This window comes from Antechinus flavipes, chromosome 1, assembly GCF_016432865.1.
Source record: "Antechinus flavipes isolate AdamAnt ecotype Samford, QLD, Australia chromosome 1, AdamAnt_v2, whole genome shotgun sequence".
Classification (NCBI taxonomy): Eukaryota; Metazoa; Chordata; class Mammalia; order Dasyuromorphia; family Dasyuridae; genus Antechinus; species Antechinus flavipes.
This window is the reverse complement of record NC_067398.1, coordinates 629132043-629276221: the sequence shown is the minus strand read 5'-3', so window position 1 is coordinate 629276221 and position 144179 is coordinate 629132043. Positions and strand designations below refer to the sequence as shown.

General features: G+C 38.2%; 3 protein-coding genes and 1 long non-coding RNA gene across 4 annotated transcripts in view; 1 reads left to right on the top strand and 3 right to left on the bottom strand.

Annotated features, from left to right (window-relative positions):
• Window positions 1–15513: 15513 nt before the first annotated feature.
• LOC127547808 (tripartite motif-containing protein 43-like) lies at window positions 15514–17146 on the bottom strand. Its single transcript, XM_051974814.1, has one exon. It carries the CDS (start codon window positions 17144–17146, stop codon window positions 15755–15757), a length of 1392 nt encoding a protein of 463 aa, XP_051830774.1. The 3' UTR covers window positions 15514–15754.
• A 29498-nt stretch (window positions 17147–46644) lies between these two features.
• LOC127539379 (uncharacterized) lies at window positions 46645–49307 on the bottom strand. Its single transcript, XR_007947917.1, has 3 exons — window positions 49236–49307; window positions 48408–48515; window positions 46645–48007 (listed from the first exon to the last, which is right to left on the bottom strand). It is a non-coding gene; the product is annotated as an uncharacterized LOC127539379 (long non-coding RNA).
• A 5475-nt stretch (window positions 49308–54782) lies between these two features.
• NDRG1 (N-myc downstream regulated 1) lies at window positions 54783–132054 on the top strand. The gene is made up of 16 exons (XM_051971122.1): window positions 54783–54947; window positions 75437–75515; window positions 77870–77905; window positions 95408–95513; window positions 100960–101080; window positions 103930–103992; window positions 105122–105182; window positions 106390–106476; window positions 108826–108882; window positions 111016–111119; window positions 113214–113270; window positions 114485–114536; window positions 117941–117988; window positions 120112–120147; window positions 122152–122203; window positions 129724–132054. The coding sequence occupies exons 2-16, from the start codon at window positions 75453–75455 to the stop codon at window positions 129954–129956; spliced, it is 1176 nt and encodes a 391-aa protein (XP_051827082.1). The 5' UTR covers window positions 54783–54947; window positions 75437–75452; the 3' UTR covers window positions 129957–132054.
• Window positions 132055–138021: 5967 nt separating this feature from the next.
• CCN4 (cellular communication network factor 4) overlaps window positions 138022–144179 on the bottom strand; it is a 42346-nt gene continuing 36188 nt past the window's right edge. Inside the window, exons 4-5 of the mRNA XM_051971125.1 lie at window positions 143110–143303; window positions 138022–140408 (exon numbers count right to left, since the gene is read on the bottom strand). Of these exons, the coding sequence (XP_051827085.1) occupies window positions 140109–140408; window positions 143110–143303 (494 nt within the window). The 3' untranslated portion in view covers window positions 138022–140108. The remainder of the gene's footprint in view (window positions 140409–143109; window positions 143304–144179) is intronic.

Genomic DNA, 144179 nt, shown 5'->3' with positions numbered 1-144179 from the left:
TCCACATTTATCATGCTATGCAAGAAAAATCAAACCTAAAGGGGAAAAAATGAGGAAAAAAAAAAGCAAATAAACAAAAGTTGTTCTTTTCAAACAACCAGATCCCTATAGCATCGTACTTTTTTTGTCTTTTTTCTCAAAATAAATTCAACTTGTTTATATTTACTAAGTGTTGATTTTGAATAATATAGACTGTCTTAGGAACTGTTGTTGTTCAGTTGTTTCAATAATATATGACTCTTTGTGACTCCTTTTAGGTTTTCTTGGCAAAGATATTAAAATGACATTTTTTTCTCTAGTGGCCTAAGGCAATCAGAGATTAAATGATTTGCCCAGCATTTCCTAGGCAGTTAAGTATCTCAGATTGGATTTAAATTCAGGTCTTCCTGATTCCAAACCCAGCACTCTATCTACTGAGCCATCTATCTGCCCTCTAGTACCCTCATCTTTAAGATTATCTCATCTTCCCTCTTTATATCTTGTAGATATTCAGTTATTTACTTGTTGTCTCACCAATTAGAATGTAAATTTCCTAAGAAGAGGGAAGGTTTTCCCCTTTCTTTATAATTCAAGGATTTTGTATAGTGTTTGACACAAAATAAGTGCTTATAAATATTTATTGACTCACTGTCATACAAGTATCAGACTAAGTGCAGATAGGCTCACTACAAGAAGGTTGTATACTAGATGATGGTTTTTCTTCCTACTGTAATTATTTTTTTTTTTAATTTTGTGAACAATCAATAAAAACAAGTCAGGGGAGCCCATAATCTGGGTTAGTAAGGAAAAATCCATACTATTGAAATTATAGATCACAGATTTAAAACTGAAAGAAAACTTAAAATCTTGGGCAAAATAGAATATATTTAAAATAAATGACATGAGACCAAGGAAAGGGGTATAGAAAAAGGCACAAGACTTTCTTCATTGGGAAGTCTGAGATCACATGATAACAACCATAGTAAGCATTTATTCAGCACATACAATATGCAGAGCAGTGTGCTAGGTGCTGAAGATGATGGTAGTTCATCATCTCTGGGACCTTGAAGGTTAGGAGAAGCTGAGATTGAGTTAAGGAAGGAAGAAGACAATGGAAAATTGGACCAGCCCCAATATGGTTTTAAAAGGGGAGGGAGCAAGATTTAAGTACCAATCAGTCTAGACTATAGACTATAAATTGACTCTTTCTAACTGATTCCATTGTTTGTTATTTTTATCAAAAAAGTTAACTTTCTCAAGAAAGTGTGGAAGCTAGACTAGGCTTTGATATGTAATTCCATATCACAATAAACTGTTGGATTTTCTATTGTCCATCTTCATGGTCCAAGTTTGTGTTTTCTCTGCCCTGCTCAGCAGATATAACTTGTATTGTTTTAAAGGGACATTGTCCCTGATCTCATTCCCATAAAGGTAGAAATGAATAAAGACCACCTCCTCTTCAGAGATTAAAAACTTGCTCCCTCCCCCCGCCCCCCCAGGGAGAAGTTTGGAGACGCAAACAGCCTGCTGAGGTCAGAGATAAAGACATGGATCAGGTCACCATGTCATAAGAAGTTATCTGAGTCCAAAAATCAGGGACTGATTTGATTAAAAACAGATGATCAGAGAACCTAGAAGGGTGAGTTGTTTATGGCATCTAGATTGCTTTCAAGGTTCATTACAACTTGATCATATTCTATTCATACTAGCTTGACTCTTACTTTTTATGGCACAATGGAAAGGTTCGTTGGTTGGAAGTTAGACCACGTGAGTGCTGGTCCCAACTCTCCTACTGTGATAATCTGGACAAGATAATTTATCATGCGGACAACCATTAAATCTTTACATCCAGACCTTGTTTCTCTTCTAGGTTCTGGTGCATTTATCAATGCTCTGCTGAATAATTGTCTTCATGTTTCACAGAAACCTCAAACCCAACATATCCAGAATACAACTTGTTATCTTCCTGAAATTGACCCTTCCCCCTAACTTCTTTTTAATCAAGAGAGTCAACATCCTCCCAATCACCCAGGTTCACAAAATCAGGATCAATCTTGATCTTTCTTTTTCTCTTCACCATCCCTGGAATCAACCAGTTGCCAAGATGTGCTTTATCTCAGCAGCCTTTCCCTTCTCCCTTTTTATTCAACCATTATCCTTATTCAGACTCTTATCATCTCTCACCTGAATTATTACAATAGCTTCTAAGTGGTCTCCTTCCTTCTCCTCCTTCTTTCCTTCTTTCTCCAACATTATTCAACATTGATATAGTAGTATTCTACAAATCTCCTTTGATCTTCCCAACAACCCTAGAAGATAGGTTTTATTCTCATTTTATAGATGATGATACTAATTTAGATGGAGGTTAAGCGACTTGCTCAGAGTCACAAAGCTTTTAAGTGAAGGACAATGCTCTATCCAAATTGTCACCTAGATAGATACCTCAAATCCATCCTCTAAATCAAAAGTTCTTAAACTGTGAGTCACAATCCCATATGAGGTCACATAAAACTAAAAGTGGAGTTTCAAAAAAAAAATGACAATAAAAAGTATCAAACATTCCACCAATATTTAATTCTTTAAGTAAAAATGAACAGGTACATCCATGCCATTAGAATTCAAATTTACTTTTGTCTTTATAAAAGGTAAAATTATATGTATAAGAAAGAATTGTTTTACTAGGCCCAAAGGGCTATCAAATTGTGCAGACCCTTTGATCTAGCTGGATTTTTACTGGATCTGTATCCTAAAGAGATGGTAAAAAAGGACAAAGAACCCACACATGCAAAAATGTTTGTAGCAGCTCTTTTTGTGGTGACAAGGAATTGGAAAAATTATGGATGCCCGTCAATTGGGGAATGACTGAATAAGTTATCGCATATGAATGTAATGAAATATTAATGTTCTATAAGAAATGTTGAGCAGGCTGATTTCAGAGTGGAAAGAATTGTTTTAAAATAAATTTTTTTTATGATTTATCAGTAAATTATCTGTATATCTATTTTATATACCTATATACCCAGAGGTGCACAAAAATTTATCAGACAATATTTCAGATTACTTGCTATCTTGGGAAGGGAAGAGGTAAGGGAGAGAGAGAAAAATCTGAAACACAATTTCTTACAAAGATAGATGCTAAAAACTATCTTTACATGTATTTAGAAAAATAAAATACTATTGAGAGAAAAAAATTTCTCAGACAAAAAGGAGTTGCAAATGGGAAAAGTTTAAAAAGCTCTGCACTAAACAATTGGCAAATTAATATTCCTAAAGGTCCATAGGTCAGATCACATCACTTCCTTGTTCAAGAAACTGGAGCATTCAAAAAGTTATCAAACTTGTACATACCCTTGGATCCAGCAGTGTTTCTACTGGGCTTTTATCCTAAAGAGATAATAAAGAAGGGAAAGGCACCTACATGTGCCAAAATGTTTGTAGAAACCCTGTTTGTAGTGGCCAGAAACGGGAAATTGAGTGGATGCCCCTCACTTGAAGAATGGCTGAATAAGTTAGGGTATATGAATGTTATGGAATATTATTGTTCTGTAAGAAATGACCAGCAGGGTGATTTCAGAGAAGCCTGGAGAGACTCACATGAACTGATGCTGAGTGAAATGAGCAGAATCAGAAGATGACTATACATGGCAACAACAAGACTATACAATAATCAATTCTGATGGACGTGGCTCTCTTCAACAATGAGATGATTCAAACCAGTGCCACTTGTTCAATGATGAAGAGAGCCATCTACACCCAGAGAGAGAACCATAGGAACTGAATGTGGACCACAATATAGCACTGTCACTCTCTCTGTTGTTGTTTGCTTTGCATTTTGTTTTCTTTCTCCTTCTTGATCTGATTTCTCTTGTGCAACAAGATAACTATATAAATATATATACATATAGTATATTTAACATATTTAACATGTATTGGACTACCTGTCAGCTAGGGAAGGGGTGAGGAAAAGGAGGGGAAAATTTAGAACAAAAGGTTTTGCAAGGGTCAGTGTTAAAAAATTACCCATGCATGTGTTTTGCAAATAAAAAGCTTTAATAATAATTTTTTTAAGTAGCTGGAACATTTTTCTAACACTTCTGTGATAAATTACAAATCTTTCTATTTGCTATTTAAAGTCTTCCACAATCAGGTTCCAACTTAGCTTTCTTGCCTTGTTTTCCATTACTTCCTTTCACTTCTTTGACATTCCAACCAATTATTCTTGCCCACCACTCTCCATACACAACAATCTACCTTCTCTCTCCATGTCTTTGCATAGGTAATGGTTAAAATGGCTTCCGTCTTCTCTTCCTCTTCCTGGAACTTTTAGCTCTTTCAAGGCTCCATCTCTCTCCGTTCAGAGATTTGGGGATGAGGTAAAATAGATTATAAGAGAAGACATTAAGGCTTGGTAAGGCAGTGCTGTATCAGAGGGCAAGATAGAGAGTATGTTAAATATAGAGATAATTCCATCCATCTCCCCAAAAAACTCAGGCTTCCTTCCCAACATGAAAGAGCCCAGGCCAGGACCTTTGTAAATTAGCTTTACCTAGAAGATCAATGGTAAGCAATTATCAATGAAGAAGGATCAAAAAGGTTTAACAGACCTAGAGGACCAATGACGAATCATATCAATGAGGAAAGATCAAAAGGACTTGACAACAGTCGTAGGAGACAGACGGCAAGCAAAATCAATGAGAAAGTGTCAAAGGGGCTTAGCAACAGAGGAGGAATATCCACTATGCTGACCCATGGTTAAAATGGGTGTAACCTTTTCATTTATATAATCAAAAAAGTTAAATTCTGAAAGGCAGCTAGGGAGGTAGCAGGTAGGCTGGTGCTTTGAGCATTGAACTTAAAAATGAGAAGACCTGAGTTCAAAATTGATTTTAGGCACTTACTAGCTATATGACCTTGAAGAAGTCATTTATCATCTGTCTCATTCCCTCATACATAAAATGAAGATAATAATAGCACTGACCTCCCAGGTTTGCTATGAGAACAAAATGAGATGACATATTTAAATCATTTTGTAAACTTTGATGTAGTAAATAAAAATATTATTATTATTATTATTATTATTAACGCAATAACAACAAAATGTTAAGTAATGCAAGATGCAGTCAGAAATTTAAAACTGGCTGCAACACTTAATAGATATGTATCCTTGATCATTTCCCTAATCCTGTTTACTTCAGTATCCACATATGCAAAGTGAGTTGAAAACAAAGGAAGTAGCGGACCAGTATAGTATCTTTGCCAAGAATATCCTAAATAGAGTCATGAAGAGATGGATAGTATAAAGATAATAAGACATATTATAGGCTGTGTAATCCAACCCTTCTCTAAAGCATAATTCCCATTTTCCACTTTCCTAGAAATGGTAAGTTCTACTTCTGCTTCAAGAATTCCTCTATTGCTTCCAGGATCAGAAATGAACTCCTTTGTCATTTAAAGCCCTTTATAAACTTCTTTCAACCTCCTGTTCCAATGTGTAATTGTTGCACATGACTCTCACCATAGTGTCATGATATCAGACACTTACTAGCTGTGTGACCCTGGGCAAGCTACTTAGTCTCAGTTTCCTCATCTGTAAAATAGGCTGGAGAAGGAAATGACAAACTAGTTTTAATATCTCAGCAAAGAAAATCCCAAAAGGGGTCATGAAGAATTGGATATAACTTATGTCCAGCCAATCTAGCTTTCTTGCTTTTCCTCCACACAGCAAATCTATCCAGTCTTTGCATAGGCTGTATCCTCTATACCTGGATAATTCTTCACATGTATCATTGGAGTTCTCATTTCCTTCAAAGCTCATTTCAAGCAGCATCTCTTATGTGAGGGTTTTCCTGATGGCACCTATCTACTAGGGACTCTTTTCTACTTCAAATTATCCCATATTTATGTATACATAGTTCATGAACACTTAGAAGAGTAGATATTTTCTGTCCCTCTCAAAACTCCACCTCCCATTGAATTAAAACTCATTGAATAACTAAAGTGGAGTGACTAAAGTGATCTCTTCTTCCTCTGATGTTTTATGTTCTAGCATTCTATATTCGATTACTTCTTCTAGTCCCAAAGTCCTACATTCTGAATCATAGGTTTAGAATTAGGAAGGGCCTAGAAGTAATCTAGTCTTTTCCCTTTATTTTACAGATAAAAAAAATTGAACATCCTCTGAGGTCACTTCCACTTTGGACATTCAGTGTTTCAAGACCCCCTCCACCTTCAGCATTCTGTGTTCTCAGATTTCTTTCAATTTTAACTTTCTATGTCCTAAGGAGCCTTTCTTTCACATATAACATTCCATGTTTTGAAATCCTTCCCCGATCATTGATTCTATCTCATACTCCAAGTCTGCCTTATCTTCACCCCTATCTTCACTACTTTTAGAACCTTCTGACCTTCAATTTCTGTAGCCTCTTGTATGAGAAATCACTCAAATTAGAATCAAATATAATATTATTTTTGCCTCCAGGATCAATTATAAATCTCCTCCTTGGTTACTTTTCCTCACTTAATAATAATTTTTTCCCCAATTACATGTAAAGATAGTTTTAAACATTCATTTTTTTGCAAGATTTTGTACTTTTTTCCTTTTTTCCTCTCTTAATACAAATACTATCATTTTAAACACTTCTATATTATTCATCTTGTGAAAGAAAAAATCAAAACAAAAGGTAAAAATCATGAGAAAGAAAAAACAAAACAAAAAAAGGTGAAAGTAGTATGGCTTGATCTGCATTCAGCCTAACTGCAGTTCTTTCTTTGGATAAGGATGGCTATTCCATCCTAAGGCTATTGAAATTGTCCTGGATCTCTGCACTGATGAGAAGAACTAAGTTTATCATAGCTGATCATCACACAATCTTGTCTGTTTGGTTTTTAAAGTCCATTAAAACTTAGACTTTTTCTATCTTTTTGTATTTTACTCCCCTTGATGTATCCTGAGATTCAGTTTAAGAGTTCTCACTGGCAAACCACTCAAACTACTCCAGTCTCTTTGCCCAAAAAACAAACAAACAAACAAAAAAAAACCCAAAATGGGATCATGAGAAGTCAAACATTATGAAATGATGAAGAACATCAACAACTTCTTTACTCTAGAAATGGCACTCTGTGCACTATGGTACCTAAAATCCTAGTAACCATCTGAGATGGGATTTGAACCCAGATCTCCAGAATCCATGCCTCTTGATAGCTTAAGGTTAAGTCTGGCCATAGATAAGAGAATTTGGAATGTGCCCTTCTACTTAGTGTACATCTTATTGTTCCTAAAAATTTTCATTGTAGCTTTTAAGTTACAAAGGACCCAAATCAACAGATTTCTAGCACATATAAAGTAAGGATTAAGAGGGAGAGAATGTGGAAAAATAGGATCTCTGATGCATTGTTGTTGGAGTTGTAAACTCATCCAACCATTTTGGAGAGCAATTTGGAACTATACTGGAAGTGCTATCAAACTGTGAATAGCCCTTGACCCAGCACTGTCACTACTAGGTCTGTATCCCAAATAAATCATTTAAAAAAAAAAAAGGAAAAAGGATCCACATGTGCAAAAATGTTTATAGCAGCTCTTCATGGTGGCAAAGAATTAGAAATTAAGGGGATGCTCATCAATGATGGAATGGCTGAACAAATTGTGGTATATAAAGTTAATGGAATGCTCTTCTATATATAATGGAATGTTGTTCTGTAAGAATATAATGGAGTGTTGTTCTATCAGAAATGATGATCAAGCTGATGTCAGAAAATCCTGGAAAGACTTATCTGAACTGATGCTGTTTGAAGTGAACAGAACTAGAACACTGTACAGAATAACAGCAACGTTGTGTGATGATCAGCTTTGATAGACTTAGCTCTTCTTAGCAATACAATGATCTAAGACAATTTCAAAAGATTCATGATCAAAAGTGCTATCCACATCCAGAGAAAGAATTATGGTGTCTGCAGTATAAAGCATATAACTTTCACTTTTTTGTTGTTATTTTTTCCTTTCCTTTCCTTTCCCCTTTTGTTCTGATTCTTCTTTCACAACATGACTAATGTGAAAAAAGAAAAAAAAAAATTTAAGAGGGTTTTGGGTGTGTTCTGAGCAAGGATGGAAAGAGGAAGGAATTGAGACTTTCGGTCAAGCAACAAGCATTTATTGGGCCATTATGCCCCAGAAGCTAGAGCTCCAAAGCCAAAATTCAAACAGTACCTGCTTCTGCAGAATTTAGATTCTATCAAGGAGACAGAACAGCATAGGGTTCCTCTGATCACTCCTGTCCATAAGCATATGCAAAGTAAAGGTAATGGGGGAATGAGTGACATTATAATAATAGTTAACATTTACATATAATATATATTGTATATATACTATACCATAATATATTCTATAAAATAGTTAGAATTCATATAGCTTTTTAAGCTTTTTTTCAGTCTTTCATATATATATATATATATATATATGTATATATATATATATATATATATATATATATATATATTATCTCACTTGATTATAACAACAATCCTGGCAGATTGATGCTACTATTATCACCATTTCACAGATGAGGAAATAAGTACAGATAAGTTCAATAACTTCTCCACAGTCACTTAGCCAACCCCTATCTGAGACAGGTTTTGAACTCAAGTCTTTCTAACTACAAGTCTTATTGTTAATCTACCCCATACCACGTAGCCACTTAAGAGCTCTAAAGGCTTTATAAAGAGAGATTGTCCTCTGCAGGGAGCCAGAGGAGACAAGACAGAAGGAACCAGTGGGGACCACCAGCAAGCTCTCCCATCCCAAATCTATGAGAAGAGATTGCCAGTTGACTCTTAGACTACTGCTAATCCAGAAATGAGAAGGAAAAGGCATATGATGCAAAACCCACTTATGCTTTTAAAATGTCTGTGTGTGTATGTGTGTGTGTGTGTTTTTTGATCATTTCAAATCCTTTTATCAACCTCCTCATCACAATTCATTGTTTCCCACCATATTCCAGTCCTCAATCTGTGAATCTAAGTATGATTCATCAGAAGTTAGCTCCTAGTGGGCCAAGTAGGAGTACAGAACATATTGACTTAAGCCTATGGATCAAAAATATTTATCAAATACCAAGAATACAGTGAAAGTGTAATGTAATCATACACCCACTCAGCAATCCTTTACTAAGCTCCTAGGTGAAGGGCACTGATTTAGCATGGAGAATACAAAGAAAAAGTGAGAAGGCTCTCCACCCTCAAGGAGCTAACTTTCTAATAGGGAAGAATATAGCAGACATCAGGTCTTGGTTCTCATCCTAAATCTCTTGATAACTAGCTCTGCTTGTCCTGCAAGTTCATTAACCCAAGCTGACTCCAGTTCCAGTAAGAGGAAGCTCCCTCTCTCATACTTTAGGCAAGTCATGGCGTCTCAGTTTCCTCATCTGTCAAATGAAGCTGATTTCCAAGGTCACTTTCCAAATCCCTCCAATTGATAGTTCTAGGGCTCTTCTGAACAGAACTTTCCCATGGAGGTGGAGGTCACTTTCCTGAATATGGCTCTAACACAACAGTACAGAAGTATTCGTGCAGAAGCAATAAACACAAAATCTTTTTGTCACTCCAAAGATTCCCAAATCATATGGAAAATGTGTACTCTCAATTACAGTTCTCTGTCATCTAATGCTCTGGAGCCTTTCAATATTGTTCCCTCCCAGGTATTTAGTGCCTGTATTTGAAACAACTCCCCAGGGATTTTCTTCCAGCATTTACACTAAGGTCACTAATTCTTTAAGGATCTATCTCATTCTTGTAGAACAATAGTCACAGATTATCAATGCTAGAAGAGACCATAGGTTTGGGGTTTTTTAAATTCCTCTTTAAGGTAAATATGGGGAGAAACTTTCTAACCAGCTAAAGTGTCCCAGAGTAGAATGGGGTGTTTTGAAAAGCAGTGAGTTCCTTGTTGATGGAGGTCCTCAAGAAAAGGCTAGATAATCACTCTCGCCAGGTGGACCAAAGAGGGAAATTTAGTTCTGGTCTGGGTGGAAATCATTGATCATCTGATTCTGAAATTCTTCAAATCCAGTCTAATCAACTTTTGTAAGGAAGGAAAAGGTCCAGATAGATTAAGAAAATTTCCCAGTCTCATAGGTAAATGAAATAGTGGACAGAGTGCTAGGTGTAGGGTTAAAAAGACCCAAGTTCAAATCTGACCTCAGATGCTTGCTACCTGTCTGCTTTAGATTTCTCAACTATAAAATGGGAACAATATAATACTTATCTCCACAAGTGGTTTTGAAGTTGAAATGAGATAATAATTGTAAAGCATTTAGCACAGAACTTGTGGCACATAATAAGCACTAAATAAATGCTATTGTTATTATGATGAGGAGGAAGTAGAAAATATAGTGACAGGTCTAGGAATATAACTTTATTCTTTGATTTCCAATACACCAATTAAGAAAGGGATAGATTTTTTTTTTTTTTTTATGCTTGAAAAGCCAAAGCCTCTATATCCCAAAGAAATACTAAAGAAGGGAAAGGGACCTGTATGTGCCAAAATGTTTGTGGCAGCCCTGTTTGTAGTGGCTAGAAACTGGAAATTGAATGGATGCCCATCAATTGGAGAATGGCTGGGTAAATTGTGGTATATGAATGTTATGGAATATTATTGTTCTGTAAGAAATGACCAGCAGGATGAATACAGAGAGGACTGGCGAGACTTACATGAACTGATGCTGAGTGAAATGAGCAGAACCAGGAGATTATTATACACTTCAACAACGATATTGTATGAGGATGTATTCTGATGGAAGTAGATTTCTTTGACAAAGAGACCTAAATGAGTTTCAATTGATAAATGATGGACAGAAGCAGCTACACCCAAAGAACGAACACTGGGAAACGAATGTGAACTATCTGCATCTTTGTTTTTCTTCCCGGGTTATTTTTACCTTCTGAATCCAATTCTCCCTGTGCAACAAGAGAACTGTTCAGTTCTGCAAACATATATTGCATCTAGGATATACTGCAACATATCTAACATATATAGGACTGCTTGCCATCTAGGGAGGGGGTGGAGGGAGGAGGGAGAGGAAAAATCGGAACAGAAGTGAGTGCAAGGGATAATGTTGTAAAAAAAATTACTCTGGCATGGATTCTGTCAATATAAAGTTATTATAAAATAAAAGAAAAGAAAATATTAAAAAAAAGAAAGAAAAGAAAAGCCAAAGCCTCATATTACCTTCTAAGTTATTGGTGGAGTTCAAAACAGACCCTGATTTTTACTGTCTCGCATGGAGGATCAACCTTGTTCAGAGGTGGAGTATTCAGCATTTATTCAGTATTTAGGGCTTGCTGGAAAATTTCTCTCCTCCAGATACCTCCTCCTAGTCCCCTGTCCCACTGTCTAATTTTCTATCCTCAGATGGGATGAAATTTCAAGCTTCAAGGAGAATGCAGGAAGGGTGAGCTAGGAAAAGTAAAGAATCCTTTCCTGGGTCTCTCAAATGGAACCATCTTTTCCACTTCATTTTTCTGCCTCTCAAATCAATCTGAATCTTAAGAAAAAAAGAAAACAATATTAATGAACCAGCTGGTAAAGAGGAAAGCACTATTTCAGAATCAAGTCTGAATCATAGATAATAGCTTACAATCAATTATAAGGTATTTGCATGTTGAAAGGAATGTTTATTAAAACAAAGGCACAATGAAAAAAAACCAGTGTAATGGAAGTAGATATGTATTTGGAATCAAAAGGCTTGAATTCAAATCCTGAGTCTAAAAATTATTATAATTGTTGTTATATTATATATTATAATTATATAATAATTGTAATAGCTAACAGTCAAGTACTTCATGTGCTAAGCACTTTACAATTATTATCTCATGTGATCTTCACAATAAGCTCTAGGAGATAAGTGCTATTTTTATCCTATTTTATAGATGAGGAAACCAAGGCAAACATAAATTAAGTGATTTGCTCAGGGTCTCACAAATTGTAAGTATCTGATGTTGAATTTGAACCAGATCTTACTGAATCTAGGCCAAGTACTCTATCCACGATATATCACCTATTTAATATCTCCATCTGCCTATTCCCCCTCAGATAAACTAGCCTACAGTAGTATATAGAGCAACTTCTCAACAATGCTGTTGTATTATAATTAAAATGGGATAATTGAGAGAAAATGGATCTGTTTTTAAATGTGAATTTAATAAGTGGGGAAAATCTGGATGCATGATTTTATTGCTGGAGCTACTGGCAAAGGAACTCTTTCTAAAAGCAGATTTCCAATTGTTCTACCACTCAGTCTCCAATGTTGTTTGATGGTCCTACAAAGTTAAACAAATCACCTGATGTCACACAGCCAACATTTCTAAGAAAAGAGATTTGAACTCAGTTTTTCTTGACTTCCAGGCCTTCTCTTATAATCTACTATCTCATTTATACTGCTCCTATTAATATGACAAACATTTATCAAGTATTTACTGCATACAAACACTGAGCTGCCTCATTACAAACTTATTTGTTAATTTGTTAAAATTTCAGCATGGACATTTATAGCAAACACTCTAAATCAGACTTTGACTTATTGTCAAGAAAGTGATGAAGAAAATTTAAATAATTCAGATGAAATGCAAAAGTGTGCCCTATGCATATTTTCTTTAGAGATACAATTGTTAAACATTTACTAGCAAATATTGTTGAAGACCATGTGGAAGTGACTGATTTACTAATTACTGCTTTGAAAAATCTAATAAAATGCTTTGAGGAAAATATGGAACAAAAGAAAACCGATCAAATTAGTTGTTCAGCTAATATTCTTTATCAAGCAAATTAGACAATTCAGACAAATTATCTCTCAGGCAATAAAGAAAGTCAAAGATAGAAGAGTATGTAAGCTTAATACAGATTTCTTTTTAGAAGGAAATAGTAAAAGAATTTCATGCTTCACTCAAAAAATCAATTTAGACATCATTTATTTCATCATAAAGGAGATAATATTGTGCAGAAGTTTATTCCAAAGGAATATTAAATGGATTTGCATTATGGAAAAAAAAAGTACTAGTTATTTGGGAAGTGGATAAATGGCAATAAAAAGTTTAGATAAAAAGCAGCATAATAAAAAATTGAAATCCAGAGAACTTGCCTATTATGATTCAATAGCCAGCTAATAAGGGTTAGAGCTGGGTTTCACAGAAGCATAGAAATTCAAGAGTTGGAAGAAAATTTAGATGTTACTTAATCCAACCTGTCCCTAAACAAAAAACACTTCTTCCCATCCATGATGGGTGATGACTTAGCCTTGGATTTAAAACTTTCAATGAAAGAGAACCTGCTATTTCCCAAGGCATCTCAACCCATCCTACTTTTGGATAGTTTAAGTTGAAATCCACTTCTTCCCAACTTCCCTTTTCTAGTTCTCCTCATAGGGCCAAGCAGAATAAGCCAAATACCTTTCCCACTGGGTATACTTAAAACTTAGAATCTCCTTAATTTAAAACTGAGGTTCCATTCCTCTTAGCTGTGGTGCTACTGGGAAAATGGCCTAAACTTGGATCTGAATAACATCAACAAAATGGAGGAAATATTTGCTTACCTCAAGTAGAAATATGGTGGATAAACTGGAAAATAATAATTATTATATAAGCTCATGACAATAATGATAGGTAATAAAACAAATATGATCTGTTATTATCAGGCTGGGCATCTAGACCTTCTGGCCAAAATCTCGATCCTAGAAGGTTAGACATGGATACAACTTGAGTTTGGGTTACTCAACTCAAAACCGAGCTGACCCAAACCTTAGTGATAGGGCAAAGTCAAAACTAAAGATTTCCACATAACTGTTCCTGTAGCCTTTGCATTTGAATAAGTTGAATAAGTTCAAAATTTCTGCAAATATTAATTTCTTTGATCTTCTGGTGAGCCCAGGGAAATGCATTCATTTCCAGTTTATAGCTAAGGCCAGCAAAGATGCTGCTGATTCCCTCCTACAGGTCTCTACTCTAATCAACCCCCCTGCTACAGTACTTACTGTTCCTGGTTCTATGTCATGTATTTTAGAAGGAAATCTAACAAGCCACAGGAGACCCAGAGACCTTGAGGTTGCCTAAGGCAGAAAAGATGTGGAGTTCTCCCAAACTCTAGGGGAGCTGATTCAATTATATTACTGTCATGAGAACAGAAGTTTGTTCTTAATTGTCTCAATCAATGGTCTCTTTCTGGGCTTTTGTTAATAATTCAGAGTGAAACTAATATTGTATCCATCCCAGGGATAAATAGTTGAGTCTCTTTTATCTATCCTAGAAAAGAAGTAAATGATGAGCTGCAAACCTATTAGTGAGGTAGGAGGTTTCTACTTCCCTAGGGGTAGGGGTGGGGTATGAAATCATCAAGGTGGTCAAAGCAGGCGCTGTTAAATGCATAGAAAAAATTAAGACCCAAGGTCATCCACTGTATCCCAGGCCATCACCAGTAAAAACTTTTGTCTTATTATTAGACTTCAAAGACTTTAAAAGTGAGTGAGGAAGATGACTTTGTACAATTCCAATTCACCCAATTATCAAGACATCATCCTTTGATGCCATTGATTCTCTTCAAAAACAAAGAACAACAACAACAATCCTTGAAAATAAGAGCTCACAATTGCCTAGCCAGAAAAAGAAAAGAAAAAAAAAAAAACTCACTATTTTGCCCCCAAAATTGTAGGCCATGTAGTATGTCCATCATGACAAATCTTCATCCTCTAGAGAAAGGTTATCAGCACTGTTACCCTATTCTTCCCCTATCCATTTTAAAATAATTCCAGTTTCTGCAGGATAGAAGAAGTTTCTATAGCCATATTTGGGTCCAGGATTAAAAACTTTCACACTTAGCAGCAGTAGTTTCCAAGAGATTCCATTTCAACAGGTTTCCAAAGTTGTCCTATGGTGGACCCAACTACCAGAGAATAGGGAAGGATCCAATCCATCAGGCATTTTGGACAGCGCCTCCGGGTTCTGTGAATGGAAGACCATACATTTCATCAACGTCCAGCAATAATCCAATATATTATCCACAGTCAAATGAAGAGTTATACGTGAGAGAAAAAGGGGTTTGGAATTCTCATAGGATTTCCTAGAAACATTTCAACGAAGCTAAAGCAGATTTTCCTATTGCCTTGGATAGATATTTTACTCAGATATATCTATCCATTTCAGACTAATTTTAGTACATATTCTGGTCCGTTTTTGTTTTCAATATATTCTGTTATGTCTTTACTGCGCTTGATGACTGAGGGTAATCATGGCAGTGGGAGGTATTTTTGCATTTGGAGAGTTACAGACATTTCATTACCTGGTCCAGATAATGAATCTCTATAGTCATTATAGAGGAGAGATTGTGGTCTTTCAAAGTATAGTAGAAAATCCAACAATGGGAGGCTCCCACACTTCTGCGAATGTGTGATGAGGCCGACTTTTAACTTCGCCCCTTTCTGAATCCCAGAGTTATTCCTCACGTAAGGGTATGGAAACCACAGCACTCAGATGAGGGTTTTAAAAATTTTTATTTGTTTTTAACTACTGAAACCAAACTGGGAAAATTCATAAGCAGATAGGACCCACTAAGAGAGTACAGACATTGGTGAGTGATACGCTTCAGTTTGCTGGGGGGAAGGCAAATCTCCACTGGGTGAGCAGGGAGACACTACATCATGAAATAGGCGCTCCTTCTTCTCTCGGAGGCAGGCTGGAAATGGAATGACCACAGTCCGGGACCTGGTGGGGGTTTGAGAAGTGTTCTCTGGAGAAACACTCACTCAGATGAAACGCAGCAAGCACAAAGATGGGAGTCCACTGGACAGAGAGTCATGGGCCCAGGCTTAGTTCCTGGAAGTGGGGGGCCAGGACAAAAGAAGGGTCTGACGAGCGCTGTGAAAGAAATGAGGTGGACCTTATAAATAAGGGAGCACTGGAGAACGTTGTAAAAAGCAAGACTTCTAATGCTATATTCCAGGTAGACCCCAACCCTGGGTATAGGGTCTTTCAACCGATGGTTCAGTGATCCACAATAGGTTCTGATATAATAACCATCTTCCTTCTTGGTACATATCAGCAGGAAAAGATTGTTATAGCAGTCCGTGTCTCTACCCCCTTTTCTCCTGTAGTAGGAGGGGAAGACCCCCAATGCCCACTGAGGTACCTGACTCACATCCACCTCCCAGTAGTATCTGCCGGAGCTGAAGGTCTGCTTAGCAAAAACACCATGGTAATAGTTTTTTTCAGGATTCTGGAGCGCCTCCCAGGCTTCTGTAGCTGTCACACTCCTCAGATCCTCAGAAACACTCACATAGGTAGCTGATGTGGGATCCAGGATCATGTCCACTCTGAATTGATTGAGCATCTCTATCAGGCCGGGGATAGGATACTCTCTCAGCTCTGGGATGATAGTCGTGGCCCTTTGGGACAGCTCTGACTCACTCCTTTCCAGCAACTGCTTGGCATCCTGTAGCAAATCCAGATCCAGTCGGTTGCCCGCTTCCTGCAGTTTTAGTTCGAACTCCCGAAGGGTTTGTCTATGCTGGGTTAGTCTGTCCCGCCTTGCCCCTTGCTCTTGTCTTATCCTTTCAATACAGATGGATTCTTCCTCTATCAATAAGTCTTCAAGTGTGAAATATTCTTCTGTGATCATCCTTCTCCAATACTCAAGGCTCTGCTGAGCTAGAAGGCTCTTAGCTTCTTCAAAACGCTTCTCCAAATTTCTCTGCATGTTCTGGAGCTGTTGTCTGTACCTGGGAGCAGCCTCTCCTACAGGAGAGATCCTATGACCCCCGTGTTCTGCAGTTTCACAGCATCCCACACACAGTGGAGTCTGGTCCTGTTCACAAAAGAGCTTGAAGACTTTCCCATGAAGAGTGCACTGGCTCTGTCCCTTAGTGCTCTGCAGAACCTGGGAGCTGAACCTTTTGACCAGGTCAGTCAGCTGTGCTAGGCGCTCATTGACTGGGGATAATGCTTCGCTCTGGGGCACTTGCCTGCATTCAGGACAAGAGAGAGCCTGGGTTGCTGCCCTCCAGCAGGAGGAGAGACATTCTCTGCAAAAGCTGTGTCCACAATGGAGGGTGACCGGCTCAGAGAAGTAGTTTCTACAGATGTTGCAGGTGACAGCAGTCTGCATTTTCTGTAGCATTTCTACAGCAGCTTCCATTCTTCTCTCTCCTGTTGCTTCTCTTCTGCAGCAGCTGAGATGAAGAGACTCCACTGCCAGTCAAGGCAATGCTTCTGAGCAGAAGGATGCTCTCCTTTTATAGGAGGTAGCCCTGCCCTCCTGGAGCCTCCCAGAGGTGTCAATCCCCTGGCCTAGCATCCTGCAGCAAACCTGTCAACTCTTTCTGGTTGCAGCACCCTTCCCCCCACCCCTTGAGTTCACACCTCTGGTTAGCACCTTCAGGTTTTCACCAATCTGAGAGAGTTCCTGTGTCTGCAAGGAGCAATGCTAGGAAAACATGGAGGTTTAGCTCAAGGATTTTCAAATCTGTTTATACATAGCCATAGCAGAACTGTCTGTAGCCAGATTCTTTCCTTTTCTCTTCCACACCCAATCAGTTCCCAAGACTGATCAACAATCCTCTGCCCCTTTCCCTTTCAGTCTACTTATGGAAAGTCACAGAATTTGTGATCTGGAGGGTATCTACCTCTCTAGTCATTTAATTCCACCCACACCCATGAGAACATATTCAAGAGCACATCCAACATGATCATTCTCTGCTTTAGGAGGAAAGTCACCACTACAATGGGGTCCTTGTGACTTTTTTGATTTGCAAATTTGATTTGATTTGATTTGATTTTGATTTGATTTGATTTGATTTGACTTCTGTCTCTCTGCAAAGTATCTTCTTCCCTCCTAATCCATCCTCTCCACAAGCAACTTGAGCATTGAAAATGTCTAAAATGCTATTTCTCGGAATAATTGAGAAACAGGTTTGTTTCTTATGGTACACAATGTAATTTTTTGTTCCCACTCTTATTTCAAAGCTAAGTTTTTTCCAAATACATACAGACAGTTTTTAATAGTCATCTTTGTAAAACCATGTGTTCCAAATTTTTCTCCCTTCCTTTTTTTCCCTCCCCATCCCCTAGAGACCCTAGGGGAATAAACATTCCAAAATACACACACACACACACAAAAAAAGAAAAAAAAAAAAAAAAAGAAAATCCAACAATGGTTTAATAACAGTCAGGGACTCTACTTTGGCAGCAGAGTATGTTTCAACCCATCTTGAAAACATACCTATGATAAGAACATATTCATAATTACATATAATCACTTGAGTAAATTTAACTTGCATGTGTTAATGAAAGGTCTCCAGGGAATGAAGTGGGCAACTCTCTTTCTTTTGATTTGATTTATGTACTGGGGAAATAGCACTGGTGACCTTTTCTCAATTCACTTGACTATACTAGCCTTTGATCCTGTCAACTGCCCTTTTTTTCTTGATATCCTCTTCTTTCTAGGTTTTGAAGATATCACTCTCTCCAATTTCTCTTCTTATCTGAGCCATGTCCTCCATATTATTAGGTCATATTCCCTAACCGTAATTGTCCCACAGGACTCTGCTTTGGGCTCTTTTTTCTCCTTCCTCCATACTCTTTCACTTGGTGATCTCATGAGTTCCCATAAATGTAATTATTTCCATGCCAATGATTCTCAAATCTACTTATCCAGCCCTAATCTCTCAGATGACCTCTAATCTTTCATCTTCTAACTGCCTGATAAGTATCTGACCTGAAAGTCTTGTAGACATTGGAAACTATGTCCAAAAGTGAACATATCTTTTCCAGCAAATCTCCTCCTCTTCCTAACTTCCTTCTTCCTACTGAGAACATCATCATCTTAGTTACACACACAGGCTGGTAACTCTTTACTTTTCTTCCATTCTCCACCTCCCATATCCAATCTCTTGCCAAAGTCTATAGAGTTTCTTCTTAACATATTTTACATGTGATCCATCCTGGCAGAGATTCTCATCAACTCACAATATAGTAAAATTATATAACATAATAAATATATATATATAAATATATATAAACATAGTATTAGTAAAATACATACACATAGTATATAGTAAATATATAGTAAATTATAGTAAAATTATATATACATATATGTGTGTGTGTGTGTGTGTGTATACACACACATATACACACACAGTAAAAGCCTACCTCCCTCTCTATTCCAATACACCCTCCATTCAGTTGTTCAAGTAATCATCCTAATGTCCAGGTCGTTCTATGGCACTTCTTTACTCAAACTTGATGGTTCTCCATCACCTCAAGAAATAAATATAAAATCCTCTAGTGTTAAAATCCTTAATAGTCTGATGATCCCTCTCCCCTTTCCATTCTTACATCTTGAAATAAACCTACTCTGTGAACCAGTGACACCGGATTCCTTGCAGCTCCTTGAACAATTCAATCCAATTCAATAAACATTTATTAAGTACTTACTATGGGGAGGATAGATGGTGAAGTGAGAAAGTACAGGGCCTATATTCCTGAGTTTAAATCTGGTATCAGTTATTTAATAGGGCAAGTCACTTCACCATTTTTGCCTCAGTTTCCTCATCTGTAAAATGAGCTGAAAAAATAAATGACCACTACAATGTCTTTGCTAAGAAAGCCTTTAATATGGTCATGAAGAATCAGACACAACTGAAAAATAATTGCTAGGCACTGTGGTGAGCATGGGGAAAACAAAAGCAACCCCTGCCCTCAAGAAATTTACAATCTAATGGGGATGAACAAGATATTCAATCTCCCAACTCTGAATACTTTTTGTAGCTGTTCCCCATACTTTGGAAAGCTCTTCCTCCTCATCTCCACTTCCTGGCTTTCCTGGTTCCTTCACATGGCACTGTAATGCTGGAGAAACTGAGGCAGGATAGAGATTAAAGAGTTTTTAATATTTTATTAATCGGAGAGCATAATTGACTGGACAGAACTCTCATCTCAAAGTATCCAGCAATGAATGGGAGAATCCCACATCCTTATATACCTTTTACAAACAAAGAAGAGGAACTAAGTGGGAAACTTCTTCACAGACCCATTTGGTTCTGTCAAGATGGGGAGAGGCCATAAATTCTCACTAAAAGCCAGAGTCAGCATGTCTGAATAAACAGAAGTAAAGATGTCAATGAGGTATCCAGGATAGTCTTATCTTTTGGAATATTTTAGAGGGATAGTGTCATAAATTCTTGAGGACAGAAGGAGTTAGGAGTCAGGAAGTCTGATCTCCCCCTTATCTTGAGTCTTACATTGACAATTTATAACCTTACAGCAAATGGTCCTCAGTCTTAATGGACCAGAGGGGACGGTTTTACAACTAAGGGGACGGTTTTACAACTAAGGGGATTGAGGCAGAACAGTTAAGGAAACTTAGATAGAACAATTCAGGGAAACTCAGTCAGGACAATAAGGGAAACTAATGCAGGGAAATTGAGGTAGAACAGTTCAAAGAAACTGTGGCATAACATCATCTTTTATAGGAAGCCTTTATTTATTCCTCTTCATTTTAATGCTTTCCTTCTTATTTCCTATTTGTCCTAACTCTAGGTCCTGCCCTCTCCTACTAAAAATATATATATATATATATACTCATCAAAATATTTTTAAAAAAATAAGTTCACTGGTTAAGAATCCTTGTTAAAAAAGGTACAAGGTGGATTAGAGGGTCTCTGAGAACCTTCCCAAATCTCAAGCAAGGCCACTTTGGTTCTGTAAATGTTAAAGCTTTCAAATTACCTCATCATTCCCCTAATTTGTGGAGACGTGTAAATAGAGACTCATGTATGACCTGCAAAGGTAATGAAATATTCTTCCAACAGAGATCACAATAAAAAATAATCTATCTGGTGGGGATAGGAACTACCAAAACAGATATTCCAACATGCTTCCCATGTCCTAATAAACCCACAGACCTTTTTTCATCCTCCCTCCCAACTACTCACATATATTTGCATTTTGGGTTCCTAGGAAGGCGTAAGCAAATTCTCTAAGCAAGAAATGTTTGTTCTCTTTATTCCATTCAAATACGCCCAGGTCTCTGGTCTTCCCCACTAAAGAAACATTGAACAAGGGCTGGCTAGAAGTGGACTTTGTCCAGATTGTTAGGGATCTGCATAGGAGAAACAAAACCTCCCTCTCAGAGGCATCTTTCATGGCCATGTCTTGAGCTAATCAGTCACAGATCAAAAACTATGTAAACACAGACAGAGCCAAACCCTAGTACAGGAGGTGGACAAATCCCATGTACCAGGTCACTAAGCACAATAGAGACAAATAGCAGCCAAAGTAGGCAGTATCTGCCCAGGGTGCCACACAAGCAGATCAATTAAGACTTCCTCACTGGGGTCCATGAACTTTATTTATTTATTTATCTATTTATTTATATTTATTTGTTTGTTTTGCTTGAGGCAATTGGGGGTTAAGTAACTTGCCCAGGGTTACACAGCTAGGAAGTGAAGTCAGATTTGAACTCAGGTGCTCCTGACTTCAGGGCTGGTGCTCTTAGCTGCCCCTGAACTTTATTTTTTTATTTAATATTCTGATGACTGTATTTCAGTAGAATTGGTTTCCTTATGTTTTGTGTGTGTGAGAGAGACTCGGGTTTAAGTGACTTGCCTACAGTCACACAGCTAGTAAGTGTTAAGTGACTGAGACTGGATTTGAACTCAGCTTCTCCCAATTTCAGGCCCACTGCTCTATTCACTTCTCCATCTAGCTGCCCCAAATTCTTTATAATACCGGTGTGTTTTATTTTATGCATTTTAAAATTAAAGGGTCAGTAGTTTTTACCAGACTGCCAAGGGGGATCATGATGCAAACAAAACCCCTGATTTAGATGCTTAGATGGATGGGTATTTCTTTCATGGTTGCATAGAACTCATCCACATTCTTCTGGGTATGATACTTGGTCATGTAAATTCTCCAAAGGAATTCTACCCAATAAACTAGAAGCGTTCCTCTGATTCTTTATCTAGTTCAACACAGAGTATGCTAATCACCATCATTCTGTGACCAATCTGTTCATCTCTTTTTAGTATCAATATGTCTTTGATGATGATTTTTTCATCATTTTTCACACAAAAAAACATTGTTAGTAACAGTTTAAAACCATCTAATGACCACCATGTTTCTTTCTATTGTTACATTACAATACTGGGTGTCCCAAGAGTCTCAATGCATTTTTAAACTGTAATAGCTTAACCTTTACTGATCTTTCTACATGTCCAGTCCATTTTGTTTTATTAACAGGTATTTCCCTGATAATATCCTTTTTTCCAAGAGTCCTTCAAAGTTCCTTTTTTTTTTTTTTTTTTTTGGCCATAGGCTGCAGCCTGCTCACACAGGCTGCTCCCACAGAGCCTTTCTCCAATGTTTTATAAGATACTCATTTTAAAAGAAATTATGAGCAGAAAAGCCTGGACTTATATGAACTGATGCTGAGAGAAGGAAGCAGAATCAAGAGAATATTGTACATAGTAACAGCAAGGTTAATGAAGATCAATTATGATCAGCAATGAGGTAATTAAAGGCAATTCCAATAGACTTGGGATGAAAAATGCCATCCACATCCAGAGGGAGAACTATCAAGATTGAATATGGATTAAAGCATAGTATTTTCACCTTTGTTTGCTTTTTTTCCTCATGATTGTTTTTCCCTTTTGGTCTGATTTTTCTTATACAACATGAACAATATGGAAATATGTTTGAAAGGATTCTACATTTTTGACCATATCAAATTACTTGCTATCTTGAGGAGGGAAAAGGTGAGAAATGGAGGGGAAAAAATTTGGAATATAAAGTTTCCAAAAAAATGAATGTTGGAAACTATGTTTATGTGTATTTGGAAAAACAGGAGGATCTGAGTCCAAATTCAGCCCAGATGTTTATTTAGCTGTGTGACCTTGGGCATGTCATTTAACCCTGATTACCTAAAAATATCTATACATATGGACCATCTTTTGGTACTATCTAACAGCAGCCATCTCCAGGATAGGATGGAAGAAAAAAAAAAGGAAAGAAAGAAATTCGCATTATAATTTTATCATATATTTAAAAGGAATTACAAGTTATAATAACAGATTTACAGTTTCACGGGCAATCCTCTTTTTATTATACTATATCATGGAAATGTTTATTTTATCCCACAAATTAAAAATAAAATAAATATAAATGTTAAAAGATAAACTCTTGTTTCTGAGAAAAATTTGGAGTAAATAAAGGGGCTTTTGCAATTTCTTTTTTTTTTTTTTTTTTTGAGAAACCTGGATCACACAGATAAGTATCTTAAGTCAGATTTGAATTTATGTCCTCCTCATCCTAACTCTATCATTGAATCACCTAGTTGTCCTGAGCTTTGTAATTTCTTAAAGATAATCTAACCTCCATTCCTCTTTTGGTTTAATTTTGGACCCAATTCATTTTCTATCAATCTTAGACGTGTGTGCATGTATATTTTAAATCAAGACAGTTTTATTGATAGAAAATATACTGAGTGAAAGTGAAAAATAAGAAGAACAGATTGCTTTTATGGTGGGGGCATGAGGTACTGGGTGAGTACAAACTAATAAAGTCTGGTGACTTTTTATAAGGTTCTTGTCTAGGACAAGCAGGATCAATCATTAGGAGCAAGTAGTAAAGAGCTCAGAGCTGAGGACTTTTACTGACTTACTGAAGTTAGGAAGGATGTCTGGAGAATTAGGGTGAGTTGATACTAAAACACTCCCCTCTTCCAAGAAGTGGGAAGGAGAACATTCATCTGGTAATAAAACGATATCAGCTAGCATTTGGCAATTTATAAAAAATAAAATGGTTCTCACAAATACCATCATTGAAAGATACTAAGATTATCCCTATTTCAGAGATCTGAAAATGATGGCAGAAAGAGTTTGAGTGACTCACCCAGGTCAAACAGCTGGTAAACTAAAATCTTTGAGGAAGGATGTGAATACAGGACTTCCTGATTCTAGTCCCAGTTCTCTATTCACTGAACCACATAGATTGCTCTTAAAGTCGGCATGTTGTTAAGCTTTTGATAGAATGACTCAGGGGATTTGAACTTTCCCAGAGCTTTTTTCATATAGCAGACTGGGATAGCTACTGAGGTCCTTATGGATGACAAATCATCTAAATTTCTGTCCCAAATATCCCTAATTTCTTCAACTGAACATGAGAGCATGTTTTCCAGTCTATCCATCATCTTGGCTGCTTCTTAATGAGCAGTTCTGTTATTTGGTGAATTTTTTTTCACAGCTAAGCTCTGAAACATTAAGGCAGCTAAAAGGATGCAGTAGATGAAGTGTTAGATTTAGAGTCAAGAAGATTCACTTTCCTAAATACAAATCTGGTCTCAGACACTTAATAGCTTTGTTTCTCTGTGCAAGTCATATAATAATCTTCAACTGTTCCTCAACTGTAAAATAAGTTGGAGAAGAAAGTGGCAAAACACTTTAGCATCTTTGCTAATGGGGTAGCATTTACCCCAAGTGAAGTCACAGTCAAAAATGACAAAAAATAAATGACTGGATAACAACAAAAAAGTAAAATAAAACAAATTTTTAAAAAATCAAATGATTTACTGGTCAATTTTTATTAATATTGTCATTCCTTTTTCAAAAATCTCCTTGACCTAGAAGCACTATGTAGTCAAAAAAGGTCTGGCTTTGGAGCCATGAATCTGAGTCCTAATTCTGCCTTGGTCATTGACCTAGGAGATATCACTTAGTCTCTCTAACTCTCAGTTTACCTATCTATAAAAAAGGGGGGTGGGGAGGGTATTGTATTAGAAAATCTTTAAAAATTGCATTTGGTTTTATGAACATCTGAAATACATAATTATTTAAATGGACAAATATAGTTTGTTCATACAACTACATGCCACTAATCTGTTCATATAATTTATTTTTCAGATGGGGCTAGTTAAGTGAAAGTCTTCTGCATGGCCACAGATAATTGCCAAGGGGCTTTGCAGTATTCTGGGGCACTGATGTAACCATTTGATGCATGCAAGCCATTGATGCAATGTCTTCTGCAAATAGAAGCACCTGGAGGACTTCCTCTTTTGTAGGAATTCCTTCTGTGACTTGATCCTTGTGGCTTCAACTTCTTCATTATTGTTAAAGACATTTGGTGTCTCCCTGTTGTATACTTTGATTCATATCTGTCAGAGAGTAGTTGGATGGGGTCATTTCTGCTATTATATCTAAAAGGAATATTGCATGATTTTGATGTATGTATTTTCAGGATATTTGATGATGATTTTGATGTTTTGTTGGAAAGGAACCATTAAGCCAGTGTTTGGTTTTACTGAATCAGAAACTTAAAATATGTTCAATATACAGCAGAAACTAGGCATTGACCCACATGTACCTCTACCAAGATAAGGTCAAAATGTATTAATGAGTTAGAACTACAGAGTGATACTATAAGTAAATTAGAAGAACAAAAGATAGTCTGCCTCTCAGATATGTGAAGAAGGAAAGAATTTGTGGCCAAAGAAGAAGTATGTCATGGAATGCAAAATGAATAATTTTGATTATATTAAAAGTTTTTGTAAAAACAAAACCATTGCAGACACGATTAGAAAGAAAGCAATAAATTGGGAAAAAAAAATTTACATCCAAGGGTTCTGATAAAGGCTTCATTTCTAAAACATAGAGAGAATTTACTCAAATTTATAAAAATACAAACCATTCTTCAATTGATAAATGGTCAAAGGATATGAACAGATAATTTTCAGATGAAGAAATTAAAATTGTATATAGTCATATGAAAAAATGCTCTAAATCATTATTGATTAGAGAAATGCAAGCCTGAGGTACCACTACACACCTCTCAGATTGACTAAGATGACAGGAATATAATGATTAATGTTGAAGGGGATGTGAGAAAACTGGAACACTAATATTTTGTTGGTAGAATTGTGAACGGATTCAACCATTGTGGAGAACAATTTGGAACTATGCCCAAATAGCTGTCAAACTGTGCATATCCTCTGACCCAGCAGTGTTTCTAGTGAGTCTGTGTCCCAAACAGATCATAAAAAAAGGAAAAGGATCCACAAGTGCAAAAATGTTTCTAGTGGCCCTTTTTGTAGTGGTAAGGAATTAGAAGCTGAGTGGTTGCCCATCAGTTGGAGAATGGCTGAATAAGTTATGGTATATGAATATTATGGAATATTACTGCTCTATAAGAAACAACCAGCGGGATAATTTCAGAGAGACCTGGAGAAACTGACATGAACTGATGCTAAATGAGGTGAATTGGACAGTATACACCTCAAGATTATACAATGATCATTTCTGATGGACCGGACTCTTTTCAACATTGAGGTGATTCAGGCCAGTTCTAATGGTTTTTGATGAGAGAGAACTATCTGCACCTAGAGAGCACTGTGGGGACTGTGTGGATCACAACACAGTATTTTTACTTTTTGTTGTTTTTGCTTGCATTTTTTTCTCATTTTTTATGATTTGATTTTTCTTGTGTAGCATGATAATTGTGGAAATATGTATAGAAGCACTGCACATGTTTAACATATTTTGGGTTACTTGCTGCCTAGGGGAGGGGATGGGAGAAAGGAGAGAAAAATTTTTGGAACACAAAGTTTTGCAAGGGTGAATGTTGAAAATTATGCTTTGAAAATAAAAAGCTTTAATAAAAATTTTAAAAATATATACTCAACAAAAAGAAGTACTCTGTAATATTATATCCTCTAGATTCTAGCTTATCTTTCTTTTTTTAAAAAATTATTTTATAATAACTTTTTATTGACAGAACCCATGCCAGGGTAAATTTTTTACATTATCCCTTACACTCACTTCTGTTCCGATTTTTCCCCTCCCTCCCTCCACACCCTCCCCCAGATGGCAAATAGTCCTATAAATGTTAAATAGGTTACAGTATATCCTAGATACAATTTATGTGTGCAGAACTGAACAGTTCTCTTGTTGCACAGGGAGAATTGGATTCAGAAGGTAAAAATAACCCAGGAAGAAAAACAAAAATGCAAATAGTTTACATTCATTTCCCAGTGTTCTTTCTTTGGGTGTAGCTGCATGTGTCCATCATAGATCAATTGAAACTCAGTTAGGTCTCTTTGTCAAAGAAATCCACTTCCATCAGAATACATCCTCATACAGTATCGTTGTTGAGGTATATAATGATCTCCTGGCTCTGCTCATTTCACTCAGCATCAGTTCATGTAAGTCTCTCCAAGCCTCTCTGTATTCATCCTGCTGGTCAATTCTTACAGAACAATAATATTCCATAACATTCATATACCATAATTTACCCAGCCATTCTCCAATTGATGGGCATCCATTCAATTTCCAGTTTCTAGCCACTACAAACAGGGCACAAACATTTTGGCACAAGTGGGTCCCTTTCCCTTCTTTAGTATTTCTTTGGGATATAAGCCCAGTAGTTCTAGCTTATCTTTCTGAGTTCAAATGTTGCTTCAGACACTGGATCTGAGTCCACAATGTCACCAACTGCCCCCTGACAAAAGAGAGAGAGAGAAAGAGAGAGAGAGAGAGAGAGAGAGAGAGAGAGAGAGAGAGACATACATCTGTGTAATTATCAACATCTTAGTTGCTTTTTTTTTTTTTTAGTATTAATAAGTTCAGGATTGTTTTCTCACACTTTAAATCCTTTCCTCTTGAGATATCTAATCAATCTTTTAATGACAGCATCATTGTCTCCCCTCAAGCACATATTTGTTTGATCTGATACAGTCAGAATCATGAGTTGAAATGAATGAGGTACAATTAAATTAAAGAAAAAGCTCCTCTTGCACTTGGATTCAAAACATCCCCTGCATAAATACAGGTTGGGAGAGATTAGATTAAACAACATTTTGCATGAGGGGAAAAAAAAAGCTCAGGAACTACAGCAAGCTCCATTTAAGTCAACAAAGTGACATTTTTAATTCATAGAGAGACCATAGAGTTTAGAATTGGACTTATTATTATTACTTTTTTTTACTCTTCCTTGATCTCCTCTGGAGTTTTGTTTTCATTTCTAGGCATCATATTTAAGGGAGATCCTTCACATACTAGATCACATCTACTGATGGACAGTCTAGATGGAGTCTAGAGAATGGGCCAATGAAGTAAGGAGATAGGTTAAGTCTAGAGGAGAGGAAAGTTAGGGATGATATTGATGATATAACTGAAATAAGTGGAGATTTTTATCCTGGAAAGAGAAAGATTGAAGGGAAATATAATAGCCTTCTTCAAATTCTTAAAGTTCTCCACAAGAGGAACTAGATTAGTTCTAATTGGACCCAGAAGATTGAGGTAGGACCAATGAGTGTAAGCAACAGTGAAGCTGGTTTGGGCTCAATAGAGGAAGAACTTTCTAACAAATCAGAGCCATTCAAAGGGAAATGGATTGTTTCAGGTGACCCAAAGTTCCTCTAAAGAGATCAACAAGAGAGATCATCAATCAGGGATTAGCTAGTCACTTAATGGAGATATTAAAGCAGGGATTTATGTCTTAGATGAGGTAGCTAGGTAGTTCAGTGGATAGAGTGATTGTTTTAGAGGCAAAAAGTTTGAGGTTCAAATCCTTTCTCAGATAGCTTCCCAGCTCTGTGACCCTGGTCAGGTTACCTCAGCTCTCTGTTTCAGTTCCTTTTTCAGTAAAGGGATCAGTTTAGGGATCAGTTGTTTGGGAATCAGATAATTTAATGCAGGGTGTCCCAAAGGTCTTAGGTCGGGTTTAAAAGGGCTTAAAACTTCATTAAGACTTTTTAAACAACCTTTATTTGTAAAGTGCTATACAATGATTCAGAGTGCCTGACACACAGTAGGCACTTAATAAATGCTCATTAATTGGTGATTAATTGTGATAATAGTTAATATTTATATAGTATTTTGAGGTTTCAAAATACTTCAAATACATTATTTCATTTGATCTCACAATAACTCTAGAAAATATGTGCAATTATTATTGTCCTTTTGTAGATGAATTGTTATTATTTGTCCTTCATTCTCAAAGAGAACCAAGACTTCAGGGAGGTGATTCCATGACTTGAAAGTGAATTGGATTTAAGGGAGGGAGGGCTGTGCAAGGTCACCTGCTTCACTTTCCCCTCCATAGTTGTCTGAGTCCTGTGGCCAGATGAGATGGATTCATGAGGGATTTTTTTAAACTAAAGTCTTTAACAGATTTCTGTTTGCTTGAAACTACATCCATTTAGTGCTTTAAGGCTAAGCAGCAACACACACACATATACTGTGTCTCCCTGTCCACACACTCCATAGTACCTAAGCTCCTATTCCTGGCTCTTTAACTTTTCTCAGGAGCTGAAAACACTTTGAAGATCTGTTTTTCAGTCTGGATGAACATCTGAAAAAGGGGAATATATCTATTCTATAGTTTTATATAGAATATATATATATATATATATATATATATATATATATATATATATATATATATATATATTTATAGTTTGGCCTCTCCCCTCCCCAACTTTAAAGGTTTCTGTAGAGCCACACCCATTATTCCCTATTCCTTCTCATCTCTAGTGATTTAGCCTCCACCTATATGCACATTACACCTGGACTTCGGCCAGAGTGACCTCACCCTTTGCCTAATAATCCTAGGAGCTCAACTGATCTAGGAAAAATAAGTCTGCATTTGGAGTTTTAGAACTTAAGTTTTAATTCTTTTTCTGCCTCTTTATGACTTTGGAGACCTGCTTTATCTTATCTGGATCTCCAAAAGGCAGGTGTTCCTAAAATAAGCTTGTTCTTTAAAATGGTTTAAGTAGCAATATTCAAATACAATTGAATTCCTTTGTAATCCTGTGTATTTCTCTTTATATATTTAAAAATACTAGCCTGAAGAGGATCCAGAGGCTTCCTTAGCCTTGGGGAAGGGTTCTAGACACACACAAAAAGTTAAAAAATAGAGGATCTCTAAGTTTCCTTCTCTGCTCAAAATTTTAGGATCCTAGAACCAAGAAAGGGGTGGAGTTGGCAATTTCAGAGAGATTGGAGGAGGGGGATAAAGAAGGGGAAATCTCAGTACTTTCCAAGGCTCTAGAACTGGCTACTGAAAAGATCTGAAAGGATTGTCAACTAATGTGACCAGGGGCAGAAGAGGAGGATCCACAGGAGTAACCTCAAAAAGAACAAAGCATTCAGAGAAATCCATTCAGATAAAGGAGAAAAGGAGAAAGCCATCCCTAAGCAAACCAACCAAATTTAATCTTCCACTCCCAGATTTTCCAGCAATCTCTTGTTTCAATGCTACACAAATATAGGAGGCTGAGGTGGCTCCTGGGTCAGAGCCCTGACAGAGAGGGATCAGGGATTGTCTGGCTCTAGGAACAGATTGTAAATCTCCTAACGCCCAGCCTCCCAGACAAGCACCCTCTGAAATCCCCTGGCCTGCTTCTGAGTCAGCACAGTCTGCCTCTACATGTAGAGAGCTGCCTTTTTGAAGGTAGAACGTGGCCAGCGTCATGTAGAACTGAAGAGCGCCGTCTGGATGAAACCCAGGGAGTTGCCCACTGAGAGATGATCCTCTGCCTGGGATCGTTGAGAAGACGACGTGGGAAACGTGATTCTCAATTGAATACTTCTATATCACCATTCAGCTCTAACATTTCAGGTCCCTGCCAGCTCTGCAGTTCCATATTCTAAGATTCTTTCCAGCCCTGACATTCTATTTATTTATGAACAGGTTCTCAATGTTTGTTAACTGAAAGTATCAAAAGCACTCAGGAAGAGTTCCTATCATTCTTAGTGACTCTAATTTCATTTCTCCTTATCATTCTTGTTAAAATAGCCTCTTACTTGATTCCCTCCCTGCCTCCACTAAGGAGATTTAGTCATTTATTTAAGAACCTAATTAACATGTGCCAGCCAATTTTGATACAAAGAATAGCAAAAGACAATTCCCACCTTTGAAATCTCTCAATCCAACAGGAGAACATTCTGCAGTGGCCAGAAAAACTTGGTTCAAACTCTATCCCTGCACTTTATTACTTCTGTGACCCTGAGCAAGTCACTTAATCTCTATGTTCCTCAGTTTCCTCATCTGAAAATAGGGATAACAGTATCTACCTCTCAGGGTAGTTGTCAGGATCAAATGAGGTAGCAGTTGTAAAATGTTTAGCACATAGAAAGCACTTTATAAATGTTTGCTATTATTATCTCTTCATCTAAGAACTGAGGTATTGGACTAAATGACCCTGAGATGTCATCCAGTTCTGGGTCTAAGCTATTTCCTCTCTGTTACAGCATTTGAGCTCTTACATCATTTTTGCTCTATGTAACTTGTTAAGGAGATAAAACAATGAACAAGAAACAGCTCCTGCCAGAAGGAATTTATAAACTAGTAATACATGTGTTTAACACTGAAAAATTCACAATTCATTTTCATATCCATCATCCTCTCTGATCCTCACAACCTTGAGAAGTAATTGGGGCCAGGTAACATTCTACTGTATCTATTTCACATATTAGAAAAATGAGACTGAGAGAAATTAAATTCCTTACCCATAGTTACACAACTAGGAAGCACTGATGAGGATTCAGGAGGATGAGCACCTCTGGTGTGAGGGCTTGTTGAGCTATACACTGAGTAACTGGAAAGACAAAAGGAGTTCCCCTAAGAGTCTACTTCTTAAAAAAAAAACAAAAAAACAAACAAAAAAAACTTCCTGACTGCTTTTTCTTCTGACTGTATTGCATGGTCAGGAGGGCTCTTGCTCATTCATTTTCTCATAATCTTCACTGATTCATGGTAACTTGCATCAGAAAAAAATTATCATCATCATCACTATTCTTGTCCAATCCTCATTCAATTTGTTTGCTATGCTTGTTACAGCTCCACCTGGTAAAAACCACTCTTTTCCTTAAAGACCCAGATATAAGTGATATTCGATACTTCTAAGTGATATTATTAATCTAATTCACACAAATCATTTATTACCACTCTTAGAAGTCCTAGGATGATAGATTCAGAACCTCAAAGGCCATTTATCACAACAATTCATTTGATAACTGAATGCCAAAGCAAATTGGATTGAATCTTTGGAAATCATTTCACTGGCAGGCAGGAGAATGCAAAGACAGAGCAGATGTTAACCTGTCACATTCAATCATGATAAAAATTAAGAGTAGAAAGGAAAAATATAACCCTGGATCAAGGCAGATCTCTGGAGCTTTGGGGGAAAGGTGAAAAAGGGCTCAAGAAAGATACTCATTACTTCAAGCTGGATTTCAGATACTTCCAGAAGCTTATAATTTAGTAAAGGGAAAAAATCCTGGAACCCAGAACACCGCCTGGGAACCCATTCAAACAGGTATTTGTCTCTGGCAAGCTAATATATATCAACATGGCCTAAGTTTCACGGGCCATAACAAAGTAGGAATTTTTTTTTTAATTGTTAAATGTTGAAATAAATGACAGAAAAGAAGAGGGAGGAGGGGGAAGACCAGATCCTTGTGGTGAAAGAGTTTTCAATCCAGTTGAGAAAACAGAAGAACTAACCCTACCTCTACCACACATCCCAAGGAAAATGATCTTCCAACTTTAACTATTGCCTTTTTGTCATTCTCTTTTGTAACAATTTTTTAATAAAAATAATATATTGGGATTTAGATCATAGAAATGATATTTTAGATCACTTGGTAAATCTTCCTCATTTTACAGGTGAGGGAACTGAGGCTTAAAAAAATAAAAGTCATGTCAGCATTAAGCAATTGAACTGGGATTCAAATTTATATCTTCAGGCTTCATATCCAACCAATCAATTTAAATCAATCAACATTTATTAAATGACAAGCACTGTGATATTCAAAAAAGAGGCAAAAAATAGCCACTGCTCTCAAGGAGTTTACAATCTAATCAATAAAAAGGCATTTATTAAGTGTTTACTCTAGGGAACAGGTGTTATGCTAAAGCACCTATGGAGGGAAAAGGGAAAAATAGTATCTGTGTTCAAGGATCTCACATTCTAATAGAAAGAAAGAATATTAATAATAAGGAAAATGCTACATATGTAAGTATATATGTGCACTTATGTATATATTTATGTGTGTACTTAAATATATATGCATATATATGTTTGTGTGTATGAATATATATGATTCCTTACATTCCATATATATAAAAATATAAATATAATTCCTGGAGGATGCAAGGAAGTCAGGGAAGTCAGAAGTCATTGATAAAGGGAGTGAAAAGAGAGCATCCCAGACTTGGGAAATAGTCAGTGCAAAAACACAGATTTGGAAAATGCAACATTATGTGTGAGGAAATGAGTCAGTCTATCTGGATAATAGAATGAGTGGAGATGTATAATGCAGAAGAAGATAGGAAAGGTAGAAAAGAGCCAGATCTTGAAGAGCTTCAAAAGTCAAAAAGAGGGGCTTGTATTTAATCCTGGGGATAATAGAGAGTCAATGAATCTTAGTTAGCAAGAGGGTAACATGATAAGTTGTATTTTAGAAAAGTCACTTGGGCAGGGAGAAAGGAAAGTCTCAGAAGGCTATTGCATTGGTCTAATGAGAGGTGAAGAAAGTTAGAATAAGGGTTAATAAAAGTGGAGAGATGCTCTGAACTTAGAAATGACAAGATTGGCAATGGATTGAATATCTGGGTCTGAGGAGTTGAGAATGGTACTAAGGTAGTGAGTGGCGACTGGGAGGATGGTAGTGCCTGAATCAGTAACAGAGGAAATTCAGAAGAGGGAAAGATTGTAGGTGGAAAAAATGAGAAGGTAAGTTCTTGGTGTTTGCCTTATTTGCTGCTGAACCCCCAACACCTACCACAGTGCTTTATATATATAGTAGATAGATTGATAAAAATTTAATGAACTAAATTGAGTGGTCTAGAAATCCACCCAGTTCTGATTGTGTCTTTACTTTGCATCCTGGCAACATGTATTTCTTTTCCTTTTTTTTTTCCTCTTTTTTATTTTTAATTTTCACCAATTACATGTAAAAACAATTTTTAACATTCATTTTTAAAACTTTGAGTTCCAAGTTTTTTGCCTTTCTTCCTCCCCACTCCCTCCTCATTGAGAAAGTAACTAGGTTGATATAAAATATATATTAACAATTATTTCTATATGATTATTCCAACTAAAACTCATTTACTAATTTGTAGCTTATATCCCAGAAAATATAATCATAAGGAATATGTGCCCTGTTATCATCAGAGATGACACAGAGCAGGGGAAAGGACAGAAGACTAGAAGTCAGGAATCTTGGGTACAATCCCTGGTCTTTCACTAAATCACTTTTCTGCACTCATATTCCTTAGCTATTAACTACCCAGCTTGGGCTAGGTAACCCGTTTTAACTCTATTTCAAAGATTATGTATTATATTTCAAAGATTACATTTTAAGGTTCTTCCAACCCTTATACTTTATATTCTAAGGTCCCATCCAAATCTACCATTTTAATAATCTACATCCTAATGATGCTTTGTTCTACCATTCTGTTCTAAGGTCTTTCCTATCTCTATGTCTCTATTTATCCTAGTCTAATATTTTGTATTTTAAGGTCCCATTTGACCCTAATGTCCCTTTGTCTGAGGTCTTTCCTAGTTCTAACATTCTATATTATTAGTTTATCCCTTATTAAATCATACTTATTATATTCTTACCATCAGAAAAAAAAATTTGATGTAGAAAAGATCAGGAGAACATTCCTGTTGGGTTGTTGAAGATATCATCTGTGTGGAAGACATTTCATTTATCAACCAATATTGAACTGGATGAAGCAAAACAGGAACAAAGCTGAGTGGTGAGAAAGCCTGTTTAAAGCTTTGAGCCCCAGGTAACCTGGGAAATACTCAGTCCTTCCAGACATTGAAAGATGGGGCAACCCAGAAATGATATCATTCTGATGTCTCAGGAAAGGAAGATAATACAGCTTACTTGTCATGCTTGTGTAGATTGCTCAGCATCCACACCTTCCCAAGTTTCTATTAATAATAGGCAGTAGAAAAACATCTTTCCTGCCCCCCTACACACTTCCAACAACACTCCTGGTTACTCATTGAATTATGAATCACACCCTTACTCTCCCAACGGATGCAACACCTTTTGTGGCTGGGGTTGGAATATTGTGGGTTGAGCTAATGAATAACAATCTTCTTCCATTTGAAAAGTTAAGGTGAGGAAGGAATTTGTTTAGCATTTTCTTTGGTAAATATCATATATTAGAAAGAGTGCTAGAGCTAGAGTCAGAAGTCATGGATTCAAATACTGGTTTAAGAGATATACTAAATACCTGAGAGTCTTATTTAATTTAACTTAAACTTAATTATAATCTAATTTTTTTGTTCTATTTAAAAAGTCAGATTGTCCTTTCCCTCCCTCCCTCTCCACCCTGCATTAAAGAAGACCACCATTTAACAGAGAGATAAAGATAGAGATAGAAGGTGCAAATTTCTATTTATCAGTTCTTTCTCTGGAGATGGATAGCATTTTTCTTCACAGGTCCTTTATAGTTGTTAAAAGTACTTACAATCCTCAAAATAACTTTGTAATCCACAGTTATTATTATAGCACTATAACTTTTATTGTACACAACATTCTCTTGGTCCTGCTCCTTTTGTTCTTTATTATTTTTGCTTGAGAACATCAGTCTTAGTGACTACCACATTCTCTCTTGTATAATTCTATACTGCAGAGTGGAGACTAGGTTAGGAGGTCAGTAGCTAGATGATGTAATGGCTAGAGTGCTGAATCTGGAGGTAGGAAAACTCATCTTTCAAATTCAAATATGGCCTCTGACTCTGTGACCCTGAGCAAGTCACTTAACCCTGTTTGCCTCAGTTTCCTCATATGTAAAATGAGCTGGAAATGGCAAACCATTCTAGTATGTTTGCCAAGAAAACCTCCAATGGGATCATAAAAAGTTGGACATGATTGAAAAATAACTGAACAACCACAAATATTTGGGGGCTGTCCTAACAGTGGAGGAGGAGGAAGAGAGAGAGACACAGATAGAGAGATAGAGCCAGAGGGGAGATGAGAGAGATGAGGGAAAGAGAAAAATAAATGGAAGGGAAAGATAGATGGAGGAGAGAGATGAGAAAGAGCATGTGTGAAAGAGCAGAGAGAGATAGACATGAGACAGAGACAGAGGGAGAGAGAGAGAGATAGAGAGGGATAGAGATAAGACAGAGAGACACAGAGAGAAACAGAGATAGAGAGACAGAGACCTGGAGAGTATGAGGAGAGAGGAAGGAGAGACAGAAAGACAGAGAGACAACAGAGAAAAAGAGAGAGAAAAACAGAGAAAGAGCCAAAGAGAGAGACAACAGAGACAGAGGGAGGAGAGAAAGAAAAAAAGAGAGAGAGCGATCAAGAAAAAGAGAGAGAAAGATAGATACAGAAAGAACATACATATATACACACACACACACACACACACACACACACACATACATACACACACAAAGAGAGAAACAGAGAGAGAATGAGAGACAGAGACAGAGACAGGAGAGACAAAGAGACAGACCTATTCAGAGAGACAGACACGCAGAGATAATTAGTTTCTGGTTTCCTGTGACCAAACCCAATAATCACTCACATGCTCTGTTTCCAAAAGTCAGAAATATGTTAGCTATATTTCCTATTGCTGAGGGCTTAGGATACAAGCCCATTTGAAAGGAAATAATGGAAAGCCCCTAGACTGAAGAAACCTGGCTATGTCACTCTCTATGTGACATTGGGCAAGTCATTTCTCCTTGTTTCAGAGCCTCAGTTTCCTTACCTGTCAAACGGGCATAAGAATACTCACACTCCTTCTCAAAGCGAGGGTATTTTGGGAATTACTTGAACTAATGCATATGAAAGCATTTTGAAAAGTTAAAAGCATTTTGGAAATGTCAGCTATTACAAATAAACATCCCTATCTACTCTTCCTCTTTTGCACCTGATTTTGCATTCAGATTATGACTAATTGACAGCCTTTACCACATCATCTCACTTCTCTTTCTTAAGGAAAAGGAATCATTTCCTTGTCTCTCTTTTTTGTACTTCACAAATAGCTCTGGCTTCTCAATATTTTGGAGGGCTGTCCATTTAAAAAGATGACCTGGAAGGTACCCCATTAGCATGTCCAATCTAGCAATCAGGACCTTTCTTCATCCTATTTCCTTTAGCAGATATCCCCCTCTCTCATCCCCACTCACGTATTTTCAATCTTTCCCTGTTTGCGGGCTCATTTCCTGCAGCCTACAAACATGCCCTTGTCTCCCCGATCCAGGGGGAAAAAAAAAGGTCTTGTTCCTTCTATTCCAGCTAACTATGGTCCTATATCACTTCTTCCCTTTGTAGGTAAATGCCTTAAAAAGATCTTTTTGATGGGATCTCTACTTTCTCTGCTCACACTCTCTTCTTAATCCTCTACAATCTGCTTCTGCTCTGAAACTACTTCCTCCAAAGTTACTGATTATCTCTTGGTTACCAGATCCAAGGAGCCATGTGCAATCTTCATTCTCCTGGAAGTCCTTATGGCCTTTGGCACTGTTGACCACTTGAGACTCTCTTCTCTAAGATTTTCAGGATATCACTTTCTCCTTGTTCTCCTGCTTCCTATCTGACCACTGCTTCTCTGTCTCTTCTCAGCATCCTCTTCCAGATCATAACCATAGTCATAGATATTCCTTGTGACTGTCCTGGGCCTTCTCTTTTTTCTCTCTACTAATTCAATCTTTCTTCTTTCTAAAACTTTAATTGCTAATCTTATCAGTTCCTTTGGTTTTCATTATCATCTTTATGCTGATGATTCTCATATTGATCTCTCTTGTCTTAATTTCTCTGCTGAATTCCAATCTTGTAATTCCAACTGCCTTTGAGACATCTTGAACTGGATGTTCAATACACATTTTAAACTCAACATGTCCAATATAGAACTCATTATATTTCCCCTTAAGCCTTGCTTCTGTAGAAGACATTATATGTTCCTTAGGCTCACAACTGAGGAATCATCCCAAATGCTTCACTATGTCTCACCCCTCATTGCAGGCTATTGCCAAGAGCTGTTGATTTTATTCCTGCAACATCCCTCTAGTGCAGGTTCTCATCTTCTCACACCTTGATCACCTGCTGGTGGTTTGCCTACCTCAAGTCTTTTCAAACTAACCCATCTCCATTCTACAGCTAATGAGATTTTCCTAAAATGCAGTTTCAATCAATATACTCAATAACTCCAATGGTTCCCTATTGTCTCCAGGACCAAATATAAAATCCTGTTTGGCATTCATAGTTAGCTTCCTCCTATCTTTCTAGATTTCTTACATCTTACTTTACAACACATAATTTTTAACTGAGTGTCACTAGCTTCCAGACTGTTTGATCAATAAGACACCCCATCTTTTTGCCTCTGAGCATTTTTTCTGGCTTTGGCTAGGACTGCTGACCTCTCCAGCTTTCTCAAAGTCTCAACTAAAATCCCATTTTCTACAGAAAGCCTTCCCTAACCTTTCTTAATTACATTGCCTTCTATCTGTTAATTATTCTGAGCTTGCTTGTATCCTTTGCATGCTATCTTCCCCATTGCATTGTAAGTTCCTTGAAAGCAAGAATTATCTTTGCATTTTTTTTAATCTCCAGAACTTAACACAGTGCCTGGCACATGGTATGTTCTCAATAAATACTTACTCATTGATTAAGGTATGGCTAGTTGAGGCTATCTCCCTGGAATAGATTGGGTAGAAATGGAATGTCAAAAGTTCCTAGTGGCTTAGTATTGACTCAAGGAGATTGTCAATGGAAGAAATGAATGGTTCTGCCGATTGATATTTCTAAAATACTTGAGATTCATACACATTGTTAGTCCATAAGATCCCCCATTGCTATTAAGAAAAAGTCCTATTCCTCCTCAATCTTTCCTTTACTAATTTCCATTCTGATCTAATCAATCAAACATTTATTTAGGGAATTACTATGCATAAGACACAATACTTGGTCTCTGGAGACACAAAGGAAAAAAAAATCTCTGTCCTCAAGGATCAAGGAAGTTATCTTGGATATATTATCAAGTCAAGCATTTATAAGCAACTATACATTAGTCACTGTGCTAAGCACAGGGGAATATAAAGACAAAAATAGTCCTTTCCTTCATGTTTAGTATCTAAATAGAAGAGATAAGATGCAAACAATGATACATAAATATTGCTGGTATTGTTCATTTAGTTTTTCAGTCTTGCCCAACAAGACAAGATAAATTGGAGATGGTTTAAGAAAGAAAATGGTGGCATTAAGAGAGAACAGAAAAAGCTTTTTGCAGAAGTTGAGACTTTAGCTGAAACTGATAGAAAGCTAAGAGGGAAACACAAGCTGGAGAAAATTCCAAAAATGAGAGAAAAGTAGTGAAAAGGCAGAAATATGAGAAATAAAATGTCATTTGTGTGGAAAAGCAAAGAAACTAGTATCACAGTATTATAGAGCAAAGCTTCTTACACTGTGGGTTGCGATCCCATATGAGGTCACATAACTGAATGTGAAGGTCACAAAAAAATTGGCAACAGTAAAAGATTTCTGAATATTCTACATCCTGCAGTATCAAATATTCTGCCAAGATTGAATTCTTTATGTAAAAATAAGGAAGCACATCTATTTCATTGGTATGCAAATTTATCTTCCTCTTTAATAAATGATAAAATTGTATGTATACCAAAGAATTGTTTTAAAATAATTTTTTATGATTTATTGTCAGTAAATGTTTAATTTACATACTTATTTTATAGTTATATACTCAGTTGTATAAAAATTTCTTGGGTAAAAAAAGTAGAGTGGAAAAAGTTTAAGAAGTTTAAGAAGTCCTATTATAGAATACTTCAAGAAGAGTAGAAAGATTGGAAAGATAGGAGAAGGTCAAACAGAAAGTTTTATATTCAATCCTAGAAGAAATGGAGAGCCACTAGGATTTATTAAATGGTGTGTGTGTATGTGTGTGAAAGAAAAAGAGAATGAGACTGAGAGCGAGGGCAAGAGCAGAAAAGAGAGAGAGAAAGAGAAAGAGAGAGAGAGAGAGAGAGAGAGAGAGAGAGAGAGAGAGAGAGAGAGAGAGAGAGAGAGGAAGAGGGAGATAGTCAGACCTGTGCTATATAAAGATCACCTTGATATCGGATGGATAGGAATGGAAAGAGACTTGAAAAGGTGGTGATAAGGAAGCTATTGTAGTAGTTCAGAGAGAGAGAGAGAGAGAGAGAGAGAGAGAGAGAGAGAGAAAGAGGGAGATAGTCAGACCTGTGCTATATAAAGATCACCTTGATATCGGATGGATAGGAATGGAAAGAGACTTGAAAAGGTGGTGATAAGGAAGCTATTGTAGTAGTTCAGGTATGAGATAAGGACCTACACCAGCATGGTGTCAATGTCAGAGAAGAGGGCCTACATAAGAGATCATTAAATCTTTTTAAAAAGTAGAATCCATAGGACTTGGCAACAGATTAAATATGGGTGTGGGTGTAAGGTGAGAGAGGGAGGAGTTGTTGATGACACCTAAGTCAAGATGCTGGTGGCTGGAAGGATGGTGGCACCTTCAACAGAAATAGGGAAGTAGAAGTTGGAAAAAAGGAAATTTTGGGAGAAAAGATAATGAGTTCAGTTTGGGACATGTTATATTTAAGCTGTCTATGAGACATTCAGTTTTAAGTATTCAATAGGGAAGCTAGAGATTCAAGATTAAAAGTTAGGAGAGAAGCTAGGGTTGGATAAATATATCTGAGAATCATCTGCTGACATAATTGAATCCATAGAAACTGATAAGATCAGCTTAAAAAGGCAAAAAAAAAAAATAAGGATATTTTGAGCTCTATTCAGGAGGCTCCCCTCATCCCTTACATTTTTTAGTACTTGAACCTTGGGGCTCTGATGTTCTAACCAGTTTAATTTCCATTGAATTCCAATGGAATTGGAATTTTAATCTAATCTATTTTTCAACCCTTTTAATAACTTTTTGGACTTTGGCATTATATAAGTTGTGAACCTGGGTAATTTAAAGGATGGAGGTGTCCTTAACAGTAATAGGGAAGGTAAATGCTTAATAAGTGTTGAATAAGTTAAATGAATGTCAGAAATGGAAACAACTTTAAAAATCATCTGGTCCAATCTCATTGTCTTACAAAAGAAGAAATTCCAGAAAGACAAATCCTGATACTGTGGATCATCCTTTTAACAAACCAGACTTAAAACCTAGGTGGTGTTTTTGATTCTTCATCCTCTCTTACCTGTTGTTCAGGTCATTTATTTTAGTCATGTTTGACTTTTCATGACCTTATTTGGAGTTTTCTTGGCAAAGATACTGGGATTAGTTTACCATTTCCTTTAGCTCATTTTCCAGATAAGGAAATAGATGCAAACAGGGTCAAGTGACTTGCTCAAGATCACATAGCTAATGAAGATCTGAGACTGGATTTGAACTCAGGTTCTCCTGACTCCAAGACCTACACTCTAACAGTGTACCACCCAGCTGCCCCTTCCTTCTTATTGCCCATATCCAATCAGTTGCCAATTCCTATGGATTCCAACTTTGAAATATCTTTTGGACAGGCTTCCTTTTCTCCCCTGACATTGCCATCACACAGGTGCAGGCCATCAATGCAGAGGCTTCTGGTTGGATGGTTTCCTAGCCTCAACTCTATCCTCATTCCGGTCCACCCTTCACTCAGCTAACAATCTTCCTAAAATGCAAATCTTTCAACTTATCCTATCTATAGCTTGTCTGTATGTAGTTGTTTGGGTAAGGTGGTGAGCTTCTCAAGGGCAGTACCTGGCACACAGCAGGCATTTAATAAATGCTTATTGATAAACTGACTAGTTAATTCCAGTGACTATTGTCTCCAGGATTAACTATAAAACTTTTGTCAGTATGACTAATAAAGCCCTCGGGAGTTTAATGACATGATATTCAGAAGCAAATTCTCTTTCTCTGGATCACAAAATTTCAAATTAGACTTATTCTACATTTTTTCCCCTCTGCATTTAGAAGTTGATGCTTTCAAAACATGGAATGTTAGAAATAGATGGGATCTTTCTGCAGAACAGTAATCTATTCTTTCTACCTTTGCCTCACTCCTCCAACTATTCTGATACAGTGATGGGGACCTCCTTGCTGTTCTTCACACAGGACATGTATGAAGAACACATCACGCATCTTTGCCCTCAGAGGGTTTTCACTGCTTGGCCCCCATGTTGGAAATTTCTCCCTCTTCACCAGTGAAGTAGTTGGACTCTTCATCTCTAAAAATCCCTTCCAGTTCATGATGGATTTTAGATCTCTAAGGCTTCTTCCAGATCCCAAATTTAATCACTAACTCTCATTGGCCATGGGTCATTGACATGGCTCTGAGTGAATGTAAATAGCAATCATTTCTATTTTCTCCCAGTGGTTTCTTCCCCTCCCAGATTTATTTATCTATTTATTTATGGACTAGGTGAAAGGCCATTTTTAGCTTTGCTCCTTAGCCTTAATGACTGAACAGGTGTGACTTCAAACTGAGACTTATTAAAGAATTTAGCTTAAAAGAGTTAAGGTTCCCTCACTGCATCCAGGGCCATCTCCAGTCGTCCTGATGTATGTGTGACCACTGGACCTACATGGCTCTGGAGGGGAGAGTGAGGCAGGTGATCCTGCCCAATTAAATCCCACTTAAATCCAATTTATTTGCACCTCCCCAAAGTCAAGGTCCTCTTCCAGAAGGAAAGACACACAACAATCAAGGCTCACAAAGTCCAGAAGAGCCAGCATTTCTAAGTACTCTGGGAAAGCTTAGGTTTTTCCAGGGGAAAGTAGGCAGGTGTCTCTTGAGAGCTGGCTCCACCTCCAAGCAAGCTCATTACAGAAAGTGCGTCCACCTGGTGACTGTCGATTTTGGCCTTTCAGTTGGATGAGGGTGGACCAAGGCCAGGACCCTCCCCTGGATTATCTCCCTGCTAGAAAGAACATTGGCCCTGACCTACTTAAGGGGAGAGGAGGTGAAAATTCCCTGCTGCTCAAGACTTCTGAAAGGTGCTACAGCTCTGTTAACAGAGGGAGAGACTCACCCAGAATTTTAGGTGTGAGTTTATTTTTAGTAGAAAGAACCCCTGGGCTTTTTTTTTTTTTTTTCAAGATCATGATATAGAATCCCAGAGTTGGAAGGGAACTGATCCAATCTCTACCTCTAAAGGATTCCTGTCTATAATTAATGCCTTTAACAGGCAATCTTCTAAGACTTTGAAAAACAGGGAACTCATTACTTCCTAGCTGCAAAACCCATTGTTGGACATAGTCAGCTTAGACCCTTAGGGAAGCCTCTGACACTTAGGGAAGTTACTAAATCTTAGTGAACTTCAGCTTTTCTCATCTAAAAGCTTAGGTTGAATTAATAATAATGATAATAATAATTGGCATTTAGATAATGCTTTAAAGTTTGCAAAATGTTTTACATGGGGTTTCCCAGTTTCTTACCACCACTCTGGAAGGTAGATACTATTATGACTCTCATTTTGCAGATGAGGAAACCAAAGACAGAAATAGTGACTTTCTTAAGGCCACACAACTAAAAAGTACCTGATGAAGGACTTGAATTCTGGCCTTTTTCTCCAGTGCTCTGAGCATTGTTACGTTGTTTATTTGCCTCTAGTTTTAAGAGTCTCTACGCTTTCTTCCAGTTCTTATTTTATGCCTTTATAAACTTTAATTGTTAGGAAATTATTGGTCTGAAATTTGCTCCACTGTTTTTAGTTTTCCCTTTTGGGAACCACAGAATGTCACACTCCTTTTCTATAAATGCCTTTCAGATATTTGGAAGAAAGGATCATATTTATCCCAAGTTTTCTCTCCTAGATTCTAAAAACCACCACTTCCTTCCACTAATTCTTGTATGCCAAAAGTCAATCAAGTGTTTCTCTGGTATTACATTAGGTCCTGAGAAAGAGCATAAAATATGGCCTCTGTTCTTAGAAGTATAATGACACATGGCATTCAGAAGCAAATTGTCCAGCCCATTCTTTTAAAACTATTAATTTTCTTGCTTATCATCCCCAAATTTTGCAATAGACTAACTCGGATTTTTCTCCCTGTATTTAGATTAGTTGATATTTTCAAATCATAGAATATTACAGATGGGAGAGATCTTTCAGTCAGTCAGTCAGTCAAGCTCTTTATTAAATGTTTGCTCTGTTACAGGCTGGAGATATTAAGAAAGTTTCAAAAAAAAAAAAAGTCCCTAACCTTGAAGAGTTTGCATTCTAATGGGGGTTGACTACAGAGAGCAATTGGAAGGAAATCTGAGATACGTCTTTAATAGATGGAAAGAATAGGGGAAAGTTCTTTCATAGAAAGTAACCTTTGAGTTTCTTGAAGGAAGCCAGAGAAGCTAAATAGCTGAGGTGAGGAAATAAGACATGTAAGCCAAAGCAACTCTGAAGAGAGAAGGGATGGGTGTCTTGAGGAAAGCAAAAAGCCTGCTGCACCTAGATCAGAGATTGTGGAGAGAAATAAGGTGTCAGAAAACTGAAGTAGATGGAAGGTAAGGAAGGAAGAGTTTTATTTATTTTTTTATATAATAGCTTTTTTTATTTTCAAAATATATACAAAGATAACCTTCAACATTCACTCCTGCAAAATCTTTCTCCCTCTCCTTCCTTCATCCCTTCCCCAAGGTGGGGCAAGTAATCCAATATATGTTAAACATATGCAATCCTTCTAAACATTTCCACACTTAATGCTGCATGCTAAAGATCAATTCAAAAAAAAAAAAATTTGAGAAACGAAAGAAAAAGCAAGCCAGAAACAACAAAAAGGTGAAAATACTATGTGTGATTCACATTCAGTCCCTACAGTACTCCTTCACAGATGACTCTCTCCATCACAAGACCATTGGATTTGGTAAAGAAGAGTTTTAAAAGCCACAGAACTGTCTATCTTTGAGCAGAGAATAGTAAAATTGGAAGATACCTGGAAACAGAATATCAAAAAACAGAAAACAGGGGCAGCTAGTTGATGTAGTGGATAGTGCATTAGCCTTGAAGTCAGGAGGATTTGAGTTCAAATCTGACCTCAAACACTTAATACTTCCTGGCTGTGTGACCCTGGGCAAGTCATTTAACCCCAATTTCCTCAGCAAAAAAAGAAAGAAAGAAAGAAAGAAAGAACGACAGAAAGAAAAATACATAAAAGAAAAAACAGAAAACATAGACTGAATTGTGAGAGATCTTGACTTTGACCTTGACCTATATGTGATGGACCCTTTTGGCAATCTAGTAAAGCTTAACATCATTATTGTATTTGTTTCTTATAATTAAAAAAAATTTTTTTTGGAGGTAATTTGGGTTAAGTGATTTGCTCAGGGTTACATAGCTAATATCTGAAACCACATTTGAACTCAGGTCTTCTAACTCTAGGGCTAGTCCTTTGCGGCTACACCACTGAACTGCCCTGCTACATTCAAAATTTAAAGAAATGTTAAATTTCATTTAAAAGTTAATGAAGGAAAAATCATTTATTAAATGCTAACTGTGTGGCAGGCATTATAGTAAGTACTTAACAGATATTATCTTATTTGATCTTCATAACTACTTTGGGAAGTAAATGCTATTATTATTTCCATTTTATAATTAAGGAAACTAAGACAAACAGGGTTAAATGATTTGCCCAAGTATCACATATCTAGCAAATATCTGAAGCTGGATATCTTTTCTTTTCTTTTCTTTTCTTTTTTAATTGGAGTTAAGTGACTTGCCTAGGGTCACACAGCTAGGAAGTGTTAAGTGTCTGAGGTCAGATTTGAACTCGGGTCCTCCTGACTTCAGAGCTGATGCTCTATCCATCGCGCCACCTAACTGTGGTTGACCTGGGATTTGAACTCAGGTCTTCCTGCCTCTGCCAGGTTCAGCATTCTATCTACCATGTCACCTAATATGCTTTTAATAAAAAAGTGATTTTATTTTTTTCCACCAAAGTTCAGAAGCCCTAGAAATCAATACAGGGTCGTCTGGTATCCCAGGATAGAAGAAATCTGGGCAAGAGAACCTGATAGTTTTTTGGTTTGTTTGTTTGTTTGTTTTAAGCTCATGGACTCATAGAATCCCAGAGTTGGAAAGGACCTAAGAGGTCACGTAGTACAATCACTACTTAATAGGACTCTTTCTTATAATAAAATCTCTGTCGGGCAGTGTTCCAGCCTCTGTTTAAAGACTTTCAATAGCAGGGAACTCATTATCTCCTAGTGGAATGCTCCATTGTTGGACAACCAGGAGCCAATCAATACAAACAGCCCGGCTTGGACTAAGTACCAAGATTCCAATCCAGCCTCTGGTATTTACTACCAGAAGTATAATCTTTGAGTACTAAGCCCATGGACCTCAGTTTTTTCATCTTAGTTATTCTTAATTCATGATTAATTATTAGTTATTTATTACCTCAGGATTGATATAATTAATTACAATTGAATTATAATAGCATTTAGATAGCTATATGACCTTGTTAGGAAGTAGTACAAATTCAAAGTAAAACAATGATACAATGTGAAGCATAATATAATAACTAACAGAAATAGATACCTTCATAAGATGTACAAAATGCTATCTAAATATTATCTTACTTGGTCCTCACAGTCCAAGTTAATAAGAATTTATTAAGTGATACTATATGCAAGACAGTATACTGGGCCAATCACTCATTCAAATAACAAGCATTTATTAAGCACCTACAATGTGCTAGATTCCAAATGAAGTCATTGCTGCTCCTAAGGAGTTTATATTCTATCCAGATAGACAATAAGTACATATATAAATGTTTGTGCTCGTGATATGGAATCAGTGTTCAAAATAATAACCTAGCATGGTAGTTATCATTTCTAGTTAAGTGGGGCTCAGAGAGATGAAGAGATGTATTATTAAATCCTAGACATAGTCAGTGTGTTAGGATTTGAATCCAAATCTTGTCTGACTCAGAGTAATGAGTAGGTGATGCCATGTTATTTCCTTAAACCCAGACCTAAAACACCTCCGAAGTCTCAGACTTGGATCTATTCCAGAGATTTCTACTTTTTTTTTTTTTTTTTTTTTTTAATAAAACAATTCTCTAATCTTCCTGTTTTCTGGTACTGACCAAGTGTCTCAGAGGTCAGCAATGACCTGTTAGTGATTTGACATGAGTTCACTTGCCTTATAGGGTCCTACAATGGAGAGAAGGAAGAGGAAAAAAATTTAAAAGTATGAAAAGGTAGAAGGAAGCAGGATGACATGTGGTAAGGGTAAAGGGCAGTTGAGGTTGAGTGCTGAGCTTCAAGCCAGGATGGCTTGAATTTAAAATCCAGCTGTGTGATTCTGGGCAAGTCACTTAATTTCCTTCTGCCTCAGTTTCCTCAACTGTAAAATGGAAATAATAATAGTACCTCACTCCCAGGGTTGTTGTGAGGACCAAATGAGATATCAGTGAAGCAATTAGTCTAGTACCTGGCACTGGAGAAATGCTTATTTCTTCCTCTTTTCCTAGAGATCACTTTCCTCATAACAACCCTGGGAAATGGGTCCATAGTAGTGAGAGTGTTGGATTTTGATATTTAAGGCTTCTAGATTAAAATGTTAACTTCTGCCTTCTCTTTGCTATTTTTGTCCTTGGCTTTCCAGTCCTACATTCTTTTTGCCATAGCAGCAGTGGTTGTGCAGAGACAAGAAGGAAATCCAGTATGGCCAGTCTTCAGAGGAAGAAATGCAAAGTAGTTGCAATAGCTTTGTTGTTTTTGTTGTGTGTCTGTCTTTCTGGAAGAGGACATCGGGAGGTGATGTCATGATCTGCAAGTGAACTGGATTTCAGTAAGGGAGAGCTGGGTGAGGTCACCTGCCTCACTTTCCCCTCCGGAGCCATCTGGGTCCAATGGCCAGATAAGAATCAGGATGATGGAGATGGCCCTGCATGTAGTGGGAGGTCTTGGCCTTTTAGGTTTTTCCTAGATCACAGTTTTACTGATGCAATTCCCATTCAGTGACTAAGGCTGGGTGAAAATGGGGTAGACAATGGTTTCTTTCCCCTAGTCAAAAAAAAAATTATATATATGTATAAAATATATATAAAACATGACATAAATATATAATATATATATGTATATATATATATATATGTATATACATATATCTCTAAAGGAAGACCCTTTAGGATCAAAGGAAGACCAAATATATAATATCTTTACATATGCTTGGAAGAAATGGTATTGATCATAGGCACAATTGCTGTCAACTCAGCCACTATGCTGAGTCCATAGAAACAAAAATGAAACATTTCTCAGGCCGCTTATATTCCACTGGGAGAAATATATGCACATATAAGTTAATATAAATTGACAAGGATGGGCGCAGCTAGGTGGCTGAGTGGTTATAGCACCAGGTCTGGAGTCAGAAAGACCTTAATGAAATCTGTCCTCAATCACTTACTAGATGTGTGATCCTGGGCAAGTCTCTCTATTTGCCTTAAACCACTGGAGAAGCACACGATGAACCACTGCTGTATCTTTGCTAGGAAAACTTGATAGACGGTATGATCTGTGGGGACATGAAGAATCAGACTCTACTCAGATACTGGCTCAACAATAAGATACAAGTAATTTTAGGAAAGGGATAGATTAGAAAAAGTCTTCCATATAGCATGGGGATTTGCTTTGAGGGATGTAAAGACTTTTTAGGAGGCAAAGATGAGGAAGAAAAGTACCAGATGTACCCTCCCCTTCCATCCCACATCTCTGTTCTCCCACTGAGGACTCACACTCACAAGTTGCATCCCCAGAGTCCAGCTGTCTATAGGATTCCAAGTAACCCTAAGGGCTGGAGTTTCTCATACTATTATTACCCAGGGGTCCTTATCAGGGTGCCTCCATCAACAATAAGGCAGTAGCCTGAATTAGCCTTTAGAGAAAGGAATTACTGAGCTTGTATAATAAGAACAGATGGTAGAATATTGGTATAAAACAATCTCCTTAAAATAGAGGTTACACATTTTTCATATAAAAACAAGATTCCTGGAGAAAGCTGGCACAAAGTATAACAGAAAAATGGAGGTGGCAAAGGGCAATACCCCTTTGTAGGGTCTGCATGAAGTTCTCCTTGGCTCTGTTAGATCTGAGCCTTGGTACCACTACTGAGTCCGCAGGCAATACTCTGCTGCCACTGTACTTGGATGCTGTCCTTGTCCTTGGGGACTGTCTACATCTGTAGGTGTTTCCTCCCTCATTGACTACTACTGCTCTACTGAGACCTCTGCATTACCTGAAAAGGAAAAGGAAGAAAGAGATTCTCTGCTTCTCTCTCCCAGGAGTTGCTCCATAGACTTGCCAGTTTCTGGACATTTGAGAGTTCTGAATTGGTTTGTTATTTTTATAGATAGATTCAGAAGTCTATCTAATTCTTTCATCAGATCTCAAAATATTTCCTTTATGATTCCATCTATTTTTATCCAATGATCAAAGCACTGGATCATTCCCAAAGTGATTAAGGTTATGTTTCCATTTCTGATTGACTCTTAGATGTCTGAGCCTTCTAGAGACTGCTAGATAGTACAGTAGAGAGAGCAATGGGCCTGGAGTCAAGAAGACAGTAGTTCAAATATGACCCCAGATGGTTTCTAGCTCTGTGATCTCTGGATAAGTCACTTGATTTCTGTTTGTCTCAGTTTCCATTACTGTAAAATGGGGACCATAATACTATTTACCTCCCAGAGTTATTGTGAGGATCAAGTGAAATAATATTTGTAAAATGTTTAGCACCATCTGGCACATAGTAGGTACTATATAAATGCTAGTTACAATAATGATGACAATTATTATTTTATGTAATTATGTTAATAGAGGTGGAGTTTGAACCTCATCCTTAAAGGCAAGAGTATAGACTGTGTAAAGAAGGGAAATGTTATGCTGTAGGGGAGGAATAGCAAGAATGTCAGTTTTGTTGTAATATAGAGGGAGGAATAAAGGGAAGGTATGTGAAATAAATTTAAAAATATAGGATGGAGTCAGATCATGAATGATTTTACACATCAGAAAGAGACGTTATTCTGTCCCTAACAGGGTCTCATTAAGAAAGGAAGTAGCAGGGCAAAAACTATGCTTGAGATATCACTTTGTTAAGTGGAAGATGATTTGGAGCATCTGAAGGCAAAGACCAATTAGAAGGCTATTGGATAAGTATAATATTAGGTCAAAAGAATCAAGGTGCTTTAGAAAGGTGCAAAAATAAAGAGCTAGGGAAGTGGAGTGGGGGGAAGGAGGAAGAAAAGGAGGAGAATAGGGGAAAGCCCCTTGAAGAATCTGGGCTGAGGACAGAAGGAATAGAAGGCTTCTGAAAGATAGAGATGAGGAAGGAGTGAGTGTCTTTCAGGCTTGGGAAATGGTCTGAATATCTGCACCAAAGCTGGAGATGAAATGTTGAGTTTGAGAAATAGTTCTGGTTGTCTAGTTCAAAAGTACTGATTGAATGCCAATCTTTCATTCTTCTTCTTCTTCTTTTTTTTTTTTTAAAGGATTTTATTTTCCCAAATGCATGTAAAGATAGTTTTCAACATTCACTTTTGTAAAACTTTGTGTTGTAAATTTTTCTCCTCTTCCTTCTTATCTACTCCTCCCCAAGATGGCAAGCAATCTAATAGAGGTCAAATATGTCTAATCCTTTTAAACATATTTCCATATCTATCATTCTTTCATCTTTTTTTGACTTATGCCTCATGATGGTAAGAAAATTTGCAAAAGCTCTGTCTGTAGAACAGAGGTTCCAACATTGTTCAGCTGTTTCAGTCCTATCTGACTCTTTGGGACCCCACTAGGAGTTTTCTTAGCAAAGATACTCTGGAGTGATTTCCATTCCCTCCTCTGGCTCATTTTATAGTTGGAGAACTGAAGCAAACAGGGTAATATGTTTTGCATTGGTTATATTAGCTGGTGTTTGAGGGTGGATTTGAACTCAGGTCTTCCTAATTCTAGGCCTAGAGCTCTGAGTTTCCATCAGGTTCTGCTATTCAGGAAAGGCTTTAGTCAGCAATACTCTATTTGTCATTTGCAGGATTAGCTGAATGAAATGTGGAGAGAGTCATCACCAGAAGATTGGCTAAAAGAAGGAAACAATTTTTGGCAGTAGCAAATCACAAAATCATTTTTTAAGATGTGGTTAATCTTTCCTCTAAATTAGTACAGGCAATCCAAGCAAAGATAAAAAATTAATAAAAATGCCTATATAAAATATATTTATAAATAATATATTTAATATATGCACATATGTGTACATATACATGCATATGCGTGTGTCCATATGTTTATGATATATGTGTACACACATATAGCTTTATATTACTATACCACATATAGCTTTCACCACATAAAAGATGAATAAAGTGCAGTCCCTATTGTCAGAGAACTTACACTCCCATTAGATTATAAAATCACTGAGGGCATTATATATATATATATATATATATATATATATATATATATATATCTCCATGTATTTATTTATTTTTAAAATTTATTTATTTGTATCCTTGGTGCTTAGCACAGTGCCTTGTACATACAGAAGCACCCTCAACTAACATTTTCAGCTGAATTGTAGACTCTAATAATGGAGATAAAAGATGGAGGCAATATCGCATATTGGCTAGAAAGCCTGTGTCTGGATTCAGGATGGCTGAGGTTCAAGTTGCAGATTAGTTTTTAGCTGTGTATTGGTAAAAGGGTTTTCTCTTAGATAGACCAAAATCATCATAAATTGAATTCAAAAGAAGAAAAAAGCAAGATAGACACAAGTTATTGAAATACAAAATAGCACATGGGAAATGCAGAGGAGACAAAATATTGAGTCCTGAGAAAGGAGGGACCTCTCACTACTAGATGACTGGAAAACAGACTACTTCATGAAAGGCTTTCTTTATTGGTATAACTAGAGGAACTGACCTCATTGTTACATTCCTGTGAAACCTGAAAAGTATACCAGGTTTCATGCCAAGAAACTGAATTGCTTCCATTTGAATTGTCTAAGAAAGATTCTGAAGATCCTGGTGGGATAAGATACCATACACTGAGGTCCTTTCTCAAACTAAACTGACAAGCATTCCAACTCTACGCAGAGAGCACAACTCTGTTGAGCTGGCCACATTATTCAAATGCCAAGTGTATCCTTTCCAAGAAGATTATTTAATGGAGAACTCACATAGGATGAGCACTCACAAGGTGGTCAGAAAAAGCGATACAAGGACACTCTTAAGGTCTTTCTTAAGAACTTTATAATTGATTATATGACATGGGAGACACTGGCATAGGACAAGTCAGCATCAGAGAAGGTACTGTGAAATTGAATTAGCCCAAAGGAAATGTGAGATGTGCATCATAGAGACTATGTGTGTCCTACCTGTGGCAAAGCATTCTGAGCTTGCATTGGTCTGCTCAGCCACAGTTGGATACATTGTAAACTCGACTCCAACATAGTAATGTCATTTTGGTCCTCTTCAAGAACCAAGGACAACAACCAACCAATTAGAGGTTTGAACTAGATACTAATCCCTTTTCAGTGCTAATATTCTATGATACTTAGATAAAAGACAAATTATACACAGTTGGAAATTCATTCACCCAAAAATTACTTATTAAATCTATTACTCACATATACCCTTCTACACCTGTTTTGCTGGAGAAGCCAACTTTCCTGGAGCAATTAAGTAATCACAGTAGGCAGTTCATGCTTAAGGCCTTAAAAGAGTGATGGAGATATTAAAAGCTGTATGTGATGAAGGCTCAGGTGATTTATCCCTTCTAGATAGATGGTGAAAGTGATTGGGAGAAAGGACAGGCAAAATAATTTAAAGGAAGAGCTAGTCAGAGGGAGATCTTGTAGAAAGAAGAGAGGAGGAAGGAAGACTGTTGGATGGACAGAACAGAGACTTAATGGGAGGAAACATCTGGAGCCCTGTATTCATTTCTGGTTGCCATATTTTAGGGAAAATAGACCAAATGGGACATCTCTAAAAGTGGGCAATTAGAATGGTATAGAAGAATATTTGAATATTAACCTAACATCTTTTAGTTTGGTTTTCTCATCTATAGAATGACTTTGTTCTACATTATTTTTAAAACCTCTTATAGACTGAGAGACAATGGTAAAAAGACTTGAAATGATTAATTAATAAGCATTTATTCAGATTTACTGTTTGCCATGTAATGGAGATATAAAGATGAAAAAATAAAGTCTTTACCATAACAAAACTTATATATATATATACAAATAACTATAACACATATATAAAGAAATTTGGAAAGAAGTAAAAACTGTTAACAACTGGGGACTCCAGGATGGGAGTGAGAATAAGAAACAACTCAGGAAAGGCCTCATGTAGGTCTGGAGTGGCACCCATGGTATCCTTGAAGGAAGTCAGTGATAATAAGAGATAGAAATGAAGAAGGGTTGGCATTCTATGGGAGGGAGAGAACTAGAAGAGACCTCACAATTTACAGATGAAACTCAGATTGAAGAGGTTGAATTCTAGTTAGTCAGATTTGTGAAAAACTTTAAATGCCATACTTTCCAGAGTTTGTATTTAGAGGTATTAAGAAACTTTTGGTATTTTTGAGAATAAGAGGAGGTGGGTGACTGAATTAGATTTGTTTTAAGAATATTCATCCACTTGGAATATGGATTGGAGATGAGAGGAAATGGGAGTCCAATTAGGCTTCACTCCCAAGCTCAAGATAAAGGACTGAGTTCAGAAAAGTTGATAGATGTTAGTTTTTTTAGAGAGAGATTCAAATGCCATATAGCAAAACTGCTTATCAATTAGTAATCAAGTCCAAAAAGTATTTATTAAGCACTGAAGTTATTGCTTGTTGACAGCACTTACTATGCCTGAAACTCTGGACTAAACCTGTAATACAAAGGAAGGCAAAACAAAGTTCCTCCTCTCAGGAAGCCCACAATCTAAAGGGGAAGACGATGAGATGTAAGCAATTACGAAAAAACAATACGTGTACAAGAAAAATATTTACTGTCCAAAAGTGGAGTAAAAAGCTAATAAGAATTGTCCACTTAATGGAGATTTTAAAGAAATGACCTGAGGGCAATTGGTTTTATTTCGTGCCTGGCATTTAATTCTTTGCCCCTTTTCCTGTAAGGGATTCTTGCGTAGTTGGACTGGTTGGACTAGGTGGCTGAAGAAGGAAAGGAGATTGATGGGTAGAAGAGAAAGTTAGAGAATCTCCGTTACGGGAGTCAAGGAAGGAGAGAGACAAATCGGGTGTGTGAAGGAAGTTGGAGGAAGATTTCGGAATCCCGGGGACTTCCAATAGGAGCGAATGGGAAGGAAAATGGAGAAGGCAGGAAGGAGGATGGGGAAATGAGGCTAGCCGAAGCTGGTGTTAATAAGCCACCCAGCAACCGAGGAGGGGTGTGGAGGCGTGCACGTTCCCAAGTCCCATATGGTGGAAAGGAAATTAACCACAGCGCGCGCATACACATACACACATACATACACACACACACACTCACTCACTCACTCATGCACACGCACTCCACGCAGCCACCTCTCCGTATCCACAAAACACAAAGATTTTGGGCGGGGAGGAGGGAGGGGTGTGGAGAGCCCGAAGCCCCAAGGACTAAGACGCCCGAGTCCGTGCAGCTCCTCTCTTACAAAGCATTGCGCAACAGGCGGCCTGGGCTCGCGGAAGGAGGCGGAGGAGGAAGAAGGGAGGGCGGTCGGGGCTGCTGCGTGCAGAAACAGCAGCTGCGGGGACTGTCGGGGAGAAGAGGGCGGGGCCGCAGCGGCTATAAAGCGCCCTCGCCAGTCAGCGCCCGGACATAAACAAACCTCGCGGTCTGCTACACTCTTGCTGCGCTCACCCACGCGTTCGGGCTCCGAGTTCCCTAGCTGGACCCTAGACAAGGGCGCGGCTAAGTGGCTTCCTCGGATCGGCGCTTCTCATCTCCCAATCCTTTCTTTCCCCCCAGGTAAGGCGAGCTATTCGCCCCCCAACTCCACCACGTGGACCATGATGGGGAGCCCCGGGGTCGTTGGTTTTTCCTTTCCGCCTGAATTGAGACCCGCGCCTTGGAGCCTTGGGACCCCGCTGTGCGCCCCGGGCGCAGTAGGCTGCTCGGGTGGGCGGGGTGCCCTACGCTCATTGCAAAACTTGGGGAGAAAGGGGTGCTGGGGGTGGCAGGGATCAGGGGTTTGGGGCTTGATGGGTTAGAGAACGCGGTGTCGGCTGCTACGTGGAGGTGAGGCAAGAGGGCTTAAAATGGGTGTGCTCCACCCAGTTCCTCTAGGGTGACCCCAAGAGCCCTAGGTGGGAGCCGCGACCCCTTCCGATGGAAGTCTGAATTATGAGGGCGTATGTGTACACACATCGAAGGAGGGTTGTGAACACCTGGCACACTTAGCCCTGGTTCCGTGCCCAACTTCACAGCTGGCGCCTCTGCTCGGGGAATCATGCGCAGCGTGGACGCTTCCCGGGTTTGGGCCAGAAGAGAGAGGCGGGCCAGAGTATAGACCAGAAGCCCAGAATAGGGCGCTTCAGCAGAGGAACCTCTCCTGAGACAAGGGCAGGGGGTAGCGTGTGGGCATGGGCGTGCTACCTTGAGTGCACGAAATGTGATGCACACTTGTGGAAAAAAAGGGAATGCGAGTGAGTATTTTGACAAAAAGGGTCGATTGTGGGTTTCGATCTATGGCCAGGGACTGGGAGGTGACGGAAAGAGAAGGAAGATAAAGCCTGCCGAGCGTGAAGGATGGGGGTTGGGAGGGGTGTCTTGCTGCTCCTGGGATGCTAGGATGGCGGAGCTGTTCTGTTATCCGATTCATTTAATACTTTTAAATGACTCGGTTTTAGAGAGTAAGCCTTAAGCACCTCTCCTCCTTCCCCCCCGCATTCCCCTCCTTGCCACTCCTGGCCGACCTTCCTTTCTCACCCTCAGTCCGGCCAACCCCTATGGTTTACAAGTAGTGGAAACAGCTGGAAGCGCGAAGATAATTCTTCTGCAAGTAGCTTTGCCGCTGGCTTGATTTTGCTTCTTTGAAAGTCGAGGAAAGGCTAGATAGGGATAGTAGACACTGTCCTTTCTGGGAAAAGTGCTTGCGCCTGTCCGGTTACGAACAGAAGCTGCGATTGATGCTCTCTCTGATTCGTCTGACTTTTTCCCCTTCTTGTCTCCTGGAGGGCTGCTTCTTGGGCAGGAGATGTTTTTGGAAATGGGAGTTGGATTTGAGAAGATGCAGTTCTGCCCTCTTGCTTTTGAGACTGGCAGGGAAAGAGCCCACCCAGGACTTGGACGTCAGGAGACTTTAGTCCCTTTTTTCATCTCACTTGCGCTTCAGTTCCCCAGACTGTATATCCGTTTGAAAAGCCTTCCTCTCTGCTCTTATCGCCGATCTCCTAGACTTTTTTTTTTAATCCCAACTACAAAAATCCCACCTTCTACTAGAAACCTTTCCCAAGCCCTTATCATTCTAATATTTTCTATTTATCTCGCACCTAACTTGCTTTGTTTGTATCTGCATTGGCTCCACCCATTAGATTGTGAGTTCCTGGAGGACAGGGACTATTTTTATATACCCTGCATAGATAGCACAATAATTACTATCGGGCGTGGAATTGATTAAAGTGAAAGAGTTGGACTAGATCAGCCTTTCCCCGAGGACCTCAGAGGGTTAATGAATAGATTTCAAGTGGTCTGTGAATCTTCAAGGGAGAAATAAATTGCACCTTTATTTTCATTAATCCTTACCTGAATCCCAGTATTAAAATTTTAATTAATTTTTTTTTTTTAAGAAAGGGTACAGGGTTTTCTCTAGACTATCAGGTTACAGGGGAGGAGTGACTCATGATACTAATAAAGCTAAGAACCTCTGATGATGGTTTCAAGTCCCTTCCAAGTCTTAATTCTAAATTTGCTGGACTCTGTGTTAAACCCTGTGGAAACCTATAGAAAAATTACATTCCAGAATACTCTGGTTGTCCTATTTCTCTTTTTGCTGAAAAGCTCATTTTGTGATTTTAGGAGATGTCTTTTTTTTTTGTCAGTTTAAATAGACTTTGTGTAAGGGTCCTAAGTTATTTCCTTATACCTCTAAAGCAGCAACTTCTCAGAAGACTCAAAGTATCTCCTTGGCAGATCTGGGGTTGGTGCCTGTGGAACAAATGATATTCTATCTTTATTGATTGTTTTTTTCTTCCTACAATAGTATTATATCTTTATTGATTGTTAGCTACAGCTGCCATTATCTTCACTGGCCATGGTTACCATTCCCATTTCATAGATAAGGAAAACAGGCTAGATTACAGTGCCTTGTCCAGGATCACACAGCAAGGGACTAGAAGAACTTGGACTCTGATTCAGTTTTCTTGCTTCCTAAGTCCTCAGTCTACCTGGCTTGATTTCCAGTTTTCTGGGCAAGGGCTATATTGGATGACCTCTAGGATGACTTGACTTACTTATCTCAAATCTTCTTCAAAGGGCAGTTGAAAATAAGACTTTACTGAGTATATAATAAAAGGAATGTCAGAACATAAGTTACGAGATGGTAGAGCTGGAAGGAATTCTTAGAATTTAGAATGTTAAAACACTGCCTGTTCCATGCTAAATAGTATTAATAACAGCTAGTATTTATATAATACTCTAAGATTTACAATTATTATTTCACTTAATCCTTATAACAATCCTGGGAGGTAGATGCTATTACAGATGAGAAAACTTGAGGCAGGCAAATTCCAGAGTCTTGTCACACAGCTAGTATCTAGGACTGCATTTGAGATTGGTCTTCCTGAATTCAAACCCTGGGCTCTCAACTGCTCCATCTAGCTGCCTCCTGGAAAGATGAGGAAGTTGGACCAGAGCAGGGCTTCTTAACATTTTTAATGTCATAAACCCTTTTGACAACTGAAGCCTATGGACCTCTACTCAGAATAAAGCTTTGCATAAAATAAAATCCATAGTATTTGGAATGATCGAAAATTGCATGTTTCATATCAAATTATTAATAACAGCTAGAATTCATATAATGCAGCATGTAATTGCATTTATTATTGCATAATTGCAATTATGTTGCTGCCCTCAGCTGTCTTAAAGGCCATTCCAGCTGGAAATAATATTTTTCAACAAGTCAGTCCTTATTTATTAAGCACCCTGTTTGCCAAGCACTATGTTGTATGCTGGGGATACAGAGGCCAGTTTTTTCCCAAAAGCAACAACAGAAGCATCAAAACCAAAGATTTATTAATCCATAGTGAAAATTCAAAGAAATAGTCTCTGTTCTCAAAAAGCTTGTTCTTTCAGGGAAGCAACAGTCTACAAAAATAAATACAAGGTAATTGGGTAGAGGTCAGAAAGACCCCAGTTTGCATCTGACCTCAAACACTCACTAGCTGTGTGACCCTTGCTAATCAGGTAACCTCTGTTTACATTATAGAAGGAAATGGCAAACCACTAAAATATTTTTGCCAAGAAAATCCCATATAGTTTCAGGAAGAGTTGGACTCAGCTCAACAATAATATGAACAAAGCTATTACTCTCCAGCTAAGAAGACTGGAAAATGTTTCCTGAAGAAGGTGATCTTTGGGTGGAGCAGTAAGAACCACCTAGGATTCTACTAGGCAGAGGTGAGGAATGAGTGCTTTCCAAGCATGTGGGAAAGAGCCAGTACAAAGAGTGTGAGAAGAGATGAAAGTCTGAGTGAGAAAGAAAGTCCATTTCATTGGATGGGAGAGGATATGAAAGAAACTAGCTTATGGAAAGATACCTTGCCGGTTCATGGATCCAATCTGACCCAGGTTGCTACCTTTGAAATAGACAAGGAAATTGAGGTCCCTAAGCAGGAGGAGAGTGGGATGTAGAGATGGGGACTAGAATCTAAGTGAACTGTTCAAGGTCAGATCCGGCATTAAATCCTTTGCCATTTGTCCCACTGAAAAGGCCAATTCCCATTTTAATAATTTTATTTTGTTTTTCAGAGTGGGTGTGTAGACAGTAATAATGATAGAAATCTAATTTTTGTGAGGCTCCCAAGAGATGGGGGCGGGTTGTTGGAAGGGGAATAATCTAAATCATACATTCATGAGAGACCGAAAAACAAACTGGGTGACAGTGGGAGAGGCTGGGAGGTTGTTAGTAGGATTCCATTTACCCTTGTGATGGGGAACGATTCAGAACCCTACTGTTTGCCCCTTTGCTTTAAAAAAAAAAAACTAGGGCACATGACCTGAACTGCACACCCACTGGGAAAGAAAGATAGTATTGTTTGATAGTGGCCCTCACACTAACCAAGCTTGCCTGGAAAGAACAACAGAGCATGAGTCAAAGATTTTTGTACCTTCTAGACGCCCAAGATGACTCAATGTTGGAAATTCTTGCATTTGAAGCTGGAAGGGAGCTTAGAACAGATACATTGGAGCTGGAAAGAGGTCTTGAAACTGCATTGGACTATAAAATGGTATCATTTGCACCCTTGAACAGAGGGAATTGGAAGAGTTCTTAGAATGCTAGAACAGAATCTTAGAATCTGCAGTTGGGAGGACCATCTCATAAGACCATCTGCTTTCTACATGCAACCTGACTAAGGAATTCTTTCTACTATGTCCCTTCCTCATTAGTGACTCAGGAAGAATGATACTTGTTTTTGAAAGGCTACTGTGTAGAAAGGAGATTAGATTTTTTCAGTTAACTTCTAGGGGCAGAGTCTAGCTATGGGTGAAAGTTGTTAAAAAGCTAATTAAGCTAATAGGAAAAACAACAACAAAGAAATTTAAAATGCCAAACTTTCTAATTCCTTGAGCTATTGAGCTGCCTCCAAGAGAGTGGGTTTACTTCTTTCTGGAGCTTTGAAGCAGACTGAGTACCCCATTTTCTTGGTTGTGTTATAGGGGACATTTTTAGTTAGGGGTGAACTTAAATGCCTCCTGTGGTATTTTAGGACTCTGAAATTCTGTGATTTCTGGTGGTCCTGACTCGTGGAAGACCTGGAATGAGGGCACCCAGTCACTCTTTAAATATAGAAAATTGAGGCCCAAATGAATGGTTTAATACCACCTGCATAGTAAATAGGTGGGATTGCACCCAAGTCTTGACCCTGAAATCTGACGCTCTTCCAATGTAGACTGACTTGAAATTTAATTCTTGGAGTCCAGCCAGACCATAGCATGTATTTTCCTTGCCTGGACAATAGCAATGACTCAGCCACACTCAAGAGTTTGAGAAATGTTTGGGAGATATAGATACATAGATAGATAGATAAATATAGATATACACACCTGTGTGTGTGTGTGTGTTATTTATATATGTTTATTTATTTATTTTTTCTTTCTCCCTGACTTGCATCTCTTTCAGTTTTATATTTGATGAAAAGGGCCTTGTGGATAATCTGCTTTAAGAGGCCTCCCAGTAAGCCCAGAGTCTTCTTTATCTAAGAAGTAAATCTTAGGGATTCTTCTAATTCCTGTTACTGTTTCCCTGACATCGGCCTGGCCTAAGGCCTGCCCATATGTGGCCTTCTTCCTCCACTTTTACCCTGTCAAATCTAAGGTGAGGTGTGTAACAGAGACTTTCATTAGTATATACATTTGGTACTGAAATACCAAGTACCTCAGAGTACAGTTTGTAGAACTGAGAGACTGGAATCCAGCCTTGCCTTAAACTCTTTGGGAGATACTGGGCAAAGTAAGTCATTTCAAGACTCATTTTCCTCATTTATAAAATAGGAATTACACTACTTGAACTGCTTACCTCGTGGGGTCTCCTGAGAATCAAATGAGATAATGGATCTTTTTTAAAAAAAAAAAAAAAAAAAAAAAAAGGGAAAATTGATGGGTTTAACCATCCATATGGGAAAATTCAAGCGGATGAAAAATTGTAAATGTCCAAATCATGCTAAACTTCTATATGGGCAATTAATAGAACTTATCTGTCTGAGTGTATATGTGTTTATAGATATCTACATATGTCTGTTATATATGTGTGCGTGTGTATATATATAAATATATATACATATTATATATTATATATTTTTCATAAACAGATGTATATGTGTGTGTGTGTGTGTGTGTGTGTGAATTATACAACTAGCTAATAAAAAAAGCAGAATGTGTTCAGAGCCATAATGATACTGTGGATTTGACTCTGGGACCAAAGACCTGAGTTCAAATTCTGCCTGTGATACTTATTATACATGAAAGGTTAGGTCATATGGTGATAATATATGTGCTTGTGCATGTACCTATACATATATATGCACACACATTTAACATAACCAGGTACATTTAACAATTTATACAAATAACTAAAAAACAAAACCAAAAAAAAAAACTAGAATGTAAGTTAGAGCCATGATGATATTGTGGATTTGACTCTAGAGCCAAAGACCTAAGTTCAAATTCTGCCTGTGATACTTATTACCATGTGATCTAATTCTCATGTATATGTGTGCATGTATATGTGTGTATACACACACACACACACATAATATGCATATTTAATATAAACAGATCTATTTAACAATTTATACAAATAATTAAAAAACGTAATTAGAGCCATGATGATATTGTGGATTTGACTCTGGAGCGAAAGACCTGAATTCAAGTTCTGCTTATGATACTTATCATTGTGATCTAATTTCTCAGTTGTCTGTGTATGTATATATATATATATATATATATATATATATATATGTATATATACATATATTTAACATAAACAGATGTATTAAAAATGTATACAAATGATTAAAAAAAATGCAGAATATATTAGAACCATAATGATCTTGTGGATTTGATTCTGGAGCCAAAGACCCAAATTCAAATTCTGCCTGTGATAACTTACCACTATGTGGCCTAACCTCTCAGAGCCTTGGTTTTCCTCATCTGTAAACTGGGAGTGGGATAAAATGTTTTCTAAACCCTGTGATCTGTATGTATATTGGATCCTTTCCCAAATAGTCTCTTCCTTTTAATACATGCTAATTATGCCTTTAAAGGAAATCCTTCTGTTATGGTGAATGCCATTGTAGCCCAGGGGCAGACACAGGTTCCAAATAAGTGTGTGTTTGTTTTTTGTCATGCCCTACTGTAGTAACATTGGCATTGTTCATAGGATTACAGTGAATTCTCTAATAGCCACTGGGCACATAATTGCCCAGGAATCAAGTTCAGGGAATAGTCCTCTAGTAAAGTAAAAACCTCTTCTTTTCCCCCTGGTGGTTATCCTTCGGGTCCCCTCTGCTCCAGTATTTTCATGCCAGGAAAAACCTCAAGCCTGCCAAAATACCATCTAGACAAAAAGACCTACAAGATCCAGGAACTCAGCAGAGGGGAAAAGGTGGGTGGGGTGCAGGGCCCTTCCCTCGGTCCCCTGCTGTGAGCTGAGCAAGTTATTTTCCTCTTGATTGGCTCAGTGCCACATTTAGCACAAGGGGGTCTGTCTCCCAGCCCCAAAGACTGGGAATGTGCAACCAGTAGCATTCCCTGGACCCAATAATACTGTACTGCCATGATCCTGCCCAACCTCCCAGAACTTCCAGACAAGGACTTTTTTTTAAGGGTTATAAACCTTTAAGTTGCAAATACTTACACATTTGCCTTAAGCCATTAACTAGTCTAAAGTCAGCCTGGAATCATAATCTCTGGCACCTATTAATTGTGTAAACTGGAGAAAGTTGATGCCTTAGGCCTTATTTTTATTTATTTATTTATTTTTTCAATCTGTAAAATGCAGAGATTGGACAGAAGGATCCTTATAGGGGCAGCTAGCTTAGAGTCCTGAAGTCTTTTAAGTATAAATTCAGCTTCAAATACTTCCTAGTTGTTTGATGCTGCAGGCAAGTCATTTAATTTCTGTCTGCCTCAGTTTTACCATCAGGAAAATGGGGATAATAATAGTACCTACCTACCTGTATAAGAAAATTATCAATTTGTAATTGTAAAGTGTTTAGTGTATAGTGCTTGGCATTTAGTAAGTACCATATAAATTTACTGGGCCCCTTCCAGCATTAGGAAATTAGCAAGCTAGTCTTCTTTAATACTTCTTTGTCCCTTTGAGATATAAGTATTTTTTGCCAGTAGCTTTTTTCAAAAGTCCATTTGGTTCATGACTTTCCCAGTGCTTTTAACTAGTTTTTTTTCCCCTCCCACCCCAAGTTCTCTTGTAGTTACCGATTAAATGTAGTACTGACTACTAAAAAGTATAATCTGGCTTTACTAGATTATTGTAAACTCTGGCACCAGAACCATGCTTTATCCAATCCAGGTGTCTGCCAGGAGACCAGGACTTGGCCAGTATGGTTCTAGTCTCCTTTGCTTAAAGAATCCATTCAGTCCTTGCATTGCTAATGGAAAGGGCATGTCAACTCCCAATCCCTCAGACTAGACCAGGAGTTATTAACTTATGGCCTATGAACTTCGTTTTTTAAATCAGAATAACCATATTTTAATATAATTGATTTCCTTTATAATTGCCTTTTTTATTTTATTTTTACTCATTTTTATTTTATTTTTACTCATTTTAAAATGTCCATAAAAATGTCCAAAGAAGTCCATAGTCAAACTTCCAAAGAGTATTCATACCACAAAAAACTAGGTTAAAAACCTTTGGGCCTAAGCCCTAAGATGCTTCCAATATAGAATGTCTCCCTGTCAAACATTTTTAACCTGGGGTCATCTCCCCTCTGCACACACAGGGAGACGTGGTCCCTTTAATATCATATTCTTCAGAGGTCTGACACATGATGGTCACTCCTTGGAGACTTGGACCCTTTAATATTGATATTTTTCAGAGGCCTGGCACATGATGGTCACTCCTTGGAGATGGGGAGCCTTATTTTAGTAGAAAAGACATTCCTGTCAAAGGACTTGAAATAGTCCCCTTAACTTGTGTGGGCTTCATCTGTAAAATGAGGTTAGACAAGATGATCCCTTTCTAAGGTCCCTTTTCAACTCTGATTCTAGGCTGTTTTAAATCTGTGACTTAACCACAGGGCTCTGCATATAAATTCAATAATAAATAAATTAGTAATTTAATAATAAACAAGGCTGGTTGTTATCCCTATGATTTAAGTATTCTAATCCCATTATAACGAATAAGATATAATTTTCACTACAGGGGAGAGGAATGGGAATGGCAGTAGAAATTTTTTTGTATTGGATGTTTTTATGGCATTTATCAAACTCATTAACCTTGAGAATTTGAATATTCTCCTTCCCTCCCTCTATTAAATTTTTTTTTTTTTTTAAAGAGAAACGTTTTTTACCTAACAAATAATAGACTCACACTTTCTTGTTTATGGTTTCTGTAAGAAAACATTTAAAATTAAGTTTGCCAACATTCTTGCAGGCTTGGGGCTGAAAAAGGGCCAAGAATGTGTTTCAAGAAGCTGCATTTTGATTTCTATTAGTTAGTCCTGGGCAAAAAACTTTTTTAACTAGTTCTCCCCAAAGTGAAGTAGGAGATCTGAGAGCGTCCAGCTGATGTTATGAACCATGCACTCAGAGCTCCAGGAAGACCTTTGACTCTGTATTTGGGAAGGAGGAAGAAGAGGAAGAAATAGGGATGGTAGTTAAAATTCAAATAAGCTATAATAAATCATCAACAGAATTTTTAAAAATCCATCTTCTGAAGAGCGTACTGCTCTGGAAAGGACATTCAGCTCTTTGAAGTTAGCCACTGGGAAATGGATGCACAATATAAGGCATGTTAATAGGATTGAAATATATCTGGATGTGACTGCAATGGAAGAAATCAGTGATTGATGATCAGTGGAAAACTTTCCAGCAAGCCTCCTTACTCTGTCCCCACTCATTGGGCCCCTTACCCTATCCTAACCCGAAATCTCCTACCAAGTCTGTTTTTATCTTAACAATCCAAGTGTAAGTCATTTTTAGGTCGTGTGTGATGATTTAAAAAAAAAAGTCATAGGAAGTTGTGGAAGAAAATAAAGGACAGAAAGAGAGGGCCACTTGTTGAGACTTGTTGAGATTTCATTGAGTAGTGGGGGAGAAGGAATTGTTCAGATGTGGAAATTCTTTGCATTGATGGTAGATTGGAAATTCATCCTACTTTAATTTGTGATCTCGGTGACCTGGGGCAAACAAAAGCCTAGGAGGTGAACATTCTCATGATCCCCATTTTACAGATGCAGAAATTGATATAGATTACAGTTAAGTGAACTTACCCAGAGTCACACACCCAGTGTCTGAGTCTGCATTTGGACTCATATTTCTGACTCTGGGCCCAACACTAATGCCTTAGAGTATCTTAGAATCCTGGAATCCTTCACTGGCAATTGGAAGAACCTTCAAGGTCACCTTCTTTAGTCCCCTATTCCAGGTGGGCACTTAAGTCACTGGTAATTGGTTGGATGATTTAGTGTCTAAAGGAATTTGACGCAGGTTTTCTGGTTGAGTGAATAAACTCTTGAGGTTTTCAAACCTTATGTTCCTTGTTCAGGTTTTGTTGGGCAAGACACACAGCTAAACAGTAGCTCCCTGAGGTCAGCAGCCCTTCAGAACCAATACTTATTAATCTGGAGTTTGCCCGGCTCCGCCTTGAATCCCAGGCAGGGATGGCAAGGATAGAACCTATCTTCTGGACAGTCCTGAGTATATGTACTTCCAAGGGATCTTTGGGACTGCGATATGTTCCTGGATGCCGATTTGGAGAGAAGATAACTTCATTAAAAATAGTAGCTAGTCAGGTTTTACTGAAAGGCTACTGAGGGTGGGCAGTGGAGGAATTGGGGTTCAGTGATAATACCTAGCTTTACCTTTATGAAATGCATTACAAATCCTAGCTCCTTTTGTTCTTACAGCCTCCTTGTGTGGTCAGGTGTAAATGTTTTTATTATTTATCCCCACTTTACAGATGAGGAAACAGACTGGCTAAATGACTTTCCCAACATTACACAGCTAGGACAGTCTTCCTGATTCTACTCTGTCCACTAACTGTTTATTATGATGGTAATAATAGCTCCTGCCGTGTCTCCTTCTCTCACTTCCCTATTTCTGTCAGTTAAACCCACCATCTGTTGCCTGTCCAGACTCTTTTGCCAAAATACCATAGTTCTGTCTTAACTCTTCCCTCTCCTGAGGAGACTATCAAGTCTTATTGATTGCATGTTTTTTGACAACTTTTGGACTCTTGGAATTTATTATCAAAGCCCTGTCTGGGCCTCTGAGGTCTTAAATGGTGACTTTTCTCCAGTCTCCTACCAATATCATAATAGTACTGTGACCACAGGTTATGTGGATGTGTATGTCTGTACAAAAAAAAAACAAACAGAAATTTCCACCATTTCATAGAAGTCTTTCAGTGTTTCTCTGAATTCCTCACGTTCACATTTGTGTGTGTGTAATAATAGTCTGTTATGTTTATGTACTATGATTTGACCTGCCATTTATGGGTTATTTGGAAACTGTTATACTGCTATGTTATTTTGGTCCATATTTGGACCATTTGGTCCTTTCTGTCTATCATTTTAGTGACTATCCATAGTAAAAGAGGAAGAAGTTGAATCAAAAGGATTAAGGGACTTGGCTTTATTAAAGTGATGGAAATTTATTTCAAGACAAGTAAAAGTCAGAACAGGATCTGGCATCCCACTATTACATCTTTCTACCTTAATATTGTACCTAGTTCTGTTCAGAGCTTTAGCTATTGTTTTCCCAGCCTTGTCTTTATTTCTCTTATTACTTATGCATTAGATGTCCTTTGCTCTTTTCTCTACTTTAGTTTTCCACCCCTCCATCCTTTCCTCCCTTCCATCAGTCAAGGTAATATGTTTTCTTCTGTTTATGTCTCTTTACTTAACTTACCTTGTAATAATTCTATACCTCTTAATGATATTAATTATAATATATTAATATTAAAATATCATTATATAATTAATATATTAATGTTAAAGTCTCCATCACTTAATAAATGTCTCCAGTACTTAAATACAAAATGTCTCATTCATATTCTTTCATTATAACTAATATGAATAAAATTAAACAAATCCTCCATCACTTAATAATATTAATAAATGGCAACAAAAAGTCTCCAGTACTTAATAAAAAATAAGTTTCATTTGTATTCTTTCACTTTAATATTAATAATATTAAACAAACAAATGGCAACAAAAAGTCTCCAGTACTTAATAAAAAATAAGTCTCATTTGCATTCTTTCACTCTACACATCCAGCTGGTTGCCAAATTTTATTCTATTTCCATAACATCTTATGTGACTGACCTCTTTTCTGCTCACACAGCTACCATCTTTATTCAGTCCCTTATCAGCACAACCTTCAAATTGGTCTCTCCCTGACTCAAGTCTCTGCTGACAGGGGTATCTTTAGTTGTCTCCTCATTAAATTCCAGTGGCTTCTTATTGGTTCAAGGATAACAAAAGTAAACTCTTCTATTTGTCTTTTTAGCCTTAAATAAACCTGAAAATTTACCCTTTCCTAAACTCTATACTCTGGCCAAATTGTCTGGTATCTTACAGATGAGAAACTGAGTCTGATCCCATTTTTCACCTGCTGCATACTTCCAAAAGTGGTTAAATCAATTTTTAAGTTGAAAGGAAATTTTATCTAGTCCCAAATTGTTAAATAATTGGACATAATCATTCACCAAACTTTTAATTAAGTACTTATTTTGTGCAGTGTTATAGGCTAACTTGGCTAGACTCTGGGGCAATAATTTATTTTCTCAGACATTCAGTTTTTGTCTTATCCAATGTATAGTTCCCAACTCGTGAGATACATTCCCTGCCTTAATGTATCTTAAGTCTTAATAGGATGAGATACAAACAATGATTACTGTAACATGCAGTCATAAAATATAGACTCTGGACTCCACAAGGTTACAACCTAATAGAGAAAGGTGTGTGTAGGGGATGAAACATACAATGAATAAGATGTGGATTTCAGAAAATACACTGGGCTCTGTCTTATGATTGCATTTGTCCCATATATTCTGTTCTTCTTGGATTCTCATAATACTCCTGTAAATTAGGCAGGCTTAATGCAGATTGAAAGCCAAGGGAAGAAGCCAGATCTGTATAGCTTTAGAACTGGAAGGGATGTGTGAGATACAGACACTCCCAAGCATGAAGGGTAGAGGGTAATGGCCTTAATCTTGGGGGCAAAAATCTGAAAGATGAAGAAATTTGCTCTTTTGGAAGTCATACTTTTCACTTCTTGATATCATTTCTTGATTCCTTTCCCAGAAATGTCCATTTTAGGGAACCAGTATTGGGGGTGGATGGGTAAGAATAATAATAAAAAAAAAATTCTATTTGGCTGCACTACATATCACTCTATTTTACCAGTGAAAAAACTGTGACTCAAAAGTTATACCAGGGCTTCCCATTACAAAACCAGTGGGTTCCTTCCCAACCCTTCCCCTTTCTTCTGAACACACTCTTGGTTGGATTAGAAATCTAGTCTTGATTTTTTTAACTGTGTCCCTTGTCTTCTCATAACCCCCCTAATTAGATTAATTTATTGAATAAATTAATTTAATTAGACTCTCCCTGAGGGTCAGGACTGTTTTTTAAGCTCTGGCTTGGCAAATTGTAGTCACTTAAATAGTCAGTCATTAAACAAGGGTCCATTATATGTAGACTGGCCCCAGTCCCCAGATCTTTTATTATGTGGGTACCATTGACACAGGCACATTAGCTAGCCCTTCCATTAATCTTGGTTCTTTAAGCATAGCCAGTTCATCTTCTTTTGCAATCATATATCTTTGGTATGTCCTTTCTGCAGCTTATTTGCTGAAAAACCTGTAATATTTTACTTAACATCACCATGAATGAGCCTTTCCATCATCCTTGGGGTGCCCTGCCATTTAATTCTTTAGAGCCTGGCAATATATGACTTGCCATCAAGTTAACAAGTGTTTATTAATTATAATATTTACTAAATGTCAGGCACTGTGCTAAGTGCTGAGGCTACAAAAATTGGCAGAAACCATGGTAGTTGCTACCCCACTCACATTCTAATAGGGGAGACAACGGACAAATAACTTTATATGCAAGATGTCAAATCTTGCAGCTCTTTGGCTTTTGTGAGATTAAAGAAAAAGGGGCCCAAAGAGACTTGAGTGGCATGTGCTCAGAAATATAGCAGAAACACAGAAACCTTGCTTCTGCTACAGGGTTATCTAGAACCCAAGCTTGCATATGATTCATGCATCTACCATCTCTTTTAAGTGGGTTTTTGTTTGTTTATTAGATAGGACACTGAGTGTGAATCACAAGGACTTTTTTCCTCTTTCTTTTTTCTTTTTTTTTTTGCTCTAAGGGAATACTGCCAGGCCCCCAAGTTTTGGAATGTCCCTGTGACTGTGTAGGCGAGGTATTCTGCTGGCTGGGCCCTCATGACCACGGGCACGCTGACTTTGCAAAGCCCCAAAGGAAAAAAAAAAAAACAAAACTTTTTCCCTCTGTTCCTGCCCCTTCTCTGCTACCCTCCCCTTTTTTCTACCTACCCCTCCCCTCAATAGAAAAATTTGCTGATCCAATACAAACTTTGTCTCATGAGAGATGAATAATGAAGTCATTGGGGTTGTCTTCCTGGGGAAGTGGTGCTGTTGCTACATGGAGGAATTCAGCCCAAAGTAGTGGGGGTGGAGGAGAGAGTGAGCACATATGCATGTGTACACAGTGTCCACTTTGCAATCAGTTTATTTTTTAAGAATTGGATTGAGATCAGCGTCTGCCATGGAGTTGCCTGAGATACCTTTATTTATCTGGAGATTCTCATGGAGTTGGGGAGATAGTGCTACTAAGAGAAACTGACAAGGTCCAAATTATTAAGATTTTCGTGGAGTTGGGGAGATAGTGCTACTAAGGGAACTGACAAGGTCCAAGTTATTGAGATGCTTGTGGAGTTGGGGAGATAGGGCTACTAAGGGAACTGACAAGGTCCAAGTTATTGAGGTTCTTTTGGAGTTGGGGAGATAGTGCTACTAAGGGAACTGACAAGGTCCAAGTTATTGAGATGCTTGTGGAGTTGGGGAGATAGTGCTACTAAGGGAACTGACAAGGTCCAAGTTATTGAGATGCTTGTGGAGTTGGGGAGATAGTGCTACTAAGGGAACTGACAAGGTCCAAGTTATTGAGGTTCTTTTGGAGTTGGGGAGATAGTGCTACTAAGGGAACTGACAAGGTCCAAGTTATTGAGGTTCTTTTGGAGTTGGGGAGATAGTGCTACTAAGGGAACTGACAAGGTCCAAGTTATTGAGGTTCTTTTGGAGTTGGGGAGATAGTGCTACTAAGGGAACTGACAAGGGCCAAGTTATTGAGATGCTTGTGGAGTTGGGGAGATAGTGCTACTAAGGGAACTGACAAGGTCCAAGTTATTGAGGTTCTTTTGGAGTTGGGGAGATAGTGCTACTAAGGGAACTGACAAGGTCCAAGTTATTGAGGTTCTTTTGGAGTTGGGGAGATAGTGCTACTAAGGGAACTGACAAGGTCCAAATTATTGAAGTTCTCGTGGAATTGGGAAGAGATAGTGCTACTACAGGGAACTGACAAGGTCCAAATTATTGAAGTTCTCGTAGAGTTGGGGACATAGTGCTACTAAGAGAAACTGACAAGGTGCAAGTTATTAGGAATAGACTTTCTTGGAATGGAGGACAAAATGGAAGTGATGTTAGATGCCACTAGTTTATTCCTTTCCATTTTGCATCTTGGGAAAGAATTCAATGGAGAAGTGATGACTTTAAAACCCTTATCTGAAGCTAAGCTCTTGGAGGTTAATCAGTTAGTAAGCTTTTATTATTTATTTATTATGTATCTGGTGTGTCCCAGGCATATTTGGTAGGCTCTGGAGACAAACAGAAAACATACAGGTACTACTCTGAATCCATGCACATAAATATATGCAAAATAGATGGAGAGTAAATACAATGAAATTTCAAAGGTAGGAGGAAGCATAAGAAGCTAGGAAAATGACGTTGTTATATTATTATAATTATGGAGACTATATTATAATATTGTTAATAGTTAACATTATATTAATGTTATCTTATTAATTGTAATCAATAATAATAGATAACATTTATATAGTGTTTACTCTATGCCAGATATTGTGTTAAGCACTTGACAATTATTATCCCATTTGAGATTCACAATAACTCTGGGAATTAGGTGCAATTATAGCACTTGACAATTATTATCCCATTTGAGATTCACAATAACCCTGGGAATTAGGTGCAATTATGATCCCCATTTTACAGATGAGGAAATTTTAGCAAACTTTAATTAAGTGACCTGTATTTAGATGTCCAGGGAATGGAATGAGCTGCCCCAAAAGTTAAAGAAAATCTTTTATTTTTGTTATATTATTAATTATAATTTTGTGGATTATGTTACAGTAGTTAATAGTTAACATTAGTATAATGTTATCTTGTTATATATTAATTATAATTAATATTTATGTAGTGCTTACCATATGTTGGGCACTGTGCTAAGCACTTTACAATTATCTCATTTGAGATTCACAATAACCCTGGGAATTAGGTGCAATTATGATGTCCATTTTATAGATGAAGAAACTTTAGCAAACTTTAGTTAAGTGATCTGCATTTAGATGTTCAGGAATGGAATGAATTGCTCCAAAAATTCAAGTATCTACAAAATATACATACGTCTCTAACATGTTGCTAATTTCATAAAGTCTAGGAAGGTGGGTCAGAGATTTGGGAAGAGGGGAACAGCACCATTAATAATTGAGGGATTTCTGAAGTGGGATTTGAACTGAGAATGGGCAGGATTCCAAGAGGCAGAAATTGAGAATTTTGCAAGTGATAGGCATGAATAAGCAAAGACATGGAAATAGGAGTAATGAATGCAGTAAATGAAGACACAGCTTTTGAGAGGTAGAATGTCAGGTTGTAGAGGGTCTTGAATGCCAGCATCAGGTGTTTCCTGTGTGCCAGGAACTGAGTAACCACTGGGAATATAAATACAAGGAAGTCACTCTCTGCCCCTCAGGGAGCTTACATTCTAATGGAAAAGACAATACAGAAAAGGGAGCTGAAAGGAAAAGTCGAGGTACCTGCCCACAAAAATGGTGGCAAGGTCCAGAAAGTCAAAAGCACAGCCATAAGGGGAATGAAACATCCCTGATCAAGGATTATTTTTTAAAGAGGTGATCCCAGGAAGGAACACCCCCATGGGAGAGGGCCAACCTGGGGGCAGAAGTTCCAGGAGTTGAGCGTCTTGGGACTGTGAGGAATATCTGAAGATCACACTAGTCCATTTATTAGCTGTGGGATTCTAAACAAGCAACTTTCTCGGGCTTCATTTCTTCACTTGTAAAATGAGGGCGTTTGCTTATTGCTGCTAACCTTATTAATTCAAGTTTACTTCCAATTTGAGCCCTTGCATTTTTTTTTTCCGCCCAAAATCTACAGAGGAAAAAGAATAACAAGACATTCATTTGTCCCAGTATGTAAGGAATCTGGCCTTTCTGGGGGTAGGGAGAGGAGAGTGTAGGCTGGAAAAAATTCACAGCAATTGATAGCAAATATGTTTCCCCTTTCCCCATGCAGCCCTCTCCCCCAATGGCTGGGGTTAATTTCTAGCAGAAGCTAGCCTCTGTGGGCCTTGGTGGTGGCGTGGTAGCAAGGGCCCTTACCTGGCACACAGCAGGCCTGACTTCCAGACCAGCCTCTGTCCCCCTGTGAGCTGGTGATTCCCAGCAAATCCCTTCTCTTGAGCCCCTTGGGATTTTCTGATTTTAACATGAGGTCATTGATTTAGGTGATCTCTGAGGATCCTCCCAGCTCTGACCTTCTGTGTTTCTGGGGTCCATCAGCTAATCTGAGGGTTCATGGTGTGGAGGGATGGGCAGGAACTGGGGGGAAGCCAATCTTGGGGTTTTTCATTATTTGTCTTTGCCTCCCACTGGGAGACTGGCTGCTCACCCTCCACCAGACACAGCAACCCAAAGACCTGTGGCCATGAATATTGAAAATGCTTCCTGTTTCACAGCTTGTATCCTCAGCTCCAGATAGGGCTGGCTCCCCGCTGTGCAGCAAATACCATATTTAGATTTTCCTCAGTGACTTCTTGCTTTTTTAGCTAAGGTCATAAGCTGGGTCTGCAGACCCCCAGGGTCTGTGCATAGATTTCCTGGGGTACATGAACTTGAAGGAGAATCTCTCTTCCCTCCCTCCCTGCCCTGTGCAAATGTGTGTGTGTATGTGTGTGTGTGTGTGTGTGTGTATGATATATATCTATATATAATATAGATATATATACTCATATATATAATGTACATATATATACTCATAATATTCTTGTTTATATAAATCTGTGTATATAAATAGACATAATATTTACATATAGGTATACATGTACATATGCATATATATTTTTGTTTATATAAATCTGTATTATACAAACACAAATCTTTGTATATAATATACATATGTATATATACACATTTTTGTGTTTGTATAAATCTGCATATATATACATACACATAATTTTGTATTTATAGAAGTCTGTATATATGTATATATATTTGTATATATAAATCTGTATATATACATATACATACAGGTTTATATAAACACAAATATATGTGTTATATGTGTATGCATATACAAATATATGTATGTATGTATACATTACATACATATTTGTGTTTATATAAATCTGTATATAAATATATCTATATATATATTTGTGTTTATATAAATATACACACATATTTTGTTATTATATAAATTTGTATGTATGTACATACACACACATACACACACACACAAAGTTATAATATAAAAAGAGAGTTTTTATTTTCACCAACCCCTAACTGAAGTTTCACATTTCCTTCAGTTATTTAAAGGGAAGAGGTCTGTGGTCTTCACTTGACTGCTCAAGGAGGCCCGTGACATCCAAATAGTTCAGAACCACCTAAAGCACCCAGTTTTCAATCTCACTTTTCTCTTTCTTCTCTATTACATCTAGTCTATATTGCCAAATTGGATTAGATATATGCAGACACTTGTGTCACCCAAGTTATTAATTGGGCTTGTGAAAAGGAAGGTTTGGGTGAAACAATGTTAGAGAAGTAATTTAATTCTTTTTTTTTTTTTTAAATAAAGTTTTTATTTTCAAAACACATGTATAGGTAGTTTTTAACAGTCATTTAGTTCCTTAGGTCTAAAGTTAAACAGAAAAGAAACTGAAGATTTAGAGGAGGGGGAGAAACGGGGAACTGGAAGATCTTTGATTTAGTATTTTAAAGACATTTGTAATTACACTTTGGTCTTGGTGTACCTGTACTGTTCTTTAAACTTTGCTGCATTCATTCATGGTACAGTGAACAAAGTGTTAGATTTGGATCTTCAGGTTACTGGAAGAAGGCGGTATGAGGACATAAAGGTATATGGCTTTAGGCAAGATGGCTCAGCTCTCTGAGCCTCAATTATTTCTTCTTGTGAAATATGAAAAATTCTATGTGAAATTTGCCCTTACATTCCTTCCAGCTCCAAAGCTGGTATGAAAACTCAGGGAGTCCTTGCTCTTTGTAGAATCCTACTAGGAGACTTAAAAAAAGATGTATTAAGGGTTGCCTGCCCGTGAAGAGATTATAGTCTATCAAACTGATGGTCTAATATTAAATGGCCTTAAAACAGGCTGTTTTTAAGTTCCATGAGAAAGAGAGAAAGAAAAGCAGCTGTAGGAACTATGAAATAGAGGGGAAAGGTCCTGTATTTGGAATAAGAAGATCTGGATTTTAGGCCCAGTATGTTCATGAGGTAACAGGTTGACTTTAAGCCAGGCCTTTCACCTTTCTGTGACAATACTTGTATGACTTCTCTTATAGTTATAAAGCTCAGTTGAGGGAACTTGAATGAATCCCTTTGGGATAAGTTAGAAATGCTGTACAAACGGAGAGGTTATCCCTGGGAGGCTTGACTTTATCCTATACTACTCTTCCCTGCTCTCCCCTCTCCCATTAATTCAGAAAAATCTCGATCTTATGAGCTAATAATGGGCACCTTGAGGGCACTGTACCGTCACAGAATGTTAAGAGTTGTGGGGCACCGAAGAGCATTTAGTCCGGACTTTTCATTTTGCAGGTGATGGAAGCATGGATTTAGCGCTGGAAGGAAACCTTTGAGACCATCTAGTCCAGACCTCTCATTTTATAAATAAGGAAACCTAAGGTCAACGAGATTCAGGTCACTTGTTTAGCAAGTAGCCGCATCAGGAGTTGACCCAAATCCTGACTCTATTCACCGAGGCCCAGGAATCGAATGTTACTTCTGAGACTCATTTTCCGGCCCTGTCCTGTCGGGGTGGGAATGGGGTGGGAATTACAAGTGTTCATTTAGGGGTCTTTGAGCTCTTCCCTCAGTACAACTTTCTATTGGGGAAGGATGACTATAAGGGGGAGAATAAAAGACTGGAACAAGGATTACTGACCCTCCTGTCTTCGGTTTTCATTCTTTTCAGGTAACAGTCTGGGACCATGTCGAGAGACCTCCAGGAAGTGGACCTTGCAGAGATCAAGCCTCTGGTAGAGAGAGGAGAGGTAAGAGGAAAAAATTTGATTTTTCATCTTGGGCAATCATAAACCCTAAACTGTTAGCTTTTGGAAAGCTTGAGAGATGTCTTCTGTGAGAAATTATAAAATGATTAAGTTTTTGAAATGGGAATCTGGTGAACTAAGTATATTTATGTTTATTCATTACCTTTTATGGTTAAAATTTTTTTTAAAAATTAGTGAATTCTGAGAATAGTTACTTAGAGATGGCCATTTTTAATCTGGTAGTCTTTGAGGAAGTATTTTTTTTTTTAAATTAATTCCTTTCTTTATTTGCCCAGTAGTTTAGTTAGAGATCAGTGATAATTAACAGTAACCTGTATAACTGATCACATAGATTATAGAATGGCTGAGCCAGAGCAGGTCTCAGAGATCTAGTCCTGCTCCTACCCAAAACATAAATCATCACTGCAACATCCCCAATAAAAAACAATTGTCCACCTTTACCTTATTTCACTACTGAAATTGGACAATTTCAGGGAGTTTTTCCTTCTGTTGAATGAAAATTTGCCTCATATTTTTCAGCCTCTGGTCCTAATTCTGTCCTATGGGCCAGGGAGAACAAGTCTGATTCTTCTTCTATGTGATGTCCCTTTGGATTTTTGGAAACAGTCTTATTGCCACCCCCCCCCCCCCCAGAGGTCTTTCTTTCATAGACTGCATACCCTGAATTCCTTTAGCTCATCCTCATGAGGTGGTACAGTCTCTAGACCCCTCCTCATCCTAATTGCTCTGGAAATCAATTTATCAGTATCCCATCTTAGACATGTGACATTCGGAGATTATTTCCATAGTTGATATTTTAAACTCAAGTGTGGGATTTTCTTTTGATTTATCCCCAACCTAATTTACCCCGGCCTGGCTAATTTTTTTCTTGCTGGTTTCAACCCCTATTGCAACTTGTTGAAATCTTTTGCATCCTGGAATATCTTTGTCTTAGCTTTTCATTCATCAGAGTAGGTCATCTCTGTTGGAACCAAGTATTCACTCAGGCCTAGCACCAAAGACAATACAACTGACCCTAGTTAATGTCACTTATTAAATGCACGATTCAGAAATATGCTCTGGCGTCTGTGAAGGGTCTCTCACTATAGTTCAAAATGAATCTTGGAAATGAAATAAATAAACCTCAACTTGTCCAGTTTTGGTTACTTAGTACTTTCTTGGAGAAAGATTTATTTCTCTCCTTAATGGTTTAAAGGAAAGCTGCTTCCTCAGAATTGTAATAGTAATTCATTGCCTTGTTTAGTGTGGATGGCTCCTTTCTCCCCTCCCCCCACACACACATTGTACCCATTTCCCAAAATTCTAAAAGGGGGTGACTGCCTGGCTGCTTTTAGGTAAAGCCCTGGTTTGTTCCTCTTTGCCACTAACCTAAATTTCCAAACTCTGCTTTTTTGTTAGAGGGCACTGTTGGTGTAAAACTATTTTCATTTTTGACAGAAATTGAATTTTTTTAAAATCCATTTTTCTTGCTCCTGATTCTCCCTACTGGGGCCTCATTCCCAAAGTGTGGATTTTGTTATTTCCTCCAGTCACTTCCCTCAGGGCTTTGTCAAAATCATTCCCAGAGAAACAGCTCTGCTGATGTGGTATGAGGGCCTCTTCAAAATCATGTGGATTTTGAAACCATAGCTGAGCAGTTAGCAGAGGGTATGACATCATTTAGCCGCAATCACAAGAGATAATATTTGTTAAGAAAGAAGCAACGAAAGGAAAAAAGCTAGTAATTAGCCCAGTGCTTGGTACACAGTATGTGCTGTATAAATGCTAATCTTTCCTAGTGCCTGAAACCAGTGCATCGAATGGAAATTCCTTAGGTATGGGGGTAATTCCAGGAATGGCAAGGCTCCCTGCTTGGTCACTGGTTGAAGTTCAGTCTTCCTTCATTCTGAACAGGGAAGAGGGACTGACATTATATCAGTCAGCATCAGATATAGCCACCCTTCGGTGGAACATTTTTTATCTCTTTTCATTGGGGGAATCCTCAACTTGTGGTCTAACAGGAAGAGAAGGAGCAGTGATTCTGGAGAAGTCATGTGTTTATTATCCCAACACATTAATTGGTACCCCTTGCTTTCTGAATGTGATCCCTTTGTCCCCTGGTGGTTTGTAGACCCTGTCTGGTAATTGTTATTATGACAGTTGATTTTGTTAGTTTGACCCATGACATTTTTAAGGTTCCATCTGAATTTAATGGGTGGATATTCTCCCAGAAGGTATAGAAGGGAGAGTAGCTGGGGGCACAGCTTTCCTTTGGGAGGTGCAGACCCTCAGTCTTGTGCATATTCTCCCTTATTGTCTGTGTTTGGAGGAAACTGACTGTGACCATCTCTTTACAGACCATCACTGGCCTCCTGCAAGAATTCGATGTTCAGGCAAGTAAAATCCCTCCCGCCCCCTTTTTTCTCTTTTACTTTCTTTGAAATTGAACACTACTCAAAACCCTTGTAGGAGGGGGAGAAATCAAACTAAGCTTACACCACACCTGGGGCAGAAAAAGTGTTAAATGTTTTGAAAATTGTCCAAAGAAACTGAAGTCCTTGTCTAACCCCTGAAGCAAAATGAAAAAACATTGGGGGTACTTGGTTAAAAAAAAGGCTGTAAGGCTGAAAGAAAGGCATGGACATTTCAGTTGGGGCTTTTTCCTAGCAAGGGAACATGGCCGGAGAGTTTTGAGTTTTGACAGTCCCACAGGAAGGTGAAAGGCCTTTGCTTGGTCCTGAGTAGAAATCTGTCCATTTTTCTTTCTGTGCTGGGGCGGTTCTCAAGGGCTCACCTCCAGGAGTATGGTGGAGGGTGATAGATGGGCAGGGCCAGTTGAAGAGAAGACACAAATTTCAGATGTTTATATTCATTCACTCAACACATACTTAATTTCCATGCGTGTGATGTGCTTGGCTCTAGAGAGAAAGGATGGCTGCCTAGATAAGATAGGATAGATAAAATAGAATAAATATGTGCCACGTATTATGTCATGTTGGGAATACAAATAAGTGCAAGTAAGATAGTACTTGTCATGAAGAAGCTTTCAGAAGCACAAATTGGAAGGATTTAAACTCAGCAGCACTCGATCTTATGTAAACTGTGTTTGGCCCAGGCTTTATTTTAGCCTAATCTTCCCTCTTGGGGCTCAGTTTTACCCTTCTGATAAAGGGGTTTGGGCTGATACAGCTTTTAAGTTCTCCTTAGTTGTAAAAGTCATTTCCACATTTGTTATTGTATCAGAGGCCAGTTTTGAATTTGGGAATTTGAGTTTTCCTGACTTTGGGCCTAATAGATAAAAGATCTATTGCACCACCTAGTTAGCTACCTTATTTACACATTACTGAGACCAATATCGGAGCTATTAGAAATCCCCTAATGATATGGTTGCTTAAAACTGCTAATTATATGTTTGCTTTCTGTATGGTTCTGCTCTTACAGAGATAATGGAAATCTGAGGCCTTAAGCACTGATGATGAGGATAATGACCACTCTGCATTATACAGATTGTCTTGAGGGTTGTCAGAGTATCTATCTTCTGATATTTTCTCAGCTCTTGGAAGCAAAGAGTCTGTATGACATCTGTACTTCACAAGTGGGGACACTTAGAGATTAAATGTCTGGGAATGCACTTATTCACCCAGGCTTTCTCTGTGTTCTAGCAGACCATGTTAATCAGCAAACACTTACTAAGTGCCTGCTATGTGCCAGGAACTGTAAATACAGTAATAATGTTGGATCTTCTCCTCACACTCAGAAGGGCCTTACTATGTGCTAAGTGCTTTACAGTGATCATCTTAGACAACTTTGGGAGGTGAGTGTCATTTTTATCCCTATGTAAAGGTCTGAAAATTGAAATTAAGTGACTTGTCCAGGCTCTCACAGCTCAGTGTAGTGTCTCTGGCTGGATTTAAACTTGGATTTTTTTTGATGGAGATACTGAAATGATTGGACATTTCCTTTTTCAGCTTAGAAACTGAGGCAGAGGGTTAAGTGACTTGACTAGGGTTACATAACTAGTAGGTTCTGAGGCCAGGTTTGAACTCAGGTCTATATGCTCTTATCTCCTGTACTACCTATCTGCCCTGAGAAGAGAGAAGGTTAGAAGTTTCCTCATGTGGGAGTTGCTTTAATCAATAAAATCATTTCTTCAAATCTCAACTCAGAAGCTTCTGGCAAATCATTCAACTGACTTGACTGCCTTAGTTTTTTCATTGTGAAACAAAGATTTAGCATGTTGAGTCAAAAAGACTCATCTTCCTCAATTCAAAAAAGTACTTTTATAGTATATAATAAACATGTAATAAATTCAGTCTGTAGCTTTCAAAGCTATCTTGGCTTGACTGTGCTTTTTTCTGGTTTTCTTCTGTTCTCTTTATTAAAAAAAAATTGACTCAATGACTTTTGTCTTTTTAAAAAAAAGATGACTGCCTTTTTTTTGCTTCCTTATCATTTCCTCCTTACCTCTTTCTTCTTCCCATTGGGGAAAAAGAAAATAAAAGCAAAGACCTTGGAAGAAATTAGCTGTGTCTGAAAAATCTGTGTTTTAACTTTGCATCTTAAGGTCATCACCCTTGTGACAAAAAGAGGGATAGCAGTCTTAAGCTGCAGAGGGCAGGGGAGTTTATTTTTTTAATAATACAAAGGATGTTTTCTAGAATAGATCAAAATAGGTGATTATTTTTGCCTTGAATTTGATAATGGACACAGGCCCATCAGTCATGGAGAAACAGCATGTAGGGTTATGGGTTGCTTTTCTAAAATCTTGCTTCCTCTCAGGGCCCCCGAATGGCTTTAAAAGAATGCAGTCAGACCTGAAGTTCAAGGAAAAGTCTGTTGCCTCATTTAGATTTAGAATACCTTCCTTGGGGGTAGGTGGTGGTAGTGGGGAAGGGGGAATCAGTAGCATCAGGAACAGTCAGGAAGGAAATCTGCCATCTCACCACACGGTTTCAGTTTGTCTCTTCTCCGCACCCCCTCCATTTCAGGATGTCACCCAGTGGTCTCTGCCCACCTCTTGGGAAATAAGATGGCCCCCCCTAGGGCGACATCAAGGTGCAGGATATCTGGGCTACCTACAGAGAGAGATGGAATTTTCAGCTCTTGGCTGAAACTTAGATGCAGGAAGCACTTTCTTGTTTCTTTTCCTTAGAGCAGTGAGGTTTCGTATTATATATCTTTTCTTGCTTCCCTTTCTCCAGGGCAACACAACCCCTTCCAAAATTTCTTGTTCTTTTTTTTTTTTTTTGCCAGCTTTGATTAAATCAGTCCATCAGCTGAACATCTACTTACAGGAACCCATTTTGAACAGTAGTGATAGGAAGGTTCTTAGGGAGCTTCTAAAGCTACCTCCCATTTTACAAATGAGGAAGTAGAGCTCCATAGAGAGGGGAGGAAGAGAACTTGGTGAGGAAAGGGAGGGTGTGGGTAGAGGGCTGGAAATGTGAAAATACACCTGGGCCCTGATTTCATTCAGGCAGGGGCCAGAGCCTTGTAATATCGATTATAGTTTTATAGCCAGAAAGGATCTTATAGGTTCTAGGGCAGTGCCTTCACTTTTTTTCAGATGAAGAAATTGAGGCTAAATGTCTTGCCCAAATCCATGCCGGTAATATGTGGCAGAGAAAATCAAGGCCTTTTCTTCCACTGCCTCTCTCAAGATCAATTACACATCCGTTTAGTGCCTGAATTAGTAGGGCTTGAATTTGCTAACTCCCTTTCTAGTGCCTTAAAAGTAAGTTTTATGCCTTAATCTTTGTTAAATGTTTGCTTGCCAGCTGACCCTCTTTCCTTGTTTCCCAATAAGAACCTTTCCTTGTAACAAATATAGTTGGGAAAAAAAAAAAAGAACAAATATAGTTGAACAGAACAAATCAGTACATTGGCTATATCTGGAAACATGCCCCATTGAAACATTGACCCTCTGAGAGACAGACTTGAAATTCCTCATTGGTTTTCAGGGCATATATACATGGCAATAAGGTGTCTGGGATACTAGGATTTAGACTGGATCCTTTGGGGTTCTTCTGATCCTGCCCCCTTCATTTTACATAGACAGATAGAAGGAAGAAGATAGAATGAAGGAAGGAAATTAAATTTATCAAATGCCTCTTAAGTGCCAGCAACTGTTCAAAAGAGTGCTTGTGAGATGGATGCTAGTATCATCCCTATTTTACAGTTAAAGAAACTGAGGCAGACAGATGTGAAGTGATCTGCCTAGAGGCCAAATTGGAAGTCCTACCCCTGTCCATTGTACCGCCTGCCCATGATCATGTAGCTTATATGTCAGGTGAAATTTGAGCTTCTGAGACTAGGATGAGGATGAAGATGGGGGGTTCTTTTTCTGTCTTTCCAGTCAGTTCTTTTCTCTCGCAGCTTTTCTTCTTCACATTTTGCCTCCTTTCCTTTCCCCCTCACTTACAGGAAAGTTGCTGGATTTTGACCAAAAATTAGTCATTAAGGTCCCCTTGCATCATTGGGTTTGATTGTGTCATTAGGCTAAGGCGGCAGGTACAGGGAGAGTTGTTCCATCCTTGCCTGGAACATTTATATAATCATATCCATCAACCAAGCAAAGCTTCAGGTTGGCTGGGTGCCCCTGTACCCTGTGTTCAGCTGTTAGGAGTTAGCACGGCCTGTATGTAGCCCTCCTTGACATCATCTTGAGTCATTCTTCCCTCTCCCTATGTTGATGTGGCTTTCATCAGCCGCTCTTGCCCCTATACTCCCAGTCCATCAGCTCTGTTGCTCCAAGGAGCAGAGAATCCTACTTAAATCAGCCTTCTCTTCCTCCCACCTTCTCCTCTGAAGACCTTCTCTTGAGATGCTTCCAGCCAACATTATATTCCAGGCACTGTGCTAAGCAATTTACAGTTGTGACCACAGCCACCCTGGGAGTAGGTTTTATTGGTCCCCATTTTACAGTTGAAGAAACAGGTAGCAAGGGTCACACAGCAAGTAAGTGTGGGACACAAGGCTTTAAGCTCAAGTCTTTTAACTCTGAACCCAGTAATCTTTCCATTTACAAAGCCTGTCTAGACACCATGGCTTAACTCTAAAATAAAAGGAGTCAAGTTAGAAGGATGCAGCTCTCACTCATGATGATATTTCTCTTTTCCCCTCATCCCCTTTTCAGAACCAGAAAAAAATCTTTAGATTATTTTATCCTCCTTTATCAAATTTGTAGTATCATCAAACTGTACTAAGACTGGAGCTTCTCAGGCTCTCTTCTTAATAATGAAATTAGTGTGATACAGTAGGTACAGCATTGCCCTGGGAGGCTAACGAGTTTTGTTTTGGAATTAGACAGGGCCCTATGTCATCTAAGCCAGCCACATTTTAGAATTGAGATCCAGTAGAGTTGAGATCAATAATGTGCCTTAGGGTTACAGAATTCATTAACAGTGGTCACCAAGACCAAGAGCTCTCCTGATTTCTTTCCTCATACTGGGATTTCAGCTGTATGTAAGTCACAAATCCTGGCAGGTTGCTTCCTTCTCCTCTGTTAGGCTTTCCCTTTAGTCTAGGGAGGAAAGTAGTAATCGTCCTGTCTCCTTTAAAGGGTCTCATGGCCCATGGCAGTCACTTAACCTGGATGCTTAGTTTCCTTATCTGAAAAATAGGAGTGATAATAATAATAATATCCACTTTGTACATCTTCAACCTAAATCAGATTGCTTGATGTCAGGCCTCACAGTGTAGGTGGAAGGCACCTAAAGATTTTTATCTTTCCTAGAAAAATCAAGAAAGGACATCTTATTCTTTCCTTTTTAAGGTTGACTGAGAAACTAAAGTTCACAGCACTCCTAAAATTATGGACTCTGACCTGGAGATGTTTTTTTTAGCTCATTCCTCAAACGTACACAGGGACACAAATTAGAAATGAGCCCATTCTGTTTTCAAGTCTCTTGTTCACTTTAATCTTAACAATGATGATAATTATAATAACCAGTACTTCTATAACATTTTAAAGTTTGCAAAGAGCTTTACAGATATTTTATCCTCACCACAACCATGGGAAATGGATCTTATAATTATTCTTATTAATATTTTTCTTAATAGAATTTTATTTATTTAAATATATGTAAAGATAGTTTTCAACATTCATTTTGGCAAAATTTTGTATTTCAAATTTTTTCTCTTTACCTTTCTCCTCCGCAAGACAACAAGCAGTCTTCTGCACCTCTGAATCTTTCTAAGATATCTTGGGGTTACTTGCTAGATTTCTTTCTTAAGAACCAGGCCTTAAACCAAAACCAATCTGATTCTAATTGGCCACCAATAGGTTCTAGGCCAAGCCTCATTTGGTCAAAGTTTGGGTCCTGATTGACTCATTGAATGTAAATAGCATTCATTCTTGCTTTGGTCAGAAACTCTGAGGATCTTCCCATCCCAGAGCTATTCATTCATTCATTCTTCATTTATTCATTTATTTAGATTTTTTGGACTAGGTAATCTGAAATCACCTTTGAAATGATTCCAGGTCCAGTGGCCTATTATCTGCTATGTTCCATCTAGCTATCTTTACATAATATTTATGTGGAGTCAATTTTAGCCCCCCATTCCAGGTCAGTGGTCTATTATCTGCCATTTCCCAGCTAGTTATCTTTACATAATATTTATGTAGAGTCAGTTCCAGACACTTTAGAAATCTAATCATGGAATTGCTCTGTAGACCCCAGATTTAAAAGTCCCTGGTGTTGGATTATTGGACAATGCTTGACATAAAACATTGAATTCAAAAAGCTTTTCTTAAATGTCTCCTATGGACATGGCCTTGTGTCAGATAGTGAAGAAACAAAAGCAAATCTAAAATCCTGCCTTTAGAAGTAGAACTTCTACTGAGTTAATTCTACTGAGTTCTGCTGAGGTTAATTAGGTGAATATTTGAATGAGTAGTGAGCACATGGCCTGGTAGTTGGACAGAAACAGTTTTGTGGGATATACCCATATTTGTTGTTTGCCTGTGTGAGCCCATTGGGACTTTGAAGCCCATCCCTGCCCCCCATCCCCTGTGTGGGATCCACTGCTTAGATAAAAATCTATCCCATGTTCAACATCCAACTTGAGGACTCCAAGGATCATGTGATGTGAGAGTCAAGAAATATGGTACCGGGCCAGCTTGATGGTGTAGTGGATAGAACACCAGCCCTGAAGTCAGGAGGACCCAAGTTCAAATTTGACCTCAGAAACTTAACACTTCCTAGCTGTGTGATCTTGGGCAAGGCACTTAACCCCAATTGCCTCAGCAAAAAAAATAAAATTACCCTCAGAGGAAAGAGGACTGAATTTAGGAGATTGCTTGGAACTTAGCTGGTCATATCATCTTCAGGAAAGGTTTGTAGAAAAGACAAGTTCTTTTTAAGTTTTCAGCTTCATCAAACCTTGCAAATCAGAATTGGATAGATGCCATCCATGATCCCATTCATGGATAGACTTTTCAGCTTTGCAGACTGCATTTTAATTTGGATTTTACAAATGAGGAAACTGAGGCAGACAGCTGTATTGACTTCACCAGGGTCTCACTATTTGAAGCAGGATTCGAACTTGACTCTTGACCCCAGACCCAAGACTCAGTGGAGCCATCCACTTACCTGATGATTCAGCTAAGGCACAAGTATCCTACTTTTGGCTATTTTATCCTCATTCGTTGTTTCTCATTCTGACTTAACTACCTCTTTGACATAGTTTTGATAATCTCACACTTCCACTTCACAGTTAATCTTTAATTATCTGCAGCCCATTTAGACACAAAACTTTTTCATTTCCCTTTAGATTATTTATAGTTTTGATTCTGTCACTGTATTCTTCCAGAGAACTTTGGAATGTCCTGAGTCAGAATGGTATTTAAAAATTTTGATAGGACTGGCCCCAAATTGACCTTTCCACTGACCATAAAAACCATAGGCGATTGGATAGTGTAAACATTACAAGGAGACATTTATCCCTAAACCTTGAAAACAAACTGTTGGTTCTTCTAATTGAATAATTGGTGGCTAAATACAAGTCATCCTAATCTCTTCATAACAAAGATCATCTTGACTTGTCCCTTCTATGAACCTTTTAAAAGAGCACATATCTTATTTAATTAAAATTTGATCACAGACTTTTCTGTGTAACCAGCCTCAAATTATTTTAGAGCTTCTAGCCTTTTCTTTCATGAATAAAATCTTTTAACATGTGGGCTAAATTGAATAATGTTTTTATCATCCTTTGATGCTTCTTTGTGGCATAGAGGTGAACTTGTGTTCTCAGTGGTTATGCTAATGGAGCACAATGTGTGCCAGGCCTTCCAACAGTTGGAAAGGTCTTGAGTTTGGTTGTGATTTTCAAAATTACTTTTGAGTTCTTCCATGTCCTGAGTGCAATTCCTTTTTTTTTTTTCCTCCCAATTCTTATTTTTCTTGGAGGCTTTGGATGGAGGAGCTTTGACTTTATCATCTTCTGAGTGTGTTTTGATCTTCCTTGTCATCATAATAGCTTTCAATGGTCAGAAACTTTTTCTGTTGTCTGCTCATTTTCCTAACCTATTATTTGAGTTTTAAATCTTTATTAAAATAGGGCCCTGCTTCCAGAATGGAGGGGGTGCTGTCTCAAGATTCAGGACTTTTTGCAGCTGCCCTGGGGCTGTTAGGAGTGCCCTTGCCCCACTGTGGCTATAAGATCTAGTATGTTAAAGCAACAGAGTCCTGCCTTGCTGATGCTGGGTCTGGAGTGGGGCTGGGCTATGCTAGTGCAGCTTGCACTGAGGCTGCCTGCTGGATTCCCATCCCAGTGTCACAGATCTTTTCTGTTGAGCTTCTAAGTTTTCAGCTGGAAAATGTTCTACTTCATCTGGGTGTTCTGATGCTGTAAAATTTGTTCATTCGTTCATTCACTCATTTGTCTATATATCTTATTCATTAATTTATTTATTATCATTGTTATTCATAGGGATTTAGAGCTGTTTGGAAGAGAGGTTAGGCAAGTTCCTGCCTTCATTCTGCCATCTTGGCTCCGGTTATGAGACCTTAGTTTTAATGTACAAAAGTAGAGAAAGACTGCTGTCCTGTCACAGTAGTAACCACAGTGATGAAATCATCTAGGCTTGAAATATTTAATTAGATTAATTCTTTCCAAGAAGAACATACTGAATTCAACTCTGGCTATTGTGCACTGTCTAGTTGTGGGACATCCTTGAACTATTGACATCTTAGAAAAAAACCAGAAAGGAGATCTGATCAAAAGTTTCTCTTTTATTCCCTTTTGTTTTTTAGTTTACTGCCTAGATACCTTGGGCAAATGATTACCTTGGGCAAATGACTTCTTTGGTTAGGGTCAAAGTTTCCTGAATATCAAATAAGGAATTGGACTAAGAAATTTCTAGCGTCTCAATAATTGATTCCTAAGACCTATTAGAGAATTGTATGGTCCTATCCCACCCTTTATAACCCCATTTGTGCTTTTCTCCATTTGTCATTTCCTTCTCCAGCTCATTTTACAGATGAGGAAACTGAGTTAAGTGACTTTTCCAGGGTCATACAGCTAGGAAGTATCTAAGGCTGAATTTGAACTTGGGAAGATGAGGCTCCCTGACTTCAGGCTCAGCTTTCTATCCACTGTGCTACCTACTGCCACAGAAAAGATCTTCGAGATCCATTAATAGATGAGCATTACCTAGGACAATGTGTATAAGTAGGAAAGGTACCATGAAGTAATCCAAAAGTCGGTTCAGCAAGTGTGTTAAGTGCTTACTGTGTGCCAGCTATCATGCTAATTCTGAAAATACAAATAGAGAGTTGATTCTTGTCCTCAAGGAGTTTAAATTCTAATAGGAGAAAACAGGACATGAAAGAAAGCTAAAAATTCCAGGAGAGAAAGTACTCTTGGGTAGGGTAGAGGAAGTCTGGAGAGAATTGAAATTGTCTGGCTTGGGTGTCCACCTTAAAATGGACCTTCTGGGAGGAGGCAGCTGTGATAGTGAAGAGTACTTCCAGTGTGAAAAGTCCATGGGAACGTTGATTTCTTTGATATGATAAAAATAGAATTAGACAGGAGTGCAGCCTTTCTAGAAAACTAGACTTTTTCAGTTGATTGGCATCAGGACTGGTCGAACAGTTCCTTCCCCATGAGTGAACTTTGTCCAGAGACTCCCAGCTATAGCTGTGCAATAATTATGGAAGAAAAAGACCCCATGCTTTTGTTGGAGAAGCAAACAAGTAAGGAAGCAAGCAAGATTGGGGGAGAAGAGAGTGATTTGGAAACTTTCTGGTTGAGTGTGGATTTTTTTTTTTACGTTTTCTTTTTGGGATTCATTTTGAAAAAGGGGAATTTTGCTCTGGGCTTCATTCCTCATTCCACATCCTCTTTCCTTCTCCCTATCCTCACACAAACATACAAAACAGCCAGTGTTTCAAGTGCTCCACAACCACAGACTTTGTGGGGCTTTTGTGGCCCTTTTTCCTAAGGGGCCATTAGGACTGCAAGTGGACCATGGAGGGAGATGATAGAAGAGGAAATTCCATCTTTATTTCTCAGCCACCCTTATAGTAGCCCCAAAACAGACGTACCTACTGGACAGAGAAAGGCAGCTGGTTTGAGAATTGTCTGGACGGATATGTGAGATGTCATCTCAAGTTTGGGAAGCATCCTTATTAGAGAGTTTGGTGCAGGTAGTTTTGGGGAAGAAGGCAGGAGCATTTTATGGGGACTGGATTGGATACTTGAATTGTGTGTGTTTTTTTTTTTTTTTTTTTTTGGAAAGGAAGGGTGCTTTTTTTAGTTGTTACGCTTATCCATATATTTGAAAGGAGGGGCTATTTTTAGCTTTTACAATTGTGTGGTTAGGGACCACAAAGTGATTTTACTTCTGTTATCTATTGGAAGCTTTACTTGTGGTAATGAAAATGGGGACACCACAAAAAGTTTGTTCCACATGACAGAGAACCACAGGATTTGAATGAGAAAGAATCCCTCTGTTAAATTTGTAGGCTACTATAAAATGAAGTGAACAGAACCAGGAAAACATTGTATATTCATTTTATGAATCTTTATTGGGTCTGTAATATGCATGAGACCATCATCTGTAATCATTGTGTGCTTACCTGGCTGTATAGAACTTTCTAAGTTTAATTGAAGGGATAACACCATCATAAATTCTAAAACAAAATACATTTTTTAAAAATAGTATTCTGCTCCTAATCAAGTGGCAAGACAGTTTTTAGCATTCTTTTTTTTTTTTTTTTTTTTTTGCTGAGGCAGTTGGGTTAAGTGACTCACCCAAGGTCACACAGCTAGAAAATGTTAAGTATTTGAGACCAGATTTAAACTCAAGTCCTTCTGACTGCAGAGGTTGTGCCACCTACCTGCCCCTAGCATTCATTTTTATAAGATTTTGAGTTCCAGATTTTTCTCCCTTTCAGGATCGCTTCTCTTCCTAAAATGGTAGGCAATTTGATACAGGTTTTACATGTATTACATGGAAAACATTTCCATATTAGTCATAGTTGTAAAAGAAGAAACAAATCAAAAGAAAAAAAACACAAAAAAAAGAATAGAGAAAGTGAGGGGGAAAGAATCTATATTCATTTATTACATCAGTTCTTTATCTGGGTATGGATAGCATTTTCCTTTTTAAGTCCTTTGAACTAGTCTTAGATCTTTTTTTTTTTTTTTTTTTTTTTTTTTTTTTTTTGAGAAGAGCAGTATCATTCACAGTTGATTCATGCACAATGTTTTTGATATTGTATACAATGTTTTCCTGGTTCTGCTCATTTCACTTTGAACTGATACATACAAATTTCTGCAGATTTTTCTGAAATTTGTTCGTTTTTTTATTGCACAATAATATTCCATTATATTCATTTATCACAGTTCCCCAATTGATGATATTCCCTTAGTTTCCAATATTTTGCCATCATGAAAAGGGCTGCTACAAGTATTTTTGCACATGTAGATCCTTTTCTATGATCTGTTTGGAATATAGATTTAGTGCTGGTATTGCTGGATCCAGAGGGTTTATGCAGTTTGGTTGCCCTTTGCATGAAGTTTCAAATTGCTATCCAGAATGGTTGGATCAGTTCACACCTTTACCAATAGTGCATTAGGTGCCAATTTTCCCACATCCTCTCCAACATTTTTCAATTTCCTTTTATGTCATATTAACCTATCTGATAGATGTGAGGCAGTATCTCAAGAGTTATTTTAATTAGTATTTTTTAAATCAAAAGTGATTTAGAACACTTCATCATATGTCTTAGCTTTGATTTTTTTTTTAATCCGAAAACTGCTTGTTCATCTATTTTGACCATTATTAATTGGGAAATGGCTTGTATTCTCATAAATTTGATCTGGTTCTCTCTTTTTTTGAGAAATAAGGCCTTTATCAGAGACAGTAGATAGAAAAAAAAATGTTTCCTGGCTTTCTGCTTCCTTTCTAATCTGGATGGCATTGGTTTTGTTTGTATTAATATAATCAAAATTCTCTATTCTACATTTTGTAATCATCTCTGTTGCTTCTTTGGTCATGAATTCTTTCCTTTTTAGATCTGACAGATATATTATTTTTTGCTCTTCTCATTTGCTTATGGTGTCTCCTTTTATGTCTAAATCAAACACCCATTTTGATCTCATCTTGGTGTATAGTATGAGATGTTGGTTGGGGCCCTATTGTTCCCCAGTTTTCCCAGCAGTTTTTGTCAGATACATCTTGTGTTTATCAAACACTATGTTATTGTTTTAAAGTCATTTACTATTGTGTCTTGTGTGCCTTATCTGTTGCACTGATCTACCACTGTTTCTTAGCTAGAATCATATAGTTTTTATGATTATTGCTTTATATTTTGGTAGTTTGATTTCTATTGCATTTGTTATTGATAAGGTCAATTATGCTGATAGTTTACTAATACAGAACCAGACCTGACTTCCTGATATAAATCCTTTCTATTCATTGTGTATAATCCTTGTGATATATTGTATAATCATATTGCTAGAATTTTTAAAAATTTTATTACAGAAATTGGTTTGTAATTTTTTTCTCTATTTTAGTTCTTCCTAGTTTAGACATCAATATCATATTTGTATCATTAAAAAATTGTAGGGCTCTGCCTATTTTTCCAAATAATTGATATAGCATTGGAATTAATTGTTCTTTAAATGTTTGATAAAATTCCTTGTGAACCCATCTGACCCAGGGGGAAGGTCTTTTTTTTGTTGTTGTTTGTTTTTTTTTTTTTTTATAAAATTCATAAATGGCTTGTTCAGTTTTCTTTTCTAAGATGGAGTGATTTAGGCATTCTTTTTCCTGAGCTATTAATCTAGATAACATATATCTTTATAAAATATTGATTTTACTGAGATTTTCAAATTTATTGGCATATAATTGGGCAAAATATTTCCTAAGGAAAACCTTAATTTCTTCTTCATTAGTGGTGAATTTCACCCTTTTCATTTTTGATAGTTTGGTTTTCTTCTTTTTAAATCAAATTAACCAATGGCTTATCTATCTTTAAAAAATTTTCAAAACAAAATAAACACAAGCATATCAGTGAGATGCAAAGTACCACTTGGAAAAGGAAAATGATCTTCAGTTAAAAAAAAAAAAAAAAAAAAGATTAATTTCCAAATTGATTTCACAAGGTAAAAGAGGAGGGCAAGGAAAACTCAACTTTTTCTACCCTCTACCCCACAAGGTGGTCTAATGAAAACTATGGACCTCTTCCAAAATTATATTTTTAAATGCACATAATAAAATACATAGTATTACAAAGGAAACCATACATGTATCAATTCTTTTTTTTTCTAGACTCCTATCCCAAAGGAAGGCTTTCTGTATCCTGAGAGCCAGATTTTATATCTATCTATCTATATATTTATATATATAAATTGAATATAGGCATACATATTTATACAATTATCTTGTTGCACAAGAAAAAGGAGATGATTTTTTAAAAGCAGATTTAAAATTCAACCTAAAAAAGAGTCAAGTAATGGTTAGTTGGACAGACTGTAAAGAGTAAAAACCCCTTGAGGGCAAGGCTTCTAACATTTTTGTATATTACCTGGCTCACGGTGAACAATTAATAAATGCTTATTGTTCGATTCTTAAGGAATAGCATAATGAGAAAATTTGAATATAGGAGATCACAGAATTTCTTGGATGACGAGACCAAAATTAGTTCTAATTTGGCCAAAGTGAAAAGTGTGTGGACGTGGCAGTAGAATGAGTTAAGAATGCAGAGTGTTATGGAAAGGTCAGATTGTTGAGGACCTTAAATAATAGCTAGAATTTCTCTAATGGTAATGAGTTTTTCTGGAGAGCTTTAGAGTGTTTTATAAATGTTATCTTATCCTGTTATCATCAACCTTGGGAGGAGGAGAATGATATTCAGATGAGGAAACTGAGTCTGAATGTTATTAAGTGGGCGATGGGGAATCCTTGAAGGTTTTTTTTTAATTAAAACAATGATCTCAGAGTTATGTATCCTCTTAGCTGAATACTTCCAGGATCCATAATATCATCTATGGGGTAAAATTCCCTCTATTGAGCTAGATCAGGGTTTTCATAGATAGTCTTTGAGATGGTGTGGCTTGTATGTTGACTCCTTCATGCCCAACCTTCTGGTGATGAGCCCCTGTCCTGAGGTGAGATGCTCATTGAGAAGACACTGCATTAGTTGCCCCATCCTCAAAGCTGATTCCAGATTGGTAGCCCCATTATATTTTATTTACATAACCTTTGAGAATCTCCATGCAAGAAATGAGGCAAAAAATTCTTCCTTGAACATTGCCCACTTTGGGGAGAGGGGGGTCTAGGAGAGTTAATTTTCTTTAAAATATAAAATATAAAATTTTAATTCAGTACCTTTTCTCATCCTGTGTTATTTTTATTTTTGTGTTGCTAAATATCTTTGATTGCATACTAGTAGCTCTCTTTTGAGTCTGAATATTGTAGTTTCTGGGGCAGCCATAGAGAAGATTAGTATTTTTTATAGTGCTTTAAGGTTTGTAAAGCATATTATAAATATTGGAGCTTAGGTGCTGTTATTATCCCCTTTGCATGTAGTGACTTGCTCATATAGATACCTATTAAGTATCTGAATCATGATTTGAATTTATGCCTTCTTGACTTCCAAATGGGGTCACTTAAGAGTTGGACACAACTTAACTTCCTGACATGTCTGGCTGTCTACCTAGATGCCTTTCATGAGCTCCTTTTGAGGTTTACACGAGAAATATTTATGTAACTGATGTAAAGGAGAGAATATAGAGCAGGTGATGGGTAATAAGGTATACATGAGGAATATTAATGTGGCCGTGGTATAAAGGAGAGAAGATAGGGCAGGTGATGGATAATAAGGTGTACATGAGGAATATTAATGTAGCTATGGTATAAAGGAGAGAATATAGGGCAGGTGATGGATAAAGGATAAAGTGTGATTTGCCTCACTTCAATAAGTCTTTATTGAACACCAGCAATGCAAGATAGCATGCTCAGGTGCTTGAGAAACAAACAAACAAAAAAAAAGGCAAGCTGATCTTTGCCCTCACCCAGCCTACATTCCACTCAGTGTGATCCTGATTGAATACCTATTACTGCAGAGAGTCAGAAAGGCCTGGATTTTCAAGTCCTAATCTGTAATACTTATTGGTTCTGTCCATGACAATTGACAGCCACATGAATCCACCCACTCACCCCCAGCTCCCCAAGAAGTAAGTTTGGGAGGCCCCCAAGGACAAATCTAAGTTCTTTGCTCTTATCTCATTTCCCAGCTCAGGGCATTCATTATCTTACTTAGTGTGCACTTAAACATTAAAATTAAATTGGGTACAGGGGACCTTCGTGATCATCTTGTCTGTTATCCCCATTGTAAAGGTAAAGAGACTAAACCACTTGGGTTCTTCCTACAAATGCTGCAATCATGCCCTGCACAGTTAAGGCCCCTTCTGTTTGACTTTCTGTTCTATTTTTGGATAGAGACATACACATCTGCAGGAGGGAGGGTCCTCAGAAATCAGGAGACAATGAAGAATATCATTGTCCAACACTGGGCCATTGTGCCAGCATCTGACTCGGATACTATGCTGGGCCAGGTCTTGAAATCTGTGTGGATTGAGTGACTGGTCCAGAGGCTGCCTTAGTAATCAATGAAGCCAGCCCTTTCCCTCAGTTACTTCCAGTTTACTCATTTTATCCTATATTATAGGTAGTTGTTTGCACATTGTCTCCACCATTGTAAGATCCTTGAAGGCAGATCATATCTTTTCCTGTCTTTATATAGTGCTGGTACAGATAGTTAAGTGCATAATAAAAGCATAATAAAAGGTGGTAATTATATATACTAGGCAATATGGTACAGTGGGCAGAACAATGGACTTTTTTTTCCCTTAATAGTATTTTATTTTTTCCCAATTGCACATAAAGTTTTCAACATTCCTCTTTGTAAAATTTTGAGGTCCAGATATTTCTCCTTCCTTTCCCTTTTCCCTGTTCCCACCCAAAATAGCAAGCCATCTGATATATATCCATATTGCAATGAACTTATTTTCACAAAACATGAGTTCTAACCTCCAACACTGCATGGTGAAGTGTTGAATTTGCAACCACAGTCTAACATGCAGCTCCCTACCTGTGGGAATTTGATCAATGAATCATTCAGTAAGCATTTATTAAGTGCCTACTAGATAACCAGGCTGGCACATAGAAATCAAAATGAAGATGTTTGCCTTCAGGGAGCTGATATTATATAGGGAGGCAAGACATATGCAAATATGCACTCTACCAAACATAGACTGTTCTCACTTTATATAAGTGGACGTTCCTCAGTCTTCTACATAAAGGGATTTTTATGTAATGTGAATTTGCCCTTATGGACACGAGGAAAGGAGCCAAGCACCCTTTTAGGGAGATTGTTGTCACTTTTTTCAAGAGCTGGAGATGTGAAAGCTAGAGCAGGAGAAGGAACATTCAGGAGCTGGGACCTGCCACAACCAGGGGAGGAACACATAGGGGTGGACACAGACACAAATAGGAGAGGATGGGAGACACTTGGGGGCCAAGGGACACTCCTGAGCTACTACCCAAAATTGACAGCAGAAGAAAATACACAGGTGGGTGGGTGGAGCAAGACAAGGGCTTCCTTTCTCTGTGCAGAGTTCTTAAGCTGAGTCCCCTGATTTGGGGCAATGGCCGAAGCTTTTCACTTGGAGGGATTTAAGGTTTTATTTTTTATTTTTTATTTATTCATTTTTTTTTTTTTTGTGCTGGTAGGAAAGTGAGCAGAATGCTAAGTTGAAAGGCAGGAGCAGAGGGGGAGTACTGTACAGGAAAGTAACAGGGTTTTTTTGGGAATGTAGATTTCTTTCAGAATTCTTTATAAAATTGCATAATGTGAATTTTATGTAAAGTGAGAACTATCTATAAAGGGGTTGGATCTGAAAGAAGGCGAGAAAGACCTTAAAAGTGAGCAGTGGTACTTGAATTGAGATTTGAGGGAAACTGAGGATCCCAGAGGGAAATGAAAATGGAACAATTTCTTGTCTTTGTTATAAAATGACTCAGTGACCTTAAGATCTCTTCCAGTTTTAGATTTATGATCTTATGATTATAATAAAGGTTCAGAAAGGTGCTGAAAAGAAGCTCTGACCTGATGATGTGCATGATATTAGGAAGGTAGGCAGATTTTTTAAGGCACATAGCTTGGATCACAATGAGAAAGCTGTGTTTCTTAGGTAGAGAATAAATTCCCACTCATTTCTTGGTCTGACCTGAGTTTAGCTGTGCTATGAGTGAAAAACACGGAGGTGATTCTTAAGGCTTCGCCAACCCACTGGTAGGATTACCAGCAGCCATAATACTGGTCCAGACGTGGAAGCTCTTTGTGAAAAGTATTTTTGTTTTTTTTTTTTTTTTTCCACAGGAGCAGGACATTGAGACTTTACATGGCTCAGTTCATGTCACCGTTTGTGGAACCCCGAAGGGGAACCGTCCTGCCATCCTCACGTATCATGACATTGGCATGAACCGTAAGTTGCCCAGTCAATTGTTTGAAAATCAAGGGAAATTATTATTCTGCATTGAGAGAAGGGATGAGCTGGCTCCCTGGTTGGCTGCCCCGGCCAGAGTCCATCAGAGGAGGAACAGCAGTGTGATGGGAGAAATGGGGGGAGGGATCCAGTACCAGGCTAAATGTTCTAGCTTCTGCTGCTGGGCACATTAACCTATGAATGTCCATTTTCTGTTTTATTAAATGAAGTAGCCATCCCCGTGACTTATTCTGACTCTAAACCTGTGACTGTTGAATATTATTCTCTGGCAGAGAATTGTAGTAGAAAGTGACAAACCATTCCAGTATTTTGCTATGAAAACCACATGGGGTTACAAAGAGTCACACCATTGAGATAAAAAGGCTGAACAGCACTATCTCCACAGGGCAGCCGGCTCATTGTTTCAGCAACAATTAGGGCAATGAGAATGGGGATCCTGTCATGAGAACCAGTAGAAGGAACTGAGGTTATTTGGTCTGAGGAAGGGGGGATAGAATAATCATGACAGCTGTTTATGAGTTTTTTAAAGGGCTGTTTTGAGGAAGAGAGATTAACTTTGTTGCTCTTGGCTCCAGAACTTGGAGCAGTGGATACATAGTTGCAAAAACTCAAGATTCTGGCTGGATACCAAGACCAACATTCTTGTAACTGGCGCTGTCCACAAGTGGGCTGCTCCAGAAAGGATGGGCTCCCCATCCTGAAGGTCTTCCAAGGAGTTTCGTGTTCATGTAGGGGATGGATTAGGTGACCTGTGAGGGTCCTTCCAGCTGTGTGAGATTCAGTCATTCTGAGAATCAGAGGCTTGTCCCTCCTCAGGAAGGAGAAAATAGTAAGAGGAAGTTTGTATTCTTTTAAAATCTGGTCTTCTCAGAATAGCAGTGCTACAAATGGTGTGGCTTTTAGAGTTCTTGGTATTCTGTATTGAATTATTACTTCCTACTGTATGGGAGCCATAGTGGAATTACAATAAACTCTCTTGTCTTCTGCTGGAGTTCAAATGTAACTCAATAAATGTTTTATTAATAATAAAATAATAATTTTAACATTTATGTTATGCTTTAACCTCCATTGTTGCAACATAACAATCCTATTGGGGCAGTATCTTGATCCTCATTTTAGAAATAAGGAAAATGAATTTAAAAGAAAAAATTTGGCATTTGGGTCTGATAAAATCTAGTGAATCTGGTGTTGTTATTCATTCGTTTTCAGTCATGTCTGATTCTTTGTTACCTCATTTGGGGTTTTCTTAGAGAAGGTATTAGAATGGTTTCCTTCTCCAGATGATTTTACAGATGAGGAAACTGAGGCAAACTGTGCTAAGTGACTTTTCCAAGCTCACATAGCAACTGAGTATCTGAGACTAGCTTTGAACTCAGGAATATGAGTATTCCTGATTCTAGACCTCAAACTCTATTCACCATGACACTTAATTGTCCTCATTATAGCTTAATTGTAACTCTTCCTAAAAGTTAGCCCTCAAGGAATTTTTAATCTAGTGCAGGGGTCCTCAAACTACAATCCGCTGCCAGATGCAGCAGCTAAAGATGTTTATTCCTCTCACCCAGGGCTATGAAGTTTCTTTATTTAAAGGCCCACAAAATAAAGTTTTTGCTTTTACTATAGTCTGGCCTTGTAACAGTCTGTGGGACAGTGAACTGGCGCTCTATTTTAAAAGTTTGAGGACCCCTGTGAGTGTGAGCTAAGACTGATTATTTATACAAGTAGCTGCTAACAAAGGGAATACAGTAACTATCTATGGGAAATTAGGGCTAAGGTAGGGGTTCTTAACTCTTTATGTGCCATGGAGCCTAATCTGATACTTTTAAAACATTATTTAAAGGAAGTGTTCAATTTCACTTGGATGGTAATAAAATAAAGCTGTTTTCCCATCTAAATTCACAAACTCTAGGAAAGTCTATCCATGAACCCCTTGGGTCTGGGGTTGGAGACCACCCCATGCCTTCAGGGAAGACTTCATGGACGAGGTGGCAGTTTGAAAGGGATTTTGTGGGATCGGTTCTCTTTCAAAAGACAAGGATAGCAGTAGTGGTAAGGGAAAGGTCTTGGAGGCTAGAGAAATTTGGTTGGGAGACAACTAGTAGGGAATAAAGGTAGTAGGAGATGATTATTGGAAAGATAGTTTAGAGCCATGGTGTAAAAGCTTTGAATGCCAGACCAGAGAGTGGAATGAACCTTATTTGGTGGGCCATGGTAAAAAGAATATTCTCATTTATTGAATTACCAAATTTCTAGCATTAGTGACTTTATCTGTCTGAGTGCTTCTTAATCACTTCAGACTAAAACCCTCATAAGCTTTAGTATGACTGGGGGAAAGACAACAAAACTCTTCATTCTCTGGGCTCCTAGGTGGTACAGTGGATAGAGCACCAGCCCTGAAGTCAAGAGGATCCAAGTTCAAATTTGGTCTTAGACACTTAACACTTCCTAGTTGTGGGACCCTGGGCATATCACTTAACCCCAATTGCCTCAGGGAAAAAAACAAAACTCCTCATTTTCCAACAGCTACCCCTCTGATGACTGAGTTTCTCTTCATCCAGACTGATTCTCTAAACAAAAAAGCACAATCTGTTTTTAGAACTCTGTTCAGTCTTTTCCATCTGCTAGTTTGTTCTTGCCTGACACAACTTTTATTTTTTTGTCATTTTTAAAAATTAATTTTGCTAAATATTTCCCAATTGCATTTTAATTTTTAATTTTTTATAATAGTTTTTTATTTTCAAAAATAGTTTTCAACATTCACCCTCACAAAACCTTGTGTTCCAAATTTTCCTCCCTCCTTTCCCCTCATTCTCCCTTTCCTAGATACAAAGTAATACAGTATAGATTAAACCATGTTCAATTCTTCTAAACATATTTTCACATTTATCATGATGCATGAGAAAAATCAGATTAAAAAGGGAGAAAAAAGAGAAAAAAAACATCAACATTCATCCTTGCAAAACCTTGTGTTGTAAATTTTTCTCACTCCTTTCTCCCTATCCCTCTCCCCTAGACAGCAAGTGGTACAATATAGGTTAAACACTGGCATGACTTTTTTTTTTTAATTAATTAATTAATTTTAGTACCCATTGCTTTAATGAATCATGTTGGAAGAAGAAAATCAGAACAAAAGGGAAAAGCCATAGCAGAGGGAAAAAAAAGCCTAAAAAAAAGAAGTAAATGTAGCATGGCTTAATTTACATTCAGTCTCCTTAGTACTTTTTCTGGATGCAGATGGCATTTTCTGTCCAAAGTCTATTGGAATTGCTTTGGATCACTGAACTACTGAGAATTACCAAATCTTTCATAGTTGATCATTACACATTCTTGCTGTAAATCCAGGTCTTTCTAAAATCAGATTTTTTCATCATTTTTTAAATAGAATAATAATATTCCATTACCTACATATACCACAATTTGTTCAGTCATTCCTCAATTGATGGCCATTTACTCATTTTTTAATTCTTTGTTACCATATAATTCTTTGTTACTATAAAAAGAACTGCTACAAACATTTTTGCACATGTGAGTCCTTTCCCCTCTTTTATGATTTCCTTGGGATACAGACCCCAGTATCTGGGTCAAAAAGTAAGCACAGTTTTATAGCCCTTTGGGCAAAGCTCCAAATTGCTTACAACTCCATCAACAATGCACTAGAGACTAATATGACTTTTAAAAAACAATTTATTACCATCACTCTGGGAGGAGGCAGAAGGCATAAGCAGAGACCTTGAGTGGAAGGAGAATTAAATTTATCATAGGATGCTAGAGAGTCAGGGTTGGGAGGGACTTGGGCCAACCCTTCCATTTTACAGATGAAAAAACAGACCTCAGATGGTGTATGTCTCTGTTTGCCTCAGTTTCTCCATCTGCACAATGGGGATAATAACAGCAGGATTAAAATGATAATATCTATAAAGCACTTCACAAAACCTAAAGCATTATATCAGTGCTATCATTGTTGGCTCTTAGTATCTAGTCCAACCCAGTCTGAATCTGCTTTGATAGCATAATCTAGTTCCACTAATAGAGGATTGAGAGGGGAAGAATCCACTGTAGCACATTCTACTTTAGCATAGTTGTAGTTTCTAGGCAGCTTACGCTTATATGAAACCTTTCTGAAATGACATTTTCACTCCTCCCTCTTGGACAAATCGTGTTGTCTAGCTATTAGCAAGCTCCAGGTTTGAGGGAAAGGAGTACTTGTCCCATTGCCACCGGCAGACCTCAGTGCTGCTTTCCCATTCACAGCTGTCACACTTGTGGGAAAGCAGAAATGTGTCCTGGAGTTAGGGGGAAGATATACTACCAAAGTTAAGAATTTCAACTCTTACTCAAAACTTTTTTTTTCTGGGTAATTAATAATATTATTATGCTAGCAGATACGAATAATTAATAAAGCTAGCTCAAAACTCTTAACAAGGCCTGGCTCTCTGGATAGCATTCCAGATGTGGACCACTTCGTGGGTTCCAGATGTGTGCTAATTCACGACAGATGTGGTTTGCTCTTTGTAAAAGTGTCAGAAGGAGGATGTGAACCTAGTTTGCAGAGTTTTGGGTTCTGATTGTGCTCTGCTGGTTATTGAAGATGAGGAACCAACCTCCAATGCCATCTCCATGATCCATATTTTGTCACTGGATCCAGATGGCTCTGGAGGGGAAAGTGAGGCAGCCCTTCCTCACTTCAATCCAATTCACTTGCAAGTCATGGCTTCATCTCCCAAAGGACAAACAACTACAGTCTTGGAGAGACAATGGATAGAACGTGGAATACTGAATCCCATTTCAGATACTAGCTGTATGATCTTGGGCAAGCCGCATAATCTCTTTTTATCCTGGTTTCCTTTAAAATAATATCTATTTCCCAGGGTTGATGTAAGGTTAATGAAATATTTAAGTGCTGCTTGTAAACTTATTGTATAATTGTTAGCTATCATTATTTCACAGAATTTAACATAGTAAAGATATTGAACATAATAATTGTTAGCTATCATTATTTAACAGAATTTAACATAATAAAGATATTGAACATCATTTGACATAGTTATGTTCAATATCTGAGCAGTGTTATTTGGGAGGGAGATTCTGACATTAATCCTGAGGGCCAACCTAGGACTAGGGAAGGTTTGAACTTAGTCTAACTAAAGAGGTATTTCCTAATAATGGAGCTGTCCAGCGTTTGAATGGGTTGCTTTTTTGATAGAGGCATTCAAAGAATGCCTATTATCTACCAAAGAGGGGTTGCATGATAAGGGATTTTTAAAGATTCAAAGTCTGTTGATTTCTAAGTTTCAGTTCTGTAATTCAGTGATTGTAGGTGCAGTAATCTATCTCAATCTCCTGCTTGGTGTGAGCAGGAAGAGAAGTGTTCCTCAAATCATATAAAATTAATTCTTTCCTCCCCTTTTTTCTTTCCATTCTACAGACAAAACCTGCTACAATCCCCTCTTCAATTCAGAAGACATGCAGGAGATCACCCAGCATTTTGCTGTCTGCCATGTGGATGCTCCAGGGCAACAGGATGGAGCAGCATCCTTTCCTGTGGGGTAAGTGTTGGAAGGATGCATGTTCTTTGACTCCAAATGAAGTCTTTTCAGCTAATGTTAGGATTGAAACAATATTGGATCTTGGGGCCGTGAATTTAGATTTAGAAAGGGATATTACTGAACATCTTTCTCAAGTCTAGCTCCCCTTATTTGTCAAATGAAGATGATGAGGAAAGAGAGAGGAAACTCAAGTATTAAGTAGCCAAGCCAAGGTAAAACTCATATTCTCTTGACTTCCAGTCCTTTCTAATGCACTGTATTAGACCTGGGGTAAAGACAGAAGAGGGAGAGAAGTAAAAGTTTGAAGAGATGAAAAAGGGATAACAGAGCGACGAAGAACAAACATTAGCAATTCTTCTCTGAGTTACTATTTTTAATTTGGAGCATGTTGGCGATTTAGTCCATAGAGAGATGGGTTCAAAAGTAGCCTCAGGCATTTAACTAGATGTATGACAATCATGACGTCTACCTCAACTTTCTTATCTGTAAAATAGGGATAATAATAGCTTTTGTGGGTTGTTAGGAAGATTGAATGAGATAATAGCAAAGTGCTTAGCACTGTGTGCCTTTACATTGAAATCATATATTATAAATGCTAGTCATTATTTCCATAATTTGTAAAATGCAGAGATTAGATTTGATGAATTTAGATTAGGAGGAGTCCTCTAAGGTCATATTTTCTCTCTTCTTTTTTATAATTGGAAAAACTGAGACCAAATTTTGAACAGTATATTGTCCAAGGCTCAAATTTGTTGATAAAGCTGGGACAGCTCTTCCAGTAATGAAAATTGACTACTTTATAGGCATTTCTCAGGTTCCAGTTCTAACAGTTTGGTGATATGTGGGGTACAGAGGGAGAAAGTGGTAAAAAAAAAGGTCCTAGCAGGTGCTTCCATGATGCTCTAAGGGGCTCTCCTTCATTTCAGCACAGTTACTGACTCTGCAGACTCAGCCTTCATTTTTCTACAGTTTGGGCCTTTTCTGATTCCCTTAATTGTTAGCATCTCTTTTCCTCAAGATTTTTTTTGCCTTTTGAATATATTTTGTATTTCTTGATCTGGGTAAATGTTGTCTCATCTTCTCCTGAAAAAAATATAAGCTCCTTGAGAGCAGGGAGTGTATTTCTACACCTAACAGTGCTTGGTATATAATAGATACTTCATAAAAACTTTTTGAACTTAGAATAAAGAATTTAAGACCCAGAGGAAGGAAAATGACTTGCCTAATAATAATTTACATCCAGTTAGTTAATGGCTGACTTGGGATGGAAAGCCCAGCTACCTGAGTTTTTTCAGTAGAGTGAAATTCTTTTTAGTAGAATAGCCCTTCCATTCTACCACATGGAATGGACTACGCCCGTAATTTAATTATTATCAAAGTCCTTGGGACTTAAAACAACATGATTTTTCTCTACCACATTATTGTATTACCCTTTCAATTTTCTAAGCAGATGGAAATGTACAGAGGGAGGTCGCCACTGTTGGAGACTGATCTCTTAGAGGGCATCTTCTTTCCCAGCCCCCTTCTGATTATATGATCAAATAATGAGATACTGGTGGGAGGAGGAAGAGCAGCTCAGTGCTTAAGGGATTAAAAATGGGATTCTGATATCATTAGAAATGGGCATTTATTCCTTAACTAATAAAGAGATGGAACTCATGCTGACCAAGTAATTGAAATGAAAAGGCTATTGAAAAAGCAAGGACTTAGTTAATTATTAACCAGCTGTTAAAATAATGAGTGGTCAGTAAATCTACCTTTGGGAGAATAGAACCATTTGACTTGCTAGCTTAGCAACTTTCACTCAGAAAGGCCTTTTTGAAAAAGTTTGGGGTTACCATTGTCTCATGGAATTCCTTCCCTAGGACTACTCTAAAGCAAGGTTTCTTAAATTTTTTCCATTTGCAAATCCTTTTTGCCTAAGAAATTTTTATGTGATTTAAGTATATAAAATAGATATATTATTACTGATAATAAATGATAATTTTGCGACCTCCACATTCAGTTTTGTGATTTCATGTGGAGTTTAACTGACCATTTAAGAAGCTGGGCCCTAAAGAATATATTTTTTCATGGCTTGAAATCTGGCTTCATTTCTTGGATAAATCACTTTTTCTCTGAGCTTTCAGTTTCTTCTTCTGTAAGGGATATTAATACTTTTCCTGGCATATTGAGATAGTATGAGACTTGACCAGAAGAATAGGCATTCTCCTGTCTATAGCTCTCAGGAATGATCCTCCAGCCTCTGCCTTTTAAAATCTCCAGGAGGGAGGTCTCCGATTTTGGAGGCCAGCTAGTGCCCCTTTGGAGTTCTCTTGTTATTGCTTTTTCTTTCTATTGAGCTAAAATCCATCTCTCTGCAGCTTCAAACAAGTTCTACCCACCAGGGCCAAGTAGAAAAAGACTACTCCCTTTTCAAATATGTGAAAATAACATTTCATCTTCCCCCTGAGTCTTTTCCAGTTTAAAAATTTGCCAGCTCTTTCCACTTATTCTTGAATGTTTGGGTCTTGCTCTTTACCATGCTTTTCCCACCTCTGAATGTATTCCATTTTGTCAGTATTCTTCCTAAAACATGATGTCAAACATCACCACTCCCACTATCCTCCTCCTCCTAACTAAGGCTTATATTCCAGGCCCATATGACCAAGCTCCTCACTGACTGAAGTTAGCTTCAGATTCCGATTTTCTGCTGCTTCTGCCTTATGGACAGGGCCAGAGGATACCTTAGAAAGCATCTAGTTCAACCTGCTTGTTTTACAGATGAGGAAACTGAGTCAGATTGGGGTAAAGTGTTTTGCTTTAGGTGACTGAGCTTTGTTATTGGATAATACTCTTTCTTCCCACAGGTACATGTATCCCTCTATGGATCAACTGGCTGAAATGATTCCTGGAATTCTCCACCAGTTTGGGTAAGAACAACAAATATGTTAGTGGTAGAAAATATCTTTTGTCTTTTGGTGCCTTTAGTTTTAATCCTTTTTCTTCCAGAGACACATGGATATAAAGATGGGTTTTGGACCTTGAAAAGAGGAGATGTACATTTGTATACAGACTAGTTTTATGTACATCATGTCATCTTTTATATTTATTTCTTAACTATTCTATAAATTAAAAAAAGAAATAAATTGGCAAATGTCACAAAAAATTTTGCTTCATATAATTCAGGCAGCTTAATTTCCTTCCATTGTGTCCAGTCACTTGGGAGTTTAGGAATATAGTTTGTAGATAATAGGAGGTGTCCAAGTAACCAAAATTTAGTATCTACTGTGTACACAGTACTTGAAGCATGTTAAGGCAGCAGTGATAGTAAGAGAAAGGGAGCAGAAGAACCCCACATAGAGGAGAAGGCGTTTATTGAAAGACATGGTAGGGAAGGAAATTAGTCCATTATAGGGCTGAGAGGCTGGCAGAACATGGAGGAGTGAAAGGATAGCAGTAAGGGTGATCTCCCTCACTTCCAGCCTCCTGCCTGGATGGATTAGCATCTTACTTTTGAAATGGTCCCTTCATGTTTGTCTCTTCCCACTTACTTTCTCCTCACTTGTTATTTTATTGAAGACTGTTTCCTTCTTACAGAATTTTGTACAGTCTTCGCATCCATTCTCTTACTTCATACCCTACAGATCCCAGCTCCTTTTTCTTTCACCACTAGCAGTGGCCATCAAGCACAGAGTCACTCTTCCTGAGTGAAAGATGCTGTGTTGTAAATAGTCATTCCAGTAAATGTCACAGACTAGCTTTCAGAAAATTGGGAGGCAGGGAAGGAAGGGCATGAAGCCATAGCGATGGAAAGGTCACGGTCCCCTGTCTAGTTACAAAGCTCTGATTTGTTTGGGGGAGAGGAGAGTGTTTTGCTATTTTGATAGCATACCATTGTGGCTGTTGAGCTAGCTGTCAACTCAAAATAAACCTGACCTCATCAGAAGGGGGCAGGTAACTAGAGCAGAAACTGGGCTTTTGTTATTTGTGGGTTTTTTGGGCCCATTTAACAAGAGGTCCTCTTGTTCCCTTTGGGGGGCATTTGTTTTCTTCCTACAGACTGAAAAGTGTGATTGGAATGGGAACTGGAGCCGGTGCCTACATCTTAACTCGATTTGCTGTAAGTCTTCTAGCTTCTCAGAAACCTTTGAACTCCTTTCAGTGGACATGAGACCACAAACAGACTGTTATCTGTCACGCCCCACTTCTAGTGGGTGGGAGTCTTTGTAATAAATGCATCAGGTTTAAAGATGAAATACATCCCTCTTGGCTTTGGCAAGCCGTGGTAATCTACATTCTTTGCTCAATTTTCATCAAGATGAAAGGATAATAGCCTGCATCTCGGATCTCTCCTAAATAGTTTTTTAGTTGAAATCCAGCCTCAGATATTAGCTGTGTGACTCTGGACAAAGTCACCTAACCCTGTTTGCTTCAGTTACCTATTCTGTAAATGAAGCTGGAGAAGGAAAGGGTAAACCATGACAGTATCTTCACCAAGAAAACCCCACACTGGGTCACAGAGAGTCAGACATGAATGAAACAGGTGAATAACAGCAGGACCTCTCCCTAGCAATCCTAGCTGCTCAAGAGCAGTAATAGGTGGAAGCTGCCAAGTGTCCAGTTTAGACACTAATTTCAACAATTAGAACTTCCTTAGGAAGCTGTGAATGCCCCTTCATTGATGAAGCTGGCTAGGTTTTATTATTTTTTTAAATTTAATTTATATTTATTTTTAAAATTATTTTTATATTTTATTTATACTTATATTATTTTATATTAAAATAATTAAAATTTGTTATAGTGAGGGTTTCTTTTGAATATGGATAAATTCAAGTGGCCATTGAGATTTACTTCCAACTTTCATCTATAGTAAGAGGGGAACATAGCCTTAGGTCCAAATGCCAGCTCTGACACTTGGTAGTTTATGGTGAATGGGAGTGTTGATTTGATAGTTAAAAGGGGCATTAGAGATCATCTATTTCTGGTTTTTCACATGAGGAAATAGACCTAGAGAGGTAGCCTCAAAGTCCAAGGGTAGCTAACAGAGCAAGGATCCCCCCCCCTCCCCCACTGAGGCAATTGGGGTTAAGTGACTCACCCAAGGTCACACAGCTAGAAAGTGTTAAGTGTCTGAAACCAGATTTGAACTCAGGTCCTCCTGACTTTAGAGCTGGTCCTCTATCCACTGCACCACCTAGCTGCTCCAGAGAGCAAGGATTTGAAATAAAAGTTCTCTAGTCTCTGGGCTCTGAGGGACCCTTCTAGTTAGAAAATGGTATTTCTGCTTGCCTGTTATATTTCTGATTTTATATTGTCATCTTTCACAGCTCAACCACCCAGAGATGGTGGAAGGACTCGTCCTCATCAACGTGAACCCTTGTGCTGAAGGGTGGATGGACTGGGCAGCAACCAAGGTAAAGAAATGCAGTTTTGGAAATATGCGTGTGGTTTCTGTAAGGAGATCTGCAGGCCAGGAGCCTGATCTGCCCTGATAGGAAGCGGTACCTCAAGCTCTGTCTTTTTCCTGCAAAAAAGCATTTTCCTTGGCCTGTGCTACCCTTCAGCTGGGAGCTCTCAGTAAATATGGGTGGGAAAAGCCCCTGAAGCCTGCCCATTCCTGAAGCAACAAGGGTCCTTCTAAGCCAGTACTGATCCATACAACATTTATTGGTTTTTTTTTTTTAAAAATATTTTTTTTGGAAGTATCTCTCATCTTTGCCAAGAAGAGAATAAATTGTTCCAGATGAAATGAGATATATAGCCTTTCAGTCTGGGAGCAGTTCTGACTTTTCATTTTGAAAATGTGTTTTTGCCAACCTTGGGGTGGCTATCAAGTGACATGGAGGCAGTGAAGTCATCTCACAGCCGAAGGCTTGATGCTCCCGGCACATTGAGTTCATCTGTGCTATCTTTCCCTCTTTTTCCTCAAGCGTGGGTGGTGGTGCAGGGTGGAGTCCCTCACACCCTTCTTCTTCACTGGAGGTCTTCAGATGTAGCCTGGGTGACTGGAGATATAGTGGAGAGAGGGCTTCAGGAAGGGGCTGGAGTGAGGGGTCTTTAGGGTTGTGACCATATCAGGGTCCTGAGCTGTGTATCAGCCTGAGACCTTTCCCAGTGGTTCAGACATAGCCCAGTTCAACAGTATGTGCAGTGGAAGGAATCTTGCCAGATTCTTAGCACCTTCAAATGAAGGTTCCTTCCTTTTCTCTGAATCAAAGGAACCAAAAATGACAACTTTAAAACCAGGCAAGATTGGGATCTTGCCTTTCAGGATAAGAGAAAAGCCAGGGGCCTTAATTCACACTTACTCTGATTTATTATTACATTTACTGTGGAGCTTTCTCTAGCTATCACTGTATCAGGGCCTTGAGCTCTGTATCAGCCTGAGACCTTTCCCAGTGACTCAGATATAGCCCAGTTCAGCAGTGCGTGCAGTGGAAAGAACCCTAACGAGCTTCATAACATCTCCATTTCCTTCCTTTTCTTTGAATCAAAGGGAATAATACCTAAAACGACAACTTTAAAACCAGGCAAGATTAGGACCTTGCCTTTGAGGAGGCTTAAGAGAAAAACCAGGGGTCTTAATTCACAATGTTACACTTATTTTCTGTTAAGCTTTCTGTTTTTGGTAATCTCTTCTCCCTGTCTTTTTTTGAGGGAGGAGTGGGGGAGGTTGTGCTTAAGAAAAGTTGTATTTTGACTTTTTTTTTTACACAAGATCATTTCCTAACATCCCATCCTTGGAGTCATTCTGTTTTTGTAATAAAGAAAAGTTAGGCAAAACCCAACTGACAAATGGCCACATGTTTTAAATTTAGCAGTATCTATGACACCTATTGTTACCACTCTATCTAGAGGGAAGGCCAAGATTGTTCATTGCAATTAATTCTTGTTTGATTGCCTTTTAGCCTGGTTTTTGTTTGTATTGTCATCATTCATAGTTCTCTGGGTCTTCCATTATCATTTGGTATCAGAACAACTATGCTTCCCAGAACTCTATTTAATAATTTTATTTTTTAACAAAAAATTTTTTCTTTTCCATTTTTTCTTTTTTAAATTTTATTTAAAACAAATACAAAATAGAAAAAGGAAAGAAACAATCTTTGCCATGTTCATGACAGAACATAGGAGATGATTCAAAAAATAAAACAATAAATTTCCATTTCAAGAAAGCTTATAACACATTGTGTTCAAAGTTTCCATCTTTGATTCCATGTGAATTTTCTTTTGTTTTCTGCTCTGTACTTTTTACTTAATTTTTTTTTCCTCTTTCCTTCCCCCAGAAAGTTACAACTAAGTGTAGATATATGTAAATATACATACATGTATATACACACACGTACATAGATATCTATAATCATACATTCATTCACATCTGTGTAAGGTCACACTGGGCTTGTTTCTCCTCTGTTTCTCTGAATCATCATTTTTCATCATTTCCAACACCCATCACAGCAATATGTCAATTTTATATACACTGTTACTTATTTTAAATAGTCTGAGGATTTTTAAAAACAACAGAAGTATTCTGTTACATTCACATTCCAGAGTTTGTGGAGATTCCCCCTTGGACAGGACCTGCCTTTATTTCCAGTTTTTAATGCCACGGGGAGTATTGCTATGAATATTTTCCTGTGAACCACCTTTCTTTCTGTGTCATTGACCTCTTTAGGGTCAGAAGTGCCCAGAAATGGGATCTCTAGGGTACAGATAGTTCAGTGACTTGACTGTCTCGTTATTTTGTTGTTTTTAATCTGCTTTAGATCTCTGGGTGGACCCAAGCTCTTCCGGATATGGTGGTGTCTCATTTGTTTGGGAAGGTGAGTCATTAGTACAAATCCTAAGGACCCAACCCTTGCCCTAACCCTCTAGATTCAGATCTACCATAGGTCAGCTCCCACCCCTCAGAACACAGGCAGAGGAATCTCTGGCTTTCTGTGCTATCTAAGGAAGGTACGTTTTCATTAGCTTCTGAATGAAATTTGCCCTTCTTCCTTGCATCTAATTTGATAAAAGTGGTGGTACCTTTGTATGCTACAAGTAGATATGAAGAGATAAAGCCCTTCTACAAAGGCTGACTCATAGGGATGATGTTATTTGTGACGTGCATATGTCAACCATCTCACACCCCTATTTGTTTCTTTTTCTTGATAACTTTCTAATCAGTTAGATTTTTCTCCTCTTTTTCAACCCTCCTGGCGAACCATCTCTTAGATAAGATAATGATTTTTTTAGTTAAAGAGAGAAAGAAAAATTCCTTTTAAGTGAATCAATAGCCTCGACATTCTATTCACTCCTCATACTTGGTACAGATGCTTCAGATTTCTTTGTCAAAAAGTGACAATTTTACATTTAGACTCTCACTCTGGTTTTATTTGGCTGGGGTGTTTGGTAGAGGAGAGACCCCCCCTCATCTCCTTTCTTCAGTAACTAAAATTAATAGCTCATTATTAGTAGGTCATCTCCTTAACTCGATTCATCTCTGACCTTTGAAGAACTAAAACTGTTTTTTAGTTCTATGAGATCTTAGAATTTCAGAGATATTGGAAGCCACCCTAGTATTCATTCCTTGACCACAAGGTTAAGATTCATCTCTAGGTTGAACATCTCGCATTACTTGGTGGTTACCCAGATGGGTTTCTCCATTGATGGGATCCTCACTATTTTATGAGGCAGCCCATTCTGTTGTAGGGCACTTTTCTTGTGGGAAGGTCTTGCATATTCTGAGCTAAATAAAATCTGCCTCCTTGTAACTTCCATCTGTGGCTCCTGGGTTCCTTCTGCTGGAGTTCTCATGAGAGTCTTTCAGATCCCTCAGTCTCTTCACATCTTTTCAGGCTGGTGAGATCTTTGGATCCTTTCTCAGAAGTGGTTTCTCTCCATATTTGCAGAGAAGGATAAATTTCAGTTAAAGGCTAATAAAAGTGTATGTTTGCAGACCCCTTAGAATTAACCAAGCCTGTCCTATCAGTATGATGCTGAGCCCATTTGTCTCTCCATGAGCACACATGCACACATGCGGCAGGACGGCTTGCTTCTCCTTGGCTGCCGGTTTCTACCAGTTGGTTTTAATCTGAAATAACAGAAGGGTTACTCACAGGCTAATTCTTCTAGTGGTGTTTGTAGCTGTTTGACCTTTTTCCTCCTTAAATAATCCCAGACTCTGTTTTGACAACAGCCCCAGCTCAACATGATTAGGGTCTCCGCCTCCTCCTTCTCTAGCAGGATGTCATTGATTAGGTAACACTTCCAAGCCCAAGCCTCATGCTCATCCCTAGGGCTCTCAAGCCGGAGGGGAATGTTGTTTTGAGCGGATGTTTGGCCAATGATTGGCTCTTCCCAAAAATAAACAAGAAAGGAAAAAGAAACTGGGTTTGTGCTGAGTTAAGGATCAGACTATGTAGATTGAAGTGCTCCTCCCCTGCCTGCTGCTTTGTGGCTTAAAAATGTCACACTTCACTAGTGCAGAAAAGGCAGGGCAGCAATATGGTGTAGAGAGGATCGAGCCAAGAGCAAGAATTCTGAAGGCTACCCTAGATTCTGTCATTGCATCACTTTCCCTTTCTGGACCTGGAATTTGGACTGGATCATCCCTAAGGTCCTTTTCCACCCCAATGGCTCACATTTATAGTGCCATAATGTATAGTAGTGTTATAGATATTATTGTACCTGTTTTGTGGATGAGGAAACTGAGGCTCAAAGAGACTTTTTTCAAGGTGTAAACCAGTTAGTAAATATTGAAGCCAGGTTTTAACTGCTCCTCCAAATTCAGCTTCCATCCCACTATAAACCACTATTTTACAATTCTAAGCAAACCCTGCTCTGATACTTTTTCTAATTGGGCCAGACCTGACTGGGGTTTTCCATTCTCATTCCTTCCTTCTGATATGGTCTATTAGTTGATGAATTTATTGATGTTTTTCTTTCCCCTCACCCACTTCTCTTAATCACAGGAAGAAATGCAGAACAACATAGAGGTGGTGCATACCTACCGCCATCATATCATCAATGACATGAATCCGAGCAATCTCCACCTCTTCATTAATGCCTACAACAGGTAATGCCTTTGGAATTGGATCACATCACTTTCTCATTGGCCTTCATTTTTCTCGGTAGAAGTTGAGGAAGCAGGACTGGATGTCCTCCAGGGTCCCCAAAAGCTAGAAAGGTGTAGGATTATCTTGTCTGGCTTGTGTCTGGCTTGGTCTTCTGGTTCATAGGTCAGTGGTGATAGCTTTAATGTGCCCACCTTGTTATGTGACCAGGGTGGATGCTCCTATTAGGTCTCTCCTAGCTCTGATGTTGTGGTTTTAACAGTCTATGTCCAATTAAGTCTCTCCCAGCTCTCATGTTCTAGGTTCTTACACTATGTACAATTAGGTCTTTTCCAGCTCTAGTATTCTGTGCCCAATTAGGTCTCTCCCAGCTCTCATGTTCTAGGTTCTGACACTCTGTGGCCAATTAGGTCTTTCCCAATTCTAACATTCCTGTGGCCAATTAGGTCTCTTCCAGCTCTAATGTTCTAAGTTTTAACATTCTATATCCAATTAGGCCTCTCCCAGCTCTAATATTCTAGGTTTTAACTCTCTATGTCCAATTAGCTCTCTCCCAGCTCTCATGTTCTAGATTCTGACACTCTATGGCCAATTAGGTCTTTCCCAAGTCTAACATTCTATGTCTAATTAGGTCTCTTCCAGCTCTAATGTTCTAAGTTTTAACATTCTATATCCAATTAGGCCTCTCCCAGCTCTAATATTCTAGGTTTTAACTCTCTACGTCCAATTAGCTCTCTCCCAGCTCTCATGTTCTAGATTCTGACACTCTGTGGCCAATTAGGTCTTTCCCAACTCTAACATTCTATGTCTAATTAGGTCTCTTCCAGCTCTAATGTTCTAAGTTTTAACATTCTATATCCTATTAGGCCTCTCCCAGCTCTAATGTTCTAGGTTTTGACACTCTATGTCCAGTCAGGTCTCTCCCACCTCTAATATTATAAGATTTTAATACTCTGTTCAGTTAGGTCTTTCCCACCTCTAATACATGTAATTAGGTCTATTTTCAACATTCTAAATTTTCAGGTGCCTTCATTTTATAACACTATAGATTCCAACAAACTGTATTCACAGGCTTCCTCTAGCTCTAATATTCAGTGATCTCCAGACCCTTCCAGCTCTTTTTGTTTTATAATTTAAAAATATGCAATTAAATCTATTATAATGTTAGATGCTAGAACATTCGAGCTAGGAGATTCCTAATAAGACATTGAGTATTATAACCTACAATGTTGGAGCTTGAAGACACTTGAAAAACTTAAAATGTTAAAGCTGGAAACTTCATAGGATATAGAATGTTAGAACCTAGAACAGTGGAATTGGAAGAGACCTAATAAGACATAGCATGTTAGAACCTGCAGTGTTGGAGCTGGAGATACCTGCAAATGTAAAATATTAGAAATGTGAGAATTAGAAGTACCCTTTGAGCACAGAATTAGTAATGAAAAGAATCTCAGAACATATAATAACTAGAATGTTGTAAATACAAAAAATAAGAACCTTAGAAGGTTCTGTACAAAATGTCAGAGCTACCTTAGAGATCATCTTAATTTAGGAAACTGACCTAAAATTTGTTCAGTAAATGTTTAAAATAGTTATTTCTTTCCTGTCCCCATTCTTTTGGTCTTGGGTTGCTTTGCTGGGAAGGGAGGAGGATCATGGGCAGTACCCTTCCCCTTCTCTTCTGTATAAATGGAAATTCACAAAAATACCATTTTCAATCTATCCCCCATCCAAGGTTGTCACAACTTTAAGAGTAACAGTGGTATTCAATTTTCATGAAAGATTGAGTGCCCTTGTGATAAAGGCCATGAGAAAAACCACGTGTGGGACATCCAGGAAATGATTCTGCTCATTTCCCTTGAAGTGTCCACGTTTGAGCTTTGGTCTCCTGGCAGACCGGGCTTCCACCAGACATGTTTTCACACCTTCAGTGGGGCCAGGAGGACTCTGTCAGTCTAGCATCCCAGCTGATGTTGATGGGTTTGGGGGCATGTAGAGTCCGGCAGGTCATCCCTGTTCCCGGATCCCCTCATGCTATTGATCTTTCTCCACTGCCCGAGGCAGCATCTGTTAATTACTTTGGCTTATTTTCACAGTCGCAGAGATCTAGAAATCGAGCGTCCTTTCCCAGGAACCAGTGCTGTCACCCTACAGTAAGTGGCTGCCTTCCATATGTCTATTTGCAGGCTGAGCCTTGCCTAGAATTCCCAGATTCCCTTCCAAAATGACATTTGTAATCCACTTTTTACCTAAATTGTCTCATTTGGCCCTTACCATTCTGTGAGATAGATGTTCTCTCCATTTTCTTTTGGAAAAGCCCAGAGAAGGGAAATCATCTCAGGATCAAACAAGAAGTAAGTTTCAGAGTGGAACACTGTACTCTGGTGATGCAGAGGAAGACCTGAGTTCAAATTTTGCTCAAGACACTTATTATTTATTGACCCTGGGTCTCAGTTTCTTCATCTTTTAAATGGGGATAACAATAGGATCAGCCTCTTAGGGTACTTGTGAAGATCAAAAGAAATCACAGTACTTTGCAAACCTTAAAGCAAAAAAGATAGTTACTGTTGGCAGGCAGGCTCAGGTTAGCTGTGCTGTGTTTTCTGATTTATAATTCAGTTTTATTCCCAATGGGTAGATGTAAAGGCTTAGCCAAATACCATGGCAACCACAAACAGAGTTTTCTTTGATGGGTATTTCGGGTCCCATTTTTGCTGGAGTTGCCACTTGATTTTCTGGGATCAGTACCTGAGACAGTTGCTTCTCTGCAAGTGGTGCCTCATAGATACAAAATGAGCATCTTTCCTGGGTTCTGATCTGACAGTATGGGAGGATAAAACTGATTTTTTCTGGAGCTTTTCTTAATTAAAGGGAGACCAAAACAGTACACACCCAGGGACACAGAAGTATACTGGATTGGACTTAAGGGGGTGACCCAAAGACCCAGCTCCTAAGTCCACCTATGGCTGCTATCCACTTCATGGAATATAAAACTTTGCATTCATTTGTTAGCTGAAAATAAAGATGTGTCTGGTAAGGTCCACTTTAGTCTCAGACCAAGTCCCACTTGCTCATTGCTTAAGTCCTGATTAACTCAGAACAATGGAAATAACAATTGTTTGTATTTTGGCCAGAAATCCTCTCCCAGAATGATTTTTTTTTTTTTTGACTAAGTAAAAGAAGCCATTATTTACCTCATTTCTTACCTAGCCTTAATCAGAGTGGGTATGGCCATAGTCAAACTGAGATCTATTAAAAGCCCGGGTCTCCCAGGGTCATTTCCAATTGTCCTGCTCTATGTCTGGCCACTGGACTTAGTGTTGGCCCTTAGGACTGACACATTTCCTTTCTCTCTGATCATACACAGGTGCCCTGCATTGTTAGTGGTGGGAGATAATTCACCTGCGGTGGATGCTGTGGTATGTAATTATTAAGTTTTTTGTAATTATAGCTTTGCTATATAAAATAAGAGCTTTGTCATCTGTTGTATTGGAAAGGCCCAAAATATGAGTGAAGAATAAGTGCAATTACTAAATAATCCATATTAACTCTGTCATGTTGTATTGCCCTGAGGGTTTTCTCTGTAAGACTACAGGGAAGTGAGAATCCCATATTTTGCCTCCATCAGTCCACACCTGGAGTATTGTAATGAATTCTGGGTACCACCTTTTAGAAAGGACATGAATAAGCTGGACAATGTTTACTGGAGGGGTGATCAAGATGCAGAAGGAATTTGAAATCCTGCCCAATGAGGAGGAGTACAAGAAACAAAGACGAGTCTAGAGGAGAAAAGAATTCTTAGAGGGAACTTGATCTTGTCTCTTCTTGTATTTGGAGAGAGGTGTTGTGTAGAAGAGGGAGTAGACTTCATTCCTGAGGGCAAAATAGAATATTGGATGGAATTTGAAACATATTTTATTGATGCTTTTTTTTCCCTAAGAGAAAAATCATTCTTGTCACTTTCTCTTGACAATTTACTCCCCTTTTCCTTGAAAAACCTTTATTCTCTTCCTTGTAACAAAGAGATTAAGTTAAAAACAAATCAATACTTTGTCTGTGAATATACTTCATTGTACTCTTGTAATCTGCCAAGAAGCAGCAAACAGGCTTGCTTAGTCTCTGAAATCACCCTAGATCATTTCTTTGAGGTCTTTTAATCTTGTTTTCCTTTACATAATTGTGGTCATAATGTAAATTGTTCTCCTGTTCTGTTTACTTTGCTCTGCATTGTAGGTGGAAGTTTCAGGTAGGCAGATTTGGACTCAGCTTGAAGAAATACTTTCTAATGATTGGAACGGTCCCAAATAAAATTGGCTGGCTTTGGGAGGGAGAGAGTTCTTTAAGTAGGGACTGGCTGGGTAGCCAACTGTTAGAGAAGGTGTAGAAGAGAAAATATATTTGTCCCTGGTTCTTTACAACTCTTGAAATTCTGTGAATAACACACACAACTCACTATTGCTTACAAAAAGCAAAAAAGTCCCTCTTTTTCCTTTTCTAATAAAGGACTAGAATTCTAAAGACTATCTTTTCCCCTGGCTTTTTTGCAAGGTCATAGGCTTTAAAGTTGGAGAAATTCTTTGAGATGACTAAATTCATCTTCCTTATTTTTATAGATTAAAAAATTGCTGCTTAGAGTTAGAATATGAAATAAGGAGAATGCTATTCATGCCCTCGTGAGGAGAGATGGGCCCCATATGAGAAATTCAGTGAGTCAGTCGAAAAGTATTTACAAAGGACCAGGGTGCCAGGGAGTCAACAAGAATTTATTAGTATATACTAATTATATTAGGCACTGTGTGCTAAGTACTAGGGATCCAAAGAAAGGCAAAGGAGAGTTCTTGCCCTCAGGAAACTAACTTTCTAATAGGTAAACAACTATTGCCATAAGATATATACTGGATAAAAAGAGCTCATCAATCCAGGGAGGGTACTAGCCTTCAGGGGCATTGGGATTCTGTAGAAGGTGGGATTTGAAAAAGCATGCAGAAATAAGGAGCATTCCAAATATTGGGTTCAGCCAGGAAGAATGGCTGAGTGACTGGCTCATGGGCTCCCCACCCTTTCTTTGAAGGGGTCCCACTTGTCCTAGTTCTGAGATTCTGGGATTATATGAAGTGGCCAACCTGAGATTTGAATGGGTCTCTGACTTGAAATCTTGGGCTCTTAGCCAGCATTTGATAAATGTTGGTTATCAGAGTTTTGGCCATTCTCTGGGAGAGAGCAGATCTCTCAGGCACCTCTGCCCAGGGTTTTGTCCCAAAGCTCCTACCCAGGATAGAGAAAAAAATCAAGATCCTGAAATCAGCTCCTTCCTTTCACCATCCATCTGGGGCTGCTCATCCGCTTGCCTCAGACGTCCCTCCCATCCTCACCCCACACTGGTCGCCCGGATGACTTCACCTAAATGCCATCAGCCTTAACTCAGAAAACCAGCTGGCATTTTTGTCTGCTGCCCTGTTCAGCAAGGGCAGCCCATCCTCTGGAGGCTTCAGTTGCCTGGCAACAGGCCCGCATCTCCTCTCTCCATGTCTTCCTGGCTGCTTTTCATTGACTTTTTTTTATAAGCATGTTTGCCACTTGGATCTTGGGCCTCCAAGTGGCTTATTGAGCTTTTGGACGGCATGGCCATCTGACTTTGTTGTCAGAGCCGTTTAGGGGGAAACTCAAGGAAGCCATGAGGAATGATGATTGCCCAACAGATGTGTTCAAATGGCTCTACTAGGCTTCTGGGTTGGAAGGAGTAGAGAGGGGAAGAAACCATATTTGAAGAGAAAAATCTAATTGGAGTGTGATCCTTCATGCACCTTATGGTCGAGGAGAGAATTGGAGGTTGTTGATTCTAGAAATCATGTTATTCAAACATGACATAATATAAAAAAGATTGGGGTTGGGGACTGGTATTTACTTATTTATTTTTAAACTATAAACCCATAAGCTATTTGAGAATAAGCTTTTCTTTGTATCCCTTGTGCTCAGTACACAGTAATTGGTTAATAGATGCTTTTAAAAATTATCTAAAAGGTAACATGACCTCAGACTGTGTTAACAAAAAAGATGGTATCTAAAGGAGATGTGATAAATCTTTGAACTTCTCAGATGACCTGAGTGAACTGTGTTGACTTCAGGATCCCCAATTTTAGGAATAATATTGACAAACTGGGTTATATCTAGAGACAGCTACCATCTGGAGGAAAAGGCAAGAAGTAAGTGTCTAGGCAAATCACTTAATGAGGATGTCAGAAGGGAAATAGCTTTTCAGGTGATTCAGAGATTTCTTCCAATTCAGAGAATCTGAAATAGGTAAAGAACTATCCTATAAAAAAAGAAAACAAAAGTAAGGTTGTTTCTGTGTGGTTCCAGAATACAAAACTGAGACTTGGATGCAAGTTAGAGGGAGGCAGATTTTGCTTCAGTGGGTGAAGGAATTTCATGATAAATTAGGGCCAGAACCAGAAGGGGCTGCTTTGGGGAGATAAGTGATTTCTTTAAGCTGTTTATATAGAGAGAGGCTGAATAAAGTTTCTTAAAGGGGCTCTTATAGAAGGGTCTCCAGCTCCAGGTGGAAAGTACAGGTTGGCTTCTATATCCTTTCCAGCTCTTAAGCCTGTTATTTTGCAGAATTTTAGAGATAGAAAAGGCCCTAAAGATAACTCACTTCATTTTATTCATGAAAAGACTGCAACCCAGAGGCAATGGTAATGGTTTGCCCAATATATTTAGAAATGTGAAAATAAGAATTTTTTTTAGCCCTAGCTGTATGGGATCTTTTTGGAAGCAAAGATTGGAAGCAATAGTTTAACAGATCAATTCTTCTTTTGCATAGGTGGAGTGCAATTCTAAACTGGATCCAACTAAGACCACACTCCTAAAGGTAATATGGCAAATGGGTGTGATGGGAGAGGGGAAGTTGGGGTTAAGACCCAGTAAGAAGCATTTATTTATTAAACACTTGTATTGTAATAAAGGAAGACTGCATACAAAAGGGAGCTGATAAAAGTACTGGTAGAGGGCCAGGAAAGCACAGCTAGGTTAAGAATGAAACTTTGTCAGCCAGGGCCTGTCTCCAGTATGGAGGGCATTGGGAAAAACTCACCAGTGGGACAAGGGGGCCAACCTGCTGGACAAATAATGTTTCAGTGCAAAAAGTTCCAGGAACTGGGGATTTTTAGTCACGTTGGTAAAGTCCATAGAGTTAGGTATGGAGTCTGGGTGGGACACAGGTGGGACATGAGAAGGGTACTGAGTTTATTTCTTGGATAAATGCATTTTCTCTTGGGAATCCAAAGGATACTGAGTCCCAAGTTTAGACCAGGCAGTGGTGGGGGGCAATCCCCAATAAATCCACAAGAATTATGCAAAGTACTATACTAGGTGCTGAGAATAGAAAGTTACAAGTCAAAACAATTTTTGAGTCAAGAACGACCTTGTTTTGTGACTTTATTCAGTGTGGTTATTTGCTATTCTAGTACCGGTCACCATTGTGTCTTCTCTTTGAGACATATTCTTCCATAAATTTTCCATAAAAATGCCACTTTATGAAGGCAACTTTGTCCTTCCAAGAACTTAAAATAGCAAATATTTACATAGCACCTACTCTGTGCCTGGCACACTCTGCCAAGTGCTTTACAGTTATTAGCTAGGAAGAATATTCCTGACTCCAGGCCCGATATCTGAGCACTGTGTCACCTATTGCCCAGTAAGAATGTAATACACAGTTTCCCATCCCTTTTATTCTTTTCTGGATATCGCTGTAACACTCAGATCATCCCAGCCTTCGTCTGAATGCATTCCAAGCATATATATCTCTGATGATGGGGCTAACAAATGCTTCCCCACAGCAGCCCTCTGTTGTTTATCTCCATTTTCAGATGAGCTCATTGATGCTCAGAGAGAGTACATGACCTGTTCCCAGCAGTGCAGCAGATTTCAGGGAAGGCTTGCTTTTTATTCAGTGCCCCCTCCATAGAGGGGGGCGGCTGCTGGCCCAGGAAATGAGAGAGACCTTGACTCTCAAGGCCACTGAAGGGCAGACCCGGGCACTGGAGTCCGGCCAAGAGCTCTGCTGTCTGTTTGGGAATGTGTTCCATAATGGATTTTTAAAGCTAGCCTGAAGGGGAGTCCAGTAGGCCAATGGCCTGTGGTTTTATTTTGCTGTTGCTTTATAACAGATGAAACATAATGAATTGATAATAAATAGTCCATTTGACTGGGATTTCGCGTGGATCCCTATTGAGGACAGGGGAATTATTAGAGTCTTCTTTGTTTCTTATTACCTGGGCTTGGGGAGGGGCTAGCAGTTCCATGAGAGGAAGGGTCACCTTTTCCTCCCAAGGAACCTTTGAGTTTGGTCAAGGAGTGGTGGGCTGGGGCCTCCTACACTTTTAAAATATAGCCACTTCCCAAAGATGGTAAAATAAGGAGCTTCCAATTCTGCTCTGCCATTTAGTTACCCGGATTAATCAATAACCACTTACTAAGTATTCACTGAGACACTGTGCTAGGCACTAGGGAAACAGATAAAAAGGAAACTAAACCTACCGTGAAAACATGTTTATTCAGGAAAAAATAGGTTGCATATTTATAATATGCAAAGTGAATGCAAGGTACTTTCCAGAGGGTGGAGGAGAAATCAGTAAAAAAAAAAAAAAAAAAAGGTTTTTTAAGGAAAAAATTTTTGATTTGATTTGAAGACAGAGGTGAAGAAGGGAAAAAGTAAAGGAAGATGGGCTTTGCAAAAGTCCAGAAGTGGGAAATAGAATACTATGTATATAACAAGCGAAGCAAGATTGGTTTTGCTAAACAGACAAATCCATGAAGGGAGAGTAGTGTGGAGATAAGCTCTGTGATATGCTGGGGAGCCACCTGACTTAAAAAAGCCAGGAAATTCTTTGATGGTCCTCATTGTCTGAAAAATTGAGCAAGTGTAACTACATGATTACGTGTGTAATATTTCCATGCTGTTTCCCCTCGTAACATGAATTTGCTTCCTTCTAGATGGCGGACTGTGGAGGCCTGCCACAAATTTCTCAGGTAATATTTGATTACAGTTGGCATTTCAAAGAGTGCTTACTGCCTGTTAACATTACAAAACTGGGAAGTGGGGTTTTACTGCTCTCGGCATTCAAGAGGAGGACAAAAGTTCAGCTGTAGCTTTAGGAAATCACCAGGCTCTTCTCCACAGAATAGTTTTGCAACAACAGTTCTGCCCATGTTTTCCCTTTTTCTTCCTAACTGATCCCTACCATCTCATCTTTCATGTTTGTCATCCAACACTTATACGACATATAGTCAGGCTCTAGCCATGATGAATGCTCTCAGCATTTATACCACACACAAGGATTCTCAGGGAGACCTCTTCATTGGCACAAATGCCTTTTTAACTCATTTAATCAATCTGTTTTCCATTAACTCCATCCCCATTCCAACTTTGCTTTCCCCATCTCCTCCTCTTCCCCATTCCCTCCTTCCCAAATCTTTCTCATTTCCTCCTCATTTTCCCCCTTTCTTTTCTTCCCTCTTTTAATTTCTTTCCTTCTCTTTTTCTCTTTCCCCCCATCCCTCTTACTCATTTTCTTTCTACTTATCAGGTGCCTGGAATACCGAAGGCACTTAATGAATGCTTGTTGATTGGATCTTGCTTCCTGTTCTGATGCTCTCATTCTAAAGATGAGGAAACCACCCCATAAAAATTGAGGTCCCTTCTGACCCAGGTTCTTCATTTCTATATTATTAAATAGCTCCATCTCATTATTAGTTTTGGCTTTTTACTTTCCCAAAAACAAAGAACAAAAACCCCTTACCCTAAAACACCTACTCTCAGACTCTTTCATCCTCTCATTTTGGGAGATGGGTAGTACCTAGAAGATGCTTGTCTTGCCAAGCCCCAGGAGGAACAGATGGCCTTGTAAACAGAAACCTGCTTAGGTCTAAGCTGCCAGACATGTTAATACCCGCCAGTTACAAGCTTTGGCACATTTCTAATGCAGCCTGCCCATGAGTGTCTCTGCTGAGGAGTTGACCTTAAGCCTTCACTGGCCTAGGATAACTAGAACTGCTATTTGAAATGGGCAAGAGATCTAATTAAATCTTTTATTACATACCCTAAACCCAGTATTTCTTCACAGCATTTTATTTTATAAGGAACAATTAGTTGTGATGTAATTTCCCCAAATAATTGTACTGATGTTTTGGAGGCAGTGAAGGCTTCCAAAGGTGGGATGCAGGGGAATCACATTTCCCCCATTCTTTGAAATCCCTATGCTGAAATATTTAGAGTAACTGGGGGAAAGGGTCCCCAGAGAGCTGTCAAACAGAGCTGGAAGATCCGTTAGGGATCATCCAATCTATCCTGCTAGGAGAGAGAGAAGAATAGATTATATGTCAATCTATCTAGTTGGAAAAACTCAGAAACAGAAGAGGGAAAATAATTTCAACCAAAGTCACAAAGCCAGTACCATAGATCATCTAGTATTGTAGATTTTAGATCTTAAAGAGGGAACCTTAGAGGCAGTTAGCTAAGACTAAGGCTGAGATTGTCTATATACATGGTTTGTCCAACTAGTCTGTGACTCAGACAGCATTTGAACACAGGACTTTCTAAATCCAGGTCCCTTGCCCTGTTCACAATGCCTGGCTGCTTCTCAGAGTTTTGGAGTTTGCTGCTTTTCCCAGGCCATCCAAACCCTCATGAATAGACTTTTCAGGGTATATGACACATAACCTTCTGTAGCTCTCACTCCTGGGATGGAGATCAGAGTTTTCAGGAAAGTAAGACCCCATTCCTCTCATTTTCCCCACTTTTATATTCTATGTCGCCAGGTCCCAAGAACCTTGAGTTTGGGTCCAGATCCATTCCCTTCATTTCCCCCCACTTTTATATTTTATATTACCAAGTCCCAAGAACCTTGACTTGATTCTGATGTCCTGGATCCAGGTTCTAATAGTTCAGCAGAGGCTGAGGGAGCTCAGGGCTCTGGCTTCCAGGTTGGACAAATGACCTGACCAAAGCTTTCCCTATTTCCTCCTCTCTTACAGCCTGCCAAGCTTGCAGAGGCTTTCAAGTACTTTGTCCAGGGAATGGGATACAGTAAGTATATGCTCTGTTTTTTCCACAACACAGAAAGAGGGTCTGAATTCAATATTGGGAGGAAGGGGCTGAGTCAGAGCCCAAAAAGGAGAATTTGGCAATGTGGTCAAATGATCAAGGAGGGGGAAAGTCATTTGTGCAAGAGGGTAAGGGGGTGGAGATTCCTGTCCTGTTAAATGCCACATTTATCAAATATTTCTTTGGGCAGGAGTATCCCTGATACAAATCAAAAGACCCTTCCAAAGCCATTATCCACTCATGCTTCCTTCAGAAGTACATTTTAGCAGATTGGGTCATTTCTGGTGCCATGTTACAATAAGACCCCCATTCTACCTGTTAAGATGGTGTAGGGCAGGGCTTCTTACTCATGACCCCTGTTTTATGTGTTTACAGTTATAAAGGAGGTATACAGATCAAACATTTATTGATAATAAATCATAATTTTGCAACTCCCACCCCAATCAGTTACAAGGGACCATGAACCACAATTTTTTTTTTTTTTTTTTTTTTTTTTTTTTTTTTTTATAATAAATTTTATTTTATTTAATAATAACTTCGCATTGACAGAATCCATGCCAGGATAATTTCTACACGACATTATCCCTTGCAGTCACTTATGTTTCGTTTTTTCCCCCTCCCTCCCTCCTCCCCCCCCCAGGATGGCAAGCAGTCCTATATATGCTAAACATGTTGCAGTATATCCTAGATACAATACATATTTGCAGAACCAAACAGTTCTCTTGTTGCACAGGGAGAATTGGATTCAGAAGGTAAAAATAACTCGGGAAGAAAATCAAAAATGCAAATAGTTCACATTCATTTCCCAGTATTCCTTCTTTGGGTGTAGCTGTTTCTGTCCATCATTTCTCCAATGAAACTCAGTTAAGTCTCTTTGTCAGAGAAATCCACTTCCATCAGAATACATCTTCATACAATATCGTTGTCGAAGTGTATAATGATCTCCTTGTTCTGCTCATCTCACTTAGCATCAGTCCATGTAGGTCTCTCCAAGCCTCTCTATATTCATCCTGCTGGTCATTCCTTACAGAGCAATAATATTCCATAACATTCATATACCACAATTTACCCAGCCATTCTCCAATTGATGGGCATCCATTCATTTTCCAGTTTCTAGCCACTACAAACAGGGCTGCTACAAACATTTTGGCACATACAGGTCCCCTTCCCTTTTTTAGTATCTCTTTGGGGTATAAGCCCAATAGAAACACTGTTGGATCAAAGGGTATGCACAGTTTGATAACTTTTTGGGCATAATTCCAGATCGCTCTCCAGAATGGCTGGATTCGTTCACAACTCCACCAACAATGCATCAATGTCCCCGTTTTCCCGCATCCCCTCCAACATTCATCATTGTTTTTTCCTGTCATCTTAGCCAATCTGACAGGAGTGTAGTGATATCTCAGAGTTGTCTTAATTTGCATTTCTCTGATCAATAGTGATTTGGAACACTCTTTCATGTGAGTGGTAATAGTTTCAATTTCTTCATCTGAAAATTGTCTGTTCATATCCTTTGACCATTTATCAATTGGAGAATGGCTTGATTTTTTATAAATTTGAGTCAGTTCTCTATATATTTTGGAAATGAGGCCTTTATCAGAACCTTTAATTGTAAAGATGTTTTCCCAGTTAGTTACTTCCCTACTAATCTTGTTTGCATTCGTTCTGTTTGTACAAAGGCTTTTTAATTTGATATAATCAAAATTTTCTATTTTGTGATTGGTAATGGTCTCTAGTTCATCTTTGGTCACAAATTTCTTTCTCCTCCACAAGTCTGAGAGATAAACTATCCTATGTTCCTCTAATTTATTTATAGTCTCGTTCTTTATGCCTAGGTCATGGACCCATTTTGATCTTATCTTGGTATGTGGTGTTAAGTGTGGGTCATGAACCACAATTTTAAGAAGCTGGGGTGTACGATATTTTGTTTTGACACTAAACAGCCCCCAGATGCTGTGGTCAGCCTGCTTTTTTCCTTCTGTCATTTCAGTGGATATCAGCCATTACTTCTTAGTGCTGTTATCATGCTTGCATGGGCAGAAAAATAGCCCCCTACCCATTAGAACTGTTTGTAACAGACAGTAAGGCTTGAATATTAAGATAAAATCCACTCACCCCTCCTGCAAAATAAGCCACAAGAGTTTTGTTTGTAGCAACTGTTTCAGGTGCTGAGAAGTTTTAAATCCATTGGACAAATTGCGTTACCCTCCTTTTCTCTTAGGGTATCATTTGGTTTCATTCATCCCAACATCCCACCGTGTTTTAGGTGATTTAGGGAGCTAAAAGTAGGTTAAAACAATATGCTAATGCCCATGTGTAAAAATAGACTATCAGTGAGTTACATAGGACTGGCTTAGTCCCTAGGGTCCAGATGGGGCACAATTAAGTGAATAATAACAGCTTACACTTATATAGAGCATATTACAGTTTATAACAGCTCTGTGAGGTATACAGCAGAAATACCATTAACCCCTTTTAACTGATGAAGTCCAGCTGACATTCATACAAGGTTACCCAGTTAATGGGGGCATAGGTAAAATAAGTACTTATTTTTTCCATTAACATGTAAAAATTTTTTAACATTTGATTTTTAAAATGTTAAATTCCAAATTCTCTTCTCTCCTTCCTTCTCCTTCCCCTTCCTTAAGAAGGCAGGCAATCTGATATAGATTAGACTTGGATCACTCACATTTCCATAGCACTTTTTCTGTTTGAGAACAAAGATGGCTCTTCCAACAACCGTATGAGACAGTACAAATACTAACTCTGCTCTTGCAGTTGAGAACGTGACAGGTGAACTTGACTGTGACCTTTAACTCGATTGAACTTTTACTGTGTCCAGTCCTCCAACATAACCCATAGCCATGCATTACCTATTTAATACCTTCTGTCCTATGGCCCTTTATCTGGTGATGTCATAGTGCACAGAACTTAGATCTAGATTCAAGAAAACTCATCTTCCAAATCTCAAATCTGGCTTAAGATACTGGCTAGCTTTGTGACCCTGGGTAAGTCACTTAACCCTGTCTGCCTTACTCCTCTGTATAATGAGCTGGAGAAACTCAGCCAGAGGCAATTGAAATGTTTAAAAAAAAAAAAAAAAAAACCTTAACACTGGCTGACCTCTCCAGAAAGGAAGAATCAGGCTCATAAATTATGTGTTGACTTGGGTTTCTCCTCTTCGGGGCTAAGTGCTTCATACTGACTGCTTGGCTTCAAGCCCTGCCTTTATGAAAATATTTAATTCTTTGGTGTAAGATGCTGGAAAGATTATAAAAGTGCTTTGAAAACTTTTAAGTGTCTTACAGTTAGAATTTCTGATTAGTTGATTCTGTGTTAATAATCACACAGAAGGCCTTAGTTCAACTATTTGATTTTAAAGTCAAATTATAAACAGAAGCAAAATATATGAATTTGTCATACTGTCTTTTGTGCTGAGGCTAAAGTTTGTTCTTCAGCCAGGACAAACACACACATGGCCCAGTTCTCAAATGTGGGCTCATGCCCAAGACAGATGCTGTGATTTCCTGTATTCTCTGTTTAGAACTGTGCCAGTGGTAGCTAGTCACAGGCCACATTCTCTGGAATCTTTTTATGAAAAGGACCCAGAGGTCAACTAGTCCAACCCCCTGCCTTCTCTGAGATGCTACCTCTTTTGAGGTATTTGTTCACTCTCTGATATTTGGACAATTTTTTGACATTTATCAAGGAAGAGAAGAGAACTTATTGACAGGATGGGAGGATCAAAGGAAGATGTGGTTTTTAACAATTTTTTTTCTTTTTTGAATAGAAGATATTTGGGCACTTAGAACAGAGAGCTTTATTATCTCACCTTATATCCAGCCTGTTAAACTGTAGGCTCTTTGAAGGAGAAGACTACATGGAAGCCATCTTTGGACATTTCACATAGCTTTAGGAAAGCTTCCAAAGTTATTTAACTAGGCTCCTGTCTCATGTCTCAAGAAAACCCAAAGGCCAGAAAAGCAGTGATTTGTCTTCAAAGTTATACAGAGCTCTAAATGGCAGAGCTGGGATTACAACCCATATCCACCTGACTCCATGTCCAGCAGTTTTGGCTTTGTGCAGCCATTCCCATATGTAGTAGTCAGAGGAGGGAAGGGAAGAAGCATTTATGTAGAGTCCATTGCAAGCCAGACACTCCGCTAAGCCACATAGAGATATTATTCATTTCATCCTTACGACAATCCTGTGAGGTTGCTGCAATTGTTATCTCCTTTTTGCAGTTGAGGAACTGAGGCAGGTAACAGTGAAACGACTTATTCAGGGTCACACAGCTAGTAAGTGTGGATCTTCCTGGCTCATTATACTACCTAACTCACTCTAATAAATATCTAATGAATGAAGGAAGGGATTGAATTTGTATATATTTACTCATGCTCTCATATTATTTTGTATATGTGTGTGAGAGAACATGAGTAAATACATATGTATATGTATATTTACAGTACTCTTGTGTGCCATGTAATATATCTTTATTCACATGTGATTACAGGTGTGTGATTGTATGTGCATGGGTATATGTTTATAATATGTACAGAGCCATGTGCCTCTGATATCCAATGAATGAATGAATTTGAATTTGTATATATCCACTGATACTCTTATTTTGTGTGTGTGAGAATGTGAGTAAATACACGTGTATATTATAACACTCCATATGTACACTATAAACTCTATCTGTACACATGTGATCACACTGTGTGATTGTATATCATGTGTTTATAATATATATGTAGATACATGTTCCTCTAATAAATATCTAATGAATGAATGAATTTAAATTTATATACATTCACTCATGCTTCCATTATTTTACATGTGTGTGATAGCATGAGGAAACATACATGTGTTTGTATGTATAACAATGCATCTATGCACTACATAATGTATCTGTACATACATGATTACATGTGTATGATTGTCTAGACATGTGTATGTATACAGGTGCCCCAAAAGTCTTAGTACAGTTTTAAGATTTAAGTGTTATAACTTTAAAGCAACACCAAGATTTTGGGGAGTGCCTTGTATATAATAGCTGTTGTCTATATAGTGTTTTAAAGTTTGTGGGATACTTCCATAACTAATAGCCCATACTATTTGAAGGCACTAAGATTTGGGGGTGCCTTTTGAGCTAAGTAACACTTACTGGCAAATGAGGTAACCAGAGAGACCCACCGACCCTCTCACATTTGTTTAACTTGCAGTGTGTGAATCAGGGCAGATTTGTCTTGGAGCTGGAACTGAGTGTAGGCTTTCCTTCTCTTCTTCCCTCTCTCCCACCAAAAAAAGTATGCTCTTGGTTGAGGAAAAATAGGGAAAGCTGAGTCAGGCACTTATTTTCCTCACAAAGCAGCTGTGTTTTTTCTTAGGAGTCAGGTTGCTTATTAAGAATGGAGAAAATGAAAAAGCAGGATTCTTGGACCCTACTTATTCTCACTTGTTTGTTTGATTTTAAAGGGAGGGAAGATGTCATGGGGACAGAGCACAAATTTGTCTGGTATTCACATAAGTAAGATAGTATGTGTCCCTATTATGCAATAGAGACAGTGCCATCAAATGCCTGTAAATCAGATTAATTGTATGTTTATTTCTTCCGCAAACACTGCATACTATGTATCCAGGCTATTTGACTATTAATCACTTTGAAGTACTTAGTGGTAGGATGGGGAAGGTGCAAGAAAGGTTTGGGTTAAGAGTCTACTATGTATCATTGCAGATAGAAAGGGATCTCACCATCTAAAGGAGAAGACATGTAAACAAATATCTACAGACAAGTTATGTACAGGGTAATTTAACAGAGAAAAGTATCAGTAAAGGGTTCCTGTAGAAAGTGAAATCTTAACTGGAAGAAAGGAAGTGAGGAGGAAAAGCATTCCAAGCATGAGATAACCAGAGCCAGGAAATAAAGTGTCTTGTTTGGGGAATTGCAAAGAGACTATCACTTAATCTGAAGGGTATATGAAAGAGGATAAGCTGAAAAATGACAGGAAAAATTGGGGGAAGTGTGGGGGTGTTTGAACACCAAATAGGATTTTATATTTGATCCTGGAAGCAATAAGGAGTCACTGGAGTTTATTGAGGAGGGAGATGATGTGATTGGACTTGTTCTTTAGGAAAAGTCATTTAATGGCTGAATGGAATGATTAGAATGGACAGAGACTTGGCAGGTAGACCAGCAGGCTGTTGTCCAAGCATGAGGTGATAAGGTCTGTATTTGAATGGAAGCTGTGTCAAAGAAGAGAAAATGTGGGTGAGAGATATCACAGAAACAAAATCAATAGGCCTTGGCTACCGATTGGATTTGGGAAGGTGAGAGAGTGAGTGAGGAGGTGAGGATGACCCCTGTGTTTTGAGTCTGGGGATCTGGGAGCTTTGTGTTACCTTTGACTGGGATTAATCTAAAATGTGTACCCATTTAAGATGGCCAATAGATAGCTGGAGATGAGTGGTGAAATGAGAAATGGATTAGGAGATAGAGAGGTGATAATTAAATCCATAGAAGCTAATGGGATCACCAGTTTTTAGGAACCATCCTTTCAGAAAAGCATTGTTAAGTTGGGAGAATGTTGAGGATGATGGAAAGGGCATTGTGGGGAGAGAGGGGCCCATATTCTGAATTCAATGGAAAAAACTATATGTTTAGGTTGGGGGGAAAAAATAATTCAGGATAGTCCGATAGTTTTGTTCAGAGGTGTTCTGTTAGGGAGGTGGGATTAGTCTTGTTTTATTTAACAAAATCAAAAATAGGGGGTGGAAGCATTATTGAAAAAAACATACTAACCTTTAGAATTGTCCAAGAGTAGAATAATCTGTCTAAAGAGATGTTCAGTTCTTTTCCTTAGAGCAGGCGCTGAACATCTGGTGTTTTGTCATGGAGAGTCATTTCAGGATGGTGCTCACCTGCAGGATGTCCCTTCCAACTTTCAGATTTTGTGATTCTGGGTCCCTAGGAGCTTTATTTAGGGGATTTAACAATATGGAATTCTTCTTCTTCTTCTTCTTCTTCTTCTTTTTTTTTTTTTTTTTAATGACCTAGCACCTCAGAACACAGAATGTTAGAAGTGAATTCTATAAAATGGAGTGAGTTTAGAGTAGGTGGATTAGGCTGACTCCCAGAGAGATTTAACCAGTAGTTGTGAATAATAAGGAAGTTATTTAGCTTTCAGGTTTCTCATCTGTAAAATGAAGGTCTTGAGGTTCTTTTGAGTTCTTGGTCTATAGTTTTAATATTCTTTATGATGTGATAGTTTTTTACCCCTGATTGGCTGAAAGAAAAGGTGACTACAAAACTGGGGGTTAGGAGGTGGTTGAAAGATCTGGGTTCTGGCTCTGTAACTATCCCTGTCACCTTGGGCAGGTAATTTCTCTTGTTCTGTCCCTCTGGTGCTTTGTTTACAAGATGGAACATTGGGCTGGAGGGACTCGGGTCCCTTTCCTCATGACTCTTCCATGATGGTCTCCATCCCTTAATCTCTTCTCAGTGCCTTCTGCCAGCATGACTCGCCTCATGAGGTCCCGCACAGCCTCTGGCTCCAGCGTCGCCTCCTTGGAAGGCAATCGCAGCCGCTCCCACACCAGCGAGGGGACCCGGAGCCGCTCCCACACCAGCGAGGGGACCCGCAGCCGCTCCCACACAGACACCCGCCTCGAGATCACTCCCAACTCCGGGACCACCGGGGACAGTGGGCTCAAGTCCATGGAAGTCTCCTGTTAGGCAAGGACCCTCTTGGAGCCCAGTAGCTTCCTCCTGGCTCTGATTTGAACTCTGTTTTAAGTAGCTGCCTCCTTTCCCTCCTCCCCTAGCCCCACATCCCACCCCTCCTATATCACACTGCACATAACTTGGTATTAATCCAAAGCTTATTTTTTAAGAGTGAGCTCTGGTGAGAACAAAATGAAGCGGATTGAGGGAGAGTCGTTTCGATGTTAGGGGGTGGTTGTAATGTGGAAAGAAATGGGGACCAATCTTACGCAGGCATCCAGAGATGGGTCTCTTGATTAAATTGTTCACAAAATTCTGGTTGCTGCTGTCTTCTCACTCACATCAAGCTTGAAAGAGGCATTTTGCCGCGCCCCGCCCACCTCCCCCCCAAAAAAAAAGAGAAGAGAAGAGAAAAACTTATGTTTAAAAAACAAACCTTCAGGCTGTGGAAGAAAAGTGTCATAGACTTTTGGTCAATGGTACAGCCAATCTACTAACTGTTTCTTTGCAGGAAAAGGGAAAACTGACCCAGTGTAATACAGGCAACACTATTTGGATGTAAGGAGGGAGAGTCCAGTGCATTGTGGATAGCTTTTTTTTTTTTTTTAAATGAGGGAAACTGGTAAAGCTCACATTTATGCTGGTGGGTTTTGGGGGGAATTTTTTGCAAACTCAAACTATCATAATTGTAGATACTTTAAAATTGTGCATTTATACACCTTTTAATTTTGAAGCATAAAAACCCATTTTCTTCTCAACTATTAAATTAGCCAATGTAAACATGAGGCTTTAAACACAATGAAAGTCATTGATGGATTGATGGACTTCTGGTATTTCATGTTGGTAAGATTTTCAGCCTTGCTGCACCTCTCCTTAAAATGTGGTGAGAAACCTTCCTTCTTTTTTTTTGGATTCCCACCTTATTTAAAAGGAATTTTCATTCCTTGGGGATTTCAGTTTTGTGGCATAGGCTGAAAATTCTGTTTCTCTCTTCCCTGGTCCTCAAATTTCCTTATGTATGAAATAGTGATTTTTAAGGCTCCAACTCTGATGCTCATTGTTTTAATGTCCCATGCTTCTAAACTCCTTCCATCTTGAACAGTCTGTTTTATGTTCTAAGACATTTTCTAGCACTACTTGATAGTGCTAGAGCTATCTGTAGCTTTCTGCTCTAAAGATCCTTTAAGTTTGAAAAATCATTGATTCTACATTTATATGAATAACGGGGAAGAGAGTTGCAATAGTATGCAGTTTCTCTGGGGCTTAGAGGCCTGCTATCTAACCATACCTAAAAGATGGGGTACAGAGCAGGGTTGGATTTTTCACATTGAACAGAAAGCAGCTCTTTGCAATTCCTTAAAGGAGCATTGTATTGGCTAAAGAAAGGCACAACCCCATCCCTCCCCCTTTCCTTTCTCACCCCCCCCAAAAGAAATTAACACTCTGGAATCTTGTGTCCTGAAATGAATTTGCCTCATAATTCTGTTGTAAAGAATAAGTCTTAGAATGATGGCATGACCTTTAAGAAAGATAGCTGTGAATTTTGACTTTGGCATAATGTTGTTACTTGTTAAGAACCTTTTCCTAAAAAAAGGATTTTTTGGTCAAGTGATGAATGGAGAGAACACTTGGTGAAGGTGGTTGGGAGTGGTGATGATGGAATCTGGCAAGATGTAAGAATTCTGGAATTCCTGCATTGTTTAGTTAACTCCCCTCTACCTTTTTGGAGAAAGCATTGTCTGTCAAACAAAGCAACCAATTGTGGTGATTTTTCATGGACTGCTGGCTTTTGGACCCATGCTCTAGCTAATTAAAGAATTTTCCTATTGGAAGGATGTTAATTGCTAATCAGCCTTTGGAACCTGGTAATACCAGCTTCAGAGTTGGTAGAAAGTATATTTTTGGGGAGGATGACTGGCCTGGAGTTATGTTAATTGACTTGCTGGAAGTCTCCATCTTTGGGGGTTTCTCGGGAGCTTTGTTCCAGAAGTTGGTGAGAGAGGCAGAAGTGGCTAAAAGCCAGGGACAGTGTGGTGTCAAGTCTTGCCAAAAAGGTTTCTTAATGAGATATTTGTATTTATTTCCAGACCAATAAATTTGTAACTTTGCAGTTCTTTGTGTCTTTATCTTTGTCTTGTACATCGGCCCTTTTTGTGGGGTAAACAGACCACAAGAATTCCATATTTTATAATTGACAAGTTTACTGGCAATCTACATACTTTCTCTTTTTGATCCACAAAATACCTTTTTTTTGACTTGAAAAATGGGTCTTAGAAGTCTTCCATTAAGCTCCAGATCATTCATGTTCTTGCATGAAGTTAGACATAAGGTTTAAAATGTAAATAGCTCTTGAGAATAGAAAGACTTTGGACTCTGACTTGTACATACAAGTGTATATGGCTACTTTAGTTGTTAGTTGAGGCAATACCCTTTTCTGAAAGTAAAATTTGTAGCCATACACGTTTATAAATATATGCTGGTATATACACACACATACATGACAACTACATAGATAAGAATTTGCATATAAAACTGGAACAATTTATATTACAGATTGAAAAACAGCAAATGAAATCCAGATTAATAATAAATCAATTGGAGAGGTGAGTGGTTTATTGTAGAATCAATGTTATTAGATTAGAATCAATTTGTTAAAATTAATGGGGAAAAACTAGAACTCTAGATAGTTGAAAAGATAACCATGGAAAATGGGCATAAAGAATCTGATTTAGGGCTCCAAAAGAATTTTGTTCACTCCCTTTTTTCAGGGGTGGCCATATGTGGAAAATAAGGCATTCTTTCATTATTTATAAATCTCCTACATATGAATTGGGAGGGTACCTGCTACAATGTGTGACACACAGTTCAGCCTCTGCTTACGTCCCTCAAACGATACAAAGCTCCTTGCTACTTGCAGCCATTATTCTCCTTGGCCACATTTCTAGAGCTCAGCTTCATACCAAGCCAAAATTTGTCTCCCTGTGCATTTCCCCACATTGTTCATGTTTTGGATTCTGAGAACCAGCAGATTGTCTTAAGTTTTCATCTTTGGTGCCTTTTATGTCTAAAGGGTCTAGGACACAAAAAAATCAGGAATATCTGTTAGAAAGTATCAGGATCTAATGATAGACCAGACTCAAATGTAAATCTTGGCCATAGAGGGAAGGGCTATGGAAGAAGTGGAAATAATATTTACAGGGGACTGTAAAATTTATAAAAGAGAAACTTAGGAATCCAACTCCCTGAACTTAAAAAGTAAGGAAACAAAATATAGAGTGACAGTGATTCCAAAAGTTCACATTCTGATAACACCATGACTATCAGGTCATCCCATGTATTACAGAGCTGCATTTCAAAGGTATCTTAAAGGTCATTTCACATGCACTGATGAGCATAGATATAGCTCTGGCTATAAAATCTAGAGGGCAGATTCTAGGATAGCAAAAACTAGCAGTCCTAATCTTTTGGAAACTCCCAATTCTTTATACAGAATTATATTCCAATACAGAGGCTGAAGAGAGACCCATTTCACAGAATTCTGTGTTGACTCAGCAGGAAGAAGACCAAGACCTTTCCTCTTAGAATATTGACTCTTAATAGATGCTGACAAAGGGAGTCAGACCAGCTAAAAGGGAAAATGATGGCTGATGCCTTTTTGAAATCATTTTCAATTCTGATTACCCAGCTAAATGAAAAGACTTTAGCAGAATAGAACCTTTATGGAATGTCTATATATGTTACAAATCCCTTCAGTGCCCTTGTGTTACACTATCTGGGAAATATGATTCCTAACCTCATCCCCGTGGAAGATTCTTCATCAGAGATAGTAATACACACAAAACTCTGTTATGAGTTAAAAAAAGGAGGATGGATTAGGAATCACCTGTTTAAGTTGGAGTCCCCTAATCAACTTGGTTAAATTTTAGGATGTGGGCTATTGTTTGAAGGCAATTGGACATATACTAGACCTTGAATGAGTTTGAACCAGCATAAGACCAAGGCTTTGCCCTAGGGCACTGACAGTGTCCTTCAAAATAGGTAGAATAGGGTGGGAGTCAGGGAGAAAGGGTTGAGATTAGGGGTAAGAGTTTAAGACCATCAGGGAAGGCAGGCAGAGATTCTGGCCTGAGGACTGCTATAGTTTGGCCCTGCTCAGCTGCTATGAAAAGAAACCTTGGACTGCCATTCCATTCCATTCTTTGTAAGTGAATGGACAGAATAGGTATCCCTCTGGCCTTGTGCTCATAGCTGATTGTGAAGGTACAGAGCCTTGGAACTCTATAAATCTAGAACAGAGGAGAAGTGGGTTCCAGACCAAACAGGACAGGAGTTTAGAGTGGAGTCCTACTAATAGGATAGGCTGCACTGTGAGCTATCAAGTAACAGTGAGATCCTACAGACTCCTCTACCTACCAGTCTTTTGCCCAGTGTTTGCCAACCTCAGAAAGTTTCTAAATCCACAATTTCTGCCCTTTATTCATTCCCCATCTAGTTCCTGGGAGAAAGTGTGCGCATGGGGAAGGGAGAAAGCAGACTTAACCCTATATATCAGTTTCATTGCCGCTTTGTCTTTGGAATCATCTGTACAGTATTGTTTCAGTGGAATTAGAGACATCCCATTGTGCTTTCAAATCATATAACCCTTAAAAAAATTGCTCTGAGGCTGGTTGGTAGTGAATGAAAAGGGGAGACCTCCTCTAAAGCAGGAATGAACATTTGAGAGCAGAGATGAAAGATATTACTACTAAAAAAAAATAGTTGCTCATTTTTAGTACCTTTAGTCATAGATGTCTTTTATTTTAAACTTGCTGATCAAACTCTTAGTCACAATATATGTGACCCAAAATATTCAAATAAAAGGACAGTTAAATGCGATATCTGTCATATTTCCACTTACTTCGATTTTTGCCTTTAGAATTGGGTGGTAGAATGATTTGGTGAATAGAGAGATGGCTTCTGAAAAAGGATGACCTGCATCTGACACATAATGGTTGTGTGACTGCGCAAATCGCTTAAATTGTCAGGATTTTAAGAAACTCCCTAAAATGATAAATTACAGACAAGGTGCAGACTTGATAGAGGGTGGTTCATCTGGGAGGAACTATACCACTGAAATTAGAGGATCCCTAAATACCTTCCTTACCTCAGGAGAGAGTAAATTACTCCTATATAGATCAGCATTTAGAGAAGTCCACATTGATCACAATGTGTACTGATAGCCACAGGCAATAGCCACCTAGTGTCCAGAATATCTAATAACAGCTAGCATTTATATAGTGCTTTAAGGTTTGCAAAGCATTATAATATAGGTTGTCCTATTTGCTCCCTATAATGCTTATTTTACAGATGGAGAAACTAAGTCTCAAGGGGTTTGCCAAGGGGTAAATATAGAGAATATCTAAAACAGAATTTGAATTCAGGTCTTCTTGATTCTATCTCCAGCACTCTTTCCACTGCCCCACTTAATTTGCTTAATCAATTGTTTATTGCTAGCCTATTGTAAGATTGCAAAATGCTGGGGTCTTGTCCAGAATGCAGGTAGATATACTTTGAGAGCACCTATACCACCTGTCAGGGGAAGAAAATGCTTAGTCGACGCCAGGAGTGATGGAGATGTACATCCTTGCTAGTAATAAACACACTTTTTCTAGGTGGGACAATAGGTAGTATCAGAGTGCATTCAATAGGAACTTCTTGTTTCTACTAATTCAGAGAACATTTGTTTCTCCCAGCTGATAAAGAATTTAATGCCCTTCCCATTCTCCCTGTTTAGTTTCAGACGATTAGATTGTTGAGAAATGGAGGAAAAAGGAGGAATCAATATAAGTATTAAGCTGCTTTTGTATACAGTAAGTTAGCCAAGGAAGGGATGGAAATCAGGTTCTATTTGAAGCTCTTGAAATATTGCATTTTCACCAGCTGTGTCTCCTTCTCCTACCTTTATTTGTTTGTGTTTGTGTTTGTGTTTCCCTTGTCATCAGAAAACTACACTGATCTGGAACGCTTTAAATCTTGTAACAGCTGTTACTCTGGGCTGGGCCCAGTTTGGCAAATCCTTTCTATGAGCCAAATACAGGATTTATGTTTGAACCCACTGATTAAATCAAGATTTAAGCTGAGGACAGCAAGGGTTTTAGGGAAGTTCATTCTCGTTTTCTGTAGGGCTTCCCTTAATAACCTATTTAATTATTAATAGAATATTTGAATTGGAAAAGACTTCCAAACATACAGTGTTAGACCAGAGGGAACTTTAATATTAATTGCTAGATCTGAAAAAGACCTTGGAAGTTAGAATATTAAGGATAAAGAAACCTTAAAAAATAGAATTTTAGAAAAAAATAGAGAGAACTTTATAATATGGAATTCCAGAATCAGAAGGGATCTCACAGTCTTACTCCCTCTTTTAGGGCAATTAGGTGGCACTGTTTGGACCTTGGGGTGGGAGAGTACTGAATTCAAATTCTGCCTCAGACATTCACTAATGCTGGCATTCTAGACAAATTACTTAGCCTCTCTGTGACTCAGTTTTATCACCTATAAAATAGCTAATAGTACATACCTTACTATCAGGATCAAATGAGATAATAAAGTGCTTTGCAAACCTTAAAGGGGCATTTAAATACTCCTCCTCCTCCTTTTCCCTTTTCTTTTCATCCTCTTCTTCCTTTTCTTCTTCTCTTTCCCAGCTTATTCCATTTATAAATATTCCATTTATTAAAAAACTTCTTCCATATATTGGAATCTAGCTTTAGACATTTACTAGCTGCTGTGATCCTGAGCAAATCATTTAACCTTTCTCAGTCTGAATTTCCTCATCTGTGGAACGAAGATAATAGTAACATATACTTCTCAGCACATAATTCAGACACTTCCTAGCTGTATGACCCTGGGCAAATCACTTAACCCTGTTTTCCACAGTTTCCTCATCTGTAAAATGAGGTGGAGAAGGAAACGGCAGACCAGTTCAGTGTCTTTGCCAAGAAAACCCCAAATGAGGTCATGACAAGTCTGACATGATTGAAAAATAACCTAATGAGATTGATTTTCATACTTGAAGCATGGGGCAGATTTGAACAAATGTCCTCTGATTCTAAATACAGTGATCTTTGTGGTAGATATCTCCTAAACCTTCTTATAGCATTATTAAATGTCAGTAAACATTTATGAAGCAGCTACTATGTGGGAAACCCTATGCTAAGTGTTGGTGATACAAAGAAAGACAAAAGATGGTTCCTGTCTTTGAGGATTTCACTAATAGGGGAGAGAACTAGCAAATAAATACATAAAGACAAGCTATTGTCTGGATAGAGAGGAAATAAGAGAGGGAAGACACTAGAATTAAGAAGACTTGGGAAAAGCTTCCTAAAGAAAGTAAAATTTTAGTTAGGACTTGAAGAAAGTCAGGGAAAGCAGGAGGCAGATATGAAGTAGGAGAAAATTACAGGCTGGGGAATAGCCAGGAAAAATGCCCAGAAATGAGGGATGGAGTGTTTTGTTTGAAGAGCAGCAAAGAAGGCAGTGTCAGTGGATTGAAGAGGAAATGAATAGAAGGTAAGTTATAAGACTGGAAAGGGGAGGAGGTAGGTAATGAAAGGCTTTGAATGCCAAACAGAGGATTTTTGTATTTGATCCTGGAGATGATAAGGAGCCACTGGAATGTATTGAGTAAGGCATAGGGGTCAGCCTCTATGCTAAAGAAAGAAATCACTTTGACACTGAATGGAAGATAAATTGAAGTGAGAAAACTTGAGGCAGGCAGACCTACCAGTAGATTATTGCAACAGTCCAGGTATGAAGGGGTGAGGACATCCATTAAGGTGGTGAAAGTATCATCAAAGAGAAGGAGATATAATTGAAGGTAAAGTCAAAAGACCTTGGCAACAGATTAGATATGGAGGATGGTGAGAAAAAGTGAAGAGTTGAGTAAATTACTAACAGACAGTAGATATGTTAAGTAACAGATGGTAAAAGTTTTTTTTTTTTTTTAACCCCATTCTAGTTTAATACTCAGGTTGAGATTTTTATTTTATTTTTGATTTTAGAAGCCCAAAAGAAACACTTTGTACTGGTCCATTGATCATTTTGCCGGTGATTTATTATTTTTCAGAAGAAAAGTCACAAACTCAGAATTGAAGTAATAAAAATCTTCCACTTTGGGTAAAGAAGGACCATACAATGATGAGCAATGAACAACATCATAAAACATGGCTGTCCTGAGCTCATTTTGCCCACTATTTGTAAATCCTGATAAATTTCTCTATGCTTTAAAATATCCTTTACAAAAATACCTCTGTAAGATTAAATATTAAGTCACAGTTTGAAAATTATACATATATATATATACACATACACATACATACATATAGACAAAGTTATACAATTGGCCATTACACCGTTAGTTAAATGATTTTCACGAATAATTAAGCAAGGCATTGTTTACACATTTCTGTTCAACTAGAAACCTTTAGAAAAATCAGAGATACAATTTGACATAATGTTTTTTGGTTATATCAGTTTTTCTACCACATAAAGAAGAACAACACTGATGAAATGATAAATGACAAAGCCAAAGGAATCTAGTTTCTTTTGCCTTTACCAAGCATCCCACCCAGTCTATTCTTACAACACAGATATGACTAATGGGAACTCTCCAGAGATCTTTGCCCTCCTTAATATACATAGATGATATTCATACATGGATTGAAGCCACAGAGAGTCACATAGTTTACAGACATATAATAATGGTATCCAACATGACATCACCATGGGTTGAAATCCTCTGGATCCAGATCCCAGGTACCCCATTCCTAACCAGCACCAGGCTTCTGCCTTCATAAGATCAGGATATGGTACCACCATGTCTTAACCACAACTGGCCAATTATATTAGCCTTCTTCAGGTTTTATATGTTTTGCATCTAATTTGACATTTCTGATATGATTGAGTTACATCTGTGCCCATTAATTAGTAAATAGCAGATGTCTCACTGCCTCCATACTTCCTTCTAGAGCTTTTTATTATGTGCAGTAGAGTATCATTTCTATTTGGCTCCCAAGGCAAAGTGATAAGGAAAGTCAAGGAGAAAGTAGCTGGGAGGACTGATAAAGGTATATGGAAGAGCCTGGAAGCATCAGCTATACATTTCTCAAGCTCCCTATGCTGGGGAGAGTTGATGCTGTATCCCAGTTCACCTAAGATATGACCCAGATAGCAGCACATGCCTTTTGTTGTTATTACTAACAATAGCTCACATTTTTATAGCACCTTAAAACTTTGCGATGATTCTCTTTGATCTGCACAAAATTCCTGTAAGATAGGACAGGGATTATTATCTCCATGTTACAAATGAAACTATGGCTCAGAGAATTTGTGACTTATCTAAAGTCATACAAATAGTAAGGGAAAAGGCTTGAACTTGATCCCAAATCCTGTATTCTTACTTCTTCCTTTACTATCAAGCTAAAGTCTAGACTAGATCTTGAGCTATCTGCAGAAGACATAATGAATTGGGGGAACTAGTTAAAAGAACCCTGTTTCATAAATAAACACTGAGTTTATCTATGAGATGAAAAATGCCCTTAATGTATCAGTTAAAAATGCTTGGGTTTTTGCCAGTTGAGTTTTTTGAAGGGAAGACTCATTTACTTAAGTCTTAGGCAAAGAGAAAATTAAATACAAGGATATATCAGATGGAGGTTTTTGTAGAAAAAGAAGTAGAAGTAGAAAATAACATATTGCATTAACTCTACCTCATCCCACCTTCCCAGCACTTTGGAAATAGAAGGTAAGGCTTGTTAAAAATGACTACATTTTTCTACATTATAAATAGTTGTTAGGTAAGCATGAAATGAACAATAACCACATTGTCCATTTAATAATAGCTAGCATTTATAGATAATGTTTTAAGGTTTGCCCATTTGAGGCATTTGAACCTTTTTTTTTTTTCAAATAAATGCTGGATGAAAAGACTTAAGAGTTAAGGCAGAAAGTGATCTAGATGAGAGAACCCAATTCCTGTTGATTAACAGGTAATTTGCAGCAGCCTCTAAAGGGCATGGAATCTGTCAGAGTGTGGAAGGGAATGAGACTATGAAATTATGTTGTCTTTGACACCATGAAAGGGGGTCCTTCTGGGTCTTGAGGACACTCTAGCCTTTCGTCTGCCTAGTTGGCTATTTCTGCATAATCATGATACTGTTCTAGGTCTGCAAAAATGTCATTGGGATTTCTACAGCTCAGGTTGCAAAAGCAGGCATTGATCCACATAAGTTTCCAGGAGAAGCTTGGGCCATCAGGACACTGGAAATGCACAACAATGGTCTTGGACTTGTAGGGGGTGCAGCATCTATTATCTGTGCAGCTTCCACAGTATTTGGGCCTGTAGCTGTTGGTGCTCACGCAGCCAGAGATGGTTAAGTTCATTGGAAGCTCTGGTTGATATACAGCCAAGCACTTCTTCCCTGGCTAGAGAAGAAGAAAGCAACATTTATTTAGTTTGGTTTTAAGAGTACTCTTTGGTTGACTGCTTTGTTTAAATCTTTGGCTCCCTCCTTTTAGTTTAAGTGATCCTTCTTACTTCGGGATCACAGAGTTTAAGAACAGAAAGATTCTACTATACCAAATATTAGAATTGAGAGGGACTTCAGAGCATAGAATTGGAAGAGACTTTAGAGCTTGGAATGGTAGCATGTAGAATTTTAGAAGGCAGAATGTTAGAGATGGAAAAGATCTTAGAACATAAACTATTAAAGCACTGAATGTTAGAACTGGAAGAGACTTTAGAGCTTGTAATGTTAGAACATAGAATACTAGACTTCATAGCAGGAAGTGAACTTAGAATAAAAACTATTAAAACACAGAATGTTAGAGCTGAGAGCATCTTTAGAATACTGACTGACTAATTCCTAGAACCAGAAATTGATATGTTCAAGGTCATACAGTGAGTTAATAAAATTGATTCAGCTCTTAAATCCAGGTCTCTTAACTCCATATATCACTTAAAAAAATTTAATTTTCCACTTTTCCTGTTCTTTTCCTTACTTTTGCCTTTCTGCAACCATCCAATGAGCTGCAAGTCCATACCTATTCCTTCATTGTGAGACAAGTCATCAAAGGATGGCTAAGTAAGACCTCTAGAAAAGGTAAACAATAACCCATCAGTTGATATCCTCATCAGAGACATAAAGATGGGCTGGAGGGACCAGAAAGCTTTACTCAGTGAAACCATTTTGTTCAGTTTAATTCAGGTATTCAGTGATATTCTACTTAACAAAGTGGCTATGGATTAAGGTCGTGTGTGTGTGTGTGTGTGTGTGTGTGTGTGTGTGTGTGTGAGAGAGAGAGAGAGAGAGAGAGAGAGAGAGACAGAGAGACAGAAACAGAGACAGAGAGACACAGAGAAACAGAGAGATACAGAGAGACACAAAGAGATAGAGAGACAGAGAGAGAGACAGAGACAGAGACAGAGAAACAGAAACAGAGAAACAGAGATACAGACAAACAGAGACAGAGGGAGGAAGGAAAGAAGAAAGGGAGGGAGAGAGGAAGGAAGAGGGAGATTGAGAGAGAGGTGGAGCGAGAGGAGAGGAGAGAGCAAATTTGTTGATTTTATATTCTCCAAGGCTATTCCCACAGAACATAAGCTCTCAAGAGGTCTACCACAGTGCAAAGGCTATTCTGTCCTGGCAATAGACTTATTTACTCTTTTTTTCTTCTGAGGACTAGACCAGCTAAGTATAGAGACATTTATGATAAGTAGGCTAGACAACTCACCTCCTGCCAAAGAGATTCAATGGATAATTTGGGAATTTGTTTTGTTTGACCATGCTTTTTATGATGAGGATATTTTTATTGGGGGGAGGGTAAAGGGAGGACTAGATTTAAGTGCATATAAAAGTAATTAAATAAATTTATTTCAAAAAATAGTAACAAATTTTTGAAAAGTTATCTGAATAATTGGTGATGATTTTCTCTTTAGTCCAACAAGACTGCAATGACTAAACAACAACAATAACAATGATAACACTCCATGAAGCAAAGAAAAATATAAAAATAAACTCAGTCTTGTGAGATCCTTTTTAGCTTTCACATGGATGGTGGCAGTGATGGGAAAAGGGGGCAGAAATGGGAGTGGGGAGACATCAAAATTATACAAAACTGAGTGAATTCAGATATATGCTAGAGCCAGCTCCTAGAGGGTTTGGGCTGATTATTAAATTTTCAATGTGAATATTGGCACATAAGAAATCAGTAAAGGCTACAAACCACTATTTTTTATTATCTAGATTTAAGAAAGTGATGGATAAAATGTTAATAAAACAAATTAAATGTAAGTGATATGTACACTTTTTTTCTTGGAAAGCTGGTTGTTAAACATTTATCAGCATGTTCCTGCGATAATCCCAAAGAGAATGCAATCAAGGTGGAGGAGAAGTCTAGGAAAAATGATACAATTTGGTAATGTTATGGAAGAGTTCTTGGAGAGAATGGCATTTGAACTAGATCTTGAAGGAAGGGAAGAATTATTAATAGCAGAAAGAGGAGAGGTAGGTCCATTCCTAGGAATCAAAAACTTAAGCCAAAAGAGATATAGGAAAGAGTTAGGTGAAATAGGGAATAGCAAGCAGTCCAATTAGGTTAACTGTAAAAGAACAATACACATCACAAATTCATAGATGAGGAAACTGAGTCCCACAGAAATAAAGTGCTTTGTCTAAAGTCTAATAACTAATAAAAGGCAGAATCAGGTTTTAATCACAAAAAGCAGATTAAACTAAGGGGCCGGAACTGTCTTTAGCCTGTTTTTCTATTGCTAGTGCAGGTGCTTGGTACAATGCTTACCTCATCTTAATTGCTTAATAAATTTTTATTGATTGATTGAACAAAGGAGAGAAGAAGGAAGAGAGAAGAGTAACAAAAAGCATGATTTTAGCTCACTATGAGAAAGATTTCTACTGAATGAATAAAAACTTAGAAGAGCTGTGAGCTTTTTATAAGTAAAGTCATCTAATAATAGAATGTGCTTTCTTGTGAACTAGTGAGTTCTATGATACTGCAGATGTTCAGGTAGAAAACAGATGACTTGTAGAATTAATTTGAGATTCTACAATACAGCCAGACTGCATGCTGAGAGAATTCTTCAATCTTATTGGAAAGTAGCTTCTACCTTGATGTGCTGGGTGATGTTCACCTCACAGGGTCTCAGGTTACATAGGCGACTCTCCTTTGACAGGTGACATTGCTCATTGTTGTTGGAAATTCTGGTAGAGATTCCCATCCCACAGCTTCTAGAACAGGGGCTCCAGGAAGATGTGTGGACAATACAGTTCTTTTGCCATGACTCAGTGTTTCCTTCAGAAGCTATGAATGATAAGAATAGAATCAAAGATTTAGAGATGGAATGGATTTTAAAGATCAGTGAGGCTAACTCTCCCATTTAATTTTCTCTATTACCTATGTAACCTATCATTTCCACCATGTTAACCTATCATTTATCTAAATTTTTTTTATTATGAACATAATAAACATGAATATTTTAACATTAAAAAACGGGAAAAAAGGTTCATATGTAAAACTGAGAACTTCTGTTGGTTTTCAATTAATGTTAAATTTAACACAAGTGACAAAAAGGCCTTGCTTATTTGTTTTCTTCTGAATTTCCTTCTTTTGTTTTGAAAAATATTTCATTGAGCTTTCTTCTTTTTTCTCCTCTTCTTCCTCCTCCTCCCCCTCCTCCTCTTCCACCATCATCATCTTCTTCTTCTTCTTCTTCTTCTTCTTCTTCTTCTTCTTCTTCTTCTTCTTCTTCTTCTTCTTCTTCTTCTTCTTCTTCTTCTCCTTCTTCTTCTTCCTCTTCTCTTTCTACTTCTCCACTTCACTTCTGTGGGACTCATCTTCCTGAATTCAAATCCAGCCTCAGACACTTACTAAGTGTGTCAACCTAAGTAAGTTTGTCTTGGTTTCCACATCTGTAAAATGAGCTAGAAAAGAAAATGGCAAACCATTCCTATCTCTGCCAAGAAAACCCCAAATGGTGATCTTAAAGAGTTGGACATGACTAACAACAATACAAAACAGAAAGAACAATGGAGTAAAGTCCTAATCCTGCCACTAACTGAGTGTCCTTCCTGGATTTTAGTTTCTTCATCTATAAAATGGGTGGACATCATTAGACAGTTTCTTCTATCTCTAATATTTCATCATCTAATTTTAGCTATAATTCTCACTAGCTCTGTG

Coding starts and splice junctions, on each gene's coding strand:
- NDRG1 (XM_051971122.1), top strand. CDS start 75,453: ATGTCGAGAGACCTCCAGGAAGTGGACCTTGCAGAGATCAAGCCTCTG. Junction 77,906..95,407: donor TGCAAGAATTCGATGTTCAG/GCAAGTAAAATC, acceptor TTTTTTCCACAG/GAGCAGGACATTGAGACTTT. Junction 105,183..106,389: donor ACATCTTAACTCGATTTGCT/GTAAGTCTTCTA, acceptor CATCTTTCACAG/CTCAACCACCCAGAGATGGT.
- LOC127547808 (XM_051974814.1), bottom strand. CDS start 17,146: ATGGAAGCTGCTGTAGAAATGCTACAGAAAATGCAGACTGCTGTCACC.